Raw genomic sequence first — 116,784 nt, forward strand, 5'->3', positions numbered from 1 at the left:
AAATCTCTCTTGGCACAGGACAACGTCTTTTCTGCTTTACGTGTGTTAATATACGTTGCCTTTTGCATAGTTAGGGGTTGGGTGCATCATGAACAACTGTTCCCTGTATTTAAAGGCAAGTACAGCTGTGCAGAGCTTGTAAACACAACAAGCATTTGTCTTGTGTTATTTCCAATTGTTTTAGTGCATTTACATTATCAGTTTTAGAGCCACTGAGCAGACTTCTTTTCACAAATGCATTCTGGGAGATGCCCTGTAGATCAAAGTTCAATGCCTGAGGTGCCAGTTAAAATATGACGGCACAAATCATCCTAAGAAACATTCCTTTGTTTTCCTTACCCATAGCAAATATATGATACTGTTCATTTTTTTGGCATTCACAATTCCAGATTTCTTTGCACCTCTAGGTGGGATTTCTTGTAATGATAAAACCCTGTATTTCAGTTTTAGTGAAGCCCCCCTAATATGAAACATTTCACTGCAAGGAAGCACGCTCCTTGCAGTGGCTGGCAAGTAATTTTTGTGATGACTGAAATCTACATGCAGACATTTTAGGAAATTGGTTCTTTTTATTGCCGTCATCTATGTTAATACATCATTAATTTCCCAAGCATGTGCTAGCATACCTCAATTGAGACTAACAGTGCATTATTCAGTAATCATTACTGCTGGTCCAGACCGCTCTGGAAGGAAAGTCTTACACAGTGCACCAAAGCATAACACGTGGCCAGTTGGCGCCATTTTTCCCCTTCAATGTCCAGTTTAACTACCGCAAAAGACGCCCGACCGGCACAGGTGGCATCATCTTCGGTCTGGGTTCTTGGAGGCACGTGTGATCACATCATCCTGCAGAATTCACTTCTTCATGGAAGAGAGGTAAGCATACCAGAACAATGCCACAAGATTGGCAAACAGCACCCGAAACTGGAAAATAAAGCACACATCCAAATGGAAACAGTCAATATCAAATGAACTATAATCGCTGCCATCTTCAACACAGCATCCCATTGTTTAATACAGATATCTACTCTTGCCTTTTCGGTGTTTTCAGAAGTACAGACACACACGCTCCATGACTGCAGGAGCAATTTTAATATATTAATACTGAACAGCTATATCTCCAGGCTTTTCGGCCCTTATCACAATAAGACAGCCACAGATTGTTTCTTCCATATAAAGTGACTAATAGACATACAAGACATATTAAAGAACAATCATGGAAAACATTCACAGGCATCGCCATTTTGCCGCTGTGCATTGGTATTGTACTAAGTGCAAATGCATCCATCAACACTCATATACATTGATGGTCTGGTAATAATTAGTTAATATTTAATAGTGCTTGCTTCTGCTAGTATGCAGAGAGAAGATGGCCAAAATGAGGAGTTGCATAACATTTTCCCAATCAAGGGGTCCAAAATCAAACAAGACTAAAGGCCCACTTAGGCATGATGCTAATACATACAAGCAATATTAAAAGAAATCTGTGGACATAAGGACCAAAAAATATAAAGAGATCTTTCATGGTAATCAGTCCCACCAGAACTGAATAATGTATGGACAGATAATTAGATGCTGTGGAAATTAGATTGTCTGATTTACAATGAAGTTTTACAATCTAATAATGAAACCGTGAATAAATATTACCAGTCCACCAGTGTATTTGACTTTTGATACGTGAATTTGCACGTATTGCAATACAAATGGACTGCCTTATGACAGCAACGCTCAGTGAATGGTAGTATGCTTTTTATGTTTATTACTGAATATGTCTTCTATGTCTGTTAGTCACTGTTTATGTGGAAGAAATAGCATGTGAATCTCTTATCGTGACCAAGGCCGCCATTGCCCGGATGCATGAATATAAGGCTGTTCAGCAAGCCATTAATACATTGTCACTGCATCTGTAGTAGTGAAGTGCGCCTGTTTGATCTCCAAATGTGAAAAAGAAGACATTAAACATGCTGCAATGGGCAATATGCACCAGTAATGCACACCACCCCGTGTGAGTCTTGGTAGGAGATGTGCATGATGAAAAGCGATAAGAATATATACATATGTTACCACTGTGTAATAATATATGTATTGCACAGTGGCATGTATCACTGTGTGGTTATAGTTTAGCCGCACTTTCTAAAGAAGAGTCACTTTTTGATTTGCCTACAACCTTTGACACCACAAATGTATTTGTAAAAAAGTGTGGCAATTAGCTAAGCTAAGCTCTGGCATGCCAACTTACGTGCAGATAAATTAGTGAGGGAAAAGGTAAGGGGAGCAATTTTGATGTTGCTTCATAAACAGCTAGATGATATTTCATAAATAGCAGACTTTTTAGCTTCTTCTAAAATGGGAAAACTAGGTTTTGTAGCCCAAGTGATATAGGTTTCCACAGAGATGAATCACATAGTATCAGCCTCTTAGTTGCTCTCCCTGAAACTGCTGCATCTGGAGGGTGCACTCAATGCATGTAGTGTCAAACATCCAAGGGGTAGCGTCTATGTGACACCCTACTCCTCATTTTAACAGTTCTGGCACACACAGTATGTGTTCTGGTGCAAGAGGCCTTTGTCACCAGTCTCCTGACCACTGCTCAGGGTGATTATGACATGTTGCTCACTGACAGAGTGCTAATCTCGGTTAGATTTTTGGGACACAACCATAATGGCGCTCCTTTTAGCAAGGGTGACTGCCATCCACATGGTCAGTATATGAAACTGCTGTCAGTGGTTGCTGATTCTAGTAATGGGGCACAAGGATTTTTACCTGAACCTAACTGTGGGGTTGCCTATTGGCAGCCATTGGTAAATCTGTCTCAAGGGTCAGAGATGGGTCGGCTTATTCCTCCTGAATAAGGATGTATGTTGCATAATAATATTAAGAGGGGTGAGGCCCAGAATTCCAAAGGAATGGGGCGAGTTAATGGGTAGGATTTGGTGTATTGCAGGGTTAAGGGCATTTTTAGTTATGTGGAAAAGTAAGGAACATTCTTGGTAGCACTAATCTGATAGAGACGTCTAGCCGCAAATAACTTATTTTAGAATTATCCCTAGGCGTCAGCCTGGATCCGGAAATATTTTGTGAGCAGTACCCCTGCACGCCCGTGGGTGGTATTCGGATCCGCGCGTTGTCGTCCTTGGACGTGACGTCCACGGTGCATATAAAGGCACCACTCCAGCGCGCAAACATCAGTTCTTTTCTTTCTGCGCCAGTCTGAACAGATTCGAAGAGAGCTACCCCTTGTCACTTTTTAACTAGCCTTTTTTGACTTTTGACAAAGTATTTTGAGACGTTTTTCTCCTGGTGTGGCAGGAATGTCATCTAGGAAGGCTGGCTTCAAGCCTTGCGGCATCAATGTTGGTGATGGGCCTCCACCTTGTTTGCCTCAAGTGCCTCGAGCCCGACTAAGACGTGAAGACCTGCGTCAACTGTTGTGCTATTAATCCAAAGGCCTTGAGAGAGTGATCCCTCAAGCTCCTGGCAGCTGGGAATGTGATGCTGCGATGGTCTCAATCCCGGTCGAGAGGAAGGGTCAGGGCTCGATCACAGATCCCAAGATCTTCGTCGCCAGCATCTCATATTTGAGTGGCCCATTTCTGCCACCAAGCCTTTAGGCCCGCTGGTTGAGGAGGGGCCTCTACTGGTTCCATGCCTGCAGCTCCGGCCCTGGCATTAGTGGGACCCTTAGATTGATCAGGAACGGCAGCGGTCATGCCACCTCGACCCTCCCAGGCACTGGACCCAATGTCGACGCTTCTGGGGTCATCTCCATTCTGATCCACAACTCTAACAAGGAGCCGGAGGGGCGTCGTCTGAGGCCGACTCCGACTGGAGCCATGCCTTCTACATCTAACACCCTGCACTCTGTGTTGCTCTCTGTCACCCAACTGCTTCTCCCCGCCCCATTGCTCTTGTTCTTGCCTGTATGCTTCTCCCCATTGCTTCCCTCATGTGCGCCCTCCATGTTGCTTTCCCCCAACCCTGTGTTGCCTTTGCTCTGTTAGACAGTAGTGGATTGTAACATGCAGGTTTGGACGAGTCCAGGCAGTGCTACATGGCATTTGATGGCCAGGCGTCTTCTTACCTGCACAGGCACATAAGTAATGTTAATGAACTGGAAGGGGGTCCAGACTTTCCAGTTCATTTTCAGTGCTGACCAGTAGCCTTTTCTCATTCTCTCAGACAATGTGGAAAGACTCTTCCCCTAAAAAACAAAAGTGTGTAGAGTAATTGTCACCAGGAATAGCACAAGAATGATTGACTGTTAGTAGAAACATAAGCAAAGCAAAGTGCTTTCTACATCCCCCAAGGTGTTCTGCTTTTGCCAGCCATTTTAGCTAAAGGCTATCTGAATACTTAAGCCATTTGTAAGTATACAAGTAACTATACTTTTAGGACCACAATCCTTTACTTGAAAAATGGTCCTCTCCACTGAGCTCTCTTACTGTCTAGCCCACATTCCTGATGACTTGTTGATGCAAAAATGTATGATTCTGGATGCTCAGTCTCTACAGAACCCTTGTTATACGTATAAAAAACAACAAACTGAAGAACACTGAATCACGTTAGTAAACCAGCTTCTACACTTATTAGGTAAGAACATTTAACTCCTGCAGATCGATCAATCTTTGGAAAATGCTAACCCACTGAGGAATCTGCTTTTATTCCTACAGACCTGAAAGACTCTACTTGAGAAGAGATGTGGTCAAGCCACCAAATTGGTGTCTTACGTTTGTTCTGCAGTCTAATCACAGTACCCCTATTGACGAAACGGTGAGATCCGGAGCTACAAAATGTTCACTCTGCATATCATTTCCTCTACTCACGAAAATTGGAGGGCTTAGAAGTGACGTATATTGCAACAACAACCAGATGATGGATGGAATGCTTAAACTAATCTTAGCCATTGGATATTACTTGTGGCCGCAGCCCAATCCATTGTCAATCCCCCGCCATGCCACCTCAGTTTGGACCCAGTCATATGCAGATCAGTCTCAACCCTACTACAATGGGAACAGTCCAGCCCAAACTGCCAAGCCAGGTCCTCACGAGCCGGAATGCAAGCAACCTAAGACCAGTTTCGCCCTTTAGTGTTTCGACCTAAGTGGGATGGGTATGCCCAGATGTGGGTCTTGTGCACAATGTCACTGGAACCAAGCTGTACCAGGCTGATGAGCCCATAACTAGGGCAAAACCGCTCCTGGGTTGCCTGTGTTCCTGTTCGGGTAGGACCTGGCTTGGCAGTTCGAGCTGGAGTGTTCCCACTGGAGCAGGGCCAAGACTGATTTGCATATTGCTGGGTCCAAACTGAGGTTGCATGGTGTGCAAAATAACTATGGACTGGGATACGACTCCAAGTAATTACCAGTGGCTGAGATTAATTCAAGCATTCATCCATCACTTTTTCTATACTTTAGAAGTGAAGCATAGACTGTTGTTAAGAGCACAGAAAACACTTTTACACAAAATGGAAATGGGAATAAGGGAGGCTGTGCTTAGAGAGATGTGAGGCATGGTAAGAGGAAGACGTGGAAATCAAACTGGGGACAGTGGGAGGGCATGTAAAGCTGCTATCCAAATACTAGGCAGGTGTAATGCGTCCACTAACTTGGAATAATGGGGACAATGAGCAGGTGGGAAATTGCTTCTTCCTATAATGGAGATAGCTGTGAATGTGGGATTGTGAATCTGTATAATGGATACTTGAGTATGCAAGATTGCAACTCTGTAATGGACACATTAGAGAATTAAAATTGTGTCTATATATGTATCTGAGACTGTAAATCCGTCTTTGAATAATGGATATATTTGACAATGAAAGTCTTACAACAATTAACATATTTGATAATGTGAGTTGTTGATATACTCGAGAATGTAAAGAAGTCTTTGAATAATGGACACAATTGAGAATTTGAGCTTCAGTGGCTGTGAAATTAAGATATTTGAGAATGTAAGAATGTGACTGTATAATTGAGACATTTGAGAATGTAAGATTTTGATTCTGTATAACGGAGATATTTGAGATTGTAAGATTGTGATTCTGTATAATTTAGGTATTTAAGAATGTAAGGCTGCGACTGTATAATGGGCAAATCATAATATGTGAGACTACTTCTCTGAATAATGGAGAGATTTGAGATTTTAAGATTTCAACTCTGAATAATGGGAAGATCAGAGAATGTACAATTGTGACTCTGTATAATGTCATATCAGAGAATGTAAGATTGTATCTCTGAATAATGGATATATCAGATAATGTAAGATTGTGATTACGGATAATTGGTACATGTGAATGTAAGCATGATGGAAATATTTTTTTAATGACTTTATTCTTGGTATGTTTTGCTGTGTCTGGGAAGTGGAAAGGAGGGGTGAGTCTGTGACTGTGGTTGAGAGTCAGAGACTGTAATTGCTATGAAAAGATTAATATTTAATACATGAGGCTGTGAATGTGGCTACTTGGGGAAAGGAAAGCTGCGACTGTAGTTTACTAGCTGTGATGAAGTAGTGACTCCATGCTAAGGAAGGATTATGTGACAGGATATACTGGTGGAGTGAAGCAATGACTAGCAATGGGCAGTGGGGAAAATATGAAACCATTACAGAAGACACAGCAAACCACCTCAGAAAATATAGGTGAAGGTGCATTTAACCATTACTGGTAGGATACATTTCTTTTAGTCAACGTAAGGGATTGCACAGAATACGAATAGTGATTTCTTACTGCCCAGACCGTTTTTGCCAATACTTCAGGGATATACATAAAACCACAACAGTGCAAACATTACATATTTGAGAAATATGTTTTCATTAACAAAGTTATACTATGTCAAAATGTCGCCATTTTCCACAGTGCTATGTCTTATTCTGGGCAATCACAGCACTAGATGACATCTGCTACATTTATAACAGGCGACAGAACTAGCAAGAACAAGGAATAATACAAATGAGAAGGAAAACAGGAAATAGTGATGGAGATGAGGAGCTGTGGGATGTAGTTTACGTAAATGACAAAAAGTGTAACGTGGCCTTGCACCATCCCTATAATGCAGAATTTAGAAGATGCTGAAGAGAAAAATTCTCAACAAGGATTTTGTGTTTTCCAAAATCTATAGCTTATCTTAAACAGAGGTTAATGTGAAGATACCAAACTGATGCCATATACGTGAAGCTATTACAGATAGTAAAACTAGTGGATTTCCATGGTTCTCCTGAGATTCATGTGTTTTGTTTTAAGGTGGATTAGAGCAGAAAGGATTTTGAGTGTGAAGCCTTGCGTAAAAGGTCTTCACCCTCCTACTTGTGTATCATTTGACAGAGGGCGACTGGAATGGCAACGTCAGGTGCCTATCCTGCTGGTGGTATAGGAATACTATGGATAGGTAATTTGGTACAGGGCAATGAGGGCATTGTGGGTAAGCTGAAGTGCTCAGAAGTCTGCTGACAATGGCAGACTCTCTAGTTACCAAACAAGATTCAATGCTGATCGCTTAATGGAGAGGACTAATGTGAATATGCAGGATGTGTCAATGTGCATACACAATGGTTGATTTGCTTGTCTGGTTGCAATCCTCTAGCTCTGGAAGAAGTCGGAGAGAATGATCACCCATCTCCCACTATGATCTTGAGAGGCCAAATGGGTTGTGGTAGCAGGGTAATTATTGCTACCCATCTTGGTACTCTCAAAAGGTCAGGTGGAACAGATTAAATATGAATTTTTCATGGTTATGTTTTAAAATCCAAAGGTTCTTTTATCCATGGAACCAGTGGAAGACATGGTTGGCCTGAATAGTCTCCATTCCATCAACATGTGGACAACAACACAGACATCTACAACTGTCGCTCTTCAAGGACATCAGTACCTCAAGCTGTGTCTCAACGCAACGGAGATCTGGATGGCACATTATGACCTTCAAGTTTATTGGGTTGCAACATACAAACAGTATACAATTAAAACACTCCGACTCTGTATCCAAAACTAATCATAAAATAGCTTTTTTTTTTTTTTAAATGTATCTGATCAACTCTAAAAGTCCTTCACTTACCCAGTCACTTCTAAAAAATGGAAACTTGGTGGGCAGAGCAGTCCTGGCTGGGGACAAGATGACTGCCAAAAAGAGTTGCACCACTATCCTTGTTGCCACAGCCATTACAAAGACGCCTGGTGACCGCTTGATGCAGTGAGAATAGATACTGGTGGCTGTCACTCTGGGACTCCTCCTCCTTTTTCTCTCTCATGATTGGACAACTATTAAGTTTTGAGCAGCGGTTGAAATTCTGACCCATTCACAGGGAGGTTCACTGGTGCTATCAGGAGATAATATAACCAGAGGAGCCAGAGAAGCTGGAGAAGGAACAATAACTATCCAAGGACCTGCGGTCATATCATATAAAAGATGGCGTCAAGAGGCCGTGGCGGATGGGGGAGGTTCGTTGTGGGATGGAGAGTGTTTTAACCCTCTGCACACTTTATGTACCAATATTTGCCCATCACCTATAAACCTGCTAAGAATGGTGAGCCTAGGACCCTTATGCCGAATACGTGGGTCTGGTGGGTCTGTAGGGGATTTGTTGTTTAACCCTCTGCACACTTTATGGGCCAAGATTTGCCCGTCACCTATAAACCTGCTAAGAATGGTGAGCCTAGGACCTCATGCCAAATACGTGGGTCTGGTGGGTCTGTGGGTGATTTGTTGTTTGATTACATTTTGGTGGGAAGGTTTATGAAAACTGTGAGCATGTCAGATTGCATAAGATGTAAAGAGACCTTTAAATAAATGGCGATAAGAAAAGGCATTGTCTGATGAGGGTGAATGTATGCTTGAAGAAAAAAGACAGAGCCAATTTATACTATTGTGAAGGAGCCAGACGGTAAGCTGGAAGCCATCCCTGGAGGATATCACAGATGGAAGGGAGCAGGGTAAAGTGAGAGAGGCTCCTGTTACCTGTGGTATATGCCACTATGCAAGAGCGGGTATCCTTCAAGGACAATACAATGGTAGGGTTATACTGCTGGACTCCAGGGTAGAAAGTTGGATTGTCTGTGGAAAGGATTCTTTTCGTGGATCCTACAGGTTCTTGTGATGATGCAGGAGTTTCCTGCTGAAGTACCCAAACTATTTGTTGAGTTTGCTGGACATTGATGGGGTTACTGGACATCTGGTTCTCAGATCGATGTGTCAAATTACCTCCAGGAAAATTGAGAGAACATTTTCAGAAGGCAGCAGCGTTTGAAAGTGATCAAATGAAGGGAGGAGGAGTTGAGGTCCATTCAGTTCCCCATTCTAGAATCAATTAATCAAAAAAGGAGAATGGACACTTGTAACTAATAGACCATTGGCTATCATGGAACACCCTCATAAACACTGGTGGATGTATGCGGTGTATATTTTTCTCCGCCCCACACTCAGCGTTATGGCATAGTCATCGGGTGTCCAATTTTTGTGTTATATGCCAGCCTTATCCAAGGCGACCTCTGGTCTAGGTAGCAGTGTCTAGATATTTGAAAGACACCTCCAGAGGGAGGGTGGAGTGCTCAAAAAGGAAAATGTGAAAAACAAATTATAGATTTTAAAAAACAATTTCTCTCCAACACAGGAAACTTTAATATAAAAGGAGATATATTGTTATTAAGAATCAGTTGGATATAAGGGTCAATCGAGTTACTAGACTGCCTTTTATCTATCAGTAAGCGGTCGACATGTTTCTGCTCTTTTGGCCCAGCCGGGTCTGTAGAGCATTCGTCAGGACAAATACAAAAACATTGATGTACTTACACAACTTGTGTAGGTTTCAGTACGGTGTGTATATTTTTAGACCACACTCGCTAAGAACGCTATTTGGGTTCCTGAAATAGAAAGCACAACACAGAAACACACACATTGCTTTTCATCTCTAGGTTACTTAGAGGTATCTCTGTATGTCCAAACTTAAAGAACAATAGTATGCACCAAATTATTGGCAGGTATATACAGGAGAAGGAGAAAAAGTTGGCACAAAGGTGTCGCATGAGGTCTATGCTTGTGTGGAGAAGATATGAAGGGCCATCGGTTATTACTTAATATAATCTTTGCAGTTATTAATGTGCAACAACAGGTACAAAAGTGTGAATATTGTTACTCACAGTCAATTACAAGTTGATTTATGCAAAAGCGGCGGTTTTACTGCATAGAATAACATATTGTTTAAGGAAAATGAAATTCTTAATGCGTGTTAATAAATCTCTGGAGATTCTCACTAGGAACCGCACAACATCCAGGTGTAATAATACGTAATTAAATGTGTCGAGGATGCTGGTTTTGAACACATGTCTTAATGCATTAAGATTCAGATAATTTATATCCTAATAGATATGTATAATGCGACTACTGTGGAACTTTACATTAGGAGAACAGTTATAGTCCCATTAGAAATGACCAGGCTTTTGTATGAACAGGTCGTTAAACTCTCTCGTTTTTTTAACTCTATCGTTTTTTTAAACTCTATCGTTTTTTTTTCATGTACTCAATGAAAATAACCCACACGTTTCCAGTATTTTATACTGGAAACGTTACATAGACGACATCATTATGATTTGGCATACAGATAAAGACCTGAATGTATTCATAGAGTGGCTCAACGGGAGAGATAGATGGCTGAAATTCACCTTCATTTCGAGCGACAGATAGATTTCCTTGACCTGACCATTTTTGCGGAGCAAGGGAAACTAGAAACAAAAACGTTCACGAAGCCAACGGCTTAGATACCTCTAAGTAACCTAGAGAAGCAATTTGTGTGTTTCTGTGTTGTGCTTTCTATTTCAGGAACCCAAATAGCGTTCTTAGCGAGTGTGGTCTAAAAATATACACACCGTACTGAAACCTACACAAGTTGTGTAAGTACATCAATGTTTTTGTATTTGTCCTGATGAATGCTCTACAGACCCGGCTGAGCCAAAAGAGCAGAAACATGTCGACCGCTTACTGATAGATAAAAGGCAATCTAGTAACTCGATTGACCCTTATATCCAACTGATTCTTAATAACAATATATCTCCTTTTATATTAAAGTTTCCTGTGTTGGAGAGAAATTGTTTTTTAAAATCTATAATTTGTTTTTCACATTTTCCTTTTTGAGCACTCCACCCTCCCTTTGGAGGTGTCTTTCAAATATCTAGACACTGCTACCTAGACCAGAGGTCGCCTTGGATAAGGCTGGCATATAACACAAAAATTGGACACCCGATGACTATGCCATAACGCTGAGTGTGGGGCGGAGAAAAATATACACCGCATACATCCACCAGTGTTTATGAGGGTGTTCCATGATAGCCAATGGTCTATTAGTTACAAGTGTCCATTCTCCTTTTTTGATTAATTGATGGCAGCAGCGTTTGACCTTCTCGCAAGTGGACTCTACTGCTATCTTACCTGGAGGCAGGGGATAGGACTGAGAAACTGGACTGTAGTGAGTGCCCGCCTTAAGGATGTATCAAGGTCTCTGGTGGAAGGTTCTGGGTGTAAAAGGGCTATTCCATGGGGAGAGGGAAAAGGAGTGTAAAGGAAGGATTTAATGGTAACGTTTCGCGTCCATGGTGCTTCTGTTAGCTAAACAATGCATAGCAATGCACTGGAGGACACCCGCGGAACCGCCGCTAGCGGCCTGGATAGGGGCGGTCAACAAATGGGGCACCTCGGAGGAGGAGGTGCTTCGATCGGAAAAAATAAAGGGTTTGCGCAAACACCCTATCTCCATGCAATGGGCCATCCTACTGCACTCCTTTAAGCAGGAAACAACAGAGCCGCCATTGTCTCAAAACCCTTGAACCCTCATAGCAGAGGCGAGACACAGTGCTGCCCGAGGTAGTGCCCTCATGGTAGGAGAGGTACAGTGAGGTGGGGCTTAAAAATAAGGATATTCTGCACTTGTAATACCCCTGGATTGGCCACTCTGCCCCCCTCAACTGCACACACAGTCTACAGTCCAGTTAGAATACATCAGCTTACCCGTCCCTATTGAACAACATTGTCCCAGACACAGTGTACCCCAGTTAAAGTCACCCCGGTTGAAGAGTTCCATTTGTTATCACAAACAAGATGTTAATCACAGTGCTAGTGCCACAGGCTAGCGCTAAGCTCACAGTACATACTATAGGCACTCACCTACAGACACATGTTTCGCACCAGTATGCTTTCACATGTCGACAGTGACAATTAGGTAAATGATGTATGTGTCAAAAACTGAAATACGGCTTTACAAAATTACATGGATTACAATTTGTAAAATGACTAATCCCGAAGTAAATGCAAATGCACGTACTGTATGAAAATGAGGAAATGCCAATAAAAATGATTTTGCAGAAAAAAGGAAGGATTTACTGATAGTTATTATTCCATATCTGTCTACACTGTTCTCCCCCCTCCACTTTTAGGCTCACTTAGACCACCTGCTATGCTTAAAGTAGGAAGTTGAAGATGTAAGCCTATTTGACATACCTATATGTAATATACTGTGGTGAAGTGGTGATATTATATCAATTTGTTTGATGACTTTTGTAATGGCATCAATAAACAAATGTAAACATGGACCTTAAAATCTATACTTTGGAAAAAACTATCAACCTGAACAGCAGAATGGTCAAAAACGTTGCTGTGTATGAAGTTTGCAGTTTTCATGCATGTACCAAAAACAAGTGCCACTGCAAAGATTTGAGATTAATTACTGCTCATAGACCTAACTGGTTAGAGAGACCCCATTCATTAGCATGGAAAACAATGGGCAAAATAAAAATGAGTGTATCACTGCCTCAAATGCATAGGACTTATCACTTATTTCCTATACTCTTGCAAGGGTTTTGGAACAAAACTTTACACAGACTTTTCACCTGAATGTAAAACTAGCCACTGGAACCTTAGAGGCCCTCAGGAGGTTCGAAAGTAACTTGGACAAACACAATCCACTGTCCTTTTTGAAGAATTCCATAGTCACACTTACAGCTTACCTTACTCAAAATAATAGACTCAGTGGGGGCAACTACTGCCCAATGTAGTTCAGCTCGTCCTTAATCATACCCTCTGCTCTTTCGCTGATTTCTTCAACCAACTCCCCTAAAGCAGTGTGGAAGCATATTCCACAAACAGTAAGGCAAGGACCCCTCTTGGAATGACTAGCATCCACAGTTAACCTTCCCTATAAAAGTATGAATGTGCATGCCACCACAGACTAACAGAGAGCAGAGGACATCAGCGGTTGTTGGGCCAATAGAACAATAAATACTGTTTTCTTCTATGACAAATTTCAGTGTATGTGTTGCTATCTCCCCAGCAGCCTCATAGTAATATTCTCTAGCGCTTGCATAAACTGGCCCTCCTTTGCGTACCATATTTCTCCTACATATATAACTGCAAATACAGCCCTTGCCAGACAGATAAACTGTTAATCCCTTTCTGACTTGTGAAACCCTCAAATTGTGATTGTACATCAGAACACCAGCTAAGGCCTGCTGGAGATTTGTTTACTACTGATATCAGAGTTCACCAACCAAGAGCCCGTTTAATATACTCCTTCTTATTAGGCACTATAATGTAGTGTAGTTCCTATACTCCCAATAGGCTCTGTGCATTGGAATAACATAAACGATAGTTTAGACGTAGGATTGAGGTCGACTATGTCTCTATTGAATATGTTAGACTTAATTATGAATGCCAGCTACCTCAGAGGTCACTAGAAACTTCCTCAAGTGAACAGGAAGGAGTTAACTTTCCTGAATAGACAAGAAGGGATTAGTTTCTGACAACTGCATAAACATGACAACTTTGCTCCCTCCAGAATAAGGAGTATATCTCCAGAGTCGCGGAAAACAAATAGACAGCTATTTCACTCAGTCAATCGTGCATGCTTAGTTTCACCAGGAGTGCAGAGAAATAGAGAGACGGGTTTTTTCAATAAAAGTTGTTATTTATTGAGCAGTCCTCTTTCTCATGCAAGAGAAGTGAATTGCCACAATTGCAATACTGGTCATAAAGTAAAGTGCGTACAGTAAAAGGAGTATTATGAAATAATACTGTAAAAGTATTGATATGGTTTCTAAGCCATAAGATACTGTCGTGTATTTCTATAGGTTCTGAATCAGTCCCCCTATTCCTGACCCTATTCTGGTTAAACTAACTATCAAGTTAACTAACAGTCAGCCCATGAGGCAAAAAAAAAAACCCCCATGATGCAGATACCGTTATCTGACGCAGTCACACTACGGCACAGGAACGTGTTATCTGATTAGGTCATAACGCTTGAGATCTAATTAGACAAGCGACATTCCTCCAGCCCCTGATAAGGCATACGACGTTCTCATAACAAATCAAACCTATGACAACCTGGATAATCAGTGCGGCCATTGTTTTGATTTCACAGAGAACTTTAGTAAAGAATGTGCTAACGAGCAAGTCGTATGACATCTTTATTGACGTATCTATGTCCATCCTTACGTCAATCTCGGCACCTTTAAGGTATAAATATTGCCGACCTTGCCCTATGCAAACACACGCGTGGTGACAAGACGGAGCAGCCATACTTGCCGAAGCCGAGAGCAGAAGCAGACCCCGCTGGCAGCAGCCCCGCCTTCCTGACGCGCTGAGAGACGCGCTGCTATCTCAAGCCGAGAGACCCAGCACCGGCGTTTCTGGGCAGCCCTCGCAGGCAGCCTGGAATATCGAGAGCAGAGAAAGAGATACTATTCCTCATCCATCCTAAATTCCAGGTACAGAACTGAATAACCCCTCACAGAGAATTCTTTAGTTATTCACTTGGCAAAAACAAACTTAACTTAAACTGTAACTTTCTATTCCCGCCCACGCATTAGACTTAGGTCAGGTACACGGGGTAGGCGTATTTAGAAACACCAGTTGAGTACGTTTAGTCAAATGTATATGTGTATGTAAATATATTTTAATCATTTTAAACATCATATGGCTCAGAAACCATATCAATGTTTTTACAGTATTATTTTATACTATTGCTTTTAATGTATGCACTTTACTTAACTATAAGTATTGCAATAATATCGATCCATTTCTAATGTATGAGAAAAGAGACTGATCAATAAATAACACCTTTTTATTGAACACGCCCGTCTCTTCCTTTTCTCTACATTCTGATGAGACTAAGAATGCACGTACTGACTGAGTAAAATAATTGCCTTGTGCTCACACGACTCTCGAGATTGACTCTTGATTAGGGGAGAGCAAAGTTGTCATGTTCTATGGTTGTCAGAAACTAAATCCCTTCTTGTCTAATCAGGGGAGTTAATTCCTTCCTTGAACATTCGAGAAAGTTTCTAGCGAACTCTGAGCTTTGCTGGCAAACCCAAAAATTAAGTCTAGTATCGACAGTAGTAGACCTAGTTAACGTCTGGTCTAGGCCTTTACTGCTGTAGGTACTATTCCAATGCGCAGAGCCTATTGGGAAAATAGGAGCTACACTACATGGCGCCCAACGCGTTTGGAAAGGGCGATAAAACTAACGTAAGACATTTAGAGTAACTCAGTCGTGCTTTCTCACTCAGACCCCTTTTCCCAAATACTCCAAAGACGTCTGGAGTGGGTGAAAGGTTATATCCTCCAAAACCTCGCAGGAGGGAACTCCTATGTATGGTTCTTGGTCAAGTCAACGTTGAAGGATAAACAGTTCCAAAATATTGTGCATCTAATCTTTGTTCCATAAAGAAACCTGATCTGCAAATAGACATAATACCATCCTGTCTGTAAAATGGGAGACAGTGATGAAGAAAGAGAGGCAGTTAGATTAGCTACTGAACTCGCAGATGCTGATGCTACCATGCAAGCAGCAGACCCGAATATAACACTCATTCCGGTCATTAAAAGGAGATCTATAACCTTAAAACTTATAGAAAATGGACTGACACCTAGAGGTGGCACAGTCATATTCGTAATTGAGGCACACGAATATCGGCAGACAGAGGTATACTATTCATGGATACATTTTCCGGCAGCAAATGCTGTAACAAAGTACTTCCACTATTACAAAGTAGAGGAACCTCCTGAAACATACACTCCTTTCGAGGAGGTGGAAGTACCACTCAAATTCCAAGAGCATTTGCTCTTATTTGATGGCGCCCTAATACATAACAATCACATTACAAGGCTCGGTCCTTTAGGAAGACCAGGAGCAACGTGGCCGGTCTTATCCGGATACACACCACATCCAGACATCGAAAGAATGCCTGCAGCAGAGCTGTTAATACAGCTAAAACAACTACTAAAAATTCATAGACAATTAGTTCAGTATGTAATGCGGACTTCAACAATTCAGCCAGCGATTAAACTTCCACAGCTGACCCCTCACCAGGGGAACACAAATAAAATTACACCACAGAACATCCAATCCTGCCTAGGTAAAGTTCCAGCTAAACGGGAACAGATACCATTCTGGTTGGCACAGAAAATCACCCAAATAGAGGCGGTGTTTCCTGACACCACCCCGCTAGAAAAACACAGGATTCTGACTATATGTCTCCCAATGGGAATCGCACCACACATTGAGGACTGTGACACTTGGGGTACAGTCTTTGCTTCCATCTACACAAAAACGCACGGTGTTCCATCCATTTCGGTAATACCAGATGTGCTAAAACAAATTCAAGATGAATACGGTCCAGAACCTGCTTTAACTCTTGGTATGAAATTACTAAAAGACTTCAAGCAGGTCTCGGCTATATTATTAGCCAACATAAAAGGTGAAGCAGCAAACGTGGCGATCCGCCAGAGGTTAAAAGAGACAGATATAGCAGACCAACCAGCTGAAATTGCCAGAATCATAGAAAAATCCTATGAAGAACTAGGCAGAGATAGTCTAGGTGGAATACCAGTAAAACCGCAACTGACTACAAGTCCAGAAAAAATATTTTTTAATAATAATTCACCAAAAAAGAACTGGGATGGAAACAAACAATCCAATCCAAAAGAAAAGAAATTCCAGTCCAGAGGAAGGTCTCCTAGGCGAAGAGAAAAATCTCCAAACCGAAGACAGAGGTCACCGCAGAGTGACCCCTCTGGGAATAGATATAACCTTAGAAATAGGGATAATATTAAAAAACCTGATAGATATCAAGACATTGATACACGTCCCTCTCAATCTTTTCAGACTTCCTCGCAGAAATCGGAAAGAAGAGGACGATCAGAAGAGCACGCCAAGTCCAAAGACAAGGAACCTGCTCAACAAAAAAAGAAATTACAATTTCCAAAAAAGAAGGTAGCCAGTATCAAGGTAGTTAACAATGCCGAGAATACTGAGGACACAACTGAAAAACGGAGAGTGGGCTCAGACAATGCTAGACAGCGCAGCAGAGGTGAGCATAGCTCGCAAAGTCCTTATGAATCATCTGGAGACAGTGGACACGAATGAATATCTTCAAGTGGAAACTGCAGACACCAGAGTTAGCAAACCCCACAAGATATACGAGATAACATTACGTATAGAGGGAGATAAGACTAGGAAAATAAGGGGACTATTTTGGGATAACCTCTCCAAAGGCTATGACATCCTTCTAGCTGAAAAAGACTGGCCACCAGAGTTTGTCAGGGAGTGCCCTCATGGTGAAGAAGTAATTATGCCTGCCTTCTCGAATCAAATACCGATTCATAAAAAATACACACTTGCTAGAAAGTGGGCAGTGGCCTTAGCACCTGCTTTATATAAAAATCATGTAGGATGGGATGAGGATTCTCCTCCTCACAAAATCCAGTTAAAATCACAACCTACTGCACAAAGGCAGTACCCAATTAAGCAAGAAGCTAAAAAAACAGGTAAATGAAATACTAGATCAGCTAGAATACCAGGGGGTGATTGAAACTTGCACCTCACAAATGAACAATCCTTTGTTTCCGGTCTCCAAACCAGACAATTCATATCGTCTAGTTTTGGATTACCGACACCTTAACACATGTTGCAAAACCTTTGCAGTGCAAAACTCACACAGTGCTGCACTAATGAATAACATAGTGCGCAAAAAATACAAAACAACCCTGGACATCTCCAATGGATTCTTTTGTCAAAACATAGCACCAGAGAGCAGATATTTAACTGCATTCTCAGTAAATGGCACTCAAAAACAATTCTGTCGGTTAGCCCAGGGGTACAAGAACAGCCCGGGGGTATTCTCAGCGAGAGTAACAGAATTACTACAACTATATGATGATGAAGCATTATCTTATGTCGATGACATTTACTTAACAGATGATGACTTGGAGACTCACTTGAAAAGGGTGAACACCATAATACTTGGGTTCGCCGCAGAGGGTTACAAATTCAACTTTAAAAAATCCAGAATTGCCCATCTGACAGTCTTGTACGTAGGATATGAATTATCAAGTATAGCCTGGTTGACAATTTTCTAAGAACTAGAAGAATTAAAAAAATCTAAAATATGAAAAGACGTATCCTCTGCCAATCGACATTCTGCCTCTACGACATTACGCCTGTGTAATCTATACAGACGGCCATGCTCATCCCTCCGTTTGGGGGAGAACAAGCATACAACCCCACATGTGAGATTACAAAAGAAGTGTGGCGCGGAGGTATATTAAAACCTCTATTAACAAAATCACACTCAGTAGAAACTAATTCAGAACAACAAACTGAAATAATAGCATTGAAAATGGCGCTAGATAATGCGGATCGCGAATTCCCGACACTTATAGTGTCAGATTCATATTACTGCGTCAAATCATATAACAGCGATTTGCAGACATGGATTCAAAACGGTTACAAAGATGACACAGATGCACAAATAAAACAGAAACTGCTCTGGGAACAAATAGCTCTTTTACAAAAAGAACTACCAAAGACTCACGTGACTCACTCACTGAGTCATCAACGTGATGGCGTTCACGTTGTAGGGAATTCATTGGCTGAAACAGCCGCAGCGGCAGCCACTAAACCGGCTCCCGTAGTTCGAAAAAAGCGTACATTAAAATACATGGACGGTGAAACATTGCTGGCGGTGAAAACGTCATTAAAAGGCGACTGCTCAGCGTTACCGATCAACTATCCACTCAATTATACATACATAATCGATGCAAACTCCGTCCCTTTTGCTCGAATCCCTGGAGTGGGGGATAGAGTGATTCCAAACATGGACAGGAGAAACTTGTTAATCGCAGACGCACACATGGGCGAGGGTCTCAGACACCTTAAATTAAAAGATTCTCTGGAAGAATTACAATCACGGTACTGGTGGCCAGGCATGAGCCTGCACTACACCATGTTTGTAAAAAACTGCCCAAACTGCAACAGAGATCGCAGTGGGGAGAGAAGCAGTTTAATACCTCGTCGTATCAAGGCAGATAATATTACCAGCAAAAAGAATGGCTTGCGATTAACATATACAGGCTAGTTTCCACTTATAATGTAGATCCTCAGCACTCGGCTGACGTCCGGACTGTTATACAAAGATTTGCGAGTCTAAATGGCATATACGCTAAGAGCATGCTACGTTCGACCATTGCTTTCACTCAGGCAATCCAGCCTGGGGGGGAAACATGGCCAAATGAGCACAGCCCAGCGGGAATCTTCTCACTTCCTTCCTGAGGGTACGGGATGGTGTAAAGAAAAAACCAAGGCAGAAAGCAATCTATAATGGAAAGGATATTAGGTTCGGGAGCTGGGTGGGTCAAACATCTAATAAGTGTCCAACGTAGTCTAAATAACTTGCCAAGAAATTCTCTGAAGGGATTCAGTCCGTACGAATTATTATTCGGAACTAGGATGTTGATCTCTGACCTTGATAGTCAGACTTCAGTGGTAATAGAAAAAACCTTTGATGTCAAAGACCGTTTGGCTATTTTGCAGGACTTAAACAAAACAAGAAAAGACCTGAGCAACATACAGTTGAAACAACAGCCAACGACCACTGAAGAATCACCACCTGTCCCAGCAAGACCTGTCTGGATTCCAAAAGTCGGGGATCTAGTCAGGGAGAAGATCGCGGTAAAGAAGGAATTTGGGCCTTCTTACAGAAAAGCAGTTCCTGTCTTGTCTGTCAACGGGACAAGATCAGTTGTACTACCGCCACTTGCTGGAAAAAAGGAGAACCGAGTTGTATCCATCGACCTGGTAAAACCACAACATGTGGCCGATAACAAACAGTAGGCCAAGTGGACTCCCAATAAGTAGCAGAACACCAAGGTTTGCTACCAGCACAGAGGTCCTAACAAAAAGGCTCATCACATTTGAAACGCCTAAAGAAGAACAAGAAGGACTATGCAACAATGCAATAGAACTCAGACCTCTGAAAACCCAAATAAAGACATTTAGCAGAGACACACCAATCTATACTGAAGTACCAAGTGAAAATGCAAAAAACAGAAATCCTGAACCAATTGGAACAATTGACAGAACTGCATCCGGTTACTTCATCAACTTCGATGATTCCTCTGACGGCTTCAGTGAATCAAAGACACAGCCATCATCAAAATCCTTTAAAGACAAAGCTAAGGAACTTTTGAAACATCTGAAAGAAACATATCTGGTTTCTCCATGGATTGAATTTTGGGTGGGTTTTGGTGCATTTATCCTCATACTTTGGCTCATCATGGTATTTACTTTGGGACGCTTCATTGAGGGAAAATATGCTAAAATGGACACAGCAAGTCAGAACATCAACTTGATCCTCAAACCACACACATCTTCACACGTCGAGAAAAGAGAACTTTCTTCAGAACTTTCTTCAGCCAACTTCACAGCCAATCCGATACCTGGTGGGGTAGCCTGGGACAACACTGACTATGAAATTTATGGTCCGGTCGAGATCCTGAAATATCCACACCAAATCAAGATCTCATTGAGTGATTTTGCAAAACCAAACTCATTTGCTGATGATTGGGACTTCGAAAGCATTAACAACATGATGTCTGACTTAGTAATGTCTGCTAAATTTACAAAACATGATTATTTGCAAGGTTCTACAAATTATGATAGTATGTATTGCTATAACCATTATGGTAACCATTTTTTGCATAAATCTGCACAACCTAGAAATGTTTTAAATTATAATCAATGGGAACATTGTGCTACACCTCCAAAAGGGAGCTCAAGAACCATTTATGACAAATATTCATATTTTTCAGGTTTTAACACAAGTAATGCTGAAACTTTTTATTTTAAATTGTCAAACAAGACAGGGATGAAAACCATGATAACCAACACAAAATTGATATATTCAGATTCATTCTTTGAAAAAATGAATACCTTTGGATTTGATTATTGGGACAAAAATGTTGATTTGAAAAGTGTTTGGGGTACAAAAGAATGGCAAGTACAGGGTATAGAAGCTTTGTTTAGAGCCTGCATGATCCCAGAACAAATGATATTTTTAAATGACACTGTTCAACAAACCACCTGTCTTGGCCTAGCCAAAATCAAAGATTTAAATAAACCGTCTATTCCAAAGCCAACAATGTTTAGCAATAGCTCTGATACAGATGAAGAGATAGACGTAAACCATATATTAAACCAAAACAGAACACATCCTGATTGGAAACAATGGTTGATCTGGCCCACAGATACAAATAACTGTCAAGATAGATTCCTGAATAAAACACAGGGTTTCAAAATTACCAGGCCAGACCCTAGATATCCCCAAAGACATCACCCAGGGATAATAACAACCTACAGTGTGGGCAAATTATGCCTTCAATGGCTACAGACTTCCACACTGCCTGAAATTAAGCAACATCTAACTTTACTTACTGATGGTGCTGACTTGCTTGATTTCATACTGGGACCACGCAAACAGCGTCAAAAGCGTTTCATAGCAGCCTCTGTATATGCAGCATACAATGAGGCCTGGAAGGTTACTCAAATTGAGACAGCAGAAAGAATACGGGAAATTGACCGTATTAATTTGGAAAAATCACTATCTGTAGTGGACAATGGGTTAATGACTCTGTCCTCCAGAATTTTTTCATTGGACAGCATTGTGTCTTCAGCAATCGATATATTATCGCAAGACTTACTGTTATTACAACATGGTCAGTCACAATTGCGTTCCATTGTACAGCTTGGCTGGACGTTACAAAATCTGCGTTCAGGCTATGTGCCTTGGCGTTTAATCAACACAACGTCACTATTCCAAATCTTTAACCTTACTGATAGACAAATCGGTATGGCGCAAAAGGGTGCTGATTATACAATCTTGAGCATTGAAAAACTAGAAAGATTACCGTTGACAATGTCAGAACGACCTGTCAGTGAATGGATAATCCACGGAATCATAAATATTCCAATCTCAACCTTCAGGTTTCAATACTGCCAAAAATATATACAGGCTGGCATGTACGAGAAATTGGGAAAAGGGTACCTTAAAACAACTTGGAACCTGCCCTATTCACATGCATGTGTCAGTAATAAAGGACAGAAAGTGTTTCTTAGTGGCAACAATTGTGCTATGTCACTAAGCGGCACGCTTCTGTGTAACGGAATTAGTTTGCATGGAGCCTGTGAAGGGAATTCATACAACCTTTCATGTCACCAGCAAGGCGCACCTGCAACTGAAATAGAACCATTCTTTCAAAGACTCTATAATGGGAGTTACATTCTTATTGTAGACCGCAAATGTTGTAGTCTTATGCCCGGGACTCCTTATCTAGTCACTACAACGGCGAAGGTCAAGTGCTGTGGACGTTCTTTATTCCCCAGCTCCTTTCCAGACAGGGAGGCAAGGGCATGGCCCAGTTTGAAAATTACTTCTATTCGAATAGATACTTTAAGCAGAATGAAAATAGTGCTTCTTCAGACGCCTACAAGGCTCACGTCAACAAAAGAAACGTATGATCTACAAGTCGCAAGGACGACTGCAGAGATACATACATTATTATCGACTAATTCCCCCGTACATTTCGCGGAAATCCTGAGCGAAATCTTAAATATTTCTGATACCACTGGGGTCTCAAAGGTATTTAAGACAGTATTTTCGATGGCATTAACACCATTCAAAGCCATACTGGGTATTTTTCCAGATTTCGTCCATTCGATTTTTGGCGGACTTCCCCTGATCCTGGGACTAATTGCAGGAATCCTATTCCTAGTCCTTATTTTTCGTTATGGCAACCCATGTCACAGATCAAACTCTCGCGACAATGGAAGATACGATCCTAGCCATTGGATACCGGGACCGGATATCAAAAATCCTGGGACTCTCCCGGCTTAGAGACCTGAACATGACTTGGTTTCTATCATTTCGACCAATGTGGCAAAGGTGTGTTTTACCTGTACTAAGGTGTCTGCTATGCGGAGAAGAATGCGTGTTAGACACCTGTCTGACGCTACAATCGGATGCGCCAGTGGATGCAGATACACTGTTGGTTCCTACCAAGGTTCACGCTTTGTGCTGCCCTCAAAGGCTGCCAATCCTGATGACGGCATTCCTGGAATCTTCACCACTACGATTGAAGAGTAGTGAAGTTCAAGATGAAAGCAACATCGAACAGGTACGACCTTCTGTCAGCAATGCGAATCAGAATGTCAATGGAGACAATCATGCGCACGAATGCATGGTTACCCCTATTTCCGACTTAGTGGAACTTTCCCATGAAGCTGTTGACAGTTTTTTCGAAAGCCTGAATGATATGATGTTCTCTCCAGAACAGAAATAGAGACTTTTGAGTAAACTCGCACACGGCGTTCCCTGAATTCGGCCTTCAACTTTAAAAATAAAGTCACATGAACAATTTCACTCCAGCTCACGGACAGCAATATTTTTCAGCAAGCCCCTTAAAATATTTTTCTACATATTTTTTTCCCGGGACACTGATCTTCTGCTTAAAGTAAGAAACTATTCCTAGAGAACTAAAATTTCTATTTTTAGATACTTTATAGACTTTAGCTGCTCGCTGGTATGTTCACAAATATTTTATTATGTGATGAAATGGTCTCGAACTTCCTTTCTGTATAGCCATATTAAGAGCCATTTCATGTGTATTTCTCATATACCAATAAGCAATAATGCATAAAAATGCGTGTTTACTTTTGCATTTAATTCATAGCTTAAGTGCATACAATATATGACTGCAATTTTTCAGTATATTTGAAAATTTCGAAATGCATTTATGTATTTTGGGGTGGTAAGGTATACACTATACTCTATAGTATGTTGTACTATGTTATACTATGCATAGATTAGTAGATATGACCATAGTTAGCGTGGAGTGGGTGTCGTGTATTTCTATAGGTTCTGAATCAGTCCCCCTATTCCTGACCCTATTCTGGTTAAACTAACTATCAAGTTAACTAACAGTCAGCCCATGAGGCAAAGGAAACCCCCATGATGCAGATACCGTTATCTGACGCAGTCACACTACGGCACAGGAACGTGTTATCTGATTAGGTCATAACGCTTGAGATCTAATTAGACAAGCGACATTCCTCCAGCCCCTGATAAGGCATACGACGTTCTCATAACAAATCAAACCTATGACAACCTGGATAATCCGTGCGGCCATTGTTTTGATTTCACAGAGAACTTTAGTAAAGAATGTGCTAACGAGCAAGTCGTATGACATCTTTATTGACGTATCTATGTCCATCCTTACGTCAATCTCGGCACCTTTAAGGTATAAATATTGCCGACCTTGCCCTATGCAAACACACGCGTGGTGACAAGACGGAGCAGCCATACTTGCCGAAGCCGAGAGCAGAAGCAGACCCCGCTGGCAGCAGCCCCGCCTTCCTGACGCGCTGAGAGACGCGCTGCTATCTCAAGCCGAGAGACCCAGCACCGGCGTTTATGGGCAGCCCTCGCAGGCAGCCTGGAATATCGAGAGCAGAGAAAGAGATACTATTCCTCATCCATCCTAAATTCCAGGTACAGAACTGAATAACCCCTCACAGAGAATTCTTTAGTTATTCACTTGGCAAAAACAAACTTAACTTAAACTGTAACTTTCTATTCCCGCCCACGCATTAGACTTAGGTCAGGTACACGGGGTAGGCGTATTTAGAAACACCAGTTGAGTACGTTTAGTCAAATGTATATGTGTATGTAAATATATTTTAATCATTTTAAACATCATATGGCTCAGAAACCATATCAATGTTTTTACAGTATTATTTTATACTATTGCTTTTAATGTATGCACTTTACTTAACTATAAGTATTGCAATAATATCGATCCATTTCTCATGTATGAGAAAAGAGACTGATCAATAAATAACACCTTTTTATTGAACACGCCCGTCTCTTCCTTTTCTCTACATTCTGATGAGACTAAGAATGCACGTACTGACTGAGTAAAATAATTGCCTTGTGCTCACACGACTCTCGAGATTGACTCTTGATTAGGGGAGAGCAAAGTTGTCATGTTCTATGGTTGTCAGAAACTAAATCCCTTCTTGTCTAATCAGGGGAGTTAATTCCTTCCTTGAACATTCGAGAAAGTTTCTAGCGAACTCTAGTTTCTAGTGAACTCTGAGTGAACTAGTGAACTCTGAGCTTAGCTGGCAAACCCAAAAATTAAGTCTAGTATCGACAGTAGTAGACCTAGTTAACGTCTGGTCTAGGCCTTTACTGCTGTAGGTACTATTCCAATGCGCAGAGCCTATTGGGAAAATAGGAGCTACACTACTTAAAACTGATAAAATACATACAATGATAAAAGTTGACTAAACGTACTCAACTGGTGTTTCTAAAATACGCCTACCCCGGTGTACCTAACCTAAGCCTAGTACGTGGGAAGGAGTAAGTAAGTTGCAGTTTAAGTTAAGATAGTTTTTGCCAAGAATCTGAATCAAGAATTCTCTAAGGATCTAATCAGCTCCGTACCTTGGTTATAGAATGAAGGAGGTCTTGTGTCTCTTTCTCAGGACTCGATCTCCCAGCAACCCGCAAGGGTGACTGGAAACACTGGAGCTGGATTTCTCGGCAGGAGAAAAGACAGCGTCTCTCTCAGTGCGTCAATGGGAGGGTCGGCTTCCTTCGGCTCTCGTTACAGCTGGGCTTCGGGTAAGTAGATAGCCGATCTGCTCCAAACCACCTTGTCTTTGTTAGGGCAGCTGCTGGTATATTTATACCTGGAAGGTGCCAAGTTTGACGTAAGGTTGGACATAAGACGTCACTAAGAACTTGCAGTTCTTTCAGGACTCCAGAAGTTCTTGGACAAATCAAAACAGAAGCAGGGGGAATTCCCGGGCTGCTGGAGGCTTGGTTTGTTTAAAGAACGCGTTGTACTTTCTAGGAGTGTATGGGAGTGGCCTTGCCGTATTTGGACTGCATTGGCTATGACTAAATATGAATATGATCCTTATGCCTTTATAAGGATATGATTTGTTATAACCACATAAGGGCATGAATCGGGAATTTTTATTTAGGGTCCTAGATACGTTCACAACAATAAAACTACACTTTTTCTAGGAGTTTTCCTGCTAGACCAAACTGAGTTGAACAGGACTATCACCTTTGTTTTGCTCATGCTTAGTTTTAACTTTCACATGGCTTAAAAACACTCAAGCGAGATCAAGAGGTTCAATATGGTCAAATCAGACATTGCTATGAAGGAACAGATGGAGTATGTCCTCTGTGGGTCCTATAATTTACCTGGTGTGGGCTTTGGGAGCTTGCACGATATGGTCCAACTTAAATTCGTACTAACCAAACAAAATCTTTCAGTTTTTCTTAGATTTTACTTTGTTTGTAAAGGAAGTCACAAAGGCACCATCAATTCTGCTAATTCTAAGAAGTGTTGCCAGAGAACATTGCCCATCTTCTGCCACCTAATACCAGCAGATACTATTGATTTTGAGCAATCTCTACAGCCTTTCAGATGACAGCCATAGGAGTGACAGGCATTTATTCTACATGTATCACGGTCTCATACACTAATGTTTTGCAAAGGTATTTTGCAGTCCAATTCATACCGATCGGAACGTTTAATATTTCTTTACATTTGTTCGACTTCTTTCTTATGTTTATTGCTTTTAAGGCGTGAATGTATCACTAAACGTACAGGTTTGAACTATCTTCAGTTGCGTAAACACAACTCCTAAAGAATGGTCCAAAAGAATACAAATGAACCCTCCCTTAAATCCTGATGGAACTAAAATGGCCAACTATTTCAGTATTAGAACACCTGTTAACAAAACAATGTCACAACTTCTAAGGAGGTAAGAATAATTGTTGATCTTGGAAAAAAAACTACTTTTTCAAAAGAGTTATGATAATCTTCCAAAGTGTTGACAAGTTTCCAGGATATCCACTTTCTTATTTTGACCACCTAATTTTCATGTGACAACAGGGAAAAAAACTCTGAATACTAATCCTCACTTTCTCCAAAACATTTTATGTGGACATCAAGATGATGTCTCCATGTACTAAAACCCCATTTAATACAGACCATGTCATGGAGCACAGAGGTAGACTATTCCGTCCAAATTAATGCTAAATCTGTGTATATACATCCACACCTTAGATGGTTAAATTATGAGACGTGCAGGGAACCCTCGAGGAGAGGCAGAGTCTTCAACCAGATTTATTATGCTGGCTAAAGGAACACCACCCAAGGGCTGAAATCCTCCCTGCAACGCAAAGAACACTGTGGTACTAACCAAGCCTAACATATGCCATATTGAAAACACAAATAAATGTGCACTGCAAACTCAAATTACAGCAATGAGAAAATAGCCTACAACGTCTAACAACCCACTGAATATTGGATCTGGCTCACAGGCAACCATCAAACAATACATCCCCTGGGTTTATTCTAACTAAATAAAAGTATCTGTGAAGCCTTTCTCAAAATGTAATATTGCATGTCTTCTTCCAGCAGAAATCTCAACGCAGGTGAAAAGCAGCACAGTGCCCACAGGGCACTGCCAGGGAAAACCGGACTAACTTGATAAGAATCAAGTTTTCAGGTTGCAAAACAAAAACGCTTGATGAGCCTTTCCTTTTTATAGGGCATGACTTGGAAGTGTTCGATATAATTATGTCAGAATTCTTAGCATGTTCCTGCCTGCTCTCCGTTGTACTGAGCTTACCCACACGCAGCACTAGAAATTGTATGCACATGTTCAATGCATTAAAAAAAAACGAATATTTTGTCACCCAACTCCTTTCACAAAGAACATCTGTTCCAATTCCTATTCTACTTTATCGTCCAACTCACTAGCATGAAAGTATATGAAACAATCTGTTGTTTCATACAGGGTACATACTTCACCCTGTAGATTCTTCCGGCATAGCTGTCACCCATCTGCAAAGCCACCTGGAGATGCTATCCAAAACATTGATTACGATCAGCCAGAATAGCAAATTTGATCACCAAAAACAAGCTCCCAAGCTTCTTAATCACCTACTAACTTCCCAAGGTCTCCCCCTCTCCCAAAGCTTGGGTAAGCCAGCACAATATTCCGAAAGGTTGAGCAAAGAAAGCTTTAACCCCTTCAGCGCTAATGACAAGTGTAACTCGTCATGGAGTTTCCATTGATTTCAATGGAAAGTCAATGGGAATGATCGGGATGCCTTAGCATCCAAGTGGTTAAGAAACTGTGCTCATCATGGAAGAACCCACCACTGAAAAGTGATCAGTTTACCGCATTCTTACTACTCTTGTGACCACTTGGTAGCCCTACAAGCCTTAAGGCCTGTTAAAAATATTTTCACTGGGGGGGGCGGAGCCGGACCGGCGGCCAAGATGGTCGCCCGGGCTCCCGGCTCCGCCGGCTCTCCTCTCCCGCCGCCTGATCCCATCGCCCGCCCCGCACAGCTCCGGTGCCCCCGTGTGTCGGATGGTGCGCTAAGCAGATGCGCCCGACTCCGAGTGATTTCCGTGCCCTGGAAGCGAAGCTACGGACCTCCGTGATTTTGGCCTGCTCGAGCCTTGCAGCCGGGACCCCGCGTGATCTCACAGCCGCCTGGAAGTGCAATAACTACGGCTGCGCGGACCCAGAAGGTACCGGTGAACGCTATGCTGGTCGGCCCGCCCCCAAGAACTTGGCGTCAGTGCTGCCTGTGGAGCGTGAGGGCACGACATATGCTGTCCTTTGGAGCTGGTTTGGTGTCCCCCCCCCGATGGAGTTGGACATTTACCGACTACTTTTTGCTACTCTGATGGGACTTTGCTTGGCCTGCGACGCGCTGCTTACACTCCGCATCACAGTTCCTCAGAGCTGGATGCGGAGCTGTACCGCTGTTGCACGATCCTGACTGTGGGGGGGGGGGCCCGTCGATGCTCCCGCACCACGAAGTGGGGGCGATGCCTCTATTGTGTGCTAACGTTTTGGAACTGTTGACGCCGTCCCCCTTTCTCCGATCCTAGGGCGGGCGGCCCTGACACTGGTTGATGCGGTGTTCTATTGGGGGTCCCTCCTGTGAGTAGTGTGGCGCGGTGGTGTGTCCGCATATGGCGTTCGCGACGCGCACAATAGATCGAGGGGAGAGGGATCTTATGCCTCCCGTGCGCTGGAAGGGCGGACCCGGATCTGGATTGCTACAGGGATGAGCCCGTTATCACCGGACTGTGGAAGACAACCTGCCGCTGGTCTCCTTGTTGCGGGACATTGTTTATGTGGCCCCGGCTCGGCCTTATTGTCCAGGCACTATGGTGAGACCTTGTTTTGACTATTGGCGGCGAAAGGGGAGGTTCGTATCTCCTGGTGAAGAGTCTTACTGTGGGTGCCGGACGCTACAAAATGGCCGTCCTTGTTATGCTACGCACTGTTCTCCGGATCGCAGACGGATAAAATGGCGGCGGATACACTTTGATAACACAATTACCTGGAACATTGCAAGGCTTCCTGTTCTTTTCCGATCTGGTCTGCCCATTCGATACGATTTTTACTTGCCTTCTCCCGCTTCCTGATATTTGTGGCATACTTATGCTCAGGGCTACGTGATTCATGTGCATCAATGACGTTCTGTTCCTTGTCTCATCGTGGGGGGTTTTCCATCTTGCTCGGGTAGTTTGAGGGGCTGGGCCGCAATCCTGATTCTAAACTTGTTGCTTCTTGATGCTTATTGTCCACTCTGGTAATATTATGATGACGAGGGGCGGCAGGGGGGGGGGGCCGGGGGCCTGTATTGGGGTCCCTCCCTGTTTTCAATTTTCCCTATCGTGGGGCTTTGCTTCATTTTCTCCCTTTTTTCCTTGTTTTTTCTTTATCTTGTGTGGAATATTGTCTCTTTCTTTTCTCTTTATCTCTCTTCTCTATATTTCGGGTTTAGACATGGGGCGACAGGCACGCTGCTAGGGGGGTAGGCCGTAGCCGTATGCAGAGGTGCAGGGTGGGGGGATAGGGGTGGGGTATTTTTGATTTTCCTTTCTGTTCTATGGCCTTTATTTTTCTTTTTCAATTTTTGTTTTTCTTCTTTTCTTCTTTTTCTTTCTTTTTCGCGGGTCTGATTAGAGGTAACTCGCCGTGCGTTTTTCTGGATCGGGTATGTGGTGTATGTTTTATACTGTTTTCTTGCACGGCGGGCGGATATTGTTTGGGTGGGGACATGTAATGTTTATTGAATATCCTGTTTCTACGTCCTGACATAATGTCCTGCTTATGGTGATCCTGCTGCGAATATCCTTTTTCATGTGTGACTCTGGCCTTGGTGAGGTCTCATTGTGTGGCATCAGATCCTGCATTTCTTTCATTTAAAAAACACAAACCTTCCCTAATCCTGTGGCCGTGTTGGTACTTAGGTCTCCTGAATTACAGCATAGATTTATGAGGTGTGCCTCCGCATTGCTCCTGTATTACATTGTTTGTTTATTCTACCTCTGTACCTATGCTCGACTGTGACGGTTGGTGAACTTTGACTGTACCTATCTAATGTGAATAAAGGTTTAAAAAAAAAATAATAATAATAATATTTTCACTGGTCAGGCCAAACTGAAGCAATGGTGATGGAATTGATGAGTCCAAGGTCTAACGAATACTGACCTGACCACTGCATCTTTTCTGATTATTATAATCCAGTTCCCCTGTGCAAAAACAGCATGAATGGGTTTGAAGCTTACTGCTTACAAGTCGCCATATTTGCTCCAGTAGGCCTAGCAACTTTTGGGATGAAATCCTCTCCCAATACATGTCATGGTGTTGGTAGAGGCCAAAGGGCCTCCAACTGTTGTGCACGAGCAGTCTTCAATGGAGATACCTCTTTCCCCGAAGTTCAGATCTGCCCAAGATTTCCATGCTTCAGCTTCTTGTGGTGGTCTCTACCCACCAGTGTAACCTTCCAAGTGCCTCCACCTTCCCAGCATTGGCTGTTTTCAGTTCTCAGTCGTTCCTGCACATCTAGGCTCTGCTTCTCTAGAAAACATCCTGCTGCAGGGCACACTTGCAGCACCCACTCTCCACAGCAAGCTTAGCCACTTCCCTCAAAGCAAAATCAGCTCCTACAGCAGGAGTAAGTTCCAAGTCACTTAAAGGCAAGCTACGTATCTGGAGGATGCACTCCGGCAATCTCCTTCCTCCAGCAGGCAGTTCCCTCGTTTCTCCAGGCAGTTTGCAGTTCTTTTTGAAGGGGCCTTGCGCATCTAGAAGGAAGCCAGCAATGTGCGATGAGAACTCTGGTATCATATTATTCCCACCCACTGCGCAGGCGTGCAGGGTGGTTAGTGGCAATGTGGCTGAGATTTCAAACTACTATTTATCCCAGTCTTGCGGACAACAATGGGATAGAGATCCATCTCTGGGGTTGGTATCAGGTACTTCCTGACATTTTGTTTGTTAGCCCAACTCAGGTTAGGATTAAACCTCTTGTCATTTAATATTCAGCAGGAAAAAAAGGGTGAGTCTGGATGTTCCTTGACAAGGGAATATGAACAAAGGGCACACAAGTGGGAGAGGCCTTGCTGCTCAACTACTACACAAAACTGTCTAGGATAACACTTCTGAGAAAGAATGGAATACATGGGGTGCAGGGTTTGTCCCTGCTCTATAATTAGGCATTTGTCTTTCTTTGTCCTTTCACAGGAGTTTGGCCCACTTTAATCAACTTCAAAAATGTTTAACAATGTACATCACTGGGAGCATGGCTTGGTGCCAGCTAATGTACCAAAGGAACTCTGCGGCGGCCTCCCTCACCTCCTTCAAAAATCCGACCGAAATCGCCCTGCTCTGCCTCCTACAGCGGAGCGGGGGTTCGGTGGAGAGAGCAGATCGCCAGAATGCCGTTGGCGATGGGATGGCCGGGCACAGAAAAGTTCGAAGTGACGGGGGGGCCTACTCCGGCGCAAGACATCATCAGAGACGAGCTCCGCAGCCCCGCAAGGTAGGACGAGTGGCGACTGCTGGGGGCGAGCGACCCCGACCTGGAGTGTGGACCAGCAGGATTCACGAACCCGCTGAGGCCTCCGGTGATCCTCCCCTCCCCCCACCTCCTCGGATGCCCGCTTGAGAGTGTGGGCAGGGCGTGCGAGCACTGAGAGGAGAGACTCAGCGGGGACAGCGAGCCATTGTCGAGACTCCTGGGGGAAGGAGGTAGAAGAGACTGCGCTGAAGGGTTCTGCACTGGGGCACGATAGCAGAGGCCTACTCCACCGGGGCAGTATCCTGGAGACACCCAGTCATACTGCAAAGAAACAATCTGAAAATAAACATGGCTAAAACAAAGGCGATCATTTCCAGACAAATAAAAAGGGAGAGGCTCATGGCAGGTTGACGGTAAACCCATTGAGATAGTTACAGCATACAAGTACTTGGGATTATGGATCGACCATAAAGGGAAGCAGTCCACTCACATCACCGCAATGCAAGGAATGGCACAATCGCTAGAGGGACCTTCTGCAGAGCAAGGAAAGCCCTGAGCTCACCTGATCTCACTCCCCTAATTCGAGCAATGGGGGCAAAATTCCTACTGTCAGTGGCCCATGGCGCAATAGCCTTTAAAAATAAAATGTCACCGTGGCTGGACAGAGCTCAGTCAGCTTCCTTCCGTAGAGTATCTTTTTTACCAACTTCTACCTCCCATGCGCAAATCCGTACGGAATTCAATCTGATAGCTCGAAAGTGGATACTAAAAGCCAGGTTCATAGCCTACTGTCTAAAAGCCAAACAAGCACGGGACAGCTCGCTAAAGAAGTACATCTGGTTAATAAGCAATCCAGGCTCAACCTAGCAATAATTTTTAACAGACTGCTTCGAAGTTTCGGAAGCTCATGAAATATGGTCTGCCTCCCATACTCATACCTGCAGCAGCAAAATTCTTAACAAAACAAGCAAAGATAATGTCGGCTGACAGTGATGCACTAACCTTGAAAAATCTTAATCATGGAAGCTGGGCTTCAAAACTATATAACAGCGGGGGCCTGCCACACTACCTGTCCTCTCCCTCAAAACAAATAATGAAGCGTCAACTAATGAGGCTGTGGTTTAGCTTGATTCTACTATTGGCATGGAAGTATAGCCAAGGGTATAAAGAAATTTCAGCCACACAGTGCCGAGCATGTGGGGAGAAGAGGAATCATTGATTCATATATTGTGCATCTGTGAGAAATTGTGCCCCTTGAGAATCTACTGGCTTCACCCTATCTGGCGTATTTTAAACATACAGGCGTGTCAAGCAGCCCTGCATGAAAGGCGACTCAGTGCAGCTGGCGGCACATTTCATGAAATTCCTGACTGCTGTAAAAGCCATGCTGGATTCTGACAACCATGTAGAAATATAATGCTCAATGCTGTAACAATCATTTTAATCTTCATGTCTTTATAGCTGACAATGTGGTGTCTAAATTTTTTATTTTCAGATTTACAGGATGTCAAACTGTCACATACCTTTTTATAACATTGGAAATGATGCACTTTATACTGACTTTAACCAAGCTTGATTGCAATGATTTCAATTAATTGTGCAATAAAAACTATATCTATCTGGAGACACCCAGTGGAGTGAAATGGCACTGGGACCCTTGGGGACCACAATCAAGAGAGTGACTGGTGCTCTGTCCTAACAATCAACCGCCTCCCTTGGATTCACTGGCCCACTGGAGTAGCGGACACACAGTGGCTTCACAGTGGGCCTAGACACAGCCTTGCATACATTGGGAGCCAGTCAACACTGCGAGACTCGACATCCCAGGTCTCAGAAGAGTGAGCGATAGAGACAATCGGCTAGCACGAGGCAAGTCAGCGAGAATAAGGGAAATTATCGAGAAGTGGCAGGTGGGTCCCATAAATCCCAAGTCTTTGTCCTGAAGGACTGGGGCCCAGTGAAGAGTGGAGCGGAGGGGAAAAGAAGCCCGAGAAGCGAACATGTGGAGCACCCCAGTCGCGCCGCCTAAGGCCGACTTGATCTGCGTGGCCAGCTTCGGCCCTTCACCTGGGGAGGGTGCAGCTATACAAGAGGTATTCCACCGGAATGCTGCCAAATATGCGACCGAAGGGAGCCCCGACCACCCAGTCCAATAAGGTGAACAAGTACACAGTGTCCAGGCAGGCACGGATGGGGTTGCAACTGGGGAACAGGAGGAAGAGGGGACTGAGCCCTCGCTCTGCACCTACATGGCAGCTATTCATAATCTAGGAACAACCCTCGAAAGGAAAATAGATAAAGTCACGATAGAGATGAATCTCCTTAGAGCGGACATGAATAAAACCTCCGAGAAGGTCACAGTGGCAGAAAGAAGCATCACTGACCTCCAGTCGGCCACTTGGAAACTGGAGGATCAAGTACAACGCCTAACTCACCAACAAAAGATGATTGCAGTGAAACTCGAGGACCAGGAAGGCCAGGCCCGCAGGAACAACATAAGAGTGATGGGGGTCCCGGAAGGTGTGGAGGGCGCATCAATGGACCTTTTTCGGTGATACAATGTTACACTGATGTATATGCCATTTTTGGCAAGTTTAATTTTCTGGTGAAACCCATTATATTTGGTTGGAGGAGACACATCCTACATCAAATATATATATATATCCATCACAACAGGTTAGCCCCAAGGAGTTAAACCACCAGAAAATACATGGATCACAACGTTTATTTGAAAACTTGCAAGCAGGCAGCAAGACATGTACAGGCAACGTTGATATCCTAATGCTAAACGCGTTTCAGGAGTCCCATTCTTCCCTTCATCAGTGGCAAGTCATGGCAGAAAAGAGCAGTGTTTCGCGCACGCACTTTTATCTTCCAAATTACCTGCCACAGTGGGCATGGCCTTCCTCAAAGCCTTCTGGTAACTGTAGTGCGCTGCGGTCATCCCTTGTGGGTGCGCTCTAATCACTCATGATACAGTATACAAAAGTATTACCCCAGTGGGTTTGTGCACTGACCAGTCCGTCTGCCTGCCCTGCTTTACAGAGTTCAAAGTGATCTCGAGCTGGAACCAGTCCTGCAAAGGCTCTAACTCTCATTCTCTCCAAGCGCTGCAGCACCAACATGGCGCAGACAGGGACCTGTTCTCAAACAGTGGATCTAACTCCACGGCTGGGCAACAGCCGATTTACATCCATCACAACAAGTTAGCCCCAAGGAGTTAAACCACCAGAAAGTACATGGATCACGACGTTTATTTGAAAACTTGCAAGTAGGCAGCAAGACGTGTACAGGCAACGTTGATCTCCTAATGCCAAACACGTTTCAGGAGTCCCATTCTTCCCTTCATCGTTGGCAAATCATAGCAGAAAAGAGCAGCGTTTCGTGCGAGCGCATTTTTATCTTCCAAATGTGTTGCGGCCTGCTTGCAAGTTTTCAAATAAACGTCGTGATCCATGTACTTTCTGTTGTGATGGATATATGTATGTGTGTATGTGTGTGTGTATATATATATATATATATATATATATATATATATATATATATATATATATCTCAACAGGAACTCCGCAATACCACCTCCAATCCCTCAGGACCAGCGAAGCAGGAGACAGACCACAACTTCTTTCCAGGTAAGTTTATTTTTTCAGTTTTTCATGAACCAACCAACCACGACGCGTTTCGGGCTATGCAGCCCTTGTTCACATGCAGGGTCTAGCTGAATTTTTTTGCTTTTTAAAGTGCTTAAGTGCCGCGCCTGCCGCCCTCTTCCCCTAGTGGTCGTGTGACCAAACTGATAAGGAAAACAGACTATCGCTATGAATGTATATCATTGAAACGAACACATACAATATTTTTGCTTGAATGCATTATATGTACAACATTGCATATGATAATTCTAAGCGAAAGCAACTCTCGGAATGAATTCCTTTACATTGATATAATGACTGGTTAAATCCAGTGTCTTAAGAACACACTTCAATGAATATTGTACAATTTTAAATTTTAAGTTAAAGATAGTGCAAGTCTGCTTTTTATCATTGATAACAATGATAAAGAATGGGGAAATTGAAATCATATCAATGGAGAGGGCCCAACAGTGCTATAAGACTAACAACCAAAAAAGCTAGGACAACCCTGCCTAGTGTGCAAAAGGGGCTACATTTAAAGTCCAAACTGTATATTCTAAAAGATAGTAAAACTCATTATATTATAAAATGTAAGAGAATGCACTATGAAAAAACAATAAGTTACCCGTCATACTAACAGAAACTATTGTTCGATCTAAAAATGCAATTCTAAAAACAATCATTTCATCAGAATATTAGTTTTTCATAAAAGAATATAACAGTTAATGTGTAAATAGTACAAATAGTGATAAAATTTGATTAAGAAAAGGAAGTAAAAAGTGTACCAATGATCTAGAATGGTAAGAGGGGCGCAAATTGAATAGTCATACAAAGTTATATTACACATGTATAAAAGAAACTTCATGTTATTATTATACATATGTAAAGTGCAATCCGTCATAGATGTTAGACTTTGATAGATTACAGGGAACCTGATTGTCTATAGATTATCAAAAATAGTGGTAATTACTACAATTCCATCATTTGGTGCAGGAATGAGCCACAGGGAACCTGACTGCTCATTATAAAGGAGAGATAAGTAATGCAGAATCTGACAATTAAATATTCTACAGAGTTCACAGACATGGAGTTGTAGCAAGAAGAGGGAAGGCAACTGAATCCTATGAGATATATCATGAGTTGATAGTGACATTACAGAAAATTATAAAAGTCTTCAGTGTTGTTAAGGCCATTCGGCCATTTGCTATCAAACTCTAGGATAAACCGAGTTTCGAGTTGTCGCAACAACTCCCTGTTGCCTCCTCTCCGTAAGGGCAATACTGATCCTACCACAAAATATCTGAGGCAATTCAGATCCTTGTTGTGTCTGGCTGCGAAATGACGAGCTACAGGGTAGGAGGGATCAGTATGCAGTATTGCCCTGAGGTGTTGCAAAATTCTGACGTGCACCTGTGCTTTAGTGCTACCGATGTAGTGCAGCCCACAGGTGCACATCAGAACATAGACTGCAAAATCAGTTTTGCAATCATAGCAACCCTTTATTTGAATCTCTGTAGGACTGAAAGGTATACGGTAAAGTGTCTTATTTTCACCGAATTTACAAGCCCTACAATGCGTACACTTGCGAAAACCAGATTTGGCCTTTAGCCAGTTAGCTTTTTGTTTCAATTCTGGACTATTGACATCTAGTGATGCACCCATATTTCTAGCCCTACGAAACGTTATAATTGGTTTTTCTGGTAAGGTAGGGTTAAGGATATTGTCTGTTAGAATGATTGGCCAATTCTTGTGGATGATCCTTTTGATGGCTTTCTCATCACTGCTGTAGGCAGTGATGAATCTGGGACAGGTGTTGGCGAGTGTATTGGAATGAATGGGAAGCTCTGTATTATCTAAGTCAGGATCAGACACCTGCAAAAGACTTTCTCTACTTCTCAACCTTGCTTTAGCCAAAGCTTGGTTGAAAGTCTGCTTGGAATAACCACGTTCCTGAAAACGGGTTCTGAGGTCATCGACACATTTATCAAAGTCGAGCGTAGAGCTACAAATACGCTTGATTCTTAGAATTTCACCAAGATGGATACTATGTATAGTATGTCGGTGGTGGAGACTGGAGGCATGCAGTAAAGTATTGCCAGATGTAGGTTTATGGTGTAAGGTGGATGTTAATTGGTTAGCCTTCACATAAACTAGTACATCTAAGAATTCTATCTGGCAATGACTGATGTGCGAGGTGAAATGGAGATTGAGGGAATTTGCATTTATTTCATGAATAAACAAATTAGCCTCCTCCTCAGTGCCCCGCCAGAGAATAAAAATATCGTCGATGTACCTTAGGTATTTAACAATCTTTTCTCTGACCCATACTGCATGCGTAGCTCCAAGGAGCTGCTCCTCCCACCAGCCCACGTGCAGGCACGCATAGCTGGGGGAAAAGCAGGAACCCATGGCCACGCCGCGTAATTGTCTCCAAAATTCTTTACCAAAGGCAAAGTAATTATTATTTAAACACCAATTCATTAGCTCCAAAATGACTTTGTTGTGTTCATACAAGTCAGCAGAGCGAGTATCCAGAAAATATTTGGTGGCCCTTAGCTCCTCTGTGTGTCCAATACTTGTATATAAGGACTCTACGTCCAATGTAATGAGCAACATATCTTCTTGCCATTCTAATTTGTTGATTTTAGACAGGAAGTCGCCAGTGTCGCGTACATAGCTAGGCAATTTGGTGACAAGTTCTTGTAAAAAATAGTCAATGTAGCGTCCCACATTCTCTCCGGCGCGGTTGATAGCCGAAATGATCGGTCTTCGGGAGTAGGCAAGATGTTTTTATGTATTTTGGGAATAAGGTAGAAGACAGGGAATTCTTTATACATGAATTTATATTCCTCTCCTGAGATCAACCCTTCTCGTCGATATTTGCTCAAAAGTTTTTCCAACGAAATTTTAGCATTGAGATATTCCTTCTTATTAGCTTTGTTGTAACATGAAGTGTCATTAAGTTGGCGCAGAGCTTCTACAACATAATCACTTTTCGCCCAAATCACAAGGTTTCCACCTTTGTCCGCCGTCTTCACGACTATATCGGGGTTGGCGCTGAGTTTTTTCATTAGCGCTATATAGTTAGCTTGCTGATGGTCATAATTAGTTTTATTTTGTTTGCGTGATTTAGTATGTAGTTGTTTGATTTCGTTGGTTATACAATCGTGAAATGTGTCTATAGCATCTTTAACCATGAGGGGGACAAATTTGAACTTATTTTTAAATGGCGTTATGCCTGCCCCCTTTTGCATAATGTTAATCTTTGACAGTCTGGTTTGAGTATTGCTTTCAATATTTGGACCCATAGGCTGGGAATCAGTATATTTGAGTGTGCAATAAACTATTGTGCTGTTTCCTGGTGTGCTGCCTCTTCATTCTGGACTAAGATTTGGTTGTGGAGTAAAGAAAATATCTATATATGGTGGGAGCTGTTACCACCAGTGGCGCCAGCGCTGAAAGGAAGGGAACCGCCGAAGCAGCGGACTTGGTGAAAGATATATATATATATATATATATATATATATATATATTTCATTGCGCTTGCCAGATGCGCAATACGGATGGCCTCGCAGCGAAAAGAGACACGGAATAAACACTGGCGAACTGCTGCTTGCAGCACTTTTTGACTGAGGTATCAGTAATTCCGTAGTCCGCCAGGAACAACAGGACGTCGTGTATGGACTGAGGTATTTAACCTCGAGGGGGCGTGCAGTCTCGCATTTGACTGCCCCCATGCACGAACTTGCCTGAAGGGACTGGCTGCTGCGATTATGGGGAATTCAGGGAGGTTCCCACCTTTCCTTACATCTAGGACCAACCCGACTCACCTGTAGCTGGTATCAACCTACAGTTTTCCCACTCCCCCACGCCACCAGCTCTGCAGCGCCGGGACAGTGCCTGCTGGGAAATGGAGTTCACGGGACAGAATTTGGACTCCTACGGTAGGACGACTTCATTAGGGGGAGGGGACGCAGTTACCAGCGAGTATTTCACCCAGGATGAGCGCAATTGGGCTGAGATCTTCACAGCACAGGGCACCGAAGAAGGCGAGTGTGCCGAAATGCATCTGCCGCTGCTGGGTTGTTTGGAATAAAGGGTTGCCTGAACTTAAAACCCCTGGTGGCCTCTGATCTTTTTTCGGAAGGATGGTGTTGGATATTTCATTGCGCTTGCCAGATGCGCAATACGGATGGCCTCGCAGCGAAAAGAGACACGGAATAAACACTGGCGAACTGCTGCTTGCAGCACTTTTTGACTGAGGTATCAGTAATTCCGTCGTCCGCCAGGAACAACAGGACGTCATGTATGGACTGAGGTATTTTACCTCGAGGGGGCGTGCAGTCTCGCATTTGACTGCCCCCATGCACGAACTTGCCTGAAGGGACTGGCTGCTGCGATTATGGGGAATTCAGGGAGGTTCCCACCTTTCCTTACATCTAGGACCAACCCGACTCACCTGTAGCTGGCATCAACCTCCAGTTTTCCCACTCCCCCACGCCACCAGCTCTGCAGCGCCGGGACAGTGCCTGCTGGGAAATGGAGTTCACGGGACAGAATTTGGACTCATACGGTATGACGACTTCATTAGGGGGAGGGGACGCAGTTACCAGCGAGTATTTCACGCAGGATGAGCGCAATTGGGCTGAGATCTTCACAGCTCCGGGCACCGAAGAAGGCGAGTGTGCCGAAATGCATCTGCCGCTGCTGGGTTGTTCGGAATAAAGGGTTGCCTGAACTGAAATCCCCTGGTGGCCTCTGATTTTTTTTCGGAAGGATGGTGTTGGAAATATATATGTATATATATATTGGGAAATAGCACAGGGAAGTAAAAAGGTACAAAAAATATGTGGATTTAATTAAGGTGTCTGGCACACCGAAGATGGACTCCGACTCGCTTGGCTGAGGTGCTTCAATTGCCAGATCTTGTTTGCATATGGATCGAATCCATCGTAAAAAGCGCCACCGGTTGTTACAAGGATTATCAACAAAGGAATGATGGAAGGGCCACACTGAGAGGCCCGCCTCGACTTGGAAGATAAAACGTGAATACAGTTAGAGTCTGGGAGGGGATTTCCCCGTGCACTGCATGCTGATCGATGTTTCTTAAAGGAAGTCAAAGAGATGCTTTTAACATTTGGATGGTAGCGGAATTGACCCTGAGTGACACTGCAACCTGTTCAACATTAGCCGCAAAATTGAACTATTCCCTGTAAAGGCTACGCTATGTATGAGGGCTGCGGTGACAATAAGGTCTTCATTTTGCCAAGAACAACATTGAAGTACCAAGTAGGTAAAAAAAATCAGTGATGGTGGATTCTGGGCACTGTGGTCCGAGTACTACAATTAAAGACAGTTGGGAAACTATGCATTGATGGGACACGATTATAATGAAAATACTTAATTTTCAAAGGATTTTCCTTGTATAAATAAAAAAGTACTTACTGTGACTGCATGAAAGAGAAGCTATGTGCATTTATGTTAAAACACCCACTGCCGCTTTAATTGAACTGGTGGACATCAGTCCTTCTTCAATGTTTTTAGTTACGTTTAAATAAGCTAACGAACCCATCAAGAGAAACTGTGCATATGATTAAGCCTCGTGGGAGGTGAAACGCGTCATGCTACTTCGGTCTCCAATAAAAATCTGAAATAATAAGGAGGCAGGGAAGCAACATAGAGAATGAAAGAGAATGGGGTAAAGCAGCACAAGGGAGAGAGAGAGCAAGAAAATACATGCGATCCCATGGAGTGCTACGGAAAATGAATAAAGTAGCTCCCTGAATACAAGCAAGGTCAGCAGTGGAAGGATACAAGTAAGCCAATCAGAACACGGTGACCAAAATGTTCCAGAGATTCACATACACATAAACAGGTGGGAAAGATGTTAAATCCGCAGCAGGAAAGGGGAGACATATAAGATGGCTTTGTTGTCTATTTATGTAAATTAAAAACAACAGGCCTGGCTAGGTAAAGCGGTCTGTAACCAAGACCAAAAAGTGAAGCACATTCAGAATCGCAGTGTTTTGACTCACCTCAAGAAAGTTCATAACAACGAAGAAGAGAAGAAGGAAAGCAGGAGCAAAGATCAAACGGTCCAACATGAGCCTCTGGAGGACAGCAAAAGGTACGGTGGGAGGGATAAGATGTTCCATGTACAGGTAGAAGTAATGGCTCAGAGGCCCTGTTAAGAAAAACCTAAGAAACAAATCAGCAAAAAGGTGACAGCTTTATTACAGCACTTTTTATACAGAGAATGCAGGATGCTCTATTCATTTTAGCTCAAAAAGAAAAACTCATGTGCAGCAGGAAACTACAACTTCTTTATGGAGTTGCATTCAGTGTTAAAATATAGTTTACAAGTTGTGATGGATGCAGGACTACTACAGTGTGAACTGCTTGATGGATCTGAAATGTAAGACAGAGGAGAGGGCTCTGATGTAGACTAGCCAGAGGTTGGCTCAGGTAAAGGATGAGCAGATAGAGGCTCTGTAACATGCTAATCAGCAGGGAGACGAGCTGGGACATTTGATGGCCCAAGAGAAGGACTATGACATATTAATATAAGAAGGAGGTGCTTGTCAAGAATAATAATAAGGGGGAGTGGTTCTGGAACAGTATGAGACTAACTACATTAACAGAAGGAATGGTTACTAAGCATGATAGACATAACAAAGGTATCGGTCATGGAATGGACAGCTGGAAGGGCTATTAACACTATAGACATAAGAAGCCCTCCATCATGGGACAGACTGAGGGAACAGTTCTGAAATAGGAAATGAAAAAGGGTTTCTGGTGTGTAGTGGACAGAAAGGCGGCCTCTGCCACAGACATCACAAAGAATCACTGACATATGAGGCTGTGTTGACTGATCTATGAAGGTGTTCATTGACAACAATAAACACTAGGAGTGCTCCTGAGAAGGGAGGGGCATATGGTGGTCAATAAACAAGAATCGCCAGCTGGAGAATACAGATGAAAAAGTCCTTGATAACTAGTAGCCATACGCAACACATTCCAATTAGTACCTGCAGAAGGATAGAGCTGTAAGGGTGTTGCCAGTCTCCTACAAGGGGTGCTGCCATGGGTTCTGATGGATCAAAATGTCTATAGAGCCAAATCCATTCATTACCTTGATTCAGCCTGTTTGTCCACCTCTGCTTCAGTTCACTCTAATCTGCTTCTCTTGCTTTCAAAAACACCTTGCATGGAAAGTGGGGCTAAGGTTATGTATGTGGGGATATATTATATATATATATATATATATATATATATATATATATATATATATATATATATATATATATATATATATATATTCACTGAAAAAACCATAGGTTTCACACCAGTTATAGTTAGCTGAACATTTTACTCATACAAAACCGTTCTAGTTAGTTGGACTCACTATAACTCGCGCACCCGCAATCCACTGCTGATGATGTCACATATTACATCATTCATGACATGGTCAGTGACATCACTGATGACATCTCAAATGACATCACTGAGGACATCACTGATGACGTCTCAAATGACATCACTGATGACATCTCAAATGACATCATCCAGTGTCTGTGTGTTTCTGTAAAGTTTAAATGTGTTTTACATATTGAAGAATGAGTGGATGTATAAGTGGATGAAGGATTTAGAAGGTGCGTGACTGACTGAGTGAGTGATTATATGTGTCTTACTGAATGCATGGGTTAGTGAGTAAATTGTCTGAATGTGTGCATCATTATGTCTGTTGTTGTGTAAGCTGCTGCATGTGTTGATCAGTAGCTATATGAGTGGCTATATGGGTTATTGATTGGTTGCCCAAGTATTTGTATGTGAGGCTGAACGTGTGTGTTGGTGGCTGGGAGTTGTGTGACTCTGTGTATAGATGTGTGAGCAGTTGATTCACTTGGTGTATGGGTTCAAGAGTGCATGAGGTTGACTGTGTGCATGGGTGTGTTGGTGTGTGAATGGATATCTCAGTGCTACATATCCAAGTAAGTACATATGTAAAACACGGTGCATGTGAGAGTTGGCATATATAAATGACTATACATGAGAGCCTGGGATTGCGTAAGTGGCTGTATGGATCAATGTGTACTTGTATCAGTGATTGTAAAACAGAGTAAGTATGTGTTTGTATATGTTTGTATATTTGAGGTATTGTCTGTATAACTGTATAGATGAGGAAATGGGAGTGTGATTGATTCTTTGCATGACTGACTAGGTGTGTGAGTAACTCCATGGATGAGTGGCAGTGTGTGAGTGTCTGTATAGGTGTATGAGTGCATATGATAGTGTTGTATTGATGAGTGTCTGTATGTATGAGTGATTGTATGGGTGAATGAGTGGATGTGTGTGTAGACCTAGGAATCAGTGAGTGCGTATGTAGTTACTGGTATGTCAATAATTTCAGGAATGGTAGTTTGTATTTAACACTGGGTGTATCAAAGGTTAGATTAGAGTGTGAGGAGGTGCATCGTATTATCACATGGATGATGTCATCAGTGATGTCATTTGAGATGTCATCAGTGATGTCATTTGAGATGTCATCAGTGATGTCATCAGTGATGTCACTGACCATGTCATAAATGATGTGACATCATCAGCAGTGGATTGCGGGCGCGCGAGTTATAGTGAGTCCAACTAACTATAACGTGGGAATTTCAATGGTTTTGTATGAGTAAAATGTTCAGCTAACTATAACTGGTGTGAAACCTATGTTTTTTTCAGGGAATTTCAAAGGTTTTTTTAAATGCTAATTCCTAACTATAACGAGTGTCAAACCTATGTTTTTTTCAGTGAATTTCAAAGGTTTTTTAAATGCTAATTCCTAACTATAACGAGCGTCAAACCTATGGTTTTTTCAGTGAATTTCAAAGGTTTTTTAAATGCTAATTCCTAACTATAACGAGTGTCAAACCTATGGTTTTTTAAGTGAATTACTACGTTTTTTTTAAACAGAGGTATTTACAACCTTAATTTACCATATGTGGATTGGACAGAGAGGATTGAGATGTCACCAATTGATACCATTGGTAAAATCCTTTATACATCTACAACACCCTGACCTCATAATTGTGCACTGTGGTGGCAATGACCTGGGCACTTTGACTGGGATAGGTCTGGAAATGCTTTTAAAGGACACCTTTGGGCAATTGATGTCACTTTTTCCAGAAACTGCCTTGGTATTTTCTAATATATGCCAAAGGCAAAAATGGAACTGGTCCAACCAATTTTGTCCGCAGATTGAGAAAGCAAGGAAACATGTGAATAAATCTGTTTCTGCTTTCCTCAGAGACTATGGTATGGGTTCCATATACCACAACAACTTGCGTTACAACATGCAAGGCATCTATAGGAGAGATGGTGTACATTTTACAGATGAGGGGAATAGAGTATTCCTCTTGAATTTTAGACTCTGCATCGGTACCTACTTGTAGGTACAAAAAACACCCACATAACACAACAGCTCTTTTCAGAGCTACCCTACCTCTAAGCACTCTAAATACTTTTTTTACTCTAATTTTTTACACTGTTTTTCCCCGTGGTGCGCTCAGGGTACGCGTACCGGGAAGCGTACATGGGAACGCACCCAGCGCTTACCCCGCGAAAAATTTTAAAAAATCGGTTTTTGCACCACAGGGTCCTTCTAGGCCCCCTCAGAAAACCTAGGGGGTGTCTACACTGCCCCCTTATAATCATTTCCCCCTTTTTTTCACCTCGATTCTACCGAGACACAAGATGGCGGACTCTCCGGACTGTTTGGAATGTTGACAGACACCCGAGAGCCAATCAGCTTTCCGCTAGCGCACTTCCGTGTCGCGCCGGGTGTTTTTGAAGTTAATTTTCGTAAAAACCACTGGAGCAATTTTCACCAAATATAGAAAAGGCGGCATAGTCTCCCGGCTCCGCTGACCTCCGTCCTACGCTCGCTTATCCTGTCGAATATCCTGATCTCCTGCCCCGGATTCGTGTGGGTGAACTAGTCGGCACCCCGATGGTGTGACCACGGAATTTTTCTGATGTTCTGGGGTGCAGTAACATCGAAATTGTTTTGAGGCCTAACCCAGACTGGAAGCCGGGGACTCGATTGCTGGTCTACCCGGGTCCAAAGTGAATAACAACGGACTGAGGAGAGTGGTTGGGTCCGGTCCTTGGAACTTTTGAAAATTTCTCTGGACTACTTTGCAACCATCTGCTGCCTGGTGCTGTACCTGAGGTGAGGTGACGGGTGGCGCGCGGTGCTGCGTCGCGGGGGGCCCCGGCCCGGAGGCCCGGCACTAGCACCGCAGGTGGGGGTCCCGCCGTGCGTTGCTGCGTGCTGCTGGCCCGTCCCTCACGGCTTGTTTCTGCTCCGGCATATCCTGCCCCGGAGAAGGCGCCTCTCCGTGGGGATCGTTATGTCTGCGGACGTATGGAACTTGGCGGAACGGACCCAATGTGGCCCTTCCTTGCGGATGATAATGGCGGAACTTGCGGCGCTTCACGCGACGGTGAGGGCCCAGGTCAATCATTTACTGTCGGCAGCAGATGGGATCATAGGACCGGGAGCAAGCCCTGACTTGAATTTTGAGACCTGGCAGCCGACCTGCCTCCTGTTGGGCGCCCTAGTGGCGCGTTTGGACCCGGTGCTGGAAGCTGTGCCTGCCCCCGAAGAAATGGAACTCATCGTGTGTGCTGTGATTGGTGACTCTCTTACGTTCTCGGAAACATCGGTCCTACAGTTATCGGAACATTTCATTGCTTCCCTCATCCTGGACACCCTCACTGTTGGCCCACACTATAATCTGTATCGGAACGAGTCGCACCCCCTCCCCAATCGGTCTCCCAACATGGCGGATGTAACGATGCTTGGCTTCGGAGACGGGGAGGGACATCGTTTGTGCAAGCCGTGTGCGTTGGGATCTGCTATTCTTCTCCCGTTTGCTGGCCCAAGCTCCGGCTGCTTCTGTGTGACTTTTGACTTCCTGGGGATGGGGCTTTACTTATCCGAGGGACTCGGCAACTTTGATAGACGGGGCCAAGGCTGAGACTGTGGGTTGAATTGTTTACGATGGATCTATTGGTAACGGGACTGCTTCATTAGCAGACGGATTCCGGGGCGGGGGGTTTGTGGTTTCCTCCGGGGCATTTTGGTATGGTGGACAACTTTATTCGTGCTGGCTTAGGGGGGCCCCCTTTGTTAGGGCGGGGGGGAGAGTCCGGGAGCGCATAGACTATCGCCCTCCTCCACTTCCCCGTTGGGTGGGGTTTCCTTTCTTTCTCCTTTTTCTCTGTTTCTTCTATATTTCGGGTTTGGTTCTCGGGCGACAGGCACACTGCTGGGGGGGGGGGCCGTAGTCATCTGCAGGGGTGCAGGGTGGGTGGTTGGGGGAGGGGATTTTTCGTTTTTATTTTTGTTTCTATGGCCTTTTTTCTCTTCTCTTATCTTTCTTTGTCTTTTTCTTTTTCTGGGTCAGTGCAGTGGGTTTCCTTTGGTATCAATCACTGCTTTTTCATCTGTGCCTCAATTTTCGTTTTGTTCTCTGGGTCTTAGGGCAGGTGACTAGCAGGCGCGAATTGACCGTAATATTCCCTCACATCCTGAACCGCCTGTTCCAGCGCCATTGATTTGACCGATTACTGTTTACACGTTTACTATTCTGCCTGCCGTTTTTCGCTGCTGGGCAATTGTTTGGCACCTGATCATTCCATCCTATACTATAAAATGAAAACCTTTTACATCCTGTTTTTCTAATTGTGCTGTTCAGTGACCAAGAGTACGCTAGCATGGTGATTCTGCTCCCCGAGGTGCTGCATGTGATTAAAAATTGCTCTCTGTTAATCTAACTGCTTAGCGGCCAGCCCCGGGGGTTGTAGGCCCATACTTGTATTTGGTTGAAATGTCAATAAAGGTTTTTAAAAAAAATATATATATATAGAAAAGGCACTTCTGCATACCAGTCCCTACAATTTTGCCAAGTTTGGTGTAATTCCGTTCAGCCGTTCGGGCTGTAGCCGCGTCTAATTGTCCTATGGCAATTAACATGGGGAAAACACGTATTGGGACCCCCCTTTTTTCTCGGCCCCCTCATGACGAATCCCCCCGAAACTTCCAGGGAAGGAGCGGAGCAGGGCTGGCCTAAATTTTGGAAAATTACACCCAAATTCCTCAACCGGCGCCAAAGTTATTCCCAATAGAATGTTGCGGATTTCCTATGGTAGCTAGGTCCTAACTACAACTACCTACTGGCGACCACCAGTATGTAATATATATACATATACATAGATACATAGATAATGCTGGACTGAAAGGTTGCTGGGGTTTCAAGTGGGGAGCTGAAGGGGCACTGGACTGTCGACATGCCTCACCTTCCTTCGTGCTCCCAGCCTCCGTCTGTACTCTGACACTCCGCTATTTCTCCAAAGCGGCATCTCCATTCCCGTGATGCCGATGACTGTGGCATTATGGGTTTTGTGGTCCCTACACGCAAGGACTACATTGGGAGGGCTGAACATTACCAGGAGGCGGAGCAAACTGTGACCACCTACTTAGAGGCAGTTCTAAACATTTCGCAGCAGAAGGAGCGGTTGGAGAGGGGCGCTGATGAAGGAGGAAACTCCGAAATGCATTCGCCTACGGCTTGCCGAAAATAAAGTGCTTCTTCAATTCCCTACGGGTCACTGCCTTTTCTTTTGAGGAGGATTTGTTTGTGTTTAATTTGCGTCGAGCCAGAACGCAATTGTGGTGTACCCACCCCCGCACAAAGAGGTATGGACGCCCTGGCATAGCTCTCTGGAGCATCCTGTTTTCGTTGTGGAAGCAACATCGTCTATGACCCACCTCGACGCCTGGCGAAATAAAGCGGTGGAGGAGGTATGCCTACCTCCCTCTTGGGTAGCCGGATTCCGCGCTGACCCCCGTTTGATAATGCTGGACTGAAAGGTTGCTGGGGTTTCAAGTGGGGAGCTGAAGGGGCACTGGACTGTCGACATGCCTCACCTTCCTTCGTGCTCCCAGCCTGCGTCTGTACTCTGACACTCCGCTATTTCTCCAAAGCGGCATCTCCATTCCCGTGATGCCGATGACTGTGGCATTATGGGTTTTGTGGTCCCTACACGCAAGGACTACATTGGGAGGGCTGAACATTACCAGGAGGCGGAGCAAACTGTGACCACCTACTTAGAGGCAGTTCTAAACATTTCGCAGCAGAAGGAGCGGTTGGAGAGGGGCGCTGATGAAGGAGGAAACTCCGAAATGCATTCGCCTACGGCTTGCCGAAAATAAAGTGCTTCTTCAATTCCCTACGGGTCACTGCCTTTTCTTTTGAGGAGGATTTGTTTGTGTTTAATTTGCGTCGAGCCAGAACGCAATTGTGGTGTACCCACCCCCGCACAAAGAGGTATGGACGCCCTGGCATAGCTCTCTGGAGCATCCTGTTTTCGTTGTGGAAGCAACATCGTCTATGACCCACCTCGACGCCTGGCGAAATAAAGCGGTGGAGGAGGTATGCCTACCTCCCTCTTGGGTAGCCGGATTCCGCGCTGACCCCCGTTTGATAATGCTGGACTGAAAGGTTGCTGGGGTTTCAAGTGGGGAGCTGAAGGGGCACTGGACTGTCGACATGCCTCACCTTCCTTCGTGCTCCCAGCCTGCGTCTGTACTCTGACACTCCGCTATTTCTCCAAAGCGGCATCTCCATTCCCGTGATGCCGATGACTGTGGCATTATGGGTTTTGTGGTCCCTACACGCAAGGACTACATTGGGAGGGCTGAACATTACCAGGAGGCGGAGCAAACTGTGACCACCTACTTAGAGGCAGTTCTAAACATTTCGCAGCAGAAGGAGCGGTTGGAGAGGGGCGCTGATGAAGGAGGAAACTCCGAAATGCATTCGCCTACGGCTTGCCGAAAATAAAGTGCTTCTTCAATTCCCTACGGGTCACTGCCTTTTCTTTTGAGGAGGATTTGTTTGTGTTTAATTTGCGTCGAGCCAGAACGCAATTGTGGTGTACCCACCCCCGCACAAAGAGGTATGGACGCCCTGGCATAGCTCTCTGGAGCATCCTGTTTTCGTTGTGGAAGCAACATCGTCTATGACCCACCTCGACGCCTGGCGAAATAAAGCGGTGGAGGAGGTATGCCTACCTCCCTCTTGGGTAGCCGGATTCCGCGCTGACCCCCGTTTGATAATGCTGGACTGAAAGGTTGCTGGGGTTTCAAGTGGGGAGCTGAAGGGGCACTGGACTGTCGACATGCCTCACCTTCCTTCGTGCTCCCAGCCTGCGTCTGTACTCTGACACTCCGCTATTTCTCCAAAGCGGCATCTCCATTCCCGTGATGCCGATGACTGTGGCATTATGGGTTTTGTGGTCCCTACACGCAAGGACTACATTGGGAGGGCTGAACATTACCAGGAGGCGGAGCAAACTGTGACCACCTACTTAGAGGCAGTTCTAAACATTTCGCAGCAGAAGGAGCGGTTGGAGAGGGGCGCTGATGAAGGAGGAAACTCCGAAATGCATTCGCCTACGGCTTGCCGAAAATAAAGTGCTTCTTCAATTCCCTACGGGTCACTGCCTTTTCTTTTGAGGAGGATTTGTTTGTGTTTAATTTGCGTCGAGCCAGAACGCAATTGTGGTGTACCCACCCCCGCACAAAGAGGTATGGACGCCCTGGCATAGCTCTCTGGAGCATCCTGTTTTCGTTGTGGAAGCAACATCCTCTATGACCCACCTCGACGCCTGGCGAAATAAAGCGGTGGAGGAGGTATGCCTACCTCCCTCTTGGGTAGCCGGATTCCGCGCTGACCCCCGTTTGATAATGCTGGACTGAAAGGTTGCTGGGGTTTCAAGTGGGGAGCTGAAGGGGCACTGGACTGTCGACATGCCTCACCTTCCTTCGTGCTCCCAGCCTGCGTCTGTACTCTGACACTCCGCTATTTCTCCAAAGCGGCATCTCCATTCCCGTGATGCCGATGACTGTGGCATTATGGGTTTTGTGGTCCCTACACGCAAGGACTACATTGGGAGGGCTGAACATTACCAGGAGGCGGAGCAAACTGTGACCACCTACTTAGAGGCAGTTCTAAACATTTCGCAGCAGAAGGAGCGGTTGGAGAGGGGCGCTGATGAAGGAGGAAACTCCGAAATGCATTCGCCTACGGCTTGCCGAAAATAAAGTGCTTCTTCAATTCCCTACGGGTCACTGCCTTTTCTTTTGAGGAGGATTTGTTTGTGTTTAATTTGCGTCGAGCCAGAACGCAATTGTGGTGTACCCACCCCCGCACAAAGAGGTATGGACGCCCTGGCATAGCTCTCTGGAGCATCCTGTTTTCGTTGTGGAAGCAACATCGTCTATGACCCACCTCGACGCCTGGCGAAATAAAGCGGTGGAGGAGGTATGCCTACCTCCCTCTTGGGTAGCCGGATTCCGCGCTGACCCCCGTTTGATAATGCTGGACTGAAAGGTTGCTGGGGTTTCAAGTGGGGAGCTGAAGGGGCACTGGACTGTCGACATGCCTCACCTTCCTTCGTGCTCCCAGCCTGCGTCTGTACTCTGACACTCCGCTATTTCTCCAAAGCGGCATCTCCATTCCCGTGATGCCGATGACTGTGGCATTATGGGTTTTGTGGTCCCTACACGCAAGGACTACATTGGGAGGGCTGAACATTACCAGGAGGCGGAGCAAACTGTGACCACCTACTTAGAGGCAGTTCTAAACATTTCGCAGCAGAAGGAGCGGTTGGAGAGGGGCGCTGATGAAGGAGGAAACTCCGAAATGCATTCGCCTACGGCTTGCCGAAAATAAAGTGCTTCTTCAATTCCCTACGGGTCACTGCCTTTTCTTTTGAGGAGGATTTGTTTGTGTTTAATTTGCGTCGAGCCAGAACGCAATTGTGGTGTACCCACCCCCGCACAAAGAGGTATGGACGCCCTGGCATAGCTCTCTGGAGCATCCTGTTTTCGTTGTGGAAGCAACATCGTCTATGACCCACCTCGACGCCTGGCGAAATAAAGCGGTGGAGGAGGTATGCCTACCTCCCTCTTGGGTAGCCGGATTCCGCGCTGACCCCCGTTTAATAATGCTGGACTGAAAGGTTGCTGGGGTTTCAAGTGGGGAGCTGAAGGGGCACTGGACTGTCGACATGCCTCACCTTCCTTCGTGCTCCCAGCCTGCGTCTGTACTCTGACACTCCGCTATTTCTCCAAAGCGGCATCTCCATTCCCGTGATGCCGATGACTGTGGCATTATGGGTTTTGTGGTCCCTACACGCAAGGACTACATTGGGAGGGCTGAACATTACCAGGAGGCGGAGCAAACTGTGACCACCTACTTAGAGGCAGTTCTAAACATTTCGCAGCAGAAGGAGCGGTTGGAGAGGGGCGCTGATGAAGGAGGAAACTCCGAAATGCATTCGCCTACGGCTTGCCGAAAATAAAGTGCTTCTTCAATTCCCTACGGGTCACTGCCTTTTCTTTTGAGGAGGATTTGTTTATATATATATATATATATATATATATATATATATATATATACACACACACACACATAAATACATATACACACACACATATATGTACACACACACACAAATAAAAATATATGTACACACACACACACACACACACACACACATACACACACATACACACACATATGCATATGTGATCAAGGGCCTGTTAGACTAAAACGCGTAAGGCTGAATTTCATTTTAATGTCTTCGAGAGTGTTCGTTGGCTTTCTGCACCTTCATTAAAAGAAGAATAACTCTCCACCTGTGTGGCTCTGACTGTAGGGGCAACCTTTGTTTGTGGATGTAATACGGCTGGCCCAGCCATGGAAATTGCCCGCTGCCGAAGTGCGGATCCGTTGACAACACAAGTGTCTCATTGAAGACTGGTGGATTTCAAATGAAGGCTAAGGTAATGGCAGACAACCGGCTGACACACAAGTGCCGACCCGCGGGGGAAATTGAATGGCCTGAATTGGGAGCAATACGGAGACCCAGAGTGGTAATACTTATGCAGGACTCTACCACAATACTCAGAGGCCCAATATGGGCGTGAGATTTGTATACATTAAAAGAGGACTGTGAATTTGTTGGTTTGACCCCTGGCTGTTCCTGTGATCAAGGACGTTAGCCCGAAACACCTTGCATGGAAAGTGGGGCTAAGATTATGTATGTGGGGAGATATATATATATATATATATACACACACACACATAAATAAATATACACACACACAAATATATATATACACACACACGAATAAAAATATATGTACACACACACACACATGTATATGTGTATGTGATCAAGGGCCTGTTAGCCCGAAACGGGTAAGGCTGAATTTTATTTTAACAGCTTCGAGAGTTTTCGTTGCCTTTCTGCACCTTCATTAAAAGAAGAGTAGCTCTCCACCTGTGTATATATATATATATACACACACACACACACACTGTCAGGTGGGTGTTTGCATTGTTTATAAATGCCACTTCCAATCCCGTCGGCTCTGTTGGGGACACTGTGATCTTCAAAAATTTGAAACAACAATAGGGAAATTAGTCAGATAATGATAGAATAGCCTGCAGTGTCCCCATAGTGATTTAAATCTCATGGTATTTGTCACACATTGATAGAGCGAAGGGCATCTGCACAGGGGTTTAAATCTCACACCTTTGTCATTCTTTCAAATGCACTCAGTGTGGTGGTAGTACATGGGAATCCATGTCCCCAGATAGGACAGTAAAGGTTTGAGGATTGATTCCTACTACTGATAGAATCTTTCATGTGCAGACAGAATACCTTCTGCTTGTCACCACTCTTTCGCTTGTCACTTTGAATGTATACGCTTTGTTTTAGTTTCATCATGCTGCTCAAATCAATGTTGAGCTTTCCATAGAACATGCCATCATTTAAGGTGTTGCATCTTTCTTGGTCACTTCCATTCTCATTTAATTCGCCACAATTTTAGCCTTGTGCGGTTGTTAGATCAGAGCTGTTTCCAGACTTAAGTCTACTTCTGTTGACTGCTGCCTTAGCCCCAGCTATAGATTTTAGATCCTGATTGGGGAACCTCTGGTTCTAGTCTAGGCACTCGAATATCAATTTCTCTTTTGCGGCAGAGTCTATATCTGTAGTGACTGGCTTTCCACTGTGAAAAGTATGTTGTTACTGGATGCCAGTAAGTGATCACTGTTCATCCTGGCTCAATCCTGGTGATTAGTATACTGATGCATCACATGTTGATATTTTCTGTGCTGTGACTTTAAACGACCAATCATATAAGCTGCTTAAATAATTCATTGTATATGTGCTGGTGCCTAACTGCAGCAGCAAATCCAATGCAAAATATTTTTGAGCTTGTATTTCTCCACCGGGGAGTAGAAATCAATTCTTCATACAAACCTTTGCTGCTACTAGTTATAGTTTAATCCAGCGTGGTTGTTCATTCACTCACTCTTCCCTCTGCCTTTTATGTTACTGCCAGTTCTGTTGACCTCTGTGCCTGGTACTTCTGCTTCAAAATCTAGTATTTGTACAAATGTTGTTGGGTTGTCTTGGTCGCTTTCTTTCCTCTTGCTCTCCCCTCTATACCCATTCATTCCTCTCTAGCATATTACTATAAGTTGTATTATGCCTGTGCAGAACTCTGCATAGCAATCATCACCAAAAATTACCCAGAAGTCCTTTCTGGCAAGCGCTTGCATATATTTGTATTTGAAAAGCGGCAGACGGTCAGCTTCTTTGCAAGGTCTACAGTTCCCAAAAAGCAGCTGCAAGGAATCCTGAATCCTAGCAACCACTAAGTATTGCGTTCTATAGTAAAACACTGAACATTCTTGGGGCAGGCTCTTGGAGATGCAGCCATCCCTGCTTGGCTTTGTACAGCACAATCATACGATTGTGCTGTAGACATGGTTCTTTTTCAATTTGCTGATGAGCCGTAACTACCAAAAGTTATTAGTTCACAGTTCAGCAAGTAGCAAAAACACATGGTTAGTGCACTAAATATAGCTAACGTTTCACTGCTCTCATGCTGTGCCTTCTGGCTTAAGCTTTTTCAGTAAATAATGGTTTGCCTACACAGCGCATCCGCGGTGCTGCAAGACATATTGTTTACAATTCAATGGACTTGCACCCGCCCACAACATACCATTAGCGTTTTTTCGTTGTCACTCTCATTTGCAATCTTTCGATTGCTTAGTTCTCGTAGGCTTCTCTTTCTTTCTTGAATAGAATTTATTGATGTTCAATTAATTATCATCATTACATTTCAGCACACATTCAGATTAACCCTTGCATGCTGGTGACGGAACCATTCCGTCACGAGCCACGGTGGTGCTGTGCTGGTGACGGAATGGTTCTGTCACGGCCCGGCCGCCGCGCCTGCGCGGCGCTAATTTCGCGCTGATTTTGCGCCTGCGCTGAGCTTTCTATTAGGCGGGCGGGGCCATGACGGAACCATTCCGTCACAAGCACAGCGCCACCCCTGCTCGTGACGGAGTGGTTCCGTCACGAGCATGGCGGCGCCGCTCGGCCCCCCTCCCCCCTAGCGCCGCGGCGGAATTACCTCCGCGGCCAAGGGGTTAACAGTGTAATATCAACCAAATCGGAGCATGACAATAGGTGCATTCATTTACCCAACTCACAATATGATAAAACTACATGATAATAAAAAATTAATAGAGCCAACATTTTCTATGCCCACAACAACATCCACTGTCGGCCCTTCATCTATATCAATATCCCTCAGGAGTCCATAGGGGGCAAAGTGCTCTATGATATTTTTAAAAAAGTGCATCGTGCTCCATTGTTCCAACGAACCAAACCAGTATCTTTACCATTGACCTAGCTTAGGTCATTTTCGTTGCACCACCCGAGTCCTCTTTGTCATTACCATTAATCCATGTTGGTTTATCATACTTAACCCAACAGGGCCCAAAAAGTGCTACGTACAAATAAAAAGGGCTTTGTGCTCCATTGTGTGTTCAAATTTGCTCCGGTTACATTTAAAATCATTAATGAACATTTTGGATTGCAGGTGCTTTTTTCATAAACCTTAAATAACCCCCTGTTAACTGTCTAGATTCACCTTTTAAGCAGTTTAATACAGCTGCCCTACAAGTCTTCACATTTAGGGTCTATAATATTGGACGGAACAACAGGCACCTCAGAGTTGTTAAACCTTTACATATGCATATACATCTTTCGATTGCTTAGTTCCCGTAGGCTTCCCTTCCTTTCTTATGTTAGTTCCTCCCTAGAAGATGGGCCAAGTACGTGTTTTTACTCATCTTTTGGTAACACACTATTCCTGGAGTTGCAATGTACTTTACTGCTTTTAAAGCAGGCATACTGCTTCTTATTAATGTTCCTTTCACACTATCTGCTGTCTCTACCGATGCTTTAGTTACTTACACCCACACCTGCATTACTCAGCTCCACTCTACTCGACACCACTCTACTTTACGCCACTCCAGTCTATGTCACTCCACTCAATGTTACGCCACTCCACTCCACAGAACTCTACTCCACTCCACTCCACAGCACTCCATTTCACATAATACCACTCTGCTCTACGCCACTCCGCTCTACACAACTCCATACCAGTCTGCACAATGTCACTCACAACCACTCCACTCTAGGCCCATAGGCTTCCCTTCCTTTCAGGTTTTAGCTTGGAGCATGGACCAGGTACATGCTTTCTTCCTGGTCTTTTTGCAGCACACTTAAAAAAAAAATACAAGCATTTTGGTACTATTCCTGAACATGCAATGTGCTTTCTAGCTTTTAACAAAGGTATATGCCTTCTTATTTATGTTGATTTCACCCCATCTGCTGTCTCTATCGACGCTTTAGTTAATTACACCCACAACTGTACCACTCTATGCCACACTATTCCACTCTACATTCAAGCTGCTCTATGCCACCCAACTCTACCCCACTCTACTCTATGCCACTCCACACCACTTTATGCCACTCCACTCTATGTCACCCCAATATATCCCACCCAGTTCCACACAATGCCACTCTACGCTTTTCTACTCCACCATGCCACTCTAAACCACTCCACTCTATGCCATTCTGCTCCACGCCATTCTGCTCCACGCCATTCTGCTCCACGCCATTCTGCTCCACGCCATCCTGCTCCACGCCATCCTGCTCCACGCCATTCTGCTCCACGCCATTCTGCTCCACGCCACTCCACGCCACTCCACGCCACGCCACGCCACTCCACTCCACTCCACGCCACGACAACCCAACACGCCACGCCACTCCACTCCACTCCACTCTACGCCACGCCACTCCACGCCACTCCACGCCACTCCACGCCACTCCACGCCACTCCACGCCACTCCACGCCACGCCACTCCATACAATGCTACTCAACTTCACTCTACTCAATGCCACTCCATTCTACTCTATGACACTCCATTCAACTATACACCACTCCACTCTATGCCACTCTACTCTTCTTTACATCATTCTCCTTCATGCCTCTCTCCTCCACCTCACTAACTTTCAGCCACGCTGCTGTTAAATTTGGCTGAAAGACATTGCAAAACCAATAACTCTGACATAGGCTTTGCCAATGCTTGTTGTAGTTTTGCTTCAGCCTCTTCCAGCCTTGCCATTTGCAGTTTCCAGCTGCTTTTTTCCTCACTGATTCCAGCAAGTACCACGGTGTCTGCTCCTTGTGCTCTCTCTTTATCGGTCTTTCTCTTTGCCGTCTCCACCCCTGTGCTTTTGTTACTTTCCTCTTTTCTTAGGCCTCTGTAGTCTTTAGGTTTAGAGAGACCCTGGCATTTGGTTCACTTTTTCTTCCTGTTCACTCTGCCTTGTTTACTTTTATACTTTGCTGTAGTCCCTCTGTATGCAGATTGTTTGCTTTCTGCTTAAGAGTCAACTACAGCTGTTTACCTTGCTTTAACTCTTTAAAAGACCTTAGCCATGCCTCGTTGTCTCTAGTCCTCTTTTTCTGTCTGCACATTTTGTCCTAGGTCTACTTCGGTCCTCTGCAGTAGTTTGTTCCTTGCGTCGCTGCAGATTATTTCCGAATCTGACACACGTTGCCACGTGGCTTGCCCCATACACCAGCTTGGCCTGTCTCCAGCACCTCCCTATTGATGTTCATGAGCACTTGTCCCGTGTTCTGTAGGCTTGTTTACTTTGTCCTTTATTTCTTCTTTTTTCCCTGTCTTTGTATTCCTCTTGGGTTATTAGTATTTGGTAAGTGTTGTATTGTTTACTCATATAGGTTTGTATTTATTTCTCTAGAGACTGATGCCTTGATTATTAGCCAATCTATGCCCCTTTCGCTTCCTGGTCATTCATGCGGTTCAGTGTATGCAAGTGTTTTCACTGCTTTTATCACAGATAATATCCATTGTTAAGTTCCTGTTAAAGCCCAATAGGGTGGTCTCATAGCTATATTCCCGTGCCCAAAGCATGGTGCAAATGCCCCTTTAAAGGACTTTCAGTAGGAGTATCTACTGCAAAGCCCGGCTCAGAGACATTGAGCTTTCTTGGTTCCACAGGTCTGTTTGGCCCAGTGTACACCCATACTGGGAAACCTAGAGGGACCCACTGCCAAAGATATATGCTTGTGTCAGGTTGGCTTAAAAGTGCGAAAGCCTTTTTTTACGTGTGTTAAACCAGTTTGGGAATTCTCAAACACTGGTTTATATTCGTAACATGATTTGGACACAGAAAGATTTTTACATCACTCCTAAAGTGTGCCTTTAGGGCAGTTAGTATTCAGAAACTCTTCTCCATCACCATCTCACCCCGGAAAAGGTCAGAAATGTAGTTGTGACAAGGACAAGCTTAAAACCCTGTCCAAGGTGTGAAGGGGATTTAAACACTTCAAACACGGGGGGGGGGGAGGTGGGCAATGAAGGGTCTTAGCAACAGTGATTTTTCCCCGTGGAGAAAATGCCACTGCACTTGGCGTTACCAATTTCTCAGTTTAATTTCAGCCTATTTTGGTAATTGCATGGAGTAAGATAACACCTATGGGCAAAGACTGGGTTAACACATGCTAGTAGTCAGGTGTCATATTGAGGAGTGTTTACACATTACACAATCTAAGTCAGTTCTGAGTGTTTTCTGACTATTTGTCGCTCAGGAAGATACTTAAACAAATCAGTTAAGTCAGACTCCAGAAATGGAAACAAAAAACACTGAGTTATGGGTTTATACCATTGATGATGCCTTTTGTAGTCAAAAGCCATTGAATGGTGTAAGTGAATCAGTTTACTGATGAGGGTGGGAAAACTCATGAAAGTGATGGACACGGGGACCACTCACCCGTAAGCAGCATATCGAAGAGGTCCACTCAACTCAAGGCTCTGAGAAGAAGAGTATTTTCGTCTTTTTTCGATAACCTGAGACAAAAGATTTCCGAGAGCAGAGAGGATCCCACTGTAATGGGGAAAAAGAAGGGTTGAAATAAAAGTCACCTACAGTACTTAATTTATACTAAACCATCATTCTAAATTCAGAACGACAAATCCTAAGAGTATCTGGAGTTCTTAAATGACACTGATGTTATCAGTATTGAACAAAGAAGCATTAACTTTTCACCGGTGTCTGGTGGGAAGCAGAGAGCACTTTGATGTATCTGCAAGTCCACATTTGGACCCCTAGAAAACTGCCAACTAATTCACTAAGTAAAATGTTTACCTAACATCTTGCACTTTTCTAAGTACTGCTGAGTCCACCTCTACTCTCGAAACTCAGCTGCTGTCCTAATCACTTGTTGAATGTATGCTTTGCCTTTCGCTCTGCACCTCATTCTGTTATACATTCATTATTGTTCATTTCGGATTACAAATCCATAAACATTCAATAAAACATAGCAGAATAACCCTGTTTGAAAAAAAATATTATAAAAAGATGCACGTTCTGTTCACTATCGAAGAATCAACGGTTGCAACTTGCTCATATTTTCAGTACAGATGTAATACATTTTACAGCATTCTATCTGTTCAAACAGGACAATAGCATTTACTACTACAAACTATTCTAAAAGGGGCATCAGCTCCAAAGGGGAAGTCACAATAATTTTCAACTCATTAACTTATCAATATCTTGATTAGAACATGGGGGGGCCTATCCTATAAAATCATGGCACAACCCACCATCTCATAGACCTATATCCTAGACCTCAGGCAGTCGCACAATTGTTTCTTCTGACCGTTTGCAAATTATCCAAGCTGCCTGTAGAAATGTAGCAATACTAACCACAATCACTTCACTTGTATCCAACTTAAGAATCCTCAGAGCTATATCAGCGGTCCTAAGACCAATGAGATTGCACAATTGAATGATGCATTTCTTGCGTGGTACTCGACAGGCAGCATAAGACATTCAGGGAATTCTTAAATGGCCTACTGTTTTTAAGAGTTCCCTCACTGACTCCCTATAAGGGCCTAGTTCAGGGGTCGACAGAGCCGATGCCAAACGACTAAAGCTCTTGACTTTATAATAGAGGAAATAAGGTAAAAACCCATGTCCTGCAGCAAGGGGAGTGTGGGTGTGTCTGTGGGAGATTAGTAAGGTGTCTAAGAAACCTGTTCTCTATCACACACAGCTAGCAAATTCTGCATGGCCCCAAAGCTCTGCCCCATAGAGAGCAGTGCCTTTTGGTTTTACTTTATATATTTCTAGTGCTGGCATTAGATGGTTAGATTTTAATTTATTTGTCGATATTTAAATAATCTGACCAGAATGCAATTTCAATTTTTCTGTGCTGCAAGACAAGAAGAATTAAGACAGCTGAAAAATCTGGGTTGACATCCAAATCGCAGTAAAACATAGAAACAATAAGACATTCTGAAATATAATTGCCTCACAAATGGGATAAGAAAATCAACCCAAGCAACCCCAGTATCATCATCTGAGTGGGAAAAGCACATCCTCAGACTTTACAAATATAATTCCCATAACCAAGTTTCCCCAGGGTTGTGTTCCATCCAGAAGGGCCAATTTGATCAGGTCTTGCCAAACATCTCGGCCACACAGATCTCCGCTTTCATAAAATCTGCTAGATCATCTGCAGCGATGTGCCCGGACAATATTCCAATTAAAGTCCTACAAACAAATACCGATGGCTGTAGTCAATTTCTAGCCCCACTCTTCCAACAATGTTTTGAGACTAGGAAAATACACAAATCTTGGCGGGGAAGCATAGAGGTACCTTTCCTAAAAAAAGGCTCAAGATCGAACCCATCCAACTAAAGACAAATAGCACTCCTTGATACCACCGGAAAGATCTTCGCAGCAGGGGTTTTGGAGCATCTAAAATACAGGGCATTCTGGAATAATGCGATTCCTATGACACAGGCTGGCTTTCGCCCAAAACACTCAACGTCGGATAACATCGCCATTCTTCAGACTCTCCTTGATAAATATGTTATGTTAAATTCACAAATACTATACTGTTCTTTTAGCAAATTTTCAACCGCTTTTGATAGCGTGGACAGACAGACATTATGGAAACAGCTAGAGTGTTTAGGGGTTCCCACTGGTCTTCTTACAGTAATTATCTTCCTGCACACGGAAACATGGTGTAGGGTTCGAATAGAGGGAGAAAAGGGCTTAACCAATCCAATCCCTATGATGAATGGCTTGAAACTCGGATGCCTATTAGCACCCATATTATTTTCCATTTACATAAGTGATCTACCTGGGCGCTTTTCCCAAATTAAGAACTCCCCACCAAAATTAGCACATCATGTTATCCATTGCTTAATGTACGCCAATGATATTGTAATATTTGATTGTACCCCAATTGGCTTGCAAAGAAATCTTTAAATGAACTAAACCAATACGCTAAAGAAAATTTCTTGGTCCCTAACATATCTAAAACCAAAATCTTACCTTTTAGTGGAAGAAGGAAATCTTTACCTTTCACATTGTTATTGGGACATATCCCAATTGAGATAGTGAAAGAATATGTCTACTGGGAAGTATCTTTTCACATAATTTACAAGACGCTTCTCATCTCCAACATCTAGAGCGAAAAGCAGACTCCCATGTCGGGGCACTACAGAGATTTTACCATTCAAAAGGCAATAGATATTTGAAACCCTTTCTGGAGGTTTACAGCATGAAAATCCCCACGATTTTATCTTACGCCATGGAATATACAAAAATTAAAACATGGCAATCGATAAAAGTAAAGGAAGGGATCATCATTTGGAATCTGTTAAAAGTATCCCAATCAGTCGCCGCACAAGCTTTACCACCTTGAGCTCTCTCTAACTAGCACATTTGCTTGAGTCGTCACCAAGATCATAAGGTGGGCCTTTAATCTCTTTCATGCTGTTCCTGGCACATTGAGATATTGGAGACTTTTAGAGAAGAAGCGTCTCGGTATACATTCAATGAAAACCTTTTAAAAGCCCTTGAGGCGTCACAATGCACTGTTGCACTTTTGCAGGCTTTGTCTCCAGTGCATCTTAAGCTCTTTTTAAAACTTATGTCGCCGAGAATAAGCTATGAAATGGATAAAGTATATTGTATCCAATTAAAGCATTACATTTTTTTTCCGGAAAACATATTGTATAAAACCCCCGAACACTATCTACAGTTTCAGTTAGAGCGCAGAGTTAGGCACTGTGTCCTTCTTCTGCTATTAGGTATCCTCCCTTCAAAAGCATATTCCACCAGATGGGAGGCCCCAATTCATTCTTTAGGCAAATGTGACTGGAGCAACGGCGGATCACAAGATCTCTATCACATATTACTAATTTGTATAAATCCAATATTGGTAGAGGCTCGGCGTCGATTAAAAAAGCCCATCCGTTTAAGACACAATGTTATTTTAGCTCAAGATCTAGTCAAGGTTTGTACTTCTCGCCCCCAAAGAATTTGTTTGCTACAACTTGTTTAAGTTTTTAAAGAGTTTCTTAAAGCTATTTAAAAAAAAGAAAAAAGTGCACAACTCTAATAGTTTTAACTATTGTATGTTGTTTGTGCGGACCACAAACTATTTCAACCTGTTTTTTCTTACATATATATTATTTTAAATATAATCTAACATCTTCTTTTTATGTAATTGTATTTGTTGACCTCAGCAGAGGTCTGAATCAAATAAAATTATTGATTGATTAATTTATTTGTCATTTTCAGCATCACTCCAGTCTTCTGCTTCAGCTTGAGAGCAGGTTTATTAATCTCGGACTTCCAACTAAAATTATGAGTACGCCTCATTCCAAGATATACAAAACCCTTGACCAATTCAAGCGCTGTGTTAGAAACCTCCGGTCCCAGGATGCTTGATTCCGATCCAGGTAAGACATGGCTTGGCAGTTCGGGCTGGACTGTTCCCATGAGTCACAGGGTCAGACTGATTTGCATATGGCCATATCTGTACTGGGGTGGTGGAGTGAGCTAAAGAATGGTGAAGGATTAAACCCAGATCAGTTGACTGGGGTGAGTGTTTGATTTGCTCAATCGCTCCGTCAATCATCCCCTTTGGTATCCCACACCACAGCAGCATGACCAGAAATGAAAAAAATTAAATTCAGCCCTTTGTCTATTTTAAGTGTTTGGATGTACATCATGAGAGTTCCCCATATGAGGTCAATGCTTGAAAATGTATTTTCATCATGAGAAAATAAAGTATATTTATTGTCTGTCTCTAGGATGGTGTTCCCTTCACATAGCCAAAAGTGTCAGGTCCTTCCCCCAGCATACGTGGGCTCTTAAAATATCAATCATTAGAGGGTCTTCCTCACTCATTATGTACATGGACATAGTAGCGCAAAAATTGGTCTTGCATGGGCCCTCAATATTTTCTCTGGCGTTAGGGATAAGGGTATTATCCCTCTGGGACCTATCCACAAGGTCCTCAAATTTCTGTCTTAGGTCCTCCACCTCATCTGCCCTAGCCCATGATAGCATGTGAGCCTCCAGGACCTCAGTTTGGAGTTGCAATATGGCATCCTCATTGGTATGGACTCTGTTCCCCAGCGCCCCAATCATTTCAGTTATATCTGATATCACTTCATGGATCTTGGTCTTCAAGGATTGAACAAGTTCTGCCAGTGTTTTTAAGATTGGTTTATTGCATGTCTGTCAAGCTTATAATTAAGTTGTAGTCTGTAAGTGATTGGTGGTCTACACCCCTCATTGTGGACATTTTGTCAGAACCATCTCGGCTAAGGTTTTGTATTTTGTCACTATCCTTGGCTATCCAGCAGAACGTAGGTCACGCTGCTGATCTCTTTCCAGGAGTTTCATGGGGCTCCTCAGTAGCATTTATTGAATGGATCCGTCACTCTTTGAGTAGCCATGTGGGCTATCACGGGTCAACAGCACTTCTGCCTTCATGTTCAAATAGTATTTGGCATTCCTTCCAAGTCTTTCTCAGATGGCATAAACTTGAGGCTGTCTATTTCAGGCTTGGAATCGCTTTTAGAAATGGGCTGAGTAGGGTGCAAGCATGGCATAAGCATTCCGATCCCCTTTACAGTACTGACGTAACTGCATGTTAGCAATTCATAGACCTCATTTGTGGGTATGAGGAAACTGCATTCTCGAGCTGGTGTAGTTGTAAATTCCTCCAGCCCATCGCTCACTTTGCTACATATACTAGAGCACACCAGCTTTTCTACTCACTCAACATCAATTACCAGTGTGTGGGCATCCTGAAAGGTTCCCTGCGGAAGCTCACTACATGAGTACTCAGTGTCTCTGGAAGCAAATCCGGGACATCGTTATAAGTGAGGCCGCTGCTCATGTTTCCAAGCTCCCAAAATTGTCGTCTTGTCTCGTACTTCATGCGATGCCTCATCTCAGACTCCATTCTTCCTCCTACTGGGGCCTCTAACAGTACATGCTGCTCTAGGAGGTGTATGGAGTTGACCGCTATTGTTGAAAGCGGGGAATGTATTTTTCATTTCTGCCATTTCGGTGGTGTGATACCGGAGCTTCTCGCAGCTGTGTGTACACCGCATTGATTTGGCCACACACCCGCAGACTATTTTTTCTAGGTTCAAGCAAATGGTAACACATCACTGTTCTCCCTTTAATCACTGTTCCAAAAAAAATGTCTGGACCAGTGAGAAACATTAAGCACCTACTGCCATCAGTTTATAGTTTGGAAAGACATCAATGTGATATTGTTTCAACTTCTCTCACTTATTTTTAGTGCGCTTTTAATTGTGGACTTAATATTCTGATCACTTACAGTTAATTTGATTTTTTTTTCTTCTTCCTAGGCCATAAGTGTGGGGAGGGCGACCTGCAGTCACCGTTAAAGTCATACATCATGATTATGGGTAATTAGTTGCAATGGATGTGGTCCTTCACAAGTAATAACGTCACAACTGTTGGTCTACTGGCAACCAAGCACCCTGTTGTAGCACTTGACTCTCAGGGTAGCGAGGAAGAGCAGTCCAAGGCTTACTCGGGGGGTGCTGGTGTAGACTATTACCTCTATTCGCAGACATGCAGAAAAGGCCCAATAAATCATTGTCCAATCTGTGTTTCTACTTATAAAATGGAAAAGTAGTTTATTACTCACACATAACCCCATGCTACGGAGTAATTTACAAGTATGCACACAATGATAGGTGGACATTCCTTGGGTGACACCCTCTTAACAGTTCACAACACTGGCAAATCTTGAACCCTCAAACCATAGTACCCCCCAACATAAACGAGACGCAATGTAAGGAGTAGTAGTTATGAAATGGCAGGCCTATTGGCTTTAATAGGGTATCACCACATTAGGAAGAGCACAAATAGGCCCATATATACTCACTGCGTCAACATTAAACTCACTACGGATGGTAACATCTTACAATGACAGTCGTTCGGGATTGTAATGACTCACTGTTCGCCTTATGATTATCAATAAGCATTCCAATTGAAGAATAAATTATTCACCGTCAATTTTGTCAATGTCTATATGGCACTTCAGTTTCAACAATATATGTCCGAGCCGTTGTCCATTTTCAACATGCAGCAACCGCGGGAAACATCCTTTACAACGCAACTTTTACCACGCAGTGCCTTTACAACGCAACTTTTACAACGCAAACCATTACAACGCATTGCACTGGGGGGCGCTCTAGGATAGGGAATAGATTTAATTTACTATCCAACACCTTCCCTAGTGTCCACGGGGACTGGAGTTGGAATAGTAAATTAAACTATTCACTATCCAGCACCCCAAAGCGCTATGCGTTGTAATGGTATGCGATGTAAAAACCGCGTTGTAAAAGCATGCGATGTAAAAGCATGCGTTGTAACGTCATACATCCAGCAACCGCAGCCTTAGGAACCACTACCAGAGGGTTTCCACACTCCAGGGCTTCTGATCAAAATCCCCAGCTCCAGGAGTGCTCAAAAGACAATGACTTCGCCTGAAATTATTAATATAAACCCCAGAGAAATTGATGACGACTTTCAATCAGGGTTTTTGGAGGCTCCTCTGGGGATTATGCACTCCTGGCAACCCTCCTACATCTCTAATTTACGTCTATAATTCCTCTCTTCTTGGGGCACCACAAGAAACAATATGAACATTATTAAAGGGAAGACCCTCCTGCGTTTAGCTCCAGGTGTCTGACTGTCCTTTTTAGGTTGAGCCTAGGTGGCGCGTATGCGCCGTCTTGGAGACATGGTGTATTCAGTCTGTGGGCTTTGAACATAACCAGGGCCTTTCATTGGTTGTTTCGTCTGCCTTACTACATTTCTTTGGCTTTATTAGTGAATAGTCAACATTTGTCCTGCCTTTTGGCTGTTTGGTTCCCACCCTGGAGACTGCCCTTGCTACAGCGATCCTTTCACTATCGGCCATATGTTTCTTCTTGCAGCGCACTACTTGTTTTTAATTTATCTTTGGTTGCAACTCTCCTCCCCGCATCACAGCCCACACAGTTTACTGTGAGCCTTCAATTGCCAGGTCAGTGAATTGCGCCCATGCCGTTTATTGCTTGTATCTTCCTGTTAACATTCTGTGCTCTACTGGTTATCTGCTCTGGGAGCAAAATGCTTTTTGAAATTTCTTCTGACTCCCTTCTCGGAGGAGGGGGTGCACTTCATAGGGACAAGCAATGCCTTCATTTTGAAGCATTTCTGCTCCTTTCCGTGATGTACTGTTCATGGGGCCCTCAGAATCTCCAGTCGGGAATTTGCTTTTCGCTACACAACCCTTGGAGATTCGGGATTTGCAAGCCAGAGGAGCTGATTTGCATTGAAGAGAAACATGCAGGCTGGTTATGGCAGACCCCTACTGTCTTGGTGCAGGGAGATCAAGTGCCTGACGTCACAGCCTTATTAGCATCAAGAAAAGGTGAGCACTGCAACACAAATGACTATGGCTCTGGGAGCAACCTAGCAATACCCTCAATCATAGCATCATATTATGATTTAGTTGGTCATTCATGTAATCCCACCGCAGTGTTGTATGCCAGAGTGTCCTCTGTGAGTATTACAACAGACAGCGTGCCCCGCCAAAAGCGGTCTCTCTCCCTCTCTATCTTTCCTAATAGCGACACATTATATACCTTTCTCTACATAGTATTTCTCCAGAGACGGTAGCAGCATACTCACTCGGAACAACTTGTTTGCAACAACAAGCTAAAATAATCCTTCCATGTGAAGCATATGGATGTTTTAGAAAAGGTTAGCTGCTCTTAACTGTTTAACCCTGTTAGCAAGCAATGGGAAATTCCCATTCAACTGAAGCAACACAAAACAGAGAGAATGATAGTGTTTTATTTTCTTCTTACACACAGAACAATCTCGTAATCTTTCACAAAATAAAGCAAGAAAGCTTAGCATTTTTTATGCCTGTTCATGCCTAGTCCACTTATGCTTCATGAGAATATTTGATACCTCACTCACTTCACATGTTTATGTGTATTAAGACTAGAAATGCATGTTACAAATATCAAACAAAATGGAAAACGTGCTGCTCCTGAACACCTCCTGTAGGTTCCTGAAGAATAATCCTTTGAAGACCTCATTTTGTAAGTCTATCAACATAATAATTCTACTATATTTGTCTTTCAGTGACTGAATAAATTCTATTCAGTAATCAGAAGTGTTTACTGTGGCATTTAGTTTAGTCTTAAATGGACTTCAAATTGTTTTTATTTTCACGAATAGGGGTTCTAATCAAAGTGAGATCCTTTGTGAATAATTGGAGCTCCAGTCCTGAGCAACAACTCCATCCCAACCATGCCATATGCTAGTCTAGTTGTCAATTCCAGATCTGAGTCCTTCGACCAATATTATGATGAAAAATACCTTGGGTGTAATAGGACGCTTTGTTCTACACTTTTGACATTTTTAAACTTGTTAAATAACAGCCGTTATATTGCCCAGTTTTATGGTTTTAAATTTAGTGGCCTCAGGAAGAGGGAAGACTGAATTGGCCTTGCCAGGATTGATATTTGTGACCTCCAGATCAAGGGAAATGTTTTATGTTTTATGTTTTAAAAGCTTATAAAGCGCTCGATTGCCGTGGCGTCTTGGCGCAAGTGTGGGTGAGTGCAGATCCAAAGAGCCATAGCTTATGCCAAGCTAAGCTACAAAAAGAGTTGTTTTTAGACTCTTCCTAAACAGTCTCAGATCCGATTGAGATCTCATGCTAGGAGGTAGTCTATTCCACAGGTGTGCTGCCCTGTTAGATAGTGTCCTGCCTCCCCACCTGGCCCGTTTAATCTTAGATATCTTAAGGAGTCCTGAATTGGTCGATCTCAAAAGACGTGGGGGAGCGTAAGGCGTAAATAACTTAGCGACTTCATCAGCACCCCCTCCATAAAGTGCCTTATGGACCAAACACAGGACCTTAAAATCAACCCGCTGCCGTACAGGTAACCAATGCAGTGATTTAATGCCTGCAGAGGTTGAACAGCCTCTAGGGATGTTCAAAAGAAGTCTGGCGGCCGCATTTTGCAGAGACTGAAGCTTTGCCATCTGCGTTATGTCAATGCCCATATACAGGGCGTTGCAATAGTCTAGTTTAGAAAGAAAAAGACTAACCATCACCGTCTTCTGTAGGTCGCGCGAAATGAAAGGAAAGACCTTTCTTAAGGTTTTTAGAAGGAAGAAACAAGACTATGTCAGACTATTGACCTGTGCTGAGAAGTTAAGCTTATCATCGAAGATAACCCCCAGGTTCCTAACCTTGGAGACCGGAACCGGACATTTACCTGCCTCCACTGGCCACCATGGGTCATCCCATACAGGGGGTCCCCCTCCAAACTCTAGCACCTCCGTTTTGTCTGTATTGATCTTAAGAAAATTACGGTTCATCCAGTTAATGATTTCGGATAGGCAAGCGTGGAATTTGACAGCTGTGGTCTCTGGCTGCTTACAGATGGAAATAACAAGCTGTGAGTCATCAGCGTAAGATACTAGCACGAAACCATGTCTTCTGATGAGCCTTGCTAACGGGGCAACATATATATTAAATAATGTGGGGGATAAAGACGATCCCTGTGGCACTCCACATGGAAGCTGGAAGCTCTCGGCTATGCTAGCAGCACAAGTTTATCTCATGGAGCCATGTTGCCAGCTGAAATGTAACCACTTATGTAAAACGATTACAATGGGCAGACTATGTCCCTTTAAAACTGTGCGCTCTGTGAACAAATTGAGCTTACATTCGCTGCCTCTTGGGGTTCATGCAAAACACCCAAGCAAGGGGTCTGGAGCTTGTGACGCCCCCGTGAGGAGAGGGCAGGAATCATGTCGCTACGGCTGCTGCTTTCAGGGCAGCTCCCCTATCCAGCCCGCTCCTGTTTGATGTGTCCAGGGGCTTTTGACAGAAGCATGCAGCCCGCTTCAGACAGACAGCCAATTGTATGACACGGCAGAACACACACAATGCATAGGTTCACTGCAGCTGCTATTCGCACCTATGACCCTTGCAATCCTCACCAGAGGTAAGCGGCCTGTGCTGGTTGTGACATCACAACTGTGTTCTGAAATGTAGATAGTGTAGGATAGTTCCCCTTTTTGCACGGTTGCCTCCCACTTTTTTCCTAATGTTGATTTACTTTGACTAAGTGTGCCCTGGGTTCCTGCCAACCAGGAACCCAGGGCCTATGTCCGTTCCCTAAATTGTACTGTTGCAAAACCCAATTGGCAACTCTCTGACCACATGTAAGCCCCTTGTAAGAGCTACCATAGGTACAAAGGGAACTGTGACCAGGGAAGACCTCTAAAGCATGCAGCACGTATTGTGCCACCCTTAGATGCCCTGTACCTTTACACACACAAACACTGCCATTGCAGGCTGCGTGTTTTGGTGCAGAACAAAGTGAAGAATCAACATGGGACACACCCCTGTGCCATGCCTACAATCCACTGCCCTGGTATAGGTAAGCCAACCCTCTAGCTGGGTGCACTATACCAGTGGTGAGGGTACAGGTGCATGAGCCCTGTACCCCTACAGTGTCTAAGTCAATTCTTAGACATTGTAAGTGCAGTAATGCCATAAAACGTATATGGTCTGGGAGTTTGTCATTACAAACTACACAGCACCATAATGGCTTTACTGAAAACTGGGAAGTTTGGTATCAAACTTCTCAGCTCATTAAACCCACACTGATGCCAGTGTGGGATTTAATGAAAAATGCACTTAAAGGGCATCTTAGAGATGCCCCCTGAAAAACTACCTAACTCTAGTGTCCAGGCTGCGTGGTTGCTCGCCAGCAGCCACCACCAGACATGTTTCTGGACCCCTGGGTCGAGAGCCTGCCGCTCTACGGGTCCTGAAGCAAAGCACATCCTGGGACGAGGTGCCAAGCCTCCTGCCCCAGGATGGGCTTGCCACCTTTGTGAGCTATCACAGCCATTTGCTGATCCACCACTTTGGGCGGGAGAATCGGCGGGAAACCAAGTTAGGAGGAGAGGTGTGCCCACCTTTGCCAACCCCTACCCTCAGGTGGAGGGTTATATGTTGTTACCACGAATTCCGTTGCAACGCATGCCTTTTCCACGCATGCGTTACCACGGAATTCGTTTTCCCCTCATCTTCTTTGCCACGTCGTTCTTACGTCATAAAGAGGAAACGGAAGTTTATTCCGCTTCCTCTCTTATGACACTGTTTTTTTCGGCACGGCGGGATCGTTTTTTTATGGGGGGGGAGACCCCCCCCAACCCCCCTTTTTAATCCTTCGGTTTTTTTTTTCGTGGTAAATACGATCGTTGAAGGCATACGCGTTGGAAAGACGTTTACGTGGTAAGTGCCTCGTTGTAAACGTTACGCGTAGTACTGCCTTCGTTGTTAATGATGTTTCCCCAGGTGGAGGAGGCGAGGTGAGGCACAACTCTTAGTCCCCGCCATCTTGAAGATAGGGTACCAGGCCAACCAGAGTGAGGCTTATGCTCCCCTCCCACAGGAGGATGGCATAATAGGGGGTGTGCCCACCCCAAGGAAGGGACCCATTGGTCCCAACCTGTAACACCCCTAAATGTAGTATTTAGGGGCAGCCATGAACCTTGCCTCCTCAGACAAGAAGAAACAAGAAGAAGAAGGACCAGAGAGCCGTGCTAAAGAAGAGGAGGACACCAACTGACTTGGCCCCAGCCCTACTGGCCTTTCCCGACTTACAGTGTCTCCTGCAGCCAGCAGCCCCTAAGAAACCGGAGGACCTGCTCTCCCTTCCCAAACCAGACTTTGTCTCCCTTTGAGCACCGGATTTGCTCACCCACAGACTCTGGCTTCGCGAGACTCCACCACTCTTCACCCGACGCCCACTGCCCATGTTAGAGTGACCCAACACCACAAGGAGTTCTCCCCAGCGATCCTGACTTGGGATCGATCCAACCGACTCCTGATGCCCCTTTCTGGAGGATCCCCCGACCAGAGCTGGTCAGAAAAACCAGACGCCAAAGGACACCCCTGCACCCGAAGTCCCATGGCCTTGGGTGGCCCAACCAATGGTGTCCCGGCATCCCAACTTACCTCTCCAACCGGTGGTCGTCTCCAGAAGATATTTGTCCCCGAGCCTGCAGTCTTTCTGGTAACCGTAGAATACACATTGAAAACAACAGGGCAGCCAACGCCAAAACAGCACCCTGCACCCGGCCGCCCCTGCGGATGCACCTTGTATGCTAAATCCGATCCGCCTTTGCCCTGAGCCTAACGCGAGGAGCTTTGCTCCCACAACCTTGTGGCCTGCTCGTTAGCAGTCACCTACCAGAGGCCCACTACCCCCCACTGGATAACACTGGGCCTCAGCACGCTGCACCCGGCCGCCCTAGTGCTGCTGAGGGTGCTATGAGACTGCATCCTTGACGCTAGGGGAACCCTTGTTCTAACCCCAGAATACAAACTCCAAAACCTAAGTACTTACCGATAAACCAATAACACTGTTTTCTCCCACAGGACAGCATTGACTGTTTTTCTGTGAAAAATCTTCTAAGTGTAGAGTTGGTCTGTATGAAACCCTAAGAAACTTTAAATGTACAAAAACTGAATTACTTACCTTTTCTCTAGGAAATGACCCAGTATGATATCTGGCATATCACACTCAATAGAAAAAGTAACTTAAACAGTAATCTAAAAAAGTAACGAACAAAGTAATCTCAAAAGTAACTGTAAAGTAATTTTGACTGTTGACTTACCTGCAAACAAACCAATTGCATCTGACTGCATTGAAACTGTATTTAACTGCAATATACCTGCAAATTATTATTTCACTTACCTGCACCAGGCCTGGCTTGGTTCTAGAAATAAAATAACTAAAATAATATTTTTAAACAAACAAATTGGTCTAAGTGAACTCTGTCTTTGAGTGTGTGACATCATTTCTTGCCCGAGTGTGTACAATAAATGCTTAACACTACCCTCTGATAAAGCCTTACTTTTTGACCACACTACGACAAATAGAGAGTAAGTTATTATCTACTTTTACCTCTGCCTAACTCTGAGGGTTCCAATGGACTCTGTGCACACCATACCTTACTTTGGTATAGTATATACAGAGCCAGCTTCCTACAGATAGTGCTTACTTTTCCCTATCTTAGACGCTAAATCTCTTGCATGTGTAGCATTCTGTGCTATGCAGGGTGCGTAATTAGAAAGGAGTTGGCCTCATCCTATGTGGGAAGACTTTCTATTTTACTGATCACAGGTGCTGTTACTGTGTTATAGAATGCAGCTTAGCGATGTGGTTGATAATGAGGTGTGACAGATTAGAATTTAACATTCAAATACAGCAATAAACTACTGAAAGGTGACGAGTCAACCTTTGGAAAGGACCTTTGACTGAGCAGCAGCCCATGTTGCTGCATTATTCAGTACATTTTGATCTGTTTGCGCAAGAAGCATATTTTGATCAAATCTGCAAATTATGGAGGAGCTTCTGCGAGCAGAACTAAGATGGCCGCGTGAGCACAGGGCTCCCGAGACCCTCGCGACCTCCCGCATCTATCCTGACAATCATCCTGATTATGTGACGGGTTTTTGAAGACGAGCCATAGCTGAGGCGGTAACCGCTGTCCGAATTCGATTTGGACTTCAGGAACCGGAATAACAACGATTTGAACATTGCGGCCTGCCCCACGGTGTTGCCCGGAGCTCGAGTTGGCATGGTGCCCGGGTAGAAGTTGAACAACAGCGGACAGAGGGGATACGGGCTGTCGCGCTGAATTGGACTTTCACTTTCGCTTTTGAGGTTCCAGTCTGATCCCATCTGGGAGCATGCCTATGCGAGCAGGAAGCTCTTGGGCTGCATGGCGCTCTTGGGTGATGTCCTGAGTGCGTCTCCTGTGTCCTGACGGGCTATGCCCTTTGGTTACCGCTGATAATTTGGCTACGTCTCCCAGTGCGGCCATCTTTTCTCGTCGCCCGCTGCTCCTGGGGGTCCCCTTGTCCGTGATGGCGGCCAGATCTGAGAGGGACAAGCAAAAGTCCAAGATCACTCGGCTAGATGGCTATACCCAAACAAACAACATGGATCGATACGCCCAATCTAAGGGATCACCCGGTGGGCCGAGTAAATCGCTGGGAGATACTAGGGAAGACCCGACCTCATCGGCGGAATTGACTTTGCAGGAAGTTATGGGCGCCCTTGACGGGATGAAGGCCTCCATCGGCCAACAATTTGAGACTCTTGCCCACAAACTTGACACTGTTTCGACTGATGTCAATTTGATCCGCACGGATTTATCAAAGACTAACGAGAGGGTCAAATCTTTGGATCTGAAGACTTCTAGCCTGACGGGTGATGTGTCCGACTTGCAGACGGAGGTCCGTAATCTGCGGACCTCCAACGATCTTTTTGCCCGCCGGTTGGAGGATTTTGAAGGTAGAGCCCGGTGTAACAATGTACGCATTATTGGGGTCCCGGAGAAGTTGGAGGATCCGGCGGCTGATCTTTTTGTTGAAGATCTCATAATCAAGCACCTCGCACCAAAAGGACTGAGCAAGTTCTTCGCAGTTGAACGCGCCCACAGAGTACCGGGTGGTAAACCGAAGTTGGGTGCTCTGCCGCGGCCCATCATCGCCAAACTTTTTAATTTCAGAGATAGAGACGCTATCCTGCAGGCCTCGCGGGTGGGTGGACCCACGAAATACGAAAACACTACTGTAAGTTTCTACCCGGACTTTACACAGACAGTCCAAAAGCAAAGGCTGAGATTTCTGGGTGTCAAACGGCGACTGAGGGAGATGGGACTGAAATACGCAATGCTTTTTCCAGCCAAGTTGCGCGTTGAATTTGAGGAACGGACACATTTCTTTGATAGTCCAGAGGTGGTGGGAGACTGGCTCGACACTTTGCCTCATCAACATGGCCGGAAGGAACATTATGGAGGAGCAGAGGGCGGCCCGATGGACCAGGAATAGGAGTATGATTTCCGGACTCTGAACTTTGCTGATAGCCCTGACTGTGGTTCGATGATTTTATTGTGTGATTTGGTGCGTCATACCCGGGGGTTGCGGGGCACCTGAAGGGACTCTTCTTCCTCTGGGGTTTCTTTTTGCAGATTAGTTTGATGCCAGGGCGACAGGCACACTGCAAGTTGGGGTGGCTAATTAGTCAGCAGGGGTGCAGGGTGGGGGGGTTTGTAACAGGTTTCTGGTTTGGGGGTGGGAGGGTGTTTATTTGGGTATGTTTGGTTTTCGTACAAGGCAACATATTGTTCTGTCATTTGAATTGGATGCTGAGCTCCGGGGGGGTTGGATCTGCTTTTACTTTCGGGATGGGGGGTAGGGGATTGAGACTAATGAGTTGGAATGTAAATGGGTTGGGGGACAGGATGAAACGAGGGGTTGTGTTACAACTGTTGAAACGGCTTTCCCCTGATGTTGTATTGTTGCAGGAAACGCATTTGATCGGTAACACTTGTCGTGCTATGAACCGGAAAGGGTATAAGCTGGTTGCCCATGCGGGGTTCTCCTCTGGATCCAGGGGGGTGGGTATCCTAGTCAGGAGTTTTCTCCCCTTGGAAATAGATGCAACGGTCCTAGATGATAGGGGGCGCTATGTAGCTATCACTGGACGGTGGGAGGGTAGAACTGTGCCGTTGCTCTCGATCTACGTTCCCCCGGGACTGCAGTCGACGACTTTTGCGGATTTGGGGCGGGTGGTATTGGACTTCCTGAGGGGGCTCTGGTCATGGGAGGAGATTTTAATTAGGTTGTCTCTGGTAGGGAAGATCGACACCCGCCCAGGGACCTCACAGGGTCACAGAATTGGCTTAGCGACTTTATAGATACACTGGGATTGGTGGACTGTTGGAGACTACTGCATCCGGCTCAGAATAAATACACGTTCCACTCGGGTGCACACGGTAGCCTTTCCAGGATTGACTACATCTTGATGCCAGCTGCGCAGGCCCCCTCCGTTACTGAGGTTCGCCATTTACCTCGGGGAATATCCGATCACTCTCCACTATGGCTTCGGATGGAGTCGCGTCTAGGCGCAGAGGGGCGTGTAGACCCGATTAACCCATGGTATCTCCTTAACCTTAAAACTCGCGCTGAGTTGGTCAAATCCCTTGACCAGTATTTTGTTGAGAATGAGGGATTGGTGTCTTCGGCGGTGTCCCTTTGAGAAGCCTTTAAGACAGTCATCCGCGGTCAGGCGTTGTCATTAATTGCTGGTACTAAGAAGAGTAAGAATGAGGATTTGGTTAACCTCGAAGCAGAGATTGCCGACCTAGAGCGTGACTTGGAACAGGGTGTCACCCGTGAAAAGATGCATGTTTTGCATCGTAAACAACTTGAGTACAAGGCTCTGGTGACAGATGCTGCGAAAGTCATGAGCAGGGAGCAGCAGGGCCGATTGTATGATGTCGGGGATAAAGCGGGTAAACTGATAGCATGGTTGGATAAGAAAGAGAGGGCGAGTCGTGTGGTTCCGGTGATTGAGAAAGTGAATGGAATGCGTGTGACTGAACCTGAGGAGATAGTCCAGAGTTTTGCGGAGCATTTCCAGGAAGTATACTCCCCCCCCAGTATCTGATAGACGGGAGGAAGACTCACACCTATTATTCTGTGTCATTGCATTGCCTAGTTTGTCTGATTCCGATAGAGAGTTGATGGATACAGTGATCACCGCTGATGAGGTAGCTCTCGCTATCCATTCCATTCGTTCGGGGAAGGCGATGGGTCCAAATGGTCTCCCCATTGAACTTTATAAATTATGCCCCGACAAAATGGCACCGTATCTTTGTGACATGTTCCTGGAATCGCGAGACAGGGGCTCCCTTCCCCGTGATCAGCGTCTTGTGACCATTGTGGTGATTCACAAGGAAGGGAAACCAAGAGACCGTTGTGCTTCTTATAGGCCGATATCACTCCTTAACGCGGAACCCAAGATTCTCACTAAATTATTGGCCAATCGTATAATAAAAGTGATCAGTGACTTGATTCATCCGGATCAATCTCGTTTCATTCCGCATCGAAATACGGCCCTGAATCTGCGAAGTTTGCATGGTGTTCTCGTGAGGACTGCGTCATTGCAGGAGCCGGCCATCTTGGCTTCCTTGGATGCCACGATGGCTTTTGATACTGTGGAGTGGCCTTATTTGTGGGCCGTGCTTGCAAAGTTTGGTTTTGGCCCTGGCTTCAATGGCTGGGTGAAACTCCTCTATGAGGACCCATTGGCACAGATTGTGGTCAATGGTCGGGTCTCTAAGCCTTTTACTCTTGGGAGAGGTACACGACAGGGTTGTCCATTGTCGCCACTTCTATTTGCCCTCGCTCTTGAGCCCCTTGCTGCCTGGATTAGATGGGAACCGTCGATGAAGGGTATTCAGTGGGCCCCAGACTTTGAAGATCGTATTTCGCTTTACAAAGACGATATACTGTTGTACCCGACGTCCCCTCGGAAATCGTTAATTGTTCTGTTTGATGTCCTTACCTCTTTTGGTAGGAATTCTGGCCTAGTTATTAATTGGACTAAATCCTACTTGTACGTCCTCTCGGGAGATGTCCCCCTTTTGCCGCGCGGTTGTCCCATCCAGATCGCACAGACGGGTTTTAAGTATCTTGGGGTTTATGTATCGTTGATCCCGGCTACCCGCTACCAGCGGAATTTGCTTCCACCGTTAAACCGGTTGAAACTGGACGTGGTGGGCTGGCGTAGGCTACCGCTTTCGCCACTCGGCCGGGCGGCGCTCTTTAAAATGATGTCGTTGCCATGCTTTCTGTACGCGCTCCAGAACACCTTTGAAGTCATTCCCGCGAGTTATTTCCGAGCGGTGGAGGGTCTTCAAAGGAAGTTGATCTGGGATGGGCGATCGCGGATCGCCCTCGCCAAGCTGACGCTGCCATGGTATGATGGTGGTATCGCTCTCCCTGACATCAAACGTAATTACTGGGCGTCTCAATTGGGGGCCATTAATCACGACATGTATGGTCCCGAATTGAACCCTGCGTTTGCAATGGACAGGTGGTTGTTGCCGGGGGGTGATTACTATAGAGCGCTCTATTCGAGATTGGCTGGAGGGCGACTTTCTGGGCCCACGAAGATTGCGGTACGTGTATGGAACTGTGCTAATAGTGCGATGGGTTGGAGTGATCAACTGACTCGATCGACCCCGCTTTTTGCATCCGAGAAGCTGGGTAACTTGTGGAAAACGAAAGGATTTGAGAAGTGGGATATCATTGGCATTAGTAAAGTAGGTGACCTCTGGGCAAAGGGCAAGATTAAAACCTTTGAGGAGTTGAAGGCTGAATTCCAACTGAGTGACAGGGAATATTTTCGCTATGCTCAGGTCCGCCATGCCTTGCCGGCGGTCTTCCCTGTGGGGGTAGAGATTCTGGAGTCCTCTCCACTTGAGGACAGAATACTGGATGGTCATGTGCCAGATAGTACTATTTCCTTGATCTACAAAAAACTGATTAACGATAGAACTGATTTGTTGATACTGCTCCGGGACGTGTGGACCCGAGATGGCCTTGAATTAGATGATGAAGACTGGCAGTCGGCGATTTCTTCTCCTAAGGAAGTCGCAATTTCGGCCCGTCTCCGGTTAGTGCAACTTAAAATCCTGCACAGGATTTATGTGACTGGCCCCCGTTTGGTTAGAATGGGATATTCAGAGGACGGTCTGTGCAGGCATGGTTGTGGGCTGCTTGGGACATTTCTGCATATAATTTGGGAGTGTCCTGAGGTAGCTGCTTTTTGATCTGGGATACACAATAAGATGGAGGAGGCTACTGGTGTTACCCTGCTGCCCGAGGCCAGACGTTGTCTCCTGAATGTCTGGGAGCCAAATGATTATGATGTACCAAAGACGCAGTGGGCGACCCTGGGAAATATGGTTGCTAGGAGAGATATAGCACAGTTGTGGGGTTCCCCGAGGTCACCCACAGTAGAGGCATGGATGGAAAATATGGATTGGTGCATGTTTAGGGAGAAGATGGTCTATGTGGCGCGGGGGCGGCCCAGGAAATGGAGTAAGATCTGGGGCCATTGGAACACTTACCGTGGTGACATCTGCACCCCTCCTCTTGTAGATATCCCTGAAGTTTCACTTATACCCTGACCTACCATTCCTTGTATAGTACTATGCATAATTGGTCTGAAGCTCGTCTCTCCCTTGCATCCATTCCCTAACATTGTCTGCATTCTTAACTATATTGCTTTTCCTTCCTCATTCGGACTGAAGTCCTGCTGTATTGTGATTATTGCCTTGTTTGTTTCTTAATTTTAATAAAAAGATTTAAAACAAAATCTGCAAATTATGCAGCAGCTGATTATGTGGCAAGTGCAGCAAACCCATCAATATGTAAGAAAAAACTCTGCAGAATCGCATATGCCACCTGTTCTTTTGTCTCCTTACACCTACTCGCCTTTTTAGGTCGCGCGCGCATCGAGCGGAGCGAGAATTCAAGTCGGCAAAATCTTCATGAAACCACCAGCTTTTTGCCTGCCGTTTTCATGAAGTTCATGTGAACCACGTGTTCAAACATGAACGCGCATCAGCCTCCCTCCATTTGCCGCACAGCACATCAAAGGGCTTCGCCCAGCGTGCGCTCTGCGGCTTCTCCTCCCCTAATTACGCCGCACACAGCCTTCCTTGCATTTCTCCTCCCCCTCCCCAGCCAGCTTCCCCCAGGCCATGTTCCCTCATCCCTCGCACCCCCTCCTCCTTCAGGCCCCCACCATTTGCTTCCATTTGCTTTTGCCCGTAGTTGGTCTCCACAGGCAGTCTTGTTTCGTCATTGCTGGTCTTTCGCTGCCCCCTCTTTCCACTGACACAGATGTATCTTTCTATCTCTTCTTTCCACTGCTCGTGTCATTTGTTCCCTCTCTCCTTCCGTTCCTCTCCATCACTCTCTCTCTCTCTCTTGCACTCTCGAGGTTAGCGTTTCACCCCTTCTGTCTCATCTAGATCGCAATCTTTCTCTCACACGCAATCCTCCTACTTCTCCCCCCCTCCTTCTCATCCTCTCTCCCCCTCGTGCTCATCCTCTCTCATCCCATCTCGGTCCTCTTCCCTTCTTGTCATTACTTTCCTTCCTTTCCGCCTCACACCAGTTCCGTGTCCTCTCTGCGCATCTCTTCTTCCACACCAGCGTCCAGCACAGTAGTTTTTGCTCACACTAACTCGCTATCACACAGTCATCAACACACAACATAGCCTGTTCCTGGTATCTTATCTCCTTTGTTTCGGAACTCATCTGAGATTTTTGTTATTCTGCTTTTTGTTTGCCGCTTTCTTTATCTGTACATCAATGCGGTGCTCTAGTTGAGAATGCCAATTTCTAGGTGCGCTGATGTTCCCCTCACGAGAACGCGATAACACAAAACAAGCCCCAGAGAATTTAAGCTTGACTCGACCATGAAGAGGAGATTAAAAAGAAAACAAGCATTGGCATAGCCAATAGGTCTCGCTTGTGGGACCTTATAAGTATTTTGTTTTGCAGCACAATATCCTTGTTGCATAATCGGATATTGTGCTGCAAAACTAAATACTTATAAGGTCCCACAAGCGAGACCTATTGGCAATGCCAATGCTTGTTTCAATACCGTTTATTTCTCCCGTCCTTCTGCCTGTAAACACTGACCTTCAGCCTCTATTCTCTGCTCAGCTTTTTTCTCTCTGCCTTTCCAGCTCCCTCCCTTGAGCTTTACACTTTCTCATCCCACTAGCATTTTCTGTCCCTTCGCACTTTTACCTATATATTTCTGCATTGTTCTTCTTATCTACCGTTATTTGACTTTTTCATTCTTCTCTTTTTCCTGGTTTCCCTCTCTCTAATTCATTCTCTGCATTCTTATTCTCTTCACTGCGCCCGCTCTTGCTCTTTGCCTTCTATATTTTGTCTACATTGTCACCTTCTACCCACGCCTTTTTCCAGGTAACAGCTGTTATGCTTTCATTTTTTAGTAACAAAATCTCAAGACAAGTCGCTGCTTTGGCACGACAGTCTCATCCGAAGGACTTGTTCACCCATATGATGTCACACCCTCCACTTGCGTGTATATCAAGCCAAGCTGCGAGCCTGGACTGGCCTGGCCCTATGATCATCACCGACTCCTTTGGGACTGAGCAGGCTTTTCTAGGAAACCCGTACGTCAGAGTTGAAGCAAAGCAGAATCTAATTTTTTAGGTTTTACCTGGTCAATTTCTTATTGGTTATATAAAAATTGTCTAGTAAGGTGGGTGGAGGGTGCACAGCTGAATTCTTCTTTCAAATCTTGTGTCGAAATTAAAGTCGTTTTTTAATTTTTTAATGATTGGGTGCTCTCTCAGGTAGCGCCTCCGTCCGGTAGGCGCATAAGTAATACTGTAAAAAAGTGCACGCTAAGAATGCATGTGCATTCCTGTGTAGAGGCACACCCTTGGGTTTAAAGAAATCCAAAGTTTGTTGTAGTTTCTTTATTGTTTCTTTTTCAATTTTCTGTCATAAATTCATGATATTATCCACATATCATATAATTTCATTCAAAGAGCGAGATCAATTCCAAAAAGTAGAACTCCGATGCATTTCGGGCTATAATAGCCCTTTGTCAAGGAGTACAGTCGCCGACCTCATCGGAGGGTGTAGCGATTTCGTAGCGCGAACACTGGAGCGATGGGGTGTGACTCGGAGGTCCGTTGGTTTGAGCATGCGCGGAGATATAAAAATTGTAACATAAATGCTTATACTTTTTATTATAACTTTTCAACATACTGCAGAGCACCCACACTGCTCTAAAACATAACTTAAAGACATTGGCAAAGTCAATAGCTCTAGCTAAACACTAAACCAAAAGCAAGACCTATTGGCTGTGCCAATGCATGTTTGTTTCTGTGGAAGTGATCCTTCCCAGGTCAGTTGCAGTGTGAAAGGTAATTAGCATACCTAATTTCCACTCTTTTCGTTCCTGGGAATAAGCCCAACCACTAACCATTGGCTCTCTATGTGTGGTGAGCCCTTTGATCCTCCAGCTGGCAGGCAACAGGGTATCTTGGCACAGCAGGAGCAACAAAGGCCTGGAATTTAATTAGAAACTGACGTAGAGAAATATGAAAAATCTTCAAGTGCCAGAAGGAGTGCAGATATGACAAAAGTGACTTTGGATCTGCACTCTGGATTCATTAGGTCTCGCCTACTCAACGCGCATGCGTTGCGTAGGAAGGAGTCCTTGAGTTATCGATGCGCCTTTTCATGCCAAAACGTGCATGCGTTCCATTGCCTTACGTCGCCTTCAATGGCGACGCGTGCACGCTGGCTATTCCCTTTCGAGAGCGAGCAGGAACCATCTGTTAATAATTACAAATAGATGTTTCCTGCTGGCTCCCGCAAGGGAACCCGGACCAGGCCCCCTCCTCTCTCCCTGCTGCTGTGCCGCGAGTCTTACTGCTGCTGCGCCGCGAGTCTCCCTGCTGCTGCGCCGCGAGGCCCGCGCGCACGCATGTTGATTAAAGAACTCGCTCCATTTTACAAGAGATGTACAAAGCCTCCACGTCCTCCCTGGAAATCAGTGAGTTGATTGCCTTAAGTTTCCGCAGCTCCTCCAGGTCGCAGTGCTGCTTTTTTACGTTTAAGTGATCCATGCGTTTGTGGACGGTAGTCCTGGGGATGTTTTTCAAGAGGTCCATAGGAACCTGGGACAGGGCAAACATTTGCTTCCCTTTGATAATTAGATAACCGAGTCTCTAATGGCGTCCACCTCTTCAAAGCCGGATGTCAGATCTCCCATATCTTGCACCAAATGTATTCCCATAGTCGATGCCATCAAATACGTGAATACTTTTATGCAAGTTGTTCTTGACACGACATCCTGCTAATAGAACAACATACTGTTATTTCTGTGCAATTTGCTGCCAGGAGGAAAAAAACAAGTTTTAACGTACAAAAATATAAAGAAACTAAAGAGCATTCCATGTTCCAAACGTGCCCCTGCATGTTTTTTTGTATTGTGTGCTTTAAATTTCAGATCCCCCTTTGAGCACTGTGAGAATGGGGCAGAAAATGAACTGCAGCTGCTATTCCCACTTCTGCTTCGGCTTCAAATAAAATGACAGAGCGAACTCAGATCGCCCAGAGACACCGCCATCAATTAATTTCCACAAAGCCCGCGCTTATTGTACACTGCTGACATGTGGTGCAATAAAAAGTGATATTCCACCCCCTGCCCCCAAAATTCTTCCAGTAATTAGCACATTTTAGAGTGTACGCCGCTGTGATTTCAGCAAGAGTAGTGCTTGATTTCGGGGGCGGGGCTGGCCATTTCCAAACAGCAGGGAGGGTTACATGGGGGGGTGCTGTGGCTGTGTTACTTGGTCTCCCCCCTCGACGTATACTCACTGCAGTGCTTTTAAATACTTAGGATGTAGGCGCTGGGGAGGTGACGTAGAGAACGTATTTGCTGCACCCCAGAACCCCGGCAAGGGGTCCATCATGGAACCTGAACAAGGAATAAATCTGCCTACAAAATCAAACTCCACTAGCACACCGATTTGGCGATGATGTCAGCGCAATTACTCCCCCAATTCAGATATTTTAGATACGAGGGAGGGGGCGAGTTTAGGGGGTCTTCCATTGTGAACACTTATTCGTAGTGCCTTAAAGAGGACTCATTTACAGTTTAACAGGCTGACCCTGCTTTCGAATGCATTTTTTGCTCAGTGGCTTTCCCAAACTCTGGTACGACGCACGCACCATTTACGATCGGGCACTTTTCTCAACGTTAAAAATAGATATATATTTCAGGTGGTACAGCGGAAAGACGGTGTGGCGCAGCGGCCAGACCAGCCGACTCGGGACCCAGGGGTCCCGGTTCGAAACTCGTAACGTCCTGAGAGTCTGGGAAATTCACTTAACCTTCTCGTGCCCACGTACAGCGCCTGGATGCGCTCACCGGGGATAAGCGGAGCTGTATACAGCTTCAAATTAAACCAGTTCAGGTACACACATTCGTTACCTAAGCCACACTATTATTGTTTAATTGCGGCACAGGACGGCTCACTTGAAATTAAATTCTGTGGTGGTGAATGAAACAAACTTCTGTGGTGGTGAATGAAACAAACATTAAAGCTCCCCCCCCCCCCCCCAAATCCCATCATGGCAGCCCAGCCATCGAAGTCACCGAGAAGCATTAATTAAATGCAATGTATTCTCTTATCTGACACGCTGCAGAGGAATGCCAGCTAATCAAGGGGTGTTAATTGGGGCCAGCCAGACACTTGGCTTCCCATTAAACACCGCCAGCACTTTCTGCAGGGAGCAGGGTTGTGGGGGTTAAAAGACAGATAAATAGCAGTTCAGGCGGGGGTCCTCGGAAGATGCTAGTTCTTTAGCTGTCTTCGTGTCTGTATTGTGTCTTTGTGTGTGTGCGCCAGTGTGTGTCTGAGTACTTAATTTTGAATGTATTTGAATGTATTTGTGTGTGTGTCAGGGTGTATTTGTGTGACTGTTTGTGTGTGTGTGTGTGCTTTTAAGTTTGACGGTATGTGTGTGCGTGTCTGTCTGCGCGTGCGCTTGTTTTTCTTTGCTTTCACAAGTTCAAGTCGGGTCAGCACTGCCTCCTGCTCTCCTTAGGCTCTGTGCCGAATATGTGTCTCTGCATTGTGACAGTGAACCTCGAGGGCTATATCTGTAATGCTCCAAATCTGAGACGCAAAGCTAAACAGCTACACTTTATTCACACCGAAGTTGTCACCTTTCTGTGAAAAACAGCTGCCATTTGCTGCAGTAGAAGTGCCAACTGTTGGAATGTGAAAACAAATTCTATAAAACTCAAAATATTCTTTTGCACCATAGCAATCATCTTTCTATTTGTTTTAATAATCTTCTAGATATTATTTAGACAACTTTAGCAAACACTTTTAATTGATTTCTTCACACTGTTTTGGGTATAGATTTCATATGGTATAAAATACTGGCTTAAACTGTTTAAGGACATAAAAATATGAGCCAGCCAGGTGAAGAGCCATAAATGGCCAGGGTGCATTCCCACGGCTGTTCTTAAGCTTCCAAATTATTCCTTATAGTGCGTCAGGGCGTGTCATTTTAAAGTAGTGTAAATAGTACTTAATCATCCTTGCTAATTTATCCTTAGTTTACAAGTGTCTCTCTCCTTTTAATTGCTTTCACTGGCCTGACGAACAAAAACGGCTCCGCTGAGTTTAATGTGGTCGCTTGCTTTTCAAACCTACGTCACAATCCAAAAAACGTGTTCATTCTTCATTTACCTAAATGGTCTCCTCCTCTCAAATGTCCAATATCACTCCCCTTTTCTTAATCAAGTGGTTCACAGCTATAATTATGAACGTTGGGATCATTTAGGTTATGTGATTAAATCACTTGTAGGCATCAAAGTTGTGTGCGTGTGATATCAGTAAGAACATATATGTCAGCACCTTTATTTTCAGTGCCACAGCATATACCTCATTCTGAGAGGGCTCGCTTGTATTTGTTCTGCAATGACGCAAGGTCTCTGTCTTTAAAGCCTGCTGTGTCAGAGGCTGGGGTGACACCCAAGTACACATCAGCCAACCCCTAGCCATTCCGCAGTTGCAGTACCAGAATTCTTTATTGTATTCAGTGATGGTGCCGCCACAAAACAATAATTTACAGTAGTTTGTTGGCTAGCAAACACATGTACATTCCATGCAAGGCTGCTAGTAAGGCTGCGAAATTCACATAATTAGGGGACATTTTGAGATAAGTATCTACAATTACACATAACTAATCGAAGTGTAAAACCGGCACTTAGGACTAAATTTTAGCATGAAATGTGTTCTCATGTACATTTTCACCACAAGGGTGAGCTATTTACATTTTAAATGACAATGCCTTTTATTTTTGTTTTCGTTTTTAAAACATAAATACAAGGCATTGTCATTTACAATGCCAATAGCTTAAACTCGTGTAAATGCGAGACCAATTGCATTGCAAATGCTTGTTTTTTTTTAACTACAATTTTCCCTCCCGTGGATGATATAAGCCCACACAAAATTTGGCAAATAAAACGTTTACTCAGCTAACGTTGGCAAGCCATATTTTGGGAACTTCTGCAGGAGGAAAAAAGTTAAGGGTGGGGGGTCGAAAACGTTATGTTGCCCTATTTTAGCTTCCAAAGGACATTTTGTCTGCAACTATAACAAAATGTGTTAAATGGATGTATGCTAAACTTGGCATTAAATCAGAACTCAACTCACAGAGTGCTTTTGTTGATCTGGTGCAAATGTGTTCAGTAGATTTTGGATATGAGTGTTTAAAAATGTTCCAGGTGGCCTTGAAAGGGTTAACACTTTTGTATAGCTCTGCTATTTAAAGTCGCGATTAATTGATTCGGGACTTGCCGATCACATTTAAATGTTTTGACAAATGTTACTGCCTGGAGAATGTCTCTGTAGACTTTTTTGACAATCACAAATTGTTGTGGCAAAAAAATAAATAAATCCAAAGCAATGGGAGAGACACCACGCGAAGCATCCAACCCAATGGCAACTTTCAGTAGGAGTGGGGGCTGGCGGGGACTAACCAGAGATGTATAAACCGAGTGTAATAAACCTGGAAATAAAACTTCAAATAGAACATGTAATTTACAAGTTCAAATAATCAGATGAACTGCTTTGTTTGTACTAGAAAAGGCTACCTTTTTGTGAGCATAAAAAGTAAACTCGATATGATACTAAACTTTCTGAAATGGTGTAAAAAAATGGAAAGAGAGTGTGGAATGCGGAAAAGAAATAAAGGGAGAGAGTGTGGAATGCGGAAAAGAAATAAAGGGAAAGAGTGAAGCTGAGAAAAAAAATAGTCCGATATGGCGAGATCCAAAGGCCGTGTCCAGGGGACGTGATGCCCTGGCAGCGAGTTGGTCGCAGTGTAGGCCCGCAGGCTGCACTTGGGTGACCCCAGTTATGACGTTTGAAGCAGAACAATACATTAGATTTTAACTGGGGGTTTTCCCATGACAATGACTGACATAAGGAAATCCCCTTATACAGACGGATACTTTACTAAGGAAAAAAAATTGATAAAAATTAGTCCTATTGAAACACAGTGTCTTCAGGGTATTTTAACTCTCCAACCACGGGCACCTGTCTGGAATCCAGCAGTTTGTGGATTTTCTCTTAGTTAATGTGTCGTCTCACTATGGTTTGCCTACATGTGCTCTTCTGTCCCACTCTGAAGTTGCCAAAAGCTCTGGAAAGTGCAAAGTTGTGTTTTAGACATCGGGATTGCAATAAAATTTCACTGTGAAAAATTCTTCTAACATATCTTTTTTTCAGTTGTCATGTGTTAATTCTGCTAAAATAGGGAGATCGGTTTGTCAGACACCCAACTCGTATACCTAGGAGGACTAGAAGATCCCTGCCAGGATTTCATCAAAGTAACATAACATGAAATGACATTCAACGTATTTGGATGAAGCTCATGAATCCAACCTCCTGATCGAATGTTGAGCACACCACTATACCTTACCTGCTGCTCTTCGCAACTGAATCATCAATTGATGTCACAGCCAGACCACAAACTCTTGCAATCTTGCCTCGAAACCACAAAAAATAGCAGTTAACATTACAAGAGACTTTCTGAGTGGTGGCGAAGACTTCACTTCCAATTCTGCTAGTAAAAACTGAAAGTCTTCTTATCAGCTCGAGTTTTATTTGTGTTTGGTTAAGCCGAGTAATTCAGTAAAATCACTCTCTGCCACAATCAAGTTGGTGTGGACTGCATCCCTCGGATTCTGTTGCCTGAAGATTGTCTCCAATGGTAGATCTGGGGGAAACATCGTTTACAACCGCGCACACCAACGCAAGTCGTTGAAACGACTTGCGTTGTAATGGCAGCGTTGTAAAGTACCGCGATCAAAAAGATCGCGTTGTACGGACGTACATCCAGATCTGGGGTGCTACACCAGTTGCGATAACGCAGTAGCAGCTTCAAACTCCCGGAGGCACAGAGCTCTAGGGCAGCAGCCTTCACTTTCTCTGCTGCTCCAACTTGCATCCTGGGAAACAGCCCTCTCTTGACCACAGCACTGTATCAGAGCGACCGCCCCCAAAATTCACTGCAACCCTCTCCTGGAATACTGGGAACACGAACCACAGCTAAGGCAGCATCCCTCTTCGGGTCACAGCGATGAAAAGGGCGGGGGTACCATCTCCAAAGCACAGCATCAGGGAGAAGGCCCTTAATCATCACTACAGCCGTCACCTGGCATATGAGGGTCCTGAACAATGCACACGGGCAAATGGTCTTATCGGTGCGGCGGTCCTGTCGTGGACCAGAATCTCTCATTCTGCTTCAGGGATGCACTCAACAGGATTCCCATTGGACCTTGATCCCTCCAGGCAATCATTGCTCCTAACAGTTTCCTCTGGTCTTGGGTGCGGCAGTAGCTGGAGCTTCAAGCTCCAGTGAAAATGGTCTTGATTCTCCTGGATGATATCCCGTCACCCAGCAGGGAGACTGGCAGACCCTTAGTCCACAGTCCTTGTCCAAGGAGGCAGATCTTGTGCTGAGGTTCTTCATGCGGATATAGAGCTTCAGTTTGTCAATTTGGGAGTTTCAAGCTCCACTTTTTCTAATCCATTTCCAGACCCAAATCCGATTTAGTGTTCAGGTCTTTGAAGTTTGTGTTTTCCCATTTTAAAATGCAGATTCCTCTTTAGGGATTTTCCTCCAGACAGTAATCTGTCACAGCAGGAGTGTCTAAGCCCTAAACACAGGCCATGGGAGTAACTAGAGGATCACATTTGGATGCAAGTCTCAGTGTTATATGTATTAAAAGGTTACCAAGCACCTAGCCCAGCTGTGTATGATTCCCTTGTCAGCACATCTCTTTCCTTGGGATGTAGGGAGGCCCCTTTGACCAGTGACATCTCTCTCTCTCTGAATCAAAGATCCATTTTGAAGTGCACCACGAAGAGCCTGGCTCTAACTTCCTCCAGTGTGTGTCCAATACAGCTCTCAGGAATGCAGCAATTCATGGTTCTATCTCAGTAGGTTTTTCAACTTCCACAATTCCCCCTAAAGGTTCATGTTCACTAAAATGGAGCCCAGAGACTTCCATACATTTGACCCTTTCCAGGAACACATACATCTGTGTGCGCACACACAATTATATGCCTGCAGGCTCTCTTGCACGGCACTACTTCACAGGCACAGGTGCACCTAAGCACACACCCATGCCTACTGACTCTCATATACTGTACCGCTTCACAGGCATACATACATCCCTAAGCAGACAGGCAACCATGCTCGCTGACTGGCATGTCCTGAACCCCTTCATACGCACATATACATCCCACAAGTACACTTGCACAATATACACTGACTGGCATGTAAATTAACACTTCCCACGCACACATACATCTCTCCGTGTGCACGCAACCATGCATGCTTACTACCCATTGCAGACCACAGCAGCAGAACTTTACACAAGTGGTCAGAAGGCTCTACTCAAGTGGTGAAGGTAAAAAGGACTGTTCATTCTACTAATTACTAATAATGAAAAAGTGATAGCCTGACAGCATCGGGTGGTTGAGGTGCTTAACTCCAGGTGAAAGCAGTAGCCTTCTACCACCTGGGGCTAGCACTTTGGGCACCCTTCCTGGTCTAAGCACGAGTGCAATCCGTGAGACAGGAATAGTTCATGGAACACATGCATGATCTGTGTTCGTCCATGACAACAAATTGTTACCAAGAATCCAGATATCACCACGTTTGGGGCACTCAGTGCAGGGATGCACGTCCATTACCATGCGCTGGACTTTTCTTTTCCAACACTTGTTAAATGGAACAGTAAGCAGTGCTTAATGTGAGCTGGTAGCTACAGGTGGGGCCCACCGGTACTCATTTTTGGGGACTAGCATTTATTTTCATAATCAGATACTGACCCAGAAAAAGGCAGAAAATGGAGAAAAGAGAAACAGTGGTCACAAATGGAGAAAATAGAACCTGCGAGAGTGAGATAAGAGTGCAGGGAATGTATAGTGGTAGAAGAAAAAGGCATGAGGTGGAATCAAGTCTGTAGAGGCGGGTGGTGTGCTGAGCCCCTCCACCCCCTCTCCGTAGGTGACTCAGGCGGGTGGTGTGCTGAGGTCCAAGATGCATCAAGTGGTCAATTGCAGGGGTCGCCAGGAGACAAGTCAGCAGTTGATTGACGCTCGTGTGCTGGCTCTAGATTGGTGCCAGCATGTTATTCACATTATTATTATTAAAATGTTTTATAAAGCGTGTAGTCACCCGTAGGTATCCCAGCGCTAAGATCCATGCACCTGAGGGTCAGAGGGGGCAGAGAGGGGGAGGGGGGGGACAACCTTAGGGGAATTAGTCGTAGTTTTTTTTTTTTTCAGCGGCTGGTTTGTGAGGTAGTGTAGTGAGGCGAGTGGTTATAATTTTAGAGGTTAGGGGAGTAGAGTACTGATAGATCAAGCCACTGTTGGCCCTTATAGAATAGGGGAAGGAAGATTTGATAGTTCCCAGGGTGTTAGAGTAAGCTTGGGTTCCCAGGAGAATTAGGTCCAGTAGGACGTTGGTGGGCAGAGTGGCTGCTGCAGTGCTGGTATGTTTGCCTCCGCAGCACAAAATGAAAAGAGTGATGATTTGCTCTGGAAGATAGTATGGGCAGGGAGGAGGTGGGGCAGGTTTGGGCAGTTCAGAGAGGGCCAGATGTGTGGAGAGTATGAATGTGATTAAATGGAAGGGGAAAGCAGTAGAAGTGGCAGTGCGCAGGACTCCCCGGGTGGGCAGCCCGTTCTGCTTGCCGATTACTTTGACACTGGACGTTGATCGATGAGCTAGGGACAGTATATTTTAAAAGACAAGAGGAAAGGTTGTTTGTATTAGCAAAGACCGGGTTATTATTTGGGGGCATTTAGGGTATCGGAGCCATTAGGTGGTAGGAGTGGAAGTGCCCTTAGGCAGGGGGACACAGTGGATAGAGGTGAAGGGGCAGAATTGGGTCTGCATTATGAGTCTTTATGTTGTTAAGACTTTTGAGAAGAGTGTTGAATGGGCTGAGATTGCCAGAAGGGGACTTCTGGATCCATTATTTTAGGACAAGGGCAACGGCAGAGGCCAGAATGCTATCTCTGCATGATTTATTCTGTAATGCGTTGGATCTGAATTTAGGTCATTGTGATGCATACCAGTCTCATTATACCAGTCTTTTTCACACTCACACTTGCTGTGGCTATTTGTTAGTCCCATCTTGAATGATATGGAGCCAAGGGGAGGTAAGATTAAGCAACACCCCAGGGGTGACTCAGGCAAGTAGTGCAGTCCTGGCCAAAGCAGGTGGCCACTGGCAAGGCTACCCAGGGGAGCGGAGTCAACAGGGGTTTTTGAGTGACATGCTAGTTTTAGATGATCCTTTTTGTCAGTAAGTGACTCCCAACTACTGAAGGAAAAGGACAAAATGGTTGAAGGGGCCTAGTAAGTTGGAATTTTTGTAAAGAAGGGGGTTTGTTTATAAGATGAGCCTGGTTTTGGGGGAAATAGGTGTCTAGGGGTTTTGTCATTTATTGATGTCTCTAATGTGCAGGTGTAGATGTGGTGGCAGGTTTGTTGAAGGGACAAACTGAAGGGGATTAGGGGTGTGGGTAGAGAGAATGAGGTGCTTCAGACAGAGCTAATACAAATGAGAGGAATGGGCAGAAGCAAGGGAAGCGGCACAGATAGTGCAGCAGGGTAGTAATGAGAATTACGTGTTGTGCAGAAGTAAAAGCAATCGGATGGGATGTTTAGGTGCTGGGTGTATTGAACTGGTATTTTTTGTTGAGTGAGGCATGATTTGATCTATAAATCAATGGGTCAGGATGTGGGTTACTGTGATGCACAATTCTAATTAAAGAGTCCTTTTTCACACTGACACTTGTGGTTATTGGTTAGTGCGGTATTGCCTGATGACCAGAATGTCACGGTGTATCTGTTGTAGCCTCCACAGCTTTTTTTGGAGAGGTGCAGACGGATTAGGTTAATCTAGTTCTGTGATGGAATTAATTAAGGCACATATCAAAATGGTATTGCCATGAGGAAAAATTAAGAGAGACTAGTGCGAGGGTCAGACTGTGTTGACTCCTTTAAAGCCTTGGTAAATGGAATACATTTCAGCCCTGTTTATGCTTAGATTATATAAATACCTGGTCCAGTCAGCCTGGATGTGATCTGGTGACATATGTTGTCGCCGAATGCTGGTAGAAGTGTGAGAAGGGGTTTGTTTTTGGAACCAGATTGGTAATCATATTATTCACAATCAAGATATTCTTACATCTAATTTCAGCCAAGGATGATCACTGTATGTATCACTAAACATAGTAAAGGGTCTTATATTTATGGAGGAGGGAGAAGCTGTTCAACATCCTCAGAGTTGACGAGCCCACACCAGTTTCCTGGACAAAGCACAGCATCATCTAGTTCAGCATCCTCATCCCGGTCCAGCAAACACAAACCAACACCAAACCAGCCTGCGGAAACTTGATCCCATTCAAACACAGCAACATGACAAAATCTAGATCTCAAGCCAGTTGGTACATGGAGAAACTAAAACTGATGAAACTCCACTGCAAACAACTAGAGTGTAAATGGAGACTCAGACAGGATAACATGGACAGGAGCACATTCAAATCCACCCGAGACGCTACCACCAAATGATCCTGACCACCAAATGCGCAGCTCTGGTGGACTGCATATAAGCCAACCCCAACGAAAGCAACGAAAGCAAAGAAAGCTTGGCCATTGTGAAGGAGTTCACCTGAGTAGTGGCCGCCTCCAACCTAATCAGCACCTTGCAGGACTTTGTCAACAATCTCTCAATTCTTCCAGAACAAAATCAACGCCATTTACAGCAACTTCAACCAGCAACCAGAATTGACAGACCTAGCCAAATGCCTCCCGATCTTATACAAAGAACCAATGCTAGCTATAGGGTCCACCATCCACTCCAGTAGAAATAACCGCCACAAGAAAGTCCATCCCCTCAGGGGCCCCATCAGAGCCCTGCCTCCACCAAGCCTACTGCATTCTATCAGTGATCTGCTCGCACCCATTCTGAATGCCTCACCTATTCCGTAACCTTCTCAGATACTTAGAAACACAAAACTGTCCTTCCATTCACCCTTCAACTCTCGCTAGCTACAGACCGATCTCCCAGCTACCATTTCTGGCCAAGGCCCTACAACGCATACATGATAACTCTATCTAGCATCATCTGCTCTTACAATATTAAAGTCCTCTCCTACACCAACCACACGCAACTCACTCTCTCCCTCACTGATAAGTTTCCCTGTATCCAGGCCAAGTCCAATGACTGAAATTACCCACTATATGAAAATCCGCTGAGATTCCACTTGGTGGCCATAGACTAGGACTGACACCCACCACCACCATCTATGCGAAGAACCTTTGGATCGCCATCAACAGTAAATTCAACATGACCGCCAAAGTCAACACCATCACCGACTTTTGCATCCATACTCTGAAAATGCTGAGGAAGATTTTCAAAGGGCTCTGAATCCGAAGCTGGAAAACTGTCATGCATGCCATGGTCACATGCAAACGAAATATGAAAACACTCTTTATGCCGGTATCATTCAGAACTCGACAGCCAGAATCTCCCCCAACCTCCCACGCTGCACTCACATAACACCACACCCGAAGAAGCTCCACTACCTCCCCATACTCAAACGAAAACAAATCAAACTCTGCACTCACACGTTAAAAGCATTACATAACAATGGTTCGCCATACCCCAACAATTGCATCTGCTTTCACAAACCTTCCCGACACCTCTGCTCATCCAGAATCCTACTTGCGCATATCACATGCATATGTGAAACCAGATCCGGTGGGCAAGCTTTCTCCTCCATCCCTCCTAAATGGTGGAACACGCTATCACTACACATAAAAGCCTCCTACTCACTTCTTGAATCCTGCAAAGAGCTAAAGACCTGGCTTGTCGAGTACTACCACTAGGCCTTGGCTAAACTCACTGCACAGAGTCAGGGTAATCTACTGACACACAATGTGCTCAACAAATCTGCATAACATAATTAATTCGTAAACTGTTTGGGTCCATGATCTACATGTAGGATGATGACTCTAACCTTTGAAACAGTAATGATGATAGGTGGCAGGAGACTCCGTGGCAAGAGGCTGGTTATTTCCTACCTGTACTGTAAGCCATTTCACCCTGGAACGAAGTGCAGAAGTAAAGTGAGGGATTTGTTTATTCATGTGAACTCCCTCGCCAGGGAGAGAGCCAAATCCCTCGCCCCACTGACTGGTCCATTTGCCGCCCCTTACCTTGTAGTAGCCTTGGTGGAGATAGGGTGGCTCTTAAGCAGCAGCAGATAACGGTGAAGAAGTAGTGCTGGGAAGGAGACTGGTCCATCCCGAATCGGTTTAGACACCAGGGGCATCTCGTAGCTCTGAGGAAGACTCGAAATAGGGACTGGGTCAGAGAATTCCCACCACGCCGTGTCACCAGGGAACGATAAAGCTCACAAAGTGCAGGTGAGTTTCCTAAACAGAACTCGGATCAGGTAAGCAGAGCCAAACTTAGCATGACGCAGATAGAAATAGTGCACCTGCAGGAACAGAACACCACATGTTGTGAAAGGCAGAATCCCACAGCGATGAGTCACAAACTGCAAAAACAGAAAGAACACCCATGGTATGTGAAAGTATACTGCAAAAAAAAGAAAAGAATAGACAGAAATAATCATACAATGCATGGATCGACACACAGTTCTAAGGATCAGTCTAACTCTCAAGTAAAACACTACCAAATAAAACACAAACAGTGCAGGTCGATGCAGACACTCAGGTGGACTGGGAACACACATAGAACATGTGAAGACAGACACAAGACATAGGCACACATTCACGGGCGCATGAGGGAATGCAGACCAATGCATGGAGGGACAGACAGACACACACCTAGCACTAGAAAGACACCTCCGAGAGTTCGACTTTAAATATTGGATACACCTCTAAGCACTGAACAGAAAATCTCTATCAAATAACCCACTAACATGGCACACCTTCAAACACGTGCAAACATCCTCAGGCACTGGAGACAAGCAGCCACTCCAAGAGCTGTATTCGAGTACAGAGACAACATAGGAGATTGAGCGTGTGTGAGTGAAAGCGGCTGAGATTACAACTGATTGCTACGCCTGGAGTTCTGCACTGAAAGCACGGACTTCTGCCAAAAACAGAAGCTACCGCCCATAAACACAAAGACCCGCCCTCCCTGGAAGACTTGTCTGTCACTACTGTATTGGAAGGGAAAGGAGACATGAAAGCAAAAGCAATTACTTTTGCTTTAATAACATAGCGGCCATCTTGGAGCGGGAGAAGGACAATTTACCTACAATAAGAATTCAATAGAAAAAGCAGGCCATAAGAGTTCGAAGATTCAATTTCAGAAACAAAAATTGACATAATTAGACGTAAACTGTTCATGGAAATTATTTTTCACTTTCAATGACACGCATACACAAAAACCACTGCAAATCTCTACTCAGAACAACCATATAGCTGGCGAGTTTTCAGATTGCGTATACTGAAATTGTCAATGGCTTCAGTCTAGGTACGTGGGACATTTCTTTGGGTTTCTGTAACAGTTCGAAGATTCAATTTCAGAAACAAAAATTGACATAATTAGACGTAAACTGTTCATGGAAATTATTTTTCACTTTCAATGACACGCATACACAAAAACCACTGCAAATCTCTACTCAGAACAACCATATAGCTGGCGAGTTTTCAGATTGCGTATACTGAAATTGTCAATGGCTTCAGTCTAGGTACGTGGGACATTTCTTTGGGTTTCTGTAACACTTAAACCGAGAGCAAAACCAAGCAGTGAAATCCACATGAGACAAATATTATCAGAAAGTACTGTCTTTTATCAAAGAGAAGTTCGAGAAATAGCCTAAAAGAGCTGCAACAGCCTTGAAGTGCTTATGAGGAGTGGCTAACGCAGTTTTTGAATTAAAACAAATTGATAAATCATACTGCTGAGGGTCAGTTCTAGATACATTTTAGAACATTCTTGTAATGTGGTTAAAACCCAAGGAAGACGCTGGAGCCTCTGTATGGTTAACTATGTTTATTGCTCAGATTTTCCCTAAAGAGCGCCGAGCCTGTGCTGCTCGTACCGACTCTCTGCGCTGCTTTCGCGCCTCTGCCTAGCGCGATGCACGCGCAGCCAACATGGCCGCCGGCACGTCACTTTGCCGACGTGACGTGCAACCACTAGACTGCCACTACATATCTCCCCTTTTTCCAACATATAACATTTTTAACTTACAGTCCATCGCTCAGGTCATAGTCTCTGTACCTTGTAGGCTTGACCACCGCCCTACCCCTCCGGGTCAGTCTTACCGGGGTAGTGGGGTTCACTCCTTCGCTTCTTCCTCTGCTTCCTAGCACATCCGCGCTTCCATCTATACCACTCAGGTCCTCTCCGACCATCTGCTCCTGGTCGATGCCTCCAGCCTTCACCCTTTGCTGTTCTCCTCCTTTCGTCTCAGGCTCTACCTCCGGATATTCTTGTTGACCAAATCCATTCTCTCCGTCTCCTACATCTACTCCGCCATGGTCCCAAGTTAGAATCTTGTTGCATCTTGCCATGCGGTCCTGTGACCATACATTTCCGTCACTCAGCAGGGCTGCTCTGCCCATTACTTCCTTCACCTGCATGGGCTTGCTGTATTTACTCTCTCCCTTCCTTTGTAGCGTGGGTAACTTTACTCGCACCCATTCCCCTTTTTCCAGTCCAGTGTCCTTCACGTTCCTCCGGTTATCATAGTGTTTTGTGTAGACAGCTTGTGCCTTCTCTATGTTCGCTCGCACCACCGCTGGGGACCATTCACTCACTATTGTCTTTTCTTTCCACACCCGATTGTCTTGGGTGAATGGCTCACGGCCTCGCAATATCTGGAAGGGGCTATACCCGGTCCCTGTGGGGGTGATCCTGTACGCCCACAGCATGTGCCATATGTCCTTCTCCCAATCCTTGTTGTCCGAAATGGCTGCTTGAACCGACCCCATCACCACTCTATTGAAACGCTCTACTTGACCATTTCCCGCCGGGTGGTATATGGATGTGTGCTTCGCTAGGATTCCATTTCTTTGCATGAATTTGTTCCATTTGTCTGATTTGAACTGGGGGCCGTTGTCGCTGAGGATGGACTTTGGAATGCCTTCCCTCACAAAAGTGTCGGACAGGAATTTTATGATAGTCTCTGTGTCCATTGTCTCATCTATCTTCAATTCCGGCCACTTCGAGTACCAGTCCACTAGGACACATACGTACTTTTGGATTCCATGTATGTCTAAGATCGGGCCTAGGATGTCCACTGACAACTCCTCCCATGGATTCTTTGGGGGTTCAAATGTGCCCAACGCCGGGCGCAGTGGTTTTAGCGTCTTGTCTGCACCCTGGCACCGTGAGCAGTCCCTGTCGTGTCGCTCAGCTCTTACATCCATTCCTGGCCACCAGTAGTTTTGCTTGGATCTCAGTTTAAGTTTTCCAATTCCGAGGTGTCCCTCATGGAGCATGTCCAGTAGTCTGGGGATGATACCTGTTGGGGGGATGACTTTCTCTCCTCTGTACATAAATATTCCTTGATCGTCCATTGATAACTCTTCCCTGACTTCGAAGTATGGGTTGAGTTCCCCACGGGTCTGTCTCTTGTCAGGCCATCCTTGGGTGATGTATAACTTCACTTCTTCTAGGGTCTGATCTTCCTCATACGCCTGTTTCCATTCTTGAAGGCTGATGATGTTTTCGTGGTCCTCCATGAGTGCTACCCATTCTTCTGTTCCCGACTTGTCCTCTTCACTCGGCTCCATGGCTGCTGCCCTGCTCAGATAGTCTGCCACTCTGTTCTTGCTGCCTGGGATATACTCCACATCATACCTGAATTCAAGGAGTTTCAGTGTCATTTTTGAGATCCTGGGCGTGGCATCGGCATGCCCACTCGAAGTTAGCACTTTCAGTAAGGGCTTGTGATCCGTTCTCAATTGGAACCTCGTGCCCCATAGGAACTGTCTGAATCTTGTGGTAGCCCACACCACTGCCAGCATCTCCTTCTCTATCACACTGTACTTCCTTTCGGTTTCACTCAGCGTGCGAGAAGCAAAGCTTAGTGTCTCCAGTCTTCCTTGCCCACGGTCTTGCATGAGGACAGCGCCCAGTCCTTTATCACTGGCGTCTGTGGTCAAGACTGTCCTTCCTTGAGGGTCGTACCCTTGGAGTGGTATTGCTCCTGTCACTTCCTTCTTGATGATTTCATATTCCCCTTGTGCTTCCTCTGACCAGCGGAATTCCGTATTTTCTTTCGTTAACTGCCTCATGTTGTGGGTCTTGGAGGCAAAGTGCTGCACAAACTTGCCATAGTATTCCGCTGATAGAGCGCGCGAGGTCACCCAACCAATAATTTCGCCGCTTCCGGCTTCGGGCCCATATATTTCAATTCACCATATACATTGACCGGGTGACTTCACGGGCTGCTACCAATTTGTGTGGATTCCCTACTGTTATTCCTCAGCGTACCCGACTTACCATCCACCGACACGGGTACCTATGACCACAATGGATCAGGGAGCTAGCTGTAAAAGGAAAGGCAGCAAAATACAAACTCAAAATGACATTCAATACTCTTTGTAAAATGACCACGGACAACTGGAAGTTTTAAAATCTTTATCTAAAGTTCGTTTTCTGAAAGCATGAGATTCACAAGAATAAGACAATCGATAATCAAGATAATGAAAAGTACATAACTATAGAGAAATAAAGTCAGGGTAATCATGGAAATGCTAATATGGGATGCAACAGGAAACGCTATGCATTTAAGGCAAAAGTTCTTTGGACAGTTTAAGTAAGGCCTTTCTAGACCATATCAGGAATGACAAACTGCAATGCAAAATATGATTTCTAACAGGTAGGGTAACATGGGAACACGTTATGAAAATATGCAATGACTTTACGTTTCAATAATTGCGGCAAAAGCATGGAAAAATCAACATATGCAAAGGTGTGTCTTTATTGAAGCAAAAGACAGAAAAATAGAAAGGTGCAAGTTTAACGATTTAGAGCAATATTTACCTAGACTGCTGTGGAAACCAAACCCTGGCCACGGGTCAGTTAAGGACAGGAAACCCTCAAGGAAGGATACCCCTCAATGGACAGCAGGTGCAGAATGGACACCCAGGACAGGACAGGATACCCTCTGTTTAGGAATCAGGACAGGACCTCAGGACAGGACCAGCACCCGCAGTTTGGAAGCAACGCCTGCGCTCCACCCTCTCTGCAGCTATCGATCAAGACCCCGATTGGGTCAGCGAACTCCCAGCAAAGTGCTTCGCCAGCACTTTAAGGTTCAGTAGAACCTTAGTCTATGGTCAATTTCGGACAGAGTGCTCCGCAGCTCTCTGTATCTTCAGTCACCTATTGAGTGCGATGGGTCAGTGACAGGTCAGCTAAACCAGACAATTCGGACAATTTCCCTAGGTGAACCCAGGGTAGATATACAGTTTGGGGACGGTGTACCACCCCCCAATGTTGCAAAGTGTCAGAATCCCTCAATTTGGATTGGTCCTAAGGTAGGATTTGGGTAACACACCAATCAGAACACACTATTAGGATGCCTACTTTGCATCTCAGGGTACCGCCTAGCGAGATTGGGGTTCTCGTGAGAAAGTCCAGGGAAATACAATGACAAGTTTACATTGTTTCAAAATGGGGACACATGACTCTGTCCTGCTGAGTTCGCAGGTCAGTTTCTCAGGAGCATCTTGCCCATCCCTGCCAGCTGGCTGAGTTCCACCAGCCAAGGTTGACTTCTCCCCAGGCGGATGGTCCTGCGCAGTAAGGACCTCCAAGATGGCTTTCGGCTCAGTCAGACCCCCATTTCCCGCGGTACATGAAAAGTAAGCGAGAACAAATTAATACATAGAAATAACGTTATGAAAACACATCATTGGGTTTGTACTTTCAACTTATCACTATAAAATATACTTATGCAGTCTAAATGTTAGCTACATATACACGGGCACAAAAGCAGTGGCACGAGCAGTACCACGTTACTGCCAAAGCTATGTGTTACGCATGCGCAACTATTCCCTCCAAACCTGCAAACACGTCAGGACACGTGAGTGTGACTGACGCATGCGCAGACGCTATTTCAAAGCAGCGGCCGTTTTAAGTACTCAAATTAATCGTATTAGAAATACACATAGGCAAGCTTCATGCACCTCGTTTCAAACATGAAATAAAGGTTAGTAAGACGTACAAATTATTACTTTGTTACACATAAGCGAGGTTCATGAATACGGCAAGTCGCAAATGCGAAGCTTTGCTTCATCAATCCCCTCTTTGATGATATTTACTATCATCACAAAATAAATGGAACCAGATGCCAACTTCTCACACTTTATACAGCTCTATCTCTTCCAGCAATCTGTTCAACTTCTCTTTCTCATTTTTGGTAGGGTGAGAATTCTTCACCCTTTTGTATATTTTATTATTTATCTCCTCCAGTTCAAGCTCATCCACACTTCGTTTCACTCCTCTCGCATTCACTTGATGCTTTCTGGTGTGCTTACGGCATTTGCAACAGACAAATATGAAGAATAGGATGAGACCTATAATTCCAATTGGCATCAGTACCTTGAACAATAAGCTTTTACCTAAGCTAGCAAGCCAATGACCTACATTTGAGAGACCATCTACCAGTCTCTTCCAGGCACTGTCAACCTCGAGTGGTTTGAGTTCCCTTTCCAAATTAGTAATGTTTTTCACATATCTTTTGAGCTGTACACTTTTGTCCGGAATATAAGTGCAACAATGTTGCGCCTTCAACATCCGGCAGACTCCGCCCTCTTTTGCTAATAAGGTGTCAAGAGCAAGTCTGTTCTGCAAAACCATTGATCTGATCGCAACCATTTCGGTATTGACCAGCAGAAATCCATGAGCTGTGTCAGTAGACAACACATCCACTATAGTGGACAATTTGCAAATTCTGTGAGTGTTCAGAACCACTCCCACTCCAGGTATCAGTGCACTGAAAATACTACCCATTATTTCACCTACGCTTTCTCTTTTACTACGCACTAAGCCATTAGTATTTTCACTGCTTCCAGCAACTCCATTCACATGGTATATTTTCGGGAAGACAATGCCAAAATAGCAGCTTCCATACCAGTGATCCGGCAATTTGAAATAAGCCTTGTCCCCACAAATATAATAAATTCCAGGAAACACAGGCTCTGACCCATTTTTGAAACCCCAACCTCCAATTACCTTGTAATTATGTTCGCATTCACTGGAACCAATGAAAATGTTATTATAATAGCTAGTCTTCTCGCGGTGAAGACATAGCTTGCCTTTCTTTTCAAAATCCAGCAACAGAGCAGGACCCGCCCCACCAGTTGAGGTGCCTTCCATGTTCTCTGCCCATCTTGGTCTTTTCTGTCTTTCGTCATCTGCCTTTCTTTGTATTTTAATTCTCCTTTTCTCTGCCATGTTCAGGAACATCTTTTCTTGCTCACGCAAAGAACAAGTCAAGTTATCTCTGTGTACGTCACCTATGTCGATATTACCTATAGTCAGAAAGTATTCGCCCATGTAGCGAGTAACGTCACTTTTGGTATGTACAGGATTCAAGTTCCCACGTATAGGGAGTTCAGAAAAGATCACGTCATTGTTAGAGTAATAGTACTGTAACGGTCCTCTTTTGTAAAATAAACTGGCTAAAATGCTACAGGAGATTCCATATGTCAGGGGCAGGTGATGGTATGTCACGCCTTCAGCTACAGAGGTAGGTAGCTTCATGCAGACATAGCAATCTTCAATTTCCATAGTCTCTACATAGTGTATTAACAAGTTTGCGAAAACATTTAAATGTGTCTTGTTCTTAACTCCGTGATAATGTAGTCCTCCCTCATCTGATGCTTCTAAGTCTCGTTTTGTTTGTCTAAGTGCTCTCTCATGTCTTGCTACACTCTGTGTTGTCAGCTCCTCACTGTCAGTATTTACAATTTCAGTAGGGTAAATATTAGTATTTTTGCTTACTGCAAAGGGAATGAACACTGTTAGTCCTATCCAAACTAATATCAGTATAACTATACTACATACACATACCTTGCAGCATGTTTTGCAACAACTGCGACTAGGTCTACCATTCACGCTTGAATCAGACATTTTGGCTCAGAAGAAGTTTCTCAACCCCTCTTTGTGACTTTACACAAGTAGCTTACTTTGTGCAAATTCACGGTGGCTCGTCTTCTTCTTCGGCAGAGTACTCAGGGACGGGTTCTCCGTCACTTTCGTCAGTTATATCAAGATCTTCAAATTCTTCCAAAACAAGTGTCCATTCAGGTGACTTGTACTTTTTGTTTTGTTTCTTTATTCGATCACTCCTTCTTTTGGAGATACCTTCTTGTTGCTCAGCTATGCGAGCACTTCTCCGTTCTTCAGCACGTTTTTCTTCCACCGTTTTTATCCTTAGCCTCAATTTCTTTACAAAGCCAGGCTCAATGTGCTTTCTTTTCTTAAGTCTTTTAGTGGGCACTTGGACTTCGTTTTCTTCTCTTGCCCTCTTGTTCTCCTTAGTTTGTGGCAATTCTGCTTCAGTTTCTCCCTCTTCTATCTGACTAGTTCCAGGGCTAGCATCTATCTCTTCTGCCTGGTTACTAATCTGGCCTTGTTCAGGACAGTTTTGGTTTGTTTTTCAAATGTCTCTGTTTCTGTTCCCTGAACACGTTCTTCTAATCCTATCTGATCCTGTTCAAGCACTTCGATCTCTGGATTTTCTTCTGCTCGAACTATTACGCTATGTCTAGTCTGTCCCTTCCCGACATCAGGAGTCAGTGGAGGAGTATCAATCACTTGCTCTGTCCCTGTCTGACCTTCTCCTTCCTCAGTTTTGATGTGAATCTCAAGATCCTGAGGTTCTTCGCCTGTGCCTTGCTTTTCCTCTCTAGTCCACTCTCTACCTTCCCAAAGTCGCTCACTTGTTCGGATGGGGTCTTCAGTGAGATCAATCAATGGTATCCACTCCTCTGGCCATATGCTCGGCAGCTCATCTTCAGCTACTTCTGGCTCAGCTTCTTGGACAATCTCCAAAATTAGAGAGTCTCCCAGGGACCAGAAAGGACTGGGTAATAAGAACTATATCAAAATATTTCCTTTCTGTGTATTGATCTTTCAGTTGGTGACCATACGGCCTACACACTTAAATTGTTGTTACATTATATTTACCATCATATGATTACCAATGGAACGCCACAACTCAATATTATTCTTTATAGCTCTCAAAGTTTTATTTATATATTTTTTTGTGAAGAACTTTCTTTAAAATCAAGAACATATTACATTGGTACACCACATAGATACAGCTATATTTATAAAAAGTGTGCTCTGTTACAATTTTATCCACTATCTAACAAATCCAATTTACGGTATCTACTGCAGAGTCACACCACAATTTGAAAATCCTGGTGTAATAAAATTAAATGCATTGTACAAACAAATTATACACAGTAAAAAGTCCCATTGTCGACGCGTTTCGGTGCGTAGATATACATTTGTGGCACCTTCCTCAGGACAGACGTAATGTTAAAACCAATGATTTAAACTTCTTTTTGAATTTTAGATTATGGGGTCCTTATGTTAATCTTTCAGGACTTCTTCGCTTTTAATGAAGCGTTCACATAAATTCGTTCTCACCATCTACATTCCCTTTTCAATGGCCTTTTCTTGGGGTTTCTAAATGGCCCCTTAGAGAAAACGTCTCAATATAGCAGAAGTCCTTTTCAATTTAAGGTCCGTTTCTTTTCTGCACTTTTTCCGCGCCCGTAGCTTTTGTTAATGTAGCCGACACCCAGGCTTTTCTTCCTCGCACCGCCTCGCAGGGTCTAATGTTACCTGTTCTTGTCGGGGTGGGGATTTCTTTAAAGTGCCCAAGATGCAGCTGTTAATATTCTTGAGCCGTTACTGGTGTTCACTGATTGTTGGAGGATGTCTCTTCCCTCTTTTTCAACCTTTTCAGTGCTGAAGCAGGAGGAAGCCGCCAGTTGAAGGTCCGATGCACGCTGAGTCACTACAACGCCTGCACTGAAAAGGTTGAAAAAGAGGGAAGAGACATCCTCCAACAATCAGTGAACACCAGTAACGGCTCAAGAATATTAACAGCTGCATCTTGGGCACTTTAAAGAAATCCCCACCCCGACAAGAACAGGTAACATTAGACCCTGCGAGGCGGTGCGAGGAAGAAAAGCCTGGGTGTCGGCTACATTAACAAAAGCTACGGGCGCGGAAAAAGTGCAGAAAAGAAACGGACCTTAAATTGAAAAGGACTTCTGCTATATTGAGACGTTTTCTCTAAGGGGCCATTTAGAAACCCCAAGAAAAGGCCATTGAAAAGGGAATGTAGATGGTGAGAACGAATTTATGTGAACGCTTCATGAAAAGCGAAGAAGTCCTGAAAGATTAACATAAGGACCCCATAATCTAAAATTCAAAAAGAAGTTTAAATCATTGGTTTTAACATTACGTCTGTCCTGAGGAAGGTGCCACAAATGTATATCTACGCACCGAAACGCGTCGACAATGGGACTTTTTACTGTGTATAATTTGTTTGTACAATGCATTTAATTTTATTACACCAGGATTTTCAAATTGTGGTGTGACTCTGCAGTAGATACCGTAAATTGGATTTGTTAGATAGTGGATAAAATTGTAACAGAGCACACTTTTTATAAATATAGCTGTATCTATGTGGTGTACCAATGTAATATGTTCTTGATTTTAAAGAAAGTTCTTCACAAAAAAATATATAAATAAAACTTTGAGAGCTATAAAGAATAATATTGAGTTGTGGCGTTCCATTGGTAATCATATGATGGTAAATATAATGTAACAACAATTTAAGTGTGTAGGCCGTATGGTCACCAACTGAAAGATCAATACACAGAAAGGAAATATTTTGATATAGTTCAGCTTCTTGGACCCCTTCAGCAGGCTGGGCTCTTGGTAGTTCGTTATCAACTATTCCTGGGCCAACGTCTGCTGATCCCGCAGCTTGACTGGTACTGGGCTGTACGTCGTCAGCTACTTCTGGTCTGGCTCCTGCAGAGTCCTCTGCTGGACGCCCTTCTTCTTCAGGATCTTCGTCTGGTAATACCTTCTGGGTGTGGCTGGCGTGTATCCAATGTGGAACCCCTGCACACTTTACTGCTGTGGTTGTTACCAGGATCACCTGACGCTTCTCTCCCCACCTTGGCTCCAGGCAGCTCTTCCGAGTATGCTTCTTTATCTTGACCCAGTCCCCCGGGACCAGTTTGTGGAGAGGAGTCGTTGGATTGAGGATGGCGTCTTCTCCGATCTGGCGAGAGATAGAACGCACTTGGTCACCTAATCTCTTGCAGTATTCAAGCACCAAATCATCAGTAATACTCAACAGTTTGCTTCCAGGTACCCATGCTTGTCTCATCACTCTTCCCATCAGGATTTCGTGGGGACTTAGGCCTGTTTGCGGTCAGGAACACTTCGGAGTCCCATCAGGACCAAGGGCAAGGCCTTCACCCAGGTCATACCAGATGCATCACACAGTTTTGCTAGTCTGTTTTTGATAGTTCCATTTATTTGCTCCACTATTCCAGAAGCCTCTGGACGGTACGCACAGTGAAGCTTTTGTGTTATTCCAAAGGCTTTACAGAGTTCGTCGATTACCTCATTCTGAAAATGTCGGCCTCTATCTGATTCAATAGTGACTGGAACCCCGAACCTAGGTATCAGTTCCTTCAGTAAACACTTAGCTACTGTCATTGCGTCATTTTGGGGAGTAGGGAAAGCTTCCACCCACTTCGAGAATAGGCAGACCATGACAAGAACATATCGCTTCCCTTCACAACGTGGCATGGTGATGAAATCAACCTGTATTCTTACAAAGGGACCCCCTGACCTCCCAATTTTTCCCAGTTCCACCGCAGTTCTCTTGCCTGCGTTCATCCTTTGACATGGCAGGCACCTCTGGCAGAGGGATTCTGCTACTTTCCTGAACTTTTTACTGTACCAAGTCTGTTGGAACACTAGAATCATGGCGTCCCTACCAATGTGTGATCCTTCATGTATCAATCTCGCCATTGTGCCAAGTAAGTGTCTAGGTAACACAGGCATACCAGTTGGGCCCAAGATGACACCATCCACACGTCTTGGTCTACACCCATCTTCCTTCCACTTCTCTCTCTCTTGCCAAGGTGCCGCCTGCTGCCACTCTTTCACTTCATCCCATGTAGGCACTTCTTCAAACACTTGAAGTTGGCAGCTGGTTCCGGGCCCCCCTCGCTTTGGATTTATGATATACCGATCTCTGGCGCACCATTGGGCCACTCGATCAGCAAAATCATTTCCCAGTGATACAGTGTCCATGCCCTTCTTATGAGCAACACATTTTACCACTGCCAGTTCCTTTGGTAACTGGATTGCCTCTAAAAGGTCTTGAACAACTTTTCCATTTCGAATAGGGGTACCTGATGAAGTCAGGAACTCCCTCTGTAGCCATAACTGGCCAAAGTCATGCACAACTCCATAACAGTACTGACTGTCAGTATACACTGTTATGCGTAGGTTTTTACCAATTTTGCAAGCTTTTATCATAGCGATCAATTCGGCTACTTGTGCAGACTTTACGTCAAATAGATAACCTGCTTCTTCAATTTTCGTTAAGGAGACTACCGCATAGGCAGCACTCAGGCCTCCTTGTTCATGTCTTAGACATGAACCATCCACAAATAATTCCTTGTCATGCACAGGCAATGGTGTTTCTTTAATGTCTGGGCGTGGCTTGGTGTTGAATTCTGTTAAATCAATGCAATCATGCTCATCATCTACCCCACCTTCCATATCCATTGTGTCGGGGAGCAAAGTGGCGGGGTTCAGAATACTGCACCTAACAATGTTTACATTTGCAGCACCCACAAGAATCCTCTCGTATTTAGTCAGCCGACTAGGGGTGAGATACTGAGTTTTCGTCCTGGTCAGTAAAATTACCACTCCATGTGGAACATACACAGTTACAGGATGTCCCATGACAATGGACTCACTCTGCTCTAAACTTGCGCAGGTAGCAGCTACTGCTTTCAGACATCCTGGTAATCCAGCAGCCACTGGATCCAGGGTGGCAGAGAAATATGCCACAGGCCTTCTGGTTGTGCCATGTTCTTGAGTTAGGACTGACAACGCGCAATTATCGCGAGTGTCACAGAATAGGGCAAATTCCTTAGTATAGTCTGGCATTCCCAACGCAGGGGCTGTACACAGACAATCCCGTAGTTTTGTGAAGGCTGTTAAGCTTTCATCATCCCATTCTACAATATCTGGTGTTCCTCTCTTGGTCATTTTTATCAAGGGCCTAGCTAGGACTGCAAATCCCAGAATCCATTGCCTGCAGTATCCTATCACTCCCAGGAACATTCTGATCTCTTTCTGAGTACGGGGTAACTGCATCTTTTGAATTATTCTCACCCTTTCTGATGTTACTTTCCTGACACCTTTCTCTATCTGGTGCCCCAGATATTTCACTGATTTTGTACAGAACTGTAATTTGTCAGGGGCCCCTTTATGTCCTTTCTCACTCAGGTGATTCAGTAGGGCAATGGTGTCAATCACACAATCCCTATGACTTTTAGACGCCACCAAGAGGTCGTCAATGTATTGCACTAGGACAGAGTTCCCAGGTAAGACCAAAGTTTCCAAACATTTTTTCAAGATCTGATTAAAGATAGAGGGGCTCTCTGTGTACCCTTGAGGGACCCTGTTCCAGACATACACGTGACCATTGAAGGCAAATGAGAAAAGAAATTTGCTGTCTGGATGCAAGGGAATGGAAAAGAATGCATGACATAGGTCTATCACAGTGAACCACTCAGCATCCCAGGGAATCTGATACAGAATCACTGCTGGGTTCGGGACAATAGGGCAGCAGGGGACCACTATCTTGTTGACTTTTCGTAGGTCCTGCACTACTCTGTACTTGCCACTAGGCTTCTTGATGCCCATAATCGGGGAATTACATGGGCTACTCATTACTTCCTGTATGATGTTTCCTTCTAGCAATTTCTGGATTTCCAGAGTGACACCTGCTCTCACTTCTGCATTCATCCTGTAGGGTTTAGTATTGGGGTATACTGCATTGTCCTTGATTGCTATCTGTATGGGGTCCACGTTTTTCATTAACCCTACATCTTTCCCAGTAAAGTCCCATACTTCTGGCTTCACTGCTTCTTGGAGTTCTTTGGGCAAATCCTGCATAGTCATTCGTTTGATCTCTGAGTCAGGTCTGATTAACATTAATTTATAAATGCCGTCTTCATCTGGGGTCTGAATTTCAACACCCTTTGGTGTGCAAAAGATGGTACAGTTCATTTTGCACAGCAAATCACGTCCCAGTAAGTTCACTGGACTGGTGTCACAAACGACAAATCTATGCATTTCCTTAAAGTTCCCAATTGAGATCTCCATGGGCTTGGTAACAGGAGTACTAATCAATTGATTAGATACACCCACTACTTGGATGGCTTCTCCCGAGAGGGGTAGGTTTGGAACGTCCACTGTTCTCACAGTAGAACGGGTAGCGCCAGTGTCCAACAGAAAAGTGACATCATTTCCGTCAACCTTTCCTTCAATGTATGGTCCGGACTGGTCTACCGGCAAGGAGGCGCCAAGTACGCACTCCTTGTCCTCCCCTCTCAGGCCCCGTCAGTACTGGTCATCACAAAGGAAGGTATCGTTTAACAAATACTGCGAAGTTGCTGCATTTCTGTTCTCATTGCTTTCCCAGACTTCTATCTCATCACCCTCTGTGACTTTTCCCTTATGTGCTTGCTTTGGAGCTCGGGGCACCTGAATCGTTTTTACCTGTGGTTGAGTCTTTCTTGGTCTTTCTTTCTGCGTCTGTGGAATTAAATCAGGTGTTTTGGGGTTATCGTCAGGCAAATAAGGACACTCGTTTCGCCAGTGTCCAATTTCTCCGCACTGGTGACAGGGAAATTTCTTCATAGCCTCTTCCCTGCTCATTTTGGGCCGGGCTTACCCCCTCCCCCACCCCCAGGACCTTGGTTCTGAGTGTTTTTGACCATATTACTCAACTGTTTTTCCTGCTGTTCTGCGAGCTTCACTTGAGCCCACATAACCTTCTCCTTGAGAGCCTTTTTCTTTTCTGCCATCTCGTCCTCGCAGTACTTTGCGTACCGCAGGACCTCGTCTATCTTTTTGGACTGCCAACAAATTTTGTTATCTTTTATCCACTGACAAATTTCAGGCCTTAAACCATTTACAAACCTGTAAATAAAATGCGTCATATCCTTCATCTCGATGTTATCTATACCACTGTATGTTTTAAACACCTGCAACAGCCTTTCATAATAGGAGTGCACTGTCTCGTCTCTTTCCTGCGTTGTTCTATCTATCCTGGTCCAATCAGTTTCCTTTGCGGGCACCTTATTTTTCAAATGCTGAATCACTTGTTCATATTTTTTCATCACTTCAATCGATGGTTCCCCTGTGTTAGAGTCCCTCGGGTACTCTTCACTAGGCCAGGCTATGGCTATTTTACACTCAGTCCATAGATCTACCGGGACCACGATATCGAAAAATCCATCCAGGTCTTTCCACAGGCATTTTTGCACCTTTACGAACCTTTCCACCTGCCGGTACCAGTCAACTGGCTTTTCGCGCAATTTCGGGAAATCGTTAGTAAAGGACACAATATCCTGTCTGGACCATGGAACGTGCACATACCTCCCACCTGGTACTTCACGCATGGGGCATAACTGTTCGGGCTTGTCTACTTCTCTCAAAGCGAACTCAGGGGTCGCTTGTCTGGATCGAGCCTCATCTTTCTTTCGTGCCCACCTGCTTTTCCATTTTTCCACATCTCCCCATTTCTGCAGGATTGCTAGCAACTCTTTAATCTGCAACTTCTTCCCTGACACATTCAAGTTTTCTATATCTTTGTCTGAGAATTCAGCTCTGTAAGGTTTTTGCAAGGGCTTGGATCTTGAAATATCTACCCCCATACTAGCTGCAGTGTCTGTCAGCTTTTCGTGGAGCACTCTGGTACTTCTGGTAAGGCTTTTACACATAAACAGCAACTCTTCTTCAGAGTAGGTATTTAATCTGTCTAATCCCACATTTCCTGCCATTAATTCCTCTATTTCTACCCTCAGTTTGTAGAGGTCTAAAGGTTTCGTTTGCGGAGTCTGTTTTTCTAATTCACGACTCCAATTTTCAATTTCTTCCGGAGTTACCAGAGAGACACTCCTAGTACCTGACGTTGATTCTAATTTAATTTCTTTCGCATTAAAAGGATTATGCCTCTTCTGCACTCCCTTCCCGGTCTGTTTGTTTGGCAGGTCCAAGAACACAACTTCGGACTCACACTCACTGGACTGATCGTCTATCAGTAGGGGCTCCTGCCTCGGCGGGGCCATGATTGGGTTCATAACTGGAGGGTTTGGACTTCCCTGATTATTCCCATACAACGGAACCACTGGTCCAATTGTTACCGGAATAGTCAGAGCCTCAGGACTGGCATTTAACTGGGATATTTTCTGAATTATTTCTGTCCTCTGTCTAGCTATAGCCTCTTGCTCCCTTTCATCTAGTACTCTTCCTAATGTTCGGTCAGGTATCATCTGTGGGGTCAGGTGAGGGGTAAAACTCGGGGCAGTAGGATGCGTTTCACTTGGTCCTCCACCATAATTTGGTTTTGGGAACAAAGTTCCTGTGCCAAATGGCCTGCGCTCTTCCCCATACGGAGGCTGTAAAAAGGGCATTCCTGAACTTAATGGTTTTTCTTCGTTTTCATAAAGAGGTCTGGGGAAAAAGACTCCTTTGCTGGAATATTTTTCCTCCGGGCTCACGGGCACTCTCGGATATATCTCTCTTACCTCCGCGGGTCCGGGATTCTCAAAATAGGGCAGTACCTGACCACCTCCCCCCCTACTTAGGGATCTGTCCTCCTCCTTAATAGATGGACGCTGGGGATTTTCTCCTGCACTGGAAGGTCGGGCTCCCTCATTATAAGGGGGCGGACTTCTCGTAAAGATGTCATCTAATAATTCATCGTCTGACTCCCCCAGGGCCCCCCAATGCTTACTTTTTTCTGCCCTTTTCTCTCCCGTAGAAGGGGTACATGCTGGCATCATGGGAAACAGACCCTCAACAATCATGCTCTGTCTCCACTGTTTCATCTTTTTATCCCTGGTCTCTTGTTTCAGCCTGGGGTACCACTTGGTCAGACCTTTGTCCATCCGGGGTTTCTCCCTTTCGAAAGCCTCAATCTCCCATTCCTCTAATGCCTCATACTGCGTTAGTCTCGGTCTGGGATGCAATTCATTCATTCGGGTTCTCAAATTAAATAAAATCCTACCATTGAAGGTACCGTCTAACGGAAAAGCCAATATTCCGTCATCTTTTGTGTACTTCACCCAATTTTCCAACCACACACAGGTATTGTACCCTCGGTCAAACATCATGAACGAGGCGGGAGTATTGGGTGGTGGAACGATAACGCCCTCTCTGGATTTAATCGGTTTGTCCGTTTTGAAGTAATTCTTTACCCTATTTACAAGGGACATTTTTCTCTTAGTTCCGTACATAATATCGTATCTATTGGCTTTCCACTGATCCCTTTCAAACCCTTGGTTTCTTGGATCGGGTCTAGTCTCTGGACTATACGAGTGCCACATACGATTTCTACGCTTAACTTTGTTTACAAAGTTACCTCCAATCAGAACGCGCCTTGCAATTCCGTGCGACCAATGCGGTGCACGCGTTCAAATATTTTCGACCAATGGGTGCGCGGCCTTTTCGCGAGACAGTTCTCACGCTTCGGCGTTCACCCCTCCTTCACAATTCCAGCCCCGCTACCCGCCCGCTGTTTCTACCAATCCCAGCGCGGCACGGAGTGACGTCAGAGACGCTTCGCGACTGACTCCCTCCCTTCACAAGGTAACGGAAACTTTCTTTCTTTCTAAAGTGCTAGTGCTTGGTTATTTTACAACGAATACACATTCGCCACAGTGCTCAAGTGTCTAGACAGAGAAAGAGTTATTTTACTGCAAGTAAACTACTTCCATTTACTTTTCACACGCTGCGGGTAAATCTCTTCCGCCTACCCTTCACTCTAGCATTGGTGAACCTGTTATTCCCCTAAACTCATCCACTCTTCCGGGATATATCCGAGTCTAAGGTTTCCCAGCGGACCCCTCTGCTTTCACCCACGCTCCGATGAACCTGCTACTCTTCCGATGTGACCCTTACTAGGTTACGCCACTATGGGAATTTTGCCAATGAACCTCGTTACTAACATTTATTCACACACGTATTCAGAAAAACCCTAGTTAGTGCTTCCCGGTTGTACCTAACCTGCACCTAACTTTCCTAGAGCCTGCGACCTCAAGGCAAATGGATTCTATTCACCACTTTGCCATTCAATTCCCCGGGGAGTTCGGACAACACTGAACGAGACGGTTTACAAATGCATGGATTAATACATATAACAATATAAGAACAAGAATAACAATGATAAAACAATTCATGAATTTCAAAAAGCAACACCTTTCAAGAGAGTGATCAGTTCCCTCGGAATGGCCGCTCTTGTAGCAGCATTAATATACTAGCAGCTACCGACTTGACTAGACTAACTAGTCCTACCTAACCTTTAACTAGTCCCTAACCATACCTCTGCTACCAGAAAAACTGATAGAGCGCGCGAGGTCACCCAACCAATAATTTCGCCGCTTCCGGCTTCGGGCCCATATATTTCAATTCACCATATACATTGACCGGGTGACTTCACGGGCTGCTATCAATTTGTGTGGATTCCCTACTGTTATTCCTCAGCGTACCCGACTTACCATCCACCGACACGGGTACCTATGACCACAATGGATCAGGGAGCTAGCTGTAAAAGGAAAGGCAGCAAAATACAAACTCAAAATGACATTCAATACTCTTTGTAAAATGACCACGGACAACTGGAAGTTTTAAAATCTTTATCTAAAGTTCGTTTTCTGAAAGCATGAGATTCACAAGAATAAGACAATCGATAATCAAGATAATGAAAAGTACATAACTATAGAGAAATAAAGTCAGGGTAATCATGGAAATGCTAATATGGGATGCAACAGGAAACGCTATGCATTTAAGGCAAAAGTTCTTTGGACAGTTTAAGTAAGGCCGTTCTAGACCATATCAGGAATGACAAACTGCAATGCAAAATATGATTTCTAACAGGTAGGGTAACATGGGAACACGTTATGAAAATATGCAATGACTTTACGTTTCAATAATTGCGGCAAAAGCATGGAAAAATCAACATATGCAAAGGTGTGTCTTTATTGAAGCAAAAGACAGAAAAATAGAAAGGTGCAAGTTTAACGATTTAGAGCAATATTTACCTAGACTGGTGTGGAAACCAAACCCTGGCCACGGGTCAGTTAAGGACAGGAAACCCTCAAGGAAGGATACCCCTCAATGGACAGCAGGTGCAGAATGGACACCCAGGACAGGACAGGATACCCTCAGTTTAGGAATCAGGACAGGACCTCAGGACAGGACCAGCACCCGCAGTTTGGAAGCAACGCCTGCGCTCCACCCTCTCTGCAGCTATCGATCAAGACCCCGATTGGGTCAGCGAACTCCCAGCAAAGTGCTTCGCCAGCACTTTAAGGTTCAGTAGAACCTTAGTCTATGGTCAATTTCGGACAGAGTGCTCCGCAGCTCTCTGTATCTTCAGTCACCTATTGAGTGCGATGGGTCAGTGACAGGTCAGCTAAACCAGACAAGTCGGACAATTTCCCTAGGTGAACCCAGGGTAGATATACAGTTTGGGGACGGTGTACCACCCCCCAATGTTGCAAAGTGTCAGAATCCCTCAATTTGGATTGGTCCTAAGGTAGGATTTGGGTAACACACCAATCAGAACACACTATTAGGATGCCTACTTTGCATCTCTGGGTACCGCCTAGCGAGATTGGGGTTCTCGTGAGAAAGTCCAGGGAAATACAATGACAAGTTTACATTGTTTCAAAATGGGGACACATGACTCTGTCCTGCTGAGTTCGCAGGTCAGTTTCTCAGGAGCATCTTGCCCATCCCTGCCAGCTGGCTGAGTTCCACCAGCCAAGGTTGACTTCTCCCCAGGCGGATGGTCCTGCGCAGTAAGGACCTCCAAGATGGCTTTCGGCTCAGTCAGACCCCCATTTCCCGCGGTACATAAAAAGTAAGTGAGAACAAATTAATACATAGAAATAACGTTATGAAAACACATCATTGGGTTTGTACTTTCAACTTATCACTATAAAATATACTTATGCAGTCTAAATGTTAGCTACATATACACGGGCACAAAAGCAGTGGCACGAGCAGTACCACGTTACTGCCAAAGCTATGTGTTACGCATGCGCAACTATTCCCTCCAAACCTGCAAACACGTCAGGACACGTGAGTGTGACTGACGCATGCGCAGACGCTATTTCAAAGCAGCGGCCATTTTAAGTACTCGAATTAATCGTATTAGAAATACACATAGGCAAGCTTCATGGACCTCGTTTCAAACATGAAATAAAGGTTAGTAAGACGTATAAATTATTACTTTGTTACACATAAGCGAGGTTCATGAATACGGCAAGTCGCAAATGCGAAGCTTTGCTTCATCACCGCCATTCCAAGAAATGATCTGACTTCTTCCTTGTTGGTGGGTGGAGGTGCGTCACAGATCGCTTTCACGTTCTCTGCTTTCGGAGTTACTCCTTGCACCCCTATTTCATGCCCTAGGTATGTCACCGAGTGCATCCCAATCCGGCACTTGGACCATTCCGCTGTGAGTCCCTTCCTCTCTAAGATCCTCAGTACATTTCCGAGCTTCACGTCATGGTCGGGTCTGTCTCTCCCCATGACCAGAATGTCATCCTGGAAATACTGGACGCCGGCAGTGTCTTTGAACAATTGGTGCATCAATTTTTGGAATACCGCTGCCGAGTCCAAACGGCATTCGGCGGAACTGATAACACCCAAACGGGGTGATGAATGATGTGAGTCTGCGGCTCTCGGGGTGTAGTGCTATCTGATGGTAAGCCGAGGTCAAGTCTATAGTGGAGTACCACTTGATTCCCCTGGTGCTGGCCAGCATTTCCTCTATTCTGGGTAAAGGGAACCTCTCCACCACGATATTCTTGTTCAGTTCGCGCAGGTCGACACACAAACTGACCTTCCCGCTGGGTTTCTTAACTACTACCAAGGGCGCCAGCCACTCAGCACATGTGATGGGCTCGATGATCCCCTTCCTTTCCAAGTCCTGAAGTTCCTCCCGTACGGCATCCCTCACTGCCAAAGGGATATTCCTCGCCTTGTGGGCCACAGGCACGGCATCTTCCTTCAGAATGATTTTGTGTGCAAATTTTTCCAATCTTCCCACCGTGCCACCAAATACCTTGGGGTATTCACTCCTCCATCTGTTGAGGTCGGGCGACGCTTCCGGTTCCGTTAGTAATATCTGCTCTTTGCCTCCCGGATCCAGCTTTATGCCTAGGTCGCCTTGGTCTAGCCATCCTAGGACCGAGGGGCCCTTCTCCGACACGTAGAGCTTGCAGCGCGCGGACCGGCCTCTAAATTCGAAGTTCAATGGCCTGAATCCCGCCATTTGTATGCGGTCCCCGTTGTACGTGACGGGTCGGATGTCCAGTGTTTCTAGTTCTGGGCCTAGATGCGGTGCGAATTTCTCCTCCCACACCGCTCTCTGGATGATGGTGTATGGTGAGCCTGTGTCGGCCACCACACTGATTGTGATTCCTCCTATTGACATCTCCAGGACTGGTTTCATTGTCCTTTTGCCATCGATGCCCAGGACTTGGCCATCCACACTCATCACCTGGTCGTAGATGCATAGTACTGTGACGACATCCTCCTCTGTACCTTCATCTTGATCCTCGCTGCCTTGACCAACATATCTCACCGTGCCCTTGGAGGCCTTCTTCCGGCACACTTTTTCATAGTGACCGATTATTCCGCAATACATGCATTTGGCGCGGAATGCAGGACACTTCCTGTCGTGCGCCTCGTGTGACCAGCTCCCGCACCTATAGCATGGCTTCTTGTTGTTTCCCGCCTGTTTTCCCGAGGGGCCTGCGTTGCCCTGCCATTTGTTGGGTCCCCTCTCCGTTGATCTCTTGCTCTGAAAGTCTCTGCGAGGTTCCTCATCGTCCACCTTGTTCACCATGGTGCTAGGCGCTGTTTCCTTCCTCGTTGCGTCCGCACACCTGCGTGCTAATTCGGCCCGTTTGACGATGACCATCACTTCCTTCAGTGTGGTGTCCCCGCTGGCCCATAGTTTGTCCTGCACTGCCGTGCATGTGGTATGCATCACCACCTGATCTTTGATGAACTCCTCCTCCCAGTTGTCGTATTTACACGTGGATGCCAACTGCTTCAGTGCCGCCACATATTCTTCCACCGTCTCTCCCGGGCGTTGCTTTCTCTGTTGGAAATTGAATCTGTCCACAGATACACACACCGCCAGCCTGAAGTGTTCATTGAGGACGTCAATAGCGTGGGCGTACACATCATCGTCCGTGGCTGTTCTCTGTTTTGGCACCAGGCTCTTATAAATTCTCAGACCCTCCGGGCCAAGGTTCAGCAATAAAATGCGTTTTTTTCTCGTGGGTTTAAACTCCTCTTCATTTTCATCTTCCAAGACTCCTATGAAATTATCGATGTATTCTCTCCAGTCCTCCCACTTCATGAGTGGTTCTCCAGGTCGGGGCAGAAACTGTACCGGCGCCATTGCATATCCAGTTTGCGCACTCATTTTCTCTCTCTTGACCGTGGGTTGCGCACTTCCTTGGCTTCTGGGGCTCCCCGGTGTGTTGTCCTGCTCTTCCTCGCTTGTGCGGGCTTGGGGACTACCTGCGTCAGTCCCCTCGTTCTTTGGTGGGGTATCCAGCGCGGTTTCCCCTGTCTAGTGGGTTGCGGCGTGATTTGGCGC

General features: G+C 44.7%; 1 protein-coding gene across 2 annotated transcripts; it reads right to left on the minus strand.

Moving 5' to 3' along the window:
* Positions 1–549: 549 nt before the first annotated feature.
* PXMP2 (peroxisomal membrane protein 2) lies at positions 550–94,955 on the minus strand. 2 transcript variants are annotated; one of them, XM_078667253.1, is made up of 6 exons: positions 94,765–94,955; positions 94,025–94,308; positions 59,149–59,262; positions 41,889–42,051; positions 4,082–4,201; positions 550–924 (listed from the first exon to the last, which is right to left on the minus strand). In XM_078667253.1, the coding sequence occupies exons 2-6, from the start codon at positions 94,138–94,140 to the stop codon at positions 856–858; spliced, it is 582 nt and encodes a 193-aa protein (XP_078523379.1). In that variant the 5' UTR covers positions 94,141–94,308; positions 94,765–94,955; the 3' UTR covers positions 550–855. The 2 variants fall into 2 exon arrangements, with proteins under 2 accessions (XP_078523379.1, XP_078523380.1); XM_078667254.1 differs by having other exon boundaries at positions 94,025–94,368.
* Positions 94,956–116,784: the final 21,829 nt, after the last annotated feature.

The sequence above is a fragment of the Lissotriton helveticus genome, chromosome 11, assembly GCF_964261635.1.
Source record: "Lissotriton helveticus chromosome 11, aLisHel1.1, whole genome shotgun sequence".
Classification (NCBI taxonomy): domain Eukaryota; kingdom Metazoa; phylum Chordata; class Amphibia; order Caudata; family Salamandridae; genus Lissotriton; species Lissotriton helveticus.

Excerpts from the sequence above, each read along its gene's own strand:
- PXMP2 (XM_078667253.1), bottom strand. The coding sequence starts at position 94,140 with ATGCCCCTGGTGTCTAAACCGATTCGGGATGGACCAGTCTCCTTCCCA. Across the intron at positions 59,263-94,024 it reads TCCACCAAGGCTACTACAAG|TGGGATCCTCTCTGCTCTCG; the intron begins GTAAGGGGCGGC and ends TCCCCATTACAG. Across the intron at positions 4,202-41,888 it reads TTGTTATGAACTTTCTTGAG|GGGAAGAGTCTTTCCACATT; the intron begins GTGAGTCAAAAC and ends TTTGTTTTTTAG.